The 119,319-nt window shown below is 38.4% G+C and overlaps 14 protein-coding genes, 1 long non-coding RNA gene, 1 other non-coding gene and 1 pseudogene across 26 annotated transcripts; 10 read left to right on the forward strand and 7 right to left on the reverse strand.

Annotated features, from left to right (window-relative positions):
* Window positions 1-4,030: 4,030 nt before the first annotated feature.
* LOC112186162 lies at window positions 4,031-4,318 on the reverse strand. The gene is made up of 2 exons (XR_002930659.2): window positions 4,222-4,318; window positions 4,031-4,137 (listed from the first exon to the last, which is right to left on the reverse strand). It is a non-coding gene; the product is annotated as an uncharacterized LOC112186162 (long non-coding RNA).
* A 149-nt stretch (window positions 4,319-4,467) lies between these two features.
* Window positions 4,468-6,840, reverse strand: LOC121051355 (annotated as a pseudogene).
* An 11,846-nt stretch (window positions 6,841-18,686) lies between these two features.
* Window positions 18,687-22,163, forward strand: LOC112190545 (paired amphipathic helix protein Sin3-like 2). The gene is made up of 6 exons (XM_024329980.2): window positions 18,687-18,805; window positions 19,698-19,865; window positions 19,966-20,143; window positions 21,439-21,540; window positions 21,674-21,763; window positions 21,848-22,163. Exons 1-5 carry the CDS (start codon window positions 18,732-18,734, stop codon window positions 21,749-21,751), a joined length of 600 nt encoding a protein of 199 aa, XP_024185748.1. The 5' UTR covers window positions 18,687-18,731; the 3' UTR covers window positions 21,752-21,763; window positions 21,848-22,163.
* A 1,716-nt stretch (window positions 22,164-23,879) lies between these two features.
* LOC112190543 (paired amphipathic helix protein Sin3-like 2) lies at window positions 23,880-32,922 on the forward strand. 6 transcript variants are annotated; one of them, XM_040513199.1, is made up of 24 exons: window positions 23,880-24,104; window positions 24,183-24,333; window positions 24,932-25,147; window positions 25,239-25,413; window positions 25,505-25,603; window positions 25,708-25,881; window positions 25,960-26,257; window positions 26,747-26,883; window positions 27,057-27,132; window positions 27,220-27,246; window positions 27,416-27,609; window positions 27,690-27,844; window positions 28,122-28,249; window positions 28,352-28,606; window positions 28,737-29,438; window positions 29,574-29,668; window positions 29,767-30,381; window positions 30,488-30,588; window positions 30,690-30,828; window positions 30,912-31,064; window positions 31,161-31,324; window positions 31,638-31,749; window positions 32,165-32,330; window positions 32,441-32,922. In XM_040513199.1, exons 2-23 carry the CDS (start codon window positions 24,209-24,211, stop codon window positions 32,294-32,296), a joined length of 4,272 nt encoding a protein of 1,423 aa, XP_040369133.1. In that variant the 5' UTR covers window positions 23,880-24,104; window positions 24,183-24,208; the 3' UTR covers window positions 32,297-32,330; window positions 32,441-32,922. The 6 variants fall into 6 exon arrangements, with proteins under 6 accessions (XP_040369133.1, XP_024185743.1, XP_024185745.1 ...); XM_024329975.2 differs by having other exon boundaries at window positions 24,207-24,333; XM_024329977.2 differs by having other exon boundaries at window positions 24,207-24,333; window positions 32,444-32,922.
* A 1,157-nt stretch (window positions 32,923-34,079) lies between these two features.
* LOC112186418 lies at window positions 34,080-37,086 on the forward strand. Its single transcript, XM_024324849.2, has 3 exons — window positions 34,080-34,377; window positions 34,603-34,669; window positions 36,006-37,086. The coding sequence occupies exons 1-3, from the start codon at window positions 34,318-34,320 to the stop codon at window positions 36,824-36,826; spliced, it is 948 nt and encodes a 315-aa protein (XP_024180617.1). The 5' UTR covers window positions 34,080-34,317; the 3' UTR covers window positions 36,827-37,086.
* Window positions 37,087-38,152: 1,066 nt separating this feature from the next.
* LOC112186416 (probable galacturonosyltransferase-like 10) lies at window positions 38,153-39,569 on the forward strand. The gene has a single exon (XM_024324847.2). It carries the CDS (start codon window positions 38,269-38,271, stop codon window positions 39,385-39,387), a length of 1,119 nt encoding a protein of 372 aa, XP_024180615.1. The 5' UTR covers window positions 38,153-38,268; the 3' UTR covers window positions 39,388-39,569.
* Window positions 39,570-41,841: 2,272 nt separating this feature from the next.
* LOC112186420 (eukaryotic initiation factor 4A-3) lies at window positions 41,842-43,539 on the forward strand. The gene is made up of 3 exons (XM_024324851.2): window positions 41,842-42,062; window positions 42,427-42,856; window positions 42,963-43,539. The coding sequence occupies exons 1-3, from the start codon at window positions 41,857-41,859 to the stop codon at window positions 43,449-43,451; spliced, it is 1,125 nt and encodes a 374-aa protein (XP_024180619.1). The 5' UTR covers window positions 41,842-41,856; the 3' UTR covers window positions 43,452-43,539.
* Window positions 43,540-45,760: 2,221 nt separating this feature from the next.
* On the reverse strand, window positions 45,761-48,344 carry LOC112186417. Its single transcript, XM_024324848.2, has 5 exons — window positions 47,797-48,344; window positions 47,376-47,637; window positions 46,683-46,781; window positions 46,363-46,577; window positions 45,761-45,966 (listed from the first exon to the last, which is right to left on the reverse strand). The coding sequence occupies exons 1-5, from the start codon at window positions 48,255-48,257 to the stop codon at window positions 45,891-45,893; spliced, it is 1,113 nt and encodes a 370-aa protein (XP_024180616.1). The 5' UTR covers window positions 48,258-48,344; the 3' UTR covers window positions 45,761-45,890.
* Window positions 48,345-51,667: 3,323 nt separating this feature from the next.
* LOC112186414 (paired amphipathic helix protein Sin3-like 1) lies at window positions 51,668-55,782 on the forward strand. The gene is made up of 7 exons (XM_024324846.2): window positions 51,668-51,755; window positions 52,258-52,492; window positions 52,623-52,686; window positions 52,818-53,324; window positions 53,462-53,556; window positions 53,650-54,264; window positions 54,372-55,782. Exons 4-6 carry the CDS (start codon window positions 52,829-52,831, stop codon window positions 53,866-53,868), a joined length of 810 nt encoding a protein of 269 aa, XP_024180614.1. The 5' UTR covers window positions 51,668-51,755; window positions 52,258-52,492; window positions 52,623-52,686; window positions 52,818-52,828; the 3' UTR covers window positions 53,869-54,264; window positions 54,372-55,782.
* A 3,145-nt stretch (window positions 55,783-58,927) lies between these two features.
* Window positions 58,928-59,626, forward strand: LOC112185245 (F-box/kelch-repeat protein At3g06240). Its single transcript, XM_024323495.1, has one exon. It carries the CDS (start codon window positions 58,928-58,930, stop codon window positions 59,624-59,626), a length of 699 nt encoding a protein of 232 aa, XP_024179263.1.
* A 756-nt stretch (window positions 59,627-60,382) lies between these two features.
* On the reverse strand, window positions 60,383-62,204 carry LOC112186419 (protein transport protein SEC13 homolog B). The gene is made up of 2 exons (XM_024324850.2): window positions 62,048-62,204; window positions 60,383-61,575 (listed from the first exon to the last, which is right to left on the reverse strand). Exon 2 carries the CDS (start codon window positions 61,481-61,483, stop codon window positions 60,575-60,577), a length of 909 nt encoding a protein of 302 aa, XP_024180618.1. The 5' UTR covers window positions 61,484-61,575; window positions 62,048-62,204; the 3' UTR covers window positions 60,383-60,574.
* Window positions 62,205-76,169: 13,965 nt separating this feature from the next.
* LOC112185246 lies at window positions 76,170-84,649 on the forward strand. The gene is made up of 10 exons (XR_005807281.1): window positions 76,170-76,450; window positions 79,579-79,709; window positions 79,815-79,923; window positions 80,052-80,195; window positions 80,343-80,419; window positions 80,516-80,588; window positions 80,743-80,942; window positions 81,089-82,291; window positions 84,058-84,145; window positions 84,248-84,649. It is a non-coding gene; the product is annotated as an uncharacterized LOC112185246 (transcript).
* A 9,587-nt stretch (window positions 84,650-94,236) lies between these two features.
* On the forward strand, window positions 94,237-99,043 carry LOC112184196 (alpha-mannosidase 2). 2 transcript variants are annotated; one of them, XR_002930028.2, is made up of 5 exons: window positions 94,237-94,905; window positions 95,241-95,390; window positions 95,594-95,626; window positions 95,744-98,605; window positions 98,685-99,043. XR_002930028.2 is itself a non-coding variant. In XM_024322467.2 (4 exons), the coding sequence occupies exons 1-4, from the start codon at window positions 94,333-94,335 to the stop codon at window positions 98,477-98,479; spliced, it is 3,492 nt and encodes a 1,163-aa protein (XP_024178235.1). In that variant the 5' UTR covers window positions 94,238-94,332; the 3' UTR covers window positions 98,480-99,043. The 2 variants fall into 2 exon arrangements, 1 of the variants encoding a protein (XP_024178235.1); XM_024322467.2 differs by having other exon boundaries at window positions 94,238-94,905; window positions 95,744-99,043.
* A 99-nt stretch (window positions 99,044-99,142) lies between these two features.
* On the reverse strand, window positions 99,143-103,334 carry LOC112184197 (mannose-1-phosphate guanyltransferase alpha). Its single transcript, XM_024322468.2, has 14 exons — window positions 103,079-103,334; window positions 102,902-102,999; window positions 102,636-102,815; window positions 102,480-102,540; window positions 102,315-102,361; window positions 102,120-102,212; window positions 101,907-101,997; window positions 101,213-101,261; window positions 100,712-100,828; window positions 100,472-100,619; window positions 100,210-100,302; window positions 100,039-100,107; window positions 99,628-99,670; window positions 99,143-99,526 (listed from the first exon to the last, which is right to left on the reverse strand). The coding sequence occupies exons 1-14, from the start codon at window positions 103,134-103,136 to the stop codon at window positions 99,426-99,428; spliced, it is 1,248 nt and encodes a 415-aa protein (XP_024178236.1). The 5' UTR covers window positions 103,137-103,334; the 3' UTR covers window positions 99,143-99,425.
* Window positions 103,335-105,709: 2,375 nt separating this feature from the next.
* On the reverse strand, window positions 105,710-110,996 carry LOC112186962 (betaine aldehyde dehydrogenase 1, chloroplastic). 5 transcript variants are annotated; one of them, XR_002930944.2, is made up of 17 exons: window positions 110,656-110,992; window positions 110,384-110,526; window positions 110,180-110,260; window positions 109,917-110,065; window positions 109,288-109,380; window positions 109,078-109,201; window positions 108,890-108,955; window positions 108,754-108,820; window positions 108,532-108,608; window positions 108,331-108,444; window positions 108,146-108,223; window positions 107,895-108,046; window positions 107,732-107,792; window positions 107,490-107,596; window positions 107,262-107,401; window positions 106,368-106,682; window positions 106,208-106,232 (listed from the first exon to the last, which is right to left on the reverse strand). XR_002930944.2 is itself a non-coding variant. In XM_040514582.1 (16 exons), the coding sequence occupies exons 1-15, from the start codon at window positions 110,762-110,764 to the stop codon at window positions 107,311-107,313; spliced, it is 1,512 nt and encodes a 503-aa protein (XP_040370516.1). In that variant the 5' UTR covers window positions 110,765-110,992; the 3' UTR covers window positions 106,273-106,682; window positions 107,262-107,310. The 5 variants fall into 5 exon arrangements, 3 of the variants coding, with proteins under 3 accessions (XP_024181315.1, XP_040370516.1, XP_024181313.1); XR_005806458.1 differs by lacking the exon at window positions 106,208-106,232 and having other exon boundaries at window positions 106,272-106,428; window positions 106,531-106,682; XM_040514582.1 differs by lacking the exon at window positions 106,208-106,232 and having other exon boundaries at window positions 106,273-106,682.
* A 128-nt stretch (window positions 110,997-111,124) lies between these two features.
* LOC112186961 (probable zinc transporter protein DDB_G0291141) lies at window positions 111,125-114,300 on the reverse strand. Its single transcript, XM_024325544.2, has one exon. The coding sequence runs from the start codon at window positions 114,111-114,113 to the stop codon at window positions 111,513-111,515; it is 2,601 nt and encodes an 866-aa protein (XP_024181312.1). The 5' UTR covers window positions 114,114-114,300; the 3' UTR covers window positions 111,125-111,512.
* Window positions 114,301-115,103: 803 nt separating this feature from the next.
* Window positions 115,104-116,618, forward strand: LOC112190360 (AAA-ATPase ASD, mitochondrial-like). Its single transcript, XM_040513496.1, has one exon. The coding sequence runs from the start codon at window positions 115,118-115,120 to the stop codon at window positions 116,564-116,566; it is 1,449 nt and encodes a 482-aa protein (XP_040369430.1). The 5' UTR covers window positions 115,104-115,117; the 3' UTR covers window positions 116,567-116,618.
* The last annotated feature ends 2,701 nt before the right edge of the window (window positions 116,619-119,319 follow it).

Raw genomic sequence — 119,319 nt, forward strand, 5'->3', positions numbered from 1 at the left:
TGAAGCCAAAAATCATGCATACCCTAAAGCATATATAATCTAACATGTTTCTAAGATTAACACCTTAATTAAGAAACATATAGAACCCCTTAATACATTCTTATATGCATCAAAGTTTCATAAAACTTAAAACACTTATTACATGTAATTTCTAGAAACTTTTCTTGTTATCTTAAAATCTACCTTACATCACATGCTTCATAACTTTTATGATAAAGCAAATTTTATGATCTAAATTACATATTACTCTAAGCTTAAGAAAATCACATCAACCAACATACTTAGCCATGTTTATAACATATCAAAATTAAGCCAATGGCTCTGATACCAATTGAAGGAATGGATGTATTTCAAAACTTTTTAATTAGTGCAGAGTTAGTTGAACCATTAAACTACTAACTAAACATAAAATCCATTCCTTTAACCCATGATCTTGGCTTATTGTGATATGTATATAAACATAGCATGCATAGTAAGGAAGAACAAAGAAGTAGTTTATGTTTTACTCACCCTTGGAGCGTGATTTTAATCCGATCCAAGTGAACCACCAAAGTTCCTCTCTTTGATCTCTCCTTGTGTGTGTTTCCTCCACCTTGAAGCACCTTGAATTAAGAACTCCTTCTTGTACTCCTTCTTGTGCTTGTAATCTTCTCCTTGATGTAATAAGTAAAGCCACAAAAGGATATGGCCTCTAAGGATCTTCACCAAGTGAATCAAGAGATGAAGAAAGATGAAAGAAAAGAAGAAATTATGCAAGTGTTCTTCTTTCCTTTAATTTTGTAAATGGACCAAGGGAGAACTCTCTCTCTCTCTCTCTCTCAAATCTGAAAATAATAGTGTGGAGACACACACTTATTATTATGTCCATGCTTTCACTTTTATATAATAGGAAATAACTCCAATTACTAAAAGAAAAATATTGACTTTCATAAAGCCAATATGTTGGCTGGTCCATACATGTTATTGGGCACTAAAAATGTGTCTTGGGCTTTCATTTAAATCTCACTTAGTGAAGCCCAAGTCCACACCAAAAACCCGACAATAGTTTAGGCCCAATAGGTTCGGTTTTACCCGAAAATCCTAATTATGTCCAAATAATAAATCTAATTAATTATTTGGTCATAACCAACTCTTGTTTAATCTTCTTCATATACAATCTCAAGGATCCACTTATATGGTGTTCAATCTCTTAGGTTCTAATTAACAAGGCAGTGAAGTTTATAGAAACCATTCTATTTTGTTTACGAATCAAAAACTCCATTTTTGATTCTCCCTTGTTATTAGGATTATAAATGTTTATTAATCCTCGGGACTTCACAAGTCATGAGTGATGTCTTGCAACATATCATGGCTACCCTAGTTAATGTAGAATGACAAAGAACCTATTCAATTGGAATTACAATACAATACGGTCCTTCTCTAACACTATGTTCTAAATCACATCATCGGGGTATGGAATTGATATGTCAATCCCCTAATATGATTTTCATTCTTATGTGATTCTTAGAATGTGATTAGAAACTCATTTTTAATCTCATTCAATGCTTTGGCCAAAAACTCATTGAATCACATCTTTGAACATACACCTTATTTACTTAAGGATAGAGATTCCTTATTGTACACTCACATGTCTCTATGACCGAATTGATTATACCAATGAATGCATCTATTATATCCATTAAGGGACACAATATTATTGCATCATCAAGAGATAATCCATTCACTCATAAGACAACTATAGTGTCTCAGGTCAAATGACTAATTTGTATTATTGCAATTTAGAGTTCAAGTTTGACATGTAAGTAAGACTCCATACAAGAACTCTAATAATCGCGTTCAGTGTACTCTTTAAGTTAAGAGCACCCACATACTTGTATTAGTGTCTCTACACAAATGACAAGAGACATATCATCCTCCATATTGAGCATACATAGTATGTGCTAGTCTTTCCGGATTATCAATGTCCAAGTGATAATCCTATGACTATGAACTTTTTAGGATAAGAGTGTGAAAGAGTAAAGGTCTCACACATCTAACTCTTTAGACCAATGGCGATGGCAATTTTGCTGATGTCGTTGGTGGTATCGCCATTGATATTTGCAACGGGTAATTGCCGTCGCTAAAAATCATGCGACGGCGTATTTGCCGTCGCAAATATCAATGGCCATGCCACCAACGACATCAACAAAATTGCCGTCGCCATTGGTCTTTTGCGACGGCAAATTGACTTTCCGAGACGGCGTTGCGCCGTGGCCATTTGAATTCTTTTTTGTAGTGAGGACAAAATGAGGCTTACTAGGAGGTAGAGAAATTCTACGGTACCTGTATGTATGTGATACACCTATTTACAGATTTAACAACAATTTTGTTGTCATTGTGGTAAATAGAGTTATTTTTTTGGTAATTTTAGTTCTATTAGAGGTAATTACTCTACCTATGATATTTTTACAAGTTTATGAACAAATTGTTGTCGAGGTGATAACTTTGTTCAATTATATGTAAATGTATAAAACAAATGTGATAACTTTGTTGTCAATGTTGTAAATTTGGTTCAACTAAACTTTAATTTTGGTTTAATTAGATGTAAATGAGTGTATGGTAAACATCCAAGTACTGTAGAAAACCCTGGTAAATTTCATGGTTTAATGGGTTTGCAGTTACAATCCTTTTTACTTTACTGTTTTATCCTCAGAAAGCATTCTTTCCTAAGTTTTTTATTTTATTTTAATCAAATACAATAACTAATTTATTATGAGTCGAACTCATGACCTCCTACTTATAAAGGAGATTTATTCTTTCTTGAGTATATTCTTAGAAGTTAAATCTTGTTTTTGATAGTAAAATGGATCTCTTTTTAAGTTTTTAATAGTGATTCTCATTTTTCTTTTCTCAAAAAAATATATTCCTGCAACCTAGATTATATTTTCTTATTGTCAAACAAATTCAGGTTGCTACCCTAGATGGCCATCCAGATTTGCTGGATGGGTTCGCTACATTTTTACGAGATTTTTCGCCAACATCGTCAACAAAGAACGTGCAGCAGAGTTCTAATTAGGGATTTACTTAGTAGAATGATAATGATAATTAGTAGATTGTGATAGTACTTAGGGATTTACTTAGTAGAATGATAATGATAATTAGTATATTTTGATAGTTTTATTTACTTTGGGTTGTGAAGTTGAACTTTAGGGACACTATGCCAAAAAGTGCATCAGACGACAGAACTGTTATGTCGTCTGAACGAACAAAAATGTGTCGTCTAGTACGGTGTCGTCTCTTGGGGGCATTAGACGACAGAAGTGTTCTGTCGTCTGATTTTTCAGACGACATAAAAAAATCAGACGACATAAAAAAATAAAAGTCTTGTGTCGTCTGATGAGTTTTGCATTTTGGGAACATTGTGATATGTTTGTTTAAAAGCATTCAAACAACAGTTTTGTATTGTCTGATAAACAAAACAACCACAGTATTTTTTAAATACTATTGTGTGAAGCATATTTGCAAGACTTATTTATGTGGTCTGAATGCCCTTAAATAAGAAATATGAAGACTCTTATGTAGTGTCTTCTCTCATACAACAACATTTAAAGGTTGTGCTAATTTACTTTAAACGACAATTATATGTGGTCGTAAAGAGCATCAGAGGACAATTAAGTGTAGTTCTAGGGTATATACATACGACACTTAAGTGTTGTGTGAAATGTCTTTTATGAGGTCTTTTTATGTTGTCTGTGATTGATTCCAACCACACTTATTTGTTGTTATTATACATTTTAGCCAACACTTTCGTCTAACTTATGTTGTTGTTTTGCCCTTTAGACTACAATTTTCTGTCGTCCCAATGCCAAAAAGACAATAGACTTCTATTTGATTTTTGTGTTGTTTTTGTTTAGCTGCAACCACACATTTTGGTGTGCTTTTGTTGTAGCTTGCAATTTGAGATAACACATATTAGTAGTCCCCTGTTACAATTTGTATACATGCATTCTGGAAATTAAAATTGCCCATTCATGAAAGTATGAAACCCACATCCAAAATCATTCATTGCAATTTCTATTAATCCACCATTGTCTTATGTACACAACCTAATCATGAGCATCGATCAGTTCAAAATGTCTCATATCTACTAATCTGAATCTACAGACAAGTCCAAATGCTTAATGAATGAAGAATCTACTAGACACAAGTTAATAAAGGAACTACCTAGCTACACTGCTGTACCAGTTTCACAATCTGATCATGAATTGAATCACCCGAATCATAGAAGTGGTCATAGAAAACGGAAGGTATTCCGGGCTGCGTGAGTATATATGCATAACCCTGCAGATAATAAGCACATAGAATGAAGTTATATCCTTGTTTTGCTGGATCAGATATCATGCAACCAAGGACAAAGCAGTTTAGCAGAATAATAAACAAAATATTGAAGAAATACAATGCAATTATATTAAGCAAGGTACCAAGTGTCTAACCTAAGAACTGTAGTTTCATCAAACCAAAACTATTCTGCCGCAAAATTCAGTTACAAGTAATTCTAAAGAGACAGCTAATTAGGTAGATAGAGAAAGAGGACGTAAGTCTCATATGATCGAAACGCACTTGAGGCCTACTCACTTCGAGTTCTGAGTATGACATAGCATGAGAACTCGGACCAACTTGACACTTCACTAAGTGGAAGGATCCACTTGCAGGTTCAATAATATTTAAGGCCTCATTTATCAGAAATTGATCAAACAAGTGACCACTGAGAGATACCTATCATTTAGAGTGCATTCATCAATGTTCATCAATAATGAAAGAGGAGCAATTAGCAACACCCAAGTATCATGATCCAAAAACTCTTTAGGTACTTACTAACGTGGTGTACTTCTTGTTAAAGTGGTGACTAGCATGATCTTTTGATGTTTCTCTGCAAATGCAGAAAGATAACATGTAACTAGTACATAATTATTAGATCAACAAAGAAAAGACAAGAAAATGAAGGCAAGGCAAGTATATAGAGGGGTGGGGTAAGACATGAGATGGATTTGAAACTTACTTTGAGTCATCACATTTTCGCATGGATAAATGTATCCATACAATGGGGTAAGTGTTCCTCCATGGGCTATGCAAGTTTTCGTCAAGTGTGCAAGTAACTTTTTAATGTCTTTTGTAGAAGCCAAATAGCCAAAAAATTCTGATAATATGTCTCCAAAGTGTTTGGAAGCCTTTCCAGTATAAAACTGCAAGTTTCATGAAAATGAGAAGTATTTCACATTCTGGTCTTTTAAGTATCCTAAAAATTATTACATTTACTGAACAAAATGCCTTGATGAAAGGTACCCTTTTTGCAAATTCTGTTGGAAAAATGTCCACAGCTGAACATACCACACCATCACCTTCCATGTCTTGATGGTAAGAATCTTTCATTGGATCATATCTGAAAACCATGGTTGAAGTTGATATAGAACAAATATAGCCTACCATTTTTAATAACAAATGAATGTGTTAATTCTGTACCTGAAGAAAGGTGAGTCAATTTGGGTGGTTTGATTAACAAACTCTATTGACCCCCTACATCACGTGTTATATCAGAGATACCAACAAGCTTACATCCTTTCCTTGTTAAATCTTGAAACTGCTTGGTACTCAATAATCGAGGATATCTTTTCTCCCAATACATACAATTCACTGCCAAAGAAAAGGAAAGAATAAAATATTAAACAAATTTACCCACATACGCATTGAATCATCAATATGAACTGTAACAGACTAATAGCATATTATTTGATGGAAGGTGTAATACAGACCAATTACAGATGCATAAGGAGCTATTTTTTTCATGGAAAACCGGGTTGTAGTGTTCTGGATGTACATAATAATCAGCCTGAAATACAATGCAATAATTGGGTTAGTTATTAGACCATGACAACAATCAAGTCGATAAAAAATGACAAAGAGGGAACTTTGTAAAATGATTTTTTGGGATCTTTGTGTTCAACCATGTCTTTACAAGTCACAACACAACCATATACTTGGAAGACCCTTGTTAAAGTCCTGGTGGGTTGAGCAGCATCCTTGGCCTAACCATAAGGAAAACATATAAAACTAAGGGATAAGAAGGGATTCCTCATAAACATATATGCAGAAAGAGTTTTCGTACACACCATCCCAAATATCCCTGGGAGTCTGCTTCGCTCCACAGAAGTACGAGGGAGAAGCTTGAATATCTCTTGTGCACTAGAAAAAACTACAGCAGGGAACAAATTGTGATAAAATCAGTTCATAAGAACAAGTAAAGTCTTATGTATAAGCTGATAAATCAGTTCACAGTGACAATGAGAATATCAGAAAGCTGACTATATGTAACCTTGACCAAAGAAATACATATCGAAAAGAACAATAACATTAGATGCACTTGAATTACAAATGACCAATAAAATGAGTTTACATCAGCATACAAGACTATCCAAAATGAAGGGAATCATACCAATCAATACAAAATAGTGATTGCAGTAGGACAACTGGGAAAAGAACTAATTCATTAGCAACAACGTAGCAGCAATACAACGCAGCAGGACACAATCAACAATCCCCAACCTATAGCATTAATTAGTAGACCTCTACCGTTCGTCTAATAAATTTTTTTCATAAAACCCATTATCAAAACCACATAAATTACCTAAAAAGTTAAAAGAAATTGCAGAAATTAATACCCCCAAAAGTCTTCGCACAAACCCTTGAATTCAATTACCTTATCTGAACCAAAAAAGCAACACTGAGGCAGAAAAATAGAAAGTGAGAGAAAGTGAAACAAAGTTCGGAGGACTTACCAGACTCTTCCTCTCCCTCATCTACCATCTATGCCTCCTTTCAATCTATGTCTCATCTATCATAGTTCAATTGACGTCGGCCTCTCCCTTATGGAAATCTTTCATATTGAGCTTTCGTTCCATATTTTGTAATTTGAAAAGTACATAAGAAGCTCCTCTGCATTAAGCTCATCATGTTACAATAAGAGTTGTACAACAATGAGCTATTAATTTGCTATAAATAAAAAGGTAAAGAATATGTTCACAGCAGAACTAAGTTAGCAATTAGATCCCAAAAGGATTCCAAGTGGTACTTACAAACAAAAGTGCTTTTCTTTTACAAGAGTCGACCAAAACAAGAAAACCTACTCTCCACTGCCCCGTTACCCAAACTCTTTTGTACATACATGTACATTTGCAAGCATAATTAGCTATAATGGGCCACGCTCATTGTACCGCCAAAGGTACTAATTCCAACTAAAGGAATGACATGCAGACACACCGCCAGGCGGGCTACAACCTCAGCGTCGGACCATCCCCAGATCGCCGTCGACGCGCCACCACGCGCCACGCCAAGATAGCATCAGAAGCTCCTAAAACTGGGAACTGAGACATGTCAGTCCCACATCGAAAACAAAGAGAAGATCAGCCTCTTCCTCACCTATAAAAGGTTCTCTCCTCTCTCCTCATTAATTACGCATTCAATACTTACCTACTGTTACTTTGTCAACATAAATACATTGACTAACTTAGGCATCGGAGAGTAGAAGACCGCCCAGCGCGGTCTCCCTCTGACGCCCATTGTATTTTATTTGACAGGTAACGGGAACTACAATAACAACACAAGTATCGATCCGCCCACCGGATCAGCGTTAACTAAAGTCCAGCTACCGCTAGACTTTCAGACATTAACATCTTCTAAAACCGAAACTAAAAGAACATAAAGCAAGTCAACCGTAGATGCTAAACAACCCAAATGCAAACCCTTCACTTCTGAACCCTTCACTTTTTTATTGTGTTAAATATCTAATAAGCTTCTGCAAGAACTGCTAGGGACCCCATATTTGTGTACCAAATGATCGGGTAATGTCTCATTTCTTTAACAAATAAGCTACTAACATAGACCATCATTTGGTAAACAAGTACGGTACACAAACTTTGGATCCTTTGGACTACTGCTACAAGAAATTTCCTTAACATCAAAATGGATGTACAAATGTATCCATCATTGAAGCTAATTTTTCGAAATTCCTACTTATTTCCTGTGATGAGAAACAAAAAGAGAAAAACAAAATACTGATTGCAAAGAAGCAACTAGACATACAAATTAGGGAGTGATAGCCTAAACTTTCTAGTACCATAGATAAAGAATTTCTGATGACAAAACAAAAACAAAAAGCTAATCTTATAGTCTACAAAACAAAAAAAGAAAGGCAGTCTACGAGATATAAGCATATAAGTCATATAAGCAAGCTGGAATTCCCAACCAACAACAAAGCTGCATTATCCAACAAAATAACAGGATCCCACCTGATTCTTCAGTAGATCAATTGTTTTACTGAAAGCACATTTCAAGATATAATATCTACATTACTGTTTCACTTAATAATCAACTTCTGCTCCTCCTGTGTATACATTTGCAAACATGTAAACAAAACATTCAACTTATAACAGAGAGGTAAGCATACAAACCTTGAATCTGTAACTCCCATCCACGTTGACGTAACAATGATAGACGTGTGTGCTTCCAGAATCCCAATCAAAACTCTATAATACATCAAAAATATAAAAGGGAAATCAGGCAGATATAATAATGGATACGAAGGTTAAGAGTATGACGGACCTTGAAACCTCTCATGAAGTTGAACAGGAACATTAGCAGAGAGTCTCTGATAAGGCGAAATGCATACGGCTTTTGATGGAGAACCAGAGGGATACGCTGATTGTCCATGAAGAGATGTTCGATCAGTAAATACCCCACCTTATTTATGTTCGATCAAAAAATAAACAGACAAAGAGGCGAAGGGATCTGATCAAACAAAACCTTAAGAATGAGGGACTGCCATAAGAGAGGGATCAACCCAAATCCCAGAAATCGCCGAGTCCCTGCTAGGACCTACAGAAACGACACACTGGTCTTGGAATCGACGATGGAGGAGTTGAGTGCATTCTGGAGAAATGGATGTGTTGGGTTCGTGGGGTTAAGTGTGCAAGACGACAGCGACTCCGCCGCCTTCGTCACCTCCTTCTCCAACAACTCCTCTTCACCGCCTTCGTCACCTCCTTCGCCACCTCCTTGTCCAACAACATTTCAGATGAGGGACTGAGGGAGATTGAGAGTTGTGAGATGAAATTTCAAATAATCAAATCTATTAACTGGAGATCGATGGGTCGGAGACCAACATCCCAACAATGAAGTATAGAGAAAAGGTTTACTTACAGTGGGTCGAAGCAAAGCCATAGGTCGGCGGTTCAGCGGTTCGAGATTACGAATAGGAGCTAGCTTAGAGAGGCTGAGGGAGTGAGATGACTGACTGAGAGGTTAGAGCTAGCTTAGAGATAAGGCTGAACCGTCGAACTTTGCGGTGGGTCGGCGGCGACTGAAACTGAAGGACAGAGGGAGTGAGTCGAAGAGAGGCTGAGGGTCATGGTCAGTCAAAATCTCGAATAGAGGCTGAGGGAATGAGGGATTAGGGTTAGCGACTAGATTTAGGTGGGTTTGCCACGCCCAGTGGTGACGGCAGTTAGTTTTTGATTGAAAGTGATTGCGGTGGCTGTTGGGGAGGTTGCGGGGTTTGGGGAAGGAAATGAGAGAGATGGAGAGGAAGACGGGGCCGGGTTTTGCTGAAGCCTGAAGGAGAGAGATTTTTAGACAGAATTTGTGGGAATGAAAAAAAACACGAAGGGTTTATGTTATGCCAAAAGAGACCTAAAACAAAAAAAGTTAAACTCACCTTATTCAGACAACACTTATATGTTGTCTAAATATCACCCTATTGATTAGTTAACTATAAGGTTTGGGCGCTTAAGAGGGAAAAGACTCAACTTGTTGGAGGGAAATCTAAAATTTCTGCTAGGGTTTTTTCCCATCTTTTCAAACAACATATAAGTGTTGTCTGAATGCTCACCATTTATCTAAATTTGAGATAGGAAATCACCACCTTTTACAACTACACAAATATATTATCTGAATGCTCACCATTTTTCCAAATTAAACCAGTATGGTTTTAGTGTATATTCAGACGACAGAAAAGAAAATTATGTCGTCTGAAAAACTCAGACGACATAAAACAAAACTTATGTCGTCTGATGCGTGTCGTCTGAATGACTTTTTGGCATAGTGGGATGACATCTGAAAAAAAAAACTTTCAAATAAGCTAGTGAACACGAACACCAGAAGATTGGATTTGTGGTGTTAAGTAGTGCGGTTCTAGTAAAAGTTATTGCCATCAAGAAATGTATGTTTAGTTGTTTGTTGTTTTTTGTTCCCCTACCCTTCTTTAGAGCAAGTTACAAGTGTAAAAATATGTTGCATCCGTATAAAGAAAATATGCGTCATAATTGATGTTAGCAGAGTAGAACTTGTTTCATTATAATTTTGACCTTGCGCTCTGCTAAATTTGGGAGTAACTTTCGTTGGCAGCATCTTTATTGAATGTGTCGATCGATGCGGACCTTTTTGGAGTACTCTTTCTCTTCATCACTGATCCTGGTGATTAGTTATAGTGGCGGGCATTGCCTATACGGTGGTGGTGGGACTTGTGTTTGGTTTAGGGTTGTCACTCGGTCGGTTTGAATCGGTTATAGGTATTACCAACTTAAAAAACAAAGCTTTCGGTTTCAAAATTGAACTACCAATTACCAACCAAAATTTTCGGTTTTTAATCATAACTACCAAATTCAGTATTTCGGTTTTCGGTATTACCAACTTTAGAACAACTAATTCTTTGTAATTAAAATTAGAACGAACAAAACTAGGTTCTTCAATTTTATAGTCGTAAACTTTGTACTCATTTCCTGATTATAGCTTTCTTTTGTATATATGACATCAAGTTTGACTCATTTTCAATAAAACTACGTTATTTAACCATTTTTGACTAGGTTACTTAAAATACATGTACTATTAATGTAGTATATGTAGTAATGTTCACACTATTATGAAATTTTTTATGTTTATTTCTTAATATACATGTATGTGTAATGAAAACCATAGTGTATAAAGCTAATATTTAGATAATCGGTAGATTCGGTAATTACTAAAACCGAACCAACTTTTTTGGTAATTTTCAATTTCGGTTTTATCGGTCTCGGTTATCAAAAAGTTGGTTTACCAAACTTAAAATATCAGTTGGTATTCGGTCGGTTTGGTAATTACCAAACCAAGTGGCAGCCCTAGTAATGAGAGTTGATTGTGGGGGTGCGAAGGTATTTGGACATTCCACCTTTTTTTAATTTGTAAATTAGTATTGACTATATTTACTCCAAACTAGGGCTGTCACTCGGTCGGTTCGAATAGGTTATAGGTATTACCAACTTCAAAACCAAAGCTTTCGGTTTCAAAACTGAGCTACCAATTAGCAACCAAAATTTTCGGTTTTTAATTATATCTACCAAATTTTGTATTTCGGTATTACCAACTTTAGAATAACTAATTCTTTATAATATAAATTAGAATGAACAACAAAACTAGGTTTTTGAATTTTATAGTCATAAACGTTGTATTCATCTACTAATTATAGCTTTCTTTTGTATATATGACATCAAGTTCTAGCAATTTTCAATAAAACTAGGTTATTTAACCATCTTTGACTAGGCTACTTAAAATACATGTACTATTAATGTAGTAATGTTCATACTATTACAAAAGTTTTTATGTTTATTTATTAATATACATGTATGTGTATTGAAAATTGTAGTATATAAATCTAATATTTAGATAATCGGTAGATTCGGTATTTATCAAAACCAAACCAACTTTTTTGGTAATTTTAGATTTCGGTTTTATCGGTCTCGGTCACCAAAAATTCGGTTTACCAAACCTAAAACATCGGTTGGTATTCGGTCGGTTTGGTAATTACCAAACCAAGTGGCAGCCCTACTCCAAACCACTAAAAAGCAAATAACACCATGCATGGAGTCATGTTCACCTATTCAGTTAATTGCTTACTTAGTTGTGCTCAAACTGTAATTAGATTTAAATACAACGATAAAGACTAATAAGACGTACAACTACAGTATTTACTTCAAACTACTAAAAATCAAATAACACCATGCATGGAGTCATGTTTACTTATTCAATTAATTGCTTACTCATTTGTTCTCAACTGTAATTAGATTTAAATATGATAATAAAGACTAATAAGGCGAACAATTGAAATTAATTTGATTGCCTCGTTATTATCCACTGTTAAAGAGTTAAACTAATCCAAGGAAGGGGAGGTAGTATTACATTGTTTAGCACACCATCACTGAAAAATACTATAATGGTAGCAGATCTTACCAAAAATCATACAATGTTTCAATAGGTAGTCATGCATTCCAACATAATTAATTGAAATTTTTGTATTATCTTTTGCAGTTTTCAACTGAAGGTTAATTAATTATTTGATAAGTGTGGACTGAAAATAATGCTAGTCGTTATTGGTTTTCAATTGAAATGTTATTTTGTCGCAGGCTGAATGACATTTCTAAAAATGGCTAGTGACATGTCATGAGGTGACTTGTCTGACATTGCCAAATATATGGTGTAGAGACGGAGGTGGATGGTATCACGATGGAAGAAAAAAAAAAGATTAAATTCAGTTTGCCCCCTCCAACTTTGGGACAAACATAAGTTTGGTCTCTTATCTTTTTTTTTAATCATGATGGTCCATGCACTTCTAATTTTCATCACCTGCATCCAAATCTCAAATTCTCTCCGATCATGATGTCACTTGTTGAGTTGGCCCCTACATGGGGCCCCACTTTTAGTTTTTCAGCCTCAGTTTCGATGAAATGTCGAAATTACCCTCCTTTGATCCTCTCCTCTCCTACATCCTACAACCGCCTTTGGGGTTACCTACACAAATCCCTTCGCAGCTCCGCTCAACCTCCACCATGAGCTCAACCCAACCCTCCTCTCCTACGTTACTTCGCGCTCTCAATCCTCTTCACCATCAAAACCAGTCTCCGACTAGACATTTCTCTCTTCTCTCCCCCATCTCTCAATCTCCCCAAACCCACTATCTCTACTCTCCAGAGGCATCACCCCACCACCCAAACCATCAAACAAGATTTCCCTTCACCTTCACCACTCAAATCATCAAAACCAAAATTCAATTCTCCTTCACCAGTAAAACCAGATTTCTCCTCTTCCTCCAAGAAGCAACGCGCTATACATGTACATGGTGGAAACTCAACCCAGCCACTGGCCATGTCCACAAAAGTCCAGAACCTAGATTCCATAGCTGAGCAAACCTGCACAAAAAATAAAAAGCCCGGAACCAAAGATCGAAACTTTAGCCAAAATGAAAGAAACCCAGAAGAGAAAGATCAAAACTTTAGAAATGAGTTACCTTGAAAAATTGATTGAGGGAGTTTTTGGGATTTTTGAGGCTGATATCCCGTCAGTGGGAGGTCAATTGGTGCTGCTCGAATTTGAGAGTGGCGGAGAGCAAGACAAGTATGAATCTGAGACCTTCATCTTCATCATCTTTGTCTTTGTCTTCTTGTGCTTTACAACCATGGCTGCCTACACCACCACCCAGGATAACAAAATCCTGCTCATCGAACAGGGCCTGGCCCATGCCCAGCTCGCCTGAACCCATCTCCTCCACGTCGTCTTCACTGTAGACAAACTCGAACTTGAAGTTTAGGAATGGATTGTATGAGTCGGAATCGTCGTTGTCTTCGCAGGTTGAGATGCTTTAGAGGTCAAAGCGCTGTCGCGCATGTCGGCAGAGGGAGGGAAGGGAGGCGTGTGATCCTTAGATGCGAGCTTGCGCTTGTGGATGGAGGTGGGATGGTGACAGGGACTGTGAGCTCCGCGAACAATTGGAGACGGCGAGGTGAGAAGAAGAAGAAGAGAGACGATGAAAATAATATGGGGTAATACACTACTAGAGAAAACCCAATTTGGGACGAAATTGGTTTGTCTCTAAAAGTTGAGAATTCGTCCCCAAAAAACGTTTGAGACGGAATCGTTTTGTAGCTAAAGTCGTCTCCTAATGCTCGTCCCCAATTATTAAAGACAACGGTTGATAAATTCCGTCTCCTAATGCATTTGGAGAAGAAATTAAAATTGTCCCATATTCAACAGAATTTCATCCCCCATTCTCATTCAAGTTGGCGGGAAAATTAACTATAAATGATGCCAATTAGATGAATAAGGGAAGAAACTCATTTTGTCTCTTATTATTTTCAAATTTAATGGGGGACAATTAAAACCAGATAAATAGTGAATTTAACACACAGATTCAGATACAATTGAGCAAAGACAAAACCCATTTCCATTATTATAAGATGGCTGAAGTTCAAACACTAATAGGACTGCGACATAGTTTAAGATAAGACCGTCTAAACCATAACACACCAACAACTGAATACAATGTTCATCTGAAATGCATATCTAACTCGAGTACAGTATTGCATATGCAAAACTTGAGGTGTCATAATCATTTCTTCTTGGCAATGAAGAGACCCCACTTCTACTCTCCAGATTTAATCCTAACCAGCTTCGCGTTCCATCCACCAACTATGTCATTGTAGTCCTCCTGAATATATTTTGATTGCAAAGAATCAGAAATTCATGAATGTATAGAACTGTAATAATATAACAAATACATGGAGAAAACAAGAAAGAAACTCACCTTAGAAAAATCCTCAATAAATGGATCCTTGCCCTTCTCAAGGGCATTTAATTCCCACTGCAAAACTTTTATGTACTACATGTGCCACAAATCAATTTGGTATCAGTTCAACTTGCCCAAATCATGTATATAAACAAAAAAAATAAGGAAATGTTGTTGCATCACGCAGACCTGATCAGTATGATCCTCAGCAATGACGTCATCAAAAACAACATATGAGATTAGTACAACCACTAGTATAATTTTCTGTCAAGAAAATTTGCATACTAGAGAGTTTCAAAGGTGGGCTGAGCAAAAATAATTAGGTGGTTACTTGACCATATGCTTTTACATCATGGAGGTCATATCCTCTTTGCTTTATGTACTCAGCAAACTCTGCATATGGAGTTCTAGCACTCCTACAGTAGTCACTGATAAGAACTTCACCTCTTGGCTTCAACCACTTGTTAAAGTAAATCTAGCTTTCAACAACACTACCACCCAAAACCTATTATAAATGATAGGTACAATTGCACAATTTGATCCCGAAAATAAAAGGTTGCATTATTTTCTAACATACTCAGTGCTTTATATATCACTCGGCAGTGGTAGATTATCATAGGACATTCTTGAGAGTTGCCAGGAAATAAGTAGTTGATCCAAGGTCAGTACTTCATTCATTGCAGAGAAATCACAATGATGATAAGCTACCACATTTTGTAACATAAATAAAGTCTTCTAAATAGTACAAAATGCTCTTTCCCAAGGAAGAAATCCACTAGCTGCAATGTGCAGTCATATCCATTACTATATAGCATATATAAATAAATGGCATCTATATTTTCAGGTAGATATTTGAAATTTGGTTTAGCTTACTTTACTGCTTGGATATGATATTGGGAGGAAGACCAACAAATCAACGAAATGGAACCAAGAGAGAGAGAGTTTGGCACCAACAGTTAGTCCATATCTAGCACACAAAGCTTGAAGGATGATCTAGAAAAGATGAAAAAAGAAAAAAAGAAGAGTAAATAACACTGATTCTTCATGCCTTATTACATAACTGAAAGTGGAGACATTTCAGAATGCAAAACTTTTACCTTCGTAAAAGCAAGTACAAGGATGACTGCAGCAAAGATAGCAAGCCATGATGGGACATTTGAGTCGAAGAAAATGGTAAGCCCTTGCATAACAAAATGCCCAGAATCAAATAAAATGTCTTTAGGATACATGTCTACATAATGCATACTAAGTATACTCAGCATACCTCTGTAATTAATCATTACCAAAACATTATGCTAAGTACAGGACCTACTCCACTACACCATCCACAAGACAGAAGTTATTATGAATATATTATCACTCATATTAGTGTATTAGACATTTATAGTATTACAGCCTAAACCTCAAATGGTACCTCTGAGAAAAGTTACCACACTCTAATTTATGCTTCAATTATTTATCCCATCGAATCAAACCAAAATGATATTCAAACAATCACCAGTTCAAACAGTAATAGTTCATTGAATTTGAATAAGATAATCAACAGAAATGGGGAATGATAATAAACAATTCTACATATATTCATTCAATTTGGAAAAGACCGGTCCAAACCCAAACTTGAGGAAACAGAGCACAACCTTGCCCACAAGGTTTGTCTTGCAGCGTTCTAGACCACCGAGGAAAGGAGCCTCCGAGATGCGAACTGAAACCACACCATTCTCCATGAACGGCAACAAAAGCTGGTCAATGTTGAAGCCAAGTGATGGAGGCCGCACATGAGCGACCAGAGAAGAAAAAGAAGGATTGTGAGGGGCTGGGGGGTGGTGCCGCTGCAGGAGGAGGAGCCAGCCATCTGACCAGGGCACGGCGAAGATCTGGTTAGGGTTTATCCGTCCTGGGCACTGCGAAGAGAAAACCAAAGAAAAAAAATGATCTCCCCAAGGACAAGGAGGCTAGTTCCCTTTAATAAAAGATCAAGCTATAACCTTTTTTTTTTTACTTGTAAATTTTACTTGTTTATCCTTGTTCAATAATGTGGTTTGCATAGTATCTCTATAAGGGGTATTTACGTAAAAAAATATATTTTGGCTAACAAACATTTAAATTTTTTATAGATGATAAAATCCTAATACACTAAACTCTTTTCTTAGTAATAGTCATTGGTTAGCAATGCAATTGTCTTCTAGTCGAGCCTCTAACTTACTACGACATCAACAAGAAAAGATTAGCAGTACCAAAATTTAAAAAAGAGCGAAATTCTGCAACATTGAAAACCATAATTCGAGTAAGAAGAATAGAAACTGAAAAGGTGAGACAGATAAGAGAGATTGCATGACAGAGACACTGTTGTAGGAGGTATTGGTGTTCGAAGGTTTGTATGGCAAGTCGCAGAGCAGTGGTCGTTGAATAGTTCAAAGAACTAAGATAAAGGGAGAGGCTATTTATATGTGAGATCGAAACTACATCGGTTCAATCTCAATCAGTTGCTACACACTATTTACTTTTGCCAAACACCTTCCAGATGAAAAGTTAAAAAATAAATAAGAGAAAATACCACCAACAAAACTAGGGACTAAAATTCGTGCAACTAATTTTGTCCAAAATTTGAAATTTGTGCAACTAACCACTTAAATTTTACCATTTTTTTGCAAAATCTAAAACTCATAGGAGACAATATTAAATTTCATCCCCAATTAAATTTTGGGACAAACATTTTTTTGTCTCCAATTGAAACTTATTTGTCTCTAAGTAGTGTCGAATGGAGAGTTTTGAAAAACAAAACTTTTAGGGCCAAAATAATTTATTTTGTCTCTAATCATGTGTTTAGGGGACGAAAAATTGGTCCGTCCCAAAAAGATTTGTCTCCAAATGAGTTTTCTTTAGTAGTGATAAAGGTAATTTTGACATTTCATCTAAACTGAGGCTGAAAAACTGAAAAGTGGGGCCCCATGTCGGCGGATTTCTTTTCGATCGTCAACATAGTGGGAAAGCAGCTTTTCTATTGGTTTTATGGCATTGCATTCACTTTCTGGTATGCCACCTTTATTGTAAAGCAAATGGAGACATCCTTATGATGCTCTTTGCTATTGGGTGCATGTTGGAATACATTGTCGTTGTGGAGCCTCCTGTTATTATTGGGAAATCTTCTTGATGTATATTGTAATATGAGGTTTAGGCATTATGTCCCCCTTTTGCATTCATCATTTTCATCGATGAATGCATGAGGGCAGCCACACCAACCCTTATTTCAAAAAAAAAAAAAAAAGATAAAATTTTAAAGTTCTCACATGGAATTGTAAATACCAATTCTTGGTTTTAAAGTAACAATATAAACATTTTTCAAAATAATATATATATATATATATATTTTATCTAGATCACACAATATTCTCAAAGAATATATTGAAATTTAAACACCAATAAGCATCGCCGAGATTCAAATCATGGTGTGAAGGTTTCACACCTAGAGACTCTTACCAACTCAACCATCTATGGTAGTTAAATAAAAGTAAAAATATAAAACTACTTGAAAGGAAAAGCATGGGTAAAATAGAAAGAAAGATAATTTGGCAAAAATGATATCTATACTATTATTAAGAGAACCCACTTTGTTACCCAAAGTCGCTTTGAATTTACGTAAATATCCTTAGACTATAGGTTTAATTTAAAATACTTTTTAATATATGAGAGGTGTTATGGTAAATAGCAAAATATAAATATAAATAAAAATTCAGAAAAAAATTTAATTATCCCACTTTCTACCGATATAACTTCCCATATCTTCCGTTTATAACTTTTTTTTTTCTCTAAAAGGTAAAAATAAAAATAAAAATAAAATTGTTTAACACATGTATGCGATGTATCAATAATGACTAGTTTATAATTAAGTAAGTCTGCATTTAATATGTTCGGAGTAAAAGTCTGTTTTTTTGAGGGAGTAAAAGTTAAAAAGTTGAAAAATAACACAAACATGGCGATACGACCGAAGAAAAAATAAATAAAAAGCATGTAATATATATATATATATATATATATATATATATATATATAGACCCCCCCCCCCCCCCCCCCCAAAACCAAAATTAATGTTGTTGGGTTTTGTTTGGCAGGGATGGCGGGAATACCAGACGATGTTCCCGTAGATTCTGAAATGAAAGCGCCTTCTGGTTCTTCATCTGCTGACTCGTGAGTCTATTTTCCTCTGCATGATTTTTTATTTTTTTATTTTTCCTGCTGAATTGTTTGTTGCTTTAATTTTGTATGGTTTCTTGGAAATTTTTTTTTATGCCATTGTGTTCTTTAAGATTTTGTTCCCATGTTTGTGACCTCAAATTTTGTTGATTTTTTCATTCAGTAATTTCACCTGTAAGTGATTTGTTTGGTAATGCTTTGTAGAGAAAGTTCTGAACTTTGTTTCTGTTTTGTTGGTTTCTGAGTTGAAAATGAGGAGTAATTTGGTTTTTGAAGGGTTGAATTGGAGTGATTGGTTTGTTTGGTGTCTTGGTTCTTGGAGATTTGGTGCGAGAGAGATGAAATCACCTAAAGAAGTTTACCTTTCTTTTAGGGCTTTGCTTAATTTGGTAAAGAGGATGTTGAGGAAGTAGTGTGGGAGAGAAAGTTTTGATCTTTCATCTTCAGTTTCTGAAAAGTTGTATTCTTTTCCTTTTTCGGACACTAGGTTCGGCTAAAATTTATGAAGAACATATGGGTGGTAAAAATTAAAGAAGTTGTGTGCTGTAGTTTTTGAGGTTCCAGAATTTTAGGGTGCTTGTCTTTTGATTATGGTTGAACTCTTTGTTGTCATTTTGTTTAGGGCGTAGCTTAATTTGGTAGACAGAATGCCAAGGAAATACTATTGGGAGAAACTTTTGATCTTTCATCTTCAGTTTCTGAAAATGTGTTTTCTTTTCCTTTTTAGATGACTAGGTTTAGCAAGAAATTTATGAAGAGTACATCAGTAGCAGATAGAAGTTGTATGTATAGAGTGAACACATTGTTGTTTTTGAGGTTCCGCGAATTTTGGGGTATTTCATTAATTATATATATTGAATTTTGTCATTTTGTTTTGGCTGTGGAGAAATGGGCCACCCCGAATATCTGGAGGAGTAACTGGAAGACGAGTCGCATCAAAATTGACTGGTGAAGATGCTGTAGCGTATCTCAAAGCAGTGAAGGAAGTGTTTTCCGACCGAATTGACATATATGAAAGGTTTCTTGAGGTCATGAGAGATTTCAAAACTCATAGGTATCCTGTACCTTTAGTTTCTTTTTGTTCCCTTGTAATGCACATTGTTTTGTTGGTTTAGCTGCTGATGGATTTCTTCCATTATTCATGTCTCTGTCAGAATTTTCACAGTAGATGTCATTGCCAAAGTAAAGGAACTATTTGAAGGGCATAACAACTTAATTATGGGTTTCAATACTTTCTTGCCAGAGGGTATTGAGATAAGCCTCGATGAAGATGTGCCTCCAAAGAAGCCAGCTGAGTTTCGAGAAGCTATCGACTTTGTAAACAAGATAAAGGTGAATACTTATTCTTTTGAAGGAAGTGATTTTTGCCCTCCATATTTGTACATTTACACTGCTTTTGCTATTTCATTACTTATATCTTTTGGTTTCAAATTGCAAAACTACTCTTGCCTATCAACTTCTTTATATTAACTGAGCAACATGGGAGCAGAAATGTTAGGTAGGGCTGCAATTTTCAATCCAGTTTTAGCTTGTAAAGAATCTTCGTCTTTTGAAAGAGGAACATAGAAGGAGTGACATAAGATATGCAAGAGGGAGATGGATGGGTTTACTGTTTGGGTGAAAGAGCAGATGAAATTATTAAATGCTTCAGATATTCAATAGGCAAGAGCAGTTAAAGACATAAAATTTGCGGGAGATGTTGCCTCCCTCAAATGTCATTTTGCACCCGATTTTTTTATGTTATATTTTTTTGAATTGAATTTTACTATTTTAGTTGTCAACACAGTCCTCACTTTTTTTTTTCCTTATATTTTATCCCCTCCTTAGTTATGCCATATGCGTTTCTTTTACCGTTCTGCTTCACATCTAACTCTTGCAACTCTTGATATTGTCTTCCATGAACTCCGTCTTTAGTTAGTACCAAAAACAAAGCCAACTAACTCCTCATCATCACAACTACAGAACCAAAAGCCAACACAACTACAGTCCCACCATATTCTCCATCTCCTGTCCAACACAGGTTTAATATATAACCAGATCCTTCATAACTAAAGAGATGTTCCTCAGTGGAGAAGCAGTGGGAATAGCGTTCCCACTGGATCCAGAACCCCACTCTGAGATTATGGAGAGCTCTCCTGTATCTCTCATCACCCATTTCCCCCTCAGTAAAACAATTGTTGATTCATTTTCTCTCGTCCATGGACAACGTTGTTCTCGTCTTCATCTGTCATAGCTTGTTGCTTTTTAGATTTGGGCAGTTCGTCATGCTGTTGGTTTGGTTGTAATTGTGCAGGTTGAAAAAAGAAAATGAGCATTATGCCACTGGATTCAGGGTGACTTGATCTAAAGGATATACATTTAATCAGTTTTATGGTTGATATTAAGGATAATTTTCATCTTTCCACAAGTAGGACTGAGCATTTTGGTAAAAGAAAAGGAGGGGCAGTATTTGTTATTGACATTATAGAATTAGTTTAAAATAATTGGAGTGTGTTTAACTTTGTGAGTGCTAATAACAGCTCTCTAGGAAATGTACATGTGTGGAGTGTGAATATTACTTGCCCTTTATAAAATTAAGCATGAAGGTTTATTAATTGCATTTTGATTGATTGATTCTTGTCATACAGGAACGTTTCCGAGATGATGACAACCGTGTTTATAAGGCATTCCTAGATATACTGAACAAGTACCGAAACGAGGACAAGCCTATAACTGAGGTTTACCTTGAGGTAATTATATTTTATTTTTCGCTTGTTGAGTTTGGTGGTGTGATATAAATGGGTCTCATTTAGTACTTGTTTTGTTATTCCTTTCTAGAAAATATGTTTCCAAATGTTCTGAGTAGTTTATATCAATCTTCAGGTTGCTGCTTTATTTAGTGACCAGCCAGATTTGCTTGATGAGTTCACTAAATTTCTACCAAATGCAAATCATGTCTAATATGGAGAGAAGGTTAGTTAATACATTATTATTTTCGATGTTCCTGTTTCTGTTTTGTTTTTGTGTTTTTATTGGTCTGCTGGCTTCTTTCTACAGCAATGTGTATGCGGGATAGGAGTACAGCAGGGTGCTATCATCCCAAACCGCATGATGGAAAAGCAGAAGGAGAAATTGGACCAATGGTGATAGAGAAAGCCTTTTGAATGTAGAATAGGGATAGGAGAAAGAGTGTGGAGAATCACAGTAGAAACTACAGCTTTGCTTGGTGGATTATCATTTCTTACCTCACCTCTTCATGTGTGCATATCTTTATATTTATCAGAGTATACACGGCGTTTGCTAATGAAAAACACAATCAAGGTTTGGTTTTCGATCAGAATCTTTGGCTTTTAAGCCACCATTTCATCTCTCACTTCTTTCTCTGGTGCAACCCTTCCCCTCTGTCCTGAGTTTTTAGTTTACTTTTCCTCACGTTCAAGCTGACTGCTGAAGGCCCAATGGTTTAAGGAAGGGGATTAATAATCTTTACAGTTTGACTGTGTCTGCACTTGGGCTATTAAAGCTTGTATATCTGTAATCTGTGTAACTAACATTGGTGTGTTGGTGGGTTCTTATTTGAAGTATACGTGTACAACATGAATGCTGCAAACTCCCAAAGCATGCCATAAATTGCTACACTGTTTTATAGGGCAGCTTAATGGCAATATGGCAACAAGACAATCTTATCCACTTTACTTTCTAGGCGGAAAAGGCCCATCGTAACCTTATAGTCCATACTATATACTAAGATAGTAACTACATTATATTGGAGAATTCAATCTTGAGACCAAAGGAAGAAAAAGGAAAGAAGGAATGAATCTAAGAAATCCAATAAAAATGAAGAATTAAAAAGAAGGGATGCGTTACATGCTTGTATATCGACCCATATAGTTGTAGACTTGTAGGACTAGTTTCATACAATTCGAGATCAGTTTACCACTAATTTCCAAAGGTTTGACTCTTAATAAGTGATTCTATGAATTAATAAAGTATAATACTTGATAATTGAGATGCGCATAATCTTGACTTTAGTTCTAATTCACGAGAATTATAATTATCGGGCAGTTATTACTCACATCTTATCCATCATGTTACTTATCTATCTTTCTTACCTAATAAACAAAATCTTAGTTTACAAATCTTCTTTTAATGCACACCTTACCTTATATCTCTTCGTTGACCACAATATTTTGTATCATGGAAACTATTTCACAGTGGTAGACTAGTTTCATGCAATTGTATATTAGTCCACCACTAATTTCTAATGATTTGACTTCCTAATAACTAATTTTCTCATATGGTAAAATTTTGTCATTAATTTTTTTTCATATAAAGTCCATAATATGAACTTTAATTTCTCTTAAACTCGCCACGATTGTAACCAACGAGTAATTATCAGTCGCACCTAATCCAACGATTTTACTTCATAATAACTAATTTTACTTTTCATATGGCAAAGTTTTATAAAAAAAATAAAAACTCTATAAATAAAGTCTAAATACGCATAATTTAAAATTTAATTAATTTAGATTCATCATAACTACAACGAATGAGCAAACAATTATCAGTCGTATTTGATTCACAGTTTCTCATGCCGAATCGGCTTTCCAAACAAACAAAACCCAAGTTTCCAAATCTTCTTTGCAACACAATATATATACACCACGATCCATGACTTGTGAGTAGTCTCATCTCATTTTTCTTCCCAAGGTTTTAGTTCCATATACCTTGAGTAAGTTGGCTACACCGTCACAAAACCACTTCCAGAAACAAAGCATCATCACCAAGACACCAACCAAACCCAGTCTCCTCCTCGTGCCTTTTCAGGTCAGATTCCTCTTACAGAAACCACTAAAATAATAATAAGGGAATCCCATGTCGCAGGCTCAGGGGAAAAAACCACCAAGCTAAAAACAAACCCGGCCCGGCCCGGCCCAAAGAAACACAGAGACACGATCAGAAGCGAAGCCATTTTCGAATTATAAACTGCGCAAGTTCCACGTACTTAAAAAGCTTTCCTTTTTTTTTTTTGATTAACCACATTTCTAAATTTCTAATCGATATATATATAAATATATAAAAACAAAAAACGAGAAACTTGGTCTCTGCTCCTCTCGGCCTCCAAAAAAAATTCACTTTTTTAACGTAAGAGAAAGAAAGGAAAGGAGAAAGAAGAAGACGATATCTCAAATCCTCTTGTCTTCTCTCTCTCTGTGTTTTTGATTTTCTGTTTCTTCTCGTTCTTCTCTATGTGAGTGATTGGAGTTAATTTTGTTACCGGGGGAGAGATCTGTGAGCAGTAAAAAGAGAAAAAGTAACTATTTTGAACATTTTCATTTGCAGAAAAATTATGGCTGGGTAGTTTGTTTTGGTTTAATCGTTGTGATTTGAGATTGTGTGTTTGGTGGTCTGGTAGGGATGAAGAGAATACGAGACGATGTGTACGGTGGTGCTGGTAGTGGTGGTGTTGGTGTTGCTGGTGCTGGTGGTGGTGGTTCTTCTCAATTGAAACGGCCGGTTGTTGCTTCTTCGCGCGGTGACTCGTGAGTCTCAATCTCTCTCTTTGTGCTCTCTTGATTTTTCAAGTGTTGAATTGCTTGTATTTTGTATTTTTTTTTTCCGTGTTGCGAAGATTTTAGGTTGATCATTATGCAATCGTAATTAGCTAAGGTGTTTAGGTGTGGTGGATTTGATTTGAGTGTGCATGCTTGATCGTGTGAGTTTGTTCGATTTCAGTTTAATTGAGTAGTTTTTCGGTTTCGACGCTCGAATTGGAGTGATTCATGAAAGTTTAATAGGTGTTTTGAGTCGAGCAGATTTGGATTTCGCGAGATGAAATTGGATACGGGATTGGTATAAAGTTTAGGGCTTAGCTTAGTTTGGTCACACAGAGAATGTTAATGTTTCTGTACCGAAGAAAAAAGATTTAATTTTTCATTTGGTTTTACCTTTTCTTCTCAGAGTCATGTTAGTGTTGTTGTAGGTGATTAGCCTTAAGAAAATAATTACCAAGAGCATGTAGGTAGCATATATACTATAGGGAAGTTGTATGTACAGATATAACTGCATTGACATTTTTGATGTGCCATGTCTTTCGGCGAATATGTTGTTACATGCTGATTTATTATCAATTTGTGGCAGAAATGGGCCACCCCAACTCCAAGTACCAGGAGGAGGACGCGCGGTAGGTGAAGTAATAGCTACCGTTGGAGTAGCTACTGTTGGAGTAGGTGCCTCTCAGAAATTGACGACGAATGATGCTCTTACATACCTCAAAGAAGTGAAGGACATGTTTCAAGACCAAAGAGAAAAGTATGATATGTTTCTTGAGGTCATGAAGGATTTCAAGGCTCAAAGGTAGCACTTACCCATAATCTTTTCCCTTGTAATAGATAGCTTGGTGATTTAGCTGCTGATAAATTTCTGCTAATATTACTGTCTCTTTCAGAACTGACACGACAGGTGTCATTGCAAGAGTAAAGGAACTGTTTAAAGGGCATACCAAGTTAATTTTGGGGTTTAATACCTTCTTGCCAAAGGGTTATGAGATCACTCTTGAGGAAGTGGAACCAAAAAAGACTGTTGAGTTCGAAGAAGCTATCAGTTTTGTAAACAAGATCAAGGTGAATATACAGTACGGTGTTTCTTTCTTTCCCCAAATCACCCACTAATGTTTATTACTGACTGTTTGATTGAGGGATATCTGTCCTGCAGAAACGTTTCCAAAATGATGAGCAAGTATACAAGTCATTCTTAGACATACTGAATATGTATCGAAAGGAGCACAAGGACATAAATGAGGTTTACCAGGAGGTAAATTTGATGGTTTAATGGCTTTGAGTCACTGTTCTCTTCTTTTTTGGCCCTCAGAAAATATTCCTCCCCATGTTCTTAGTAGTTTTTATGTCAACTTTCAGGTTGCTTCTCTATTTGATGACCAACCAGATTTGCTGGATGAGTTCACCAGATTTTTACCAGATACGTCAGCAACAACTTCAACTCATCAGGGGCAATATGGCCGCAATGCATATCCCCGTTTTAATGAGCGGAGCTCTGCTACACCAACTTTGCGGCCAATGCCTATTGACAAGGTAATTACATTAGACTTGACTTATTTTCCGTTTCTGTTTTATAGTCATTTTTAATTGTGTGCTGGATTCTTTTTACAGCAACGTAGGCGGGATAAGATTACTTCTCATGGTGATCATGATATTAGTGTTGATCGTCCTGAGCTAGATGATGACAAGGGAATGATGAAAGTACTGAAGGAGCAGAAAAAGCGTTTTCCTGAGAAGGAGAACAGGGATAGGAGAATTCGTGACCATGAAGATAGAGAAGTAGAGACTGATAACAACAGGGACTACAACTTGCAACGTTTTCCAGAGAAAAGGAAATCTTCCAGGAAGGTTGAAGGTTTTGGAGCGAATGCTAACTTTGCTCCTTATGATGACAAAGATACCTTGAAGAGTGAGTCAGTCATGCTATACAAATGTTTGCAGTCAGTAATTGACAATCATTTTCTAAAATTTGTTTCATTTTTTGTTTGTTAGTCTTGTTGACATATCATAGATGAGAAGATATGTGTCCTTGATGATTATTGTACGATCAATATCTACCAAAGTTAGAAAACAAAGTGCACATTGTTTATGTTTTTTGGGTGCAAGGGAAAATTCCGCTGGGAAAAAGATACCTAAGATGTGAAACTGATACTTGGTTTGAAAGTTCGTTAATAGGCTTGTCTTGTATGAATATTTGTTCATAAACCATAACAAGCTCTTATTTTCCTGTTTTGTGTTAGTAAGAGCGGAAAATTTTCAAATAGCAAGTTGTTGTACCTTTTGCTTACTTTTATTAATTTTCAGTACACCATCAGGTGGCGGTTTTTCAAAGTTCTAACAATTTTAGCATCTTTTCATGAAGCAACTGTGCTTATGGTGATCTCTTATTTTATCTCAGGTAAGTACAGCCAGGCATTCGGTTTCTGTGAGAAAGTTAAGGAGCGCTTGTGCAGCCAAGATGACTACCAGGCATTTTTGAAGTGCCTTCACATTTATAGCAATGGCATTATTAAAAGGAATGATTTACAAAATTTGGTAAGTGCTACAATGCCGCGCTCAATAGCTCAACGCTTCTAAAGTCACGCATCATCTGCTTACATTTTGAGCACACACAATCCCTGATCTTTTTTTGATACAGCTTTGTCTTTTAGCCAAAGAAAATAGTATTCATGATGATATTGCTTCAAGTTTAACCCTGTCCATCTCAGGTGACTGATTTATTGGGGAAGTATCCAGATCTTATGGACGAATTTAATGATTTCTTGGAGCGCTGTGAGAATATTGGTAACTGTCAAAACACCATTACTTTTAAGTTGTTTTCTTGTGGTTCTTTATGGTTTAGGCTGTATCTGATTGGATATATATTTGCAGATGGGTTCCTTGCTGGTGTAATGAAAAGTATGTATTTTAATTCTCCTTTTACTGTAGTATTACTTATATCTATTTATCTGTTTTTGTTAGAATAATTCATCTTCTAAATGGCATATATGAGTTGCTATGTGATTTATCAGGAAATTCTGTTACCTCTGTAATTTGAGAACCCTCATGGCTAAATTGTTCATTGCAGAATCTCTGAGTAGTGATGGTCATTTATCGCGATCAGTGAAGGTAGAGGACAAAGACAAGGAGCCAAAGCGTGAAATGGAGGGAGTTAAAGAAAAGGAAAGATACAGGGAGAAGTATTGGGCGAAATCTATTCAAGAGCTTGACCTCTCTAACTGTGAACGCTGTACTCCAAGCTATCGCCTTCTTCCAGAAGATGTATGACTTAGTTGTATTTTCATATATGACTATATATCATATCTTTGGTGAGCAACTCATTGGTGCTTGTCACTTTGCAGTATCCAATACCCTCAGCAAGCCAGAGATCAGAACTTGCTGCTCAGGTCTTGAATGACCATTGGGTATCTGTGACTTCAGGAAGTGAAGATTATTCTTTTAAACACATGCGCAGAAATCAATATGAAGAAAGTCTTTTCCGTTGTGAAGATGATAGGTAATTTTGGTATATGTCTATTTTTGTTAAAATTTTTGGATTTCACAATATATGGTGAAGTACAAGTGAATATGTAACTTTTCATGCTCAACATTTTGGTATATATTTCCATGATGACGAGCTTGCATACAATTTCTATTACACATTGATGTAGATTTGTTTCGATCTTGTAATATATGTTTTTTATAGCTCATTTAATGTATCATTAACTTTATAATGGTGATACGTTCTCTCTTTTATGGAAACTTATCTTGCTTTTGATGTTTGGAAATTTTAGGTTTGAGCTAGATATGTTGTTGGAGTCAGTAAGCTCAACTTCTAAGCGAGCAGAGGAACTGTTGAACAGCATGAATGAAAATAAACTCAGTATGGAAACTCAAATTCATATCGAAGACCACTTTACTGGTTTGTATCTATAAGCTGTTTTACAATTCCTTAAATATTGAGCATTTAATTCTGGTATTCATCTGTGCTGGTTTTTATTTTATTTTATTCTGTTTGTTGTAGCTCTAAACTTGAGGTGCATTGAACGTTTATATGGTGACCATGGTCTTGATGTGATGGACATACTGCGGAAAAGTCCAACGCTCGCTCTGCCAGTCATATTAACTCGCCTGAAACAGAAACAAGAGGAATGGACAAGGTGTAGAGCGGATTTCAACAAGGTTTGGGCTGATATATATGCCAAAAACCATTACAAATCACTTGATCACCGAAGCTTTTATTTCAAGCAACAAGATTCAAAGAACTTGAGCAGCAAATGTAAGTTCTTTAATTTTGAAGGTTATGGTCAGCTGCATATTTAATCTTTTTATCTTTCTTGAGCTCTTGTCCTTTTGTGATTTGTTTATAATTTCTCCTTCATCTAAATTCTACTCTCCTTTATAAATAGATTTGGTGGCTGAGATCAAGGAATTGAAAGAGAAAAAACAGATAGAGGACGATATTCTTCTGGCTGTTGCTGCTGGAAACAGGCAATCTATAGTTCCACATCTGGAGTATGAATACCTTGATATCAGCATTCATGAGGACTTGTATAAACTTGTCGAATATTCATGTGACGAGCTTAGCTCAACAAAAGAACAGTTAAATAAGGCTATGAGACTTTATACTACCTTTTTGGAGCCAATGTTGGGCATTCCTTCTCGGCCTCATGGTTCAGAGGATGATGAAGATGTGGGCAAAGCTAGGAAGGGCGCTATGAATTGTACTGCATCAAGCAATGGAGAAAGTGATGGAAGTCCCGGTGGTGAGACTACCATGGTAAATTTTAAGCAGCCTAAATCTGGGGGTAATGAAGATGAAAATGCTTTAGCAGATGTGGCAAGTTCTAGGAATACTTTGGCTAATGGGGATACCTTAGCCAAAGAAGATGGCAGTTGCGATGCAGATAATGCCTGCAGGGATGATTCAATGTGTAATAACATTCGGGTAGAGAAAGAAGTCAAAGAACAGAAGAATATTAGTATCCCTGATAAAATGCATGGGTCAAGTAAACCGGTTGCCTCCATTGATCGAGTAGGCAATTCCAATGCATCATTTGCAGTTGGAGGAGAAAATAACCATGGAAGAATCAGCTTGGAAGTGACATCAGGTCTGTATTTCGTTACTTTTATCCCTGTTCCTTAAGTCTTGGTATGTTTTTGTTCTTGAGCCACCTATGCTTTGATATACTTTTGCTTCTGGAGTTCCAATAATACTGAAATTCTTGGTTTGTTTTTAATTTAAGGGTCTGTTGCAACTACCTTAAGACCCTACGACTCCATTAGTGAAAATGAGCAATCAAAGAAAACTAATGCTGATCCTGCTGTTCCTTCATCAGAGGTATGATTCTGGAGTATTGGCATCTTTGAGGTTCTCAGTTTAGTTGATGATATCAACTGGTTTTGTATTAGGTACTGATATTCATTTTGGTGCTTCAGGGTGGTGATATTGTAAAACCTGCTTCATTTGGTAATGGGGTGTTTACGGAAAGCACTAAAGTCAACAGTCGTCATGAAGAGTCTGTTGGGCCCTCTAAAATTGAGAAGGAAGAAGGTGAATTATCACCGGTCGGTGATTATGGGGAGGATAACTTCGTTGTCTCTGGAGACGCTGGGGTGCAGGCTTTGCCTAAGGAAAACCATGGTGTTGAAAGACAATATCAATCTGGAAACGGGGAAGAAATTTGCTCTCAGGATGCTGGGGAAAATGATGCAGATGCTGATGATGAAAACAGTGAAAATGTTTCTGAGGCTGGTGAAGATGCCTCTGGCAGTGAGACAGCTGGTGATGAGTGTTCCCGAGAAGAGCATGGAGAGGAGGAGGATGCTGAACATGATGACGTTGATGGTAAGGCTGAGAGTGAAGGTGAGGCGGAAGGGATGGCTGATGGGCACCTTGTTGGAGATGGCTGTTCCTTGCAATTGCCAGAACGTTTTCTTATGTCTGTGAAGCCTCTTGCAAAGCATGTATCGGCACCTTTAGTTGACGAAAAGAAAGACTCTCGTGTTTTTTATGGAAATGATAACTTCTATGTGCTCTATAGGCTTCATCAAGTAAGTATACACTTTTCTTTTCTTTTTTTAATTGTTTGCATTTAGTTCATTTCTGTATATAAATGCTAGAGATATACTTATAGCCGGTTTTCTTTGAATATGCCAGATTTTATACGAAAGGATTTTATCTGCAAAATCAAATTCAGTAGGAGCAGAAACTAAGTGGAGAACTTCCAAGGATGGCAACCCTCCAGATCTTTATGGCAGGTATTTGCACACCAACTATGATCTTGTATATAGATTGTAATTGTGGCAACTGCCCAAAACATTTTTATCATGGGTGATTTATTCTCTTATTTACTGTGCAGGTTTATGGGTGCACTGTACAATTTGCTTGATGGATCTGCTGATAATGCAAAATTTGAGGATGAGTGCCGAGCTATTATTGGAAATCAGTCGTACATCTTATTCACGTTGGACAAGTTAATATATAAATTTGTTAAACAGGTATGCTTACTTTGTTTTCTATGGTAGGTGTGTTTTTTCTTTTCTTTTTCTGCCAGTGTTCTGAATAGGGGTTCTTTATGCAGCTTCAAACGGTTGCAACTGATGAGATGGACAATAAGCTTCTTCAGTTATATGAATATGAAAAGTCTCGGAAAAAAGGGAAGCTAATTGATTCTGTCTATTTTGAAAACACACGTGTCCTTGTTCACGAGGAGAACATTTACAGATTGGAATTCGTAAGTCATCCGACACTTGTCTTCCCAAACCACGAAACCCTAAATTTACTTTTCTGTCCGATTTGATGATATATTTTCTTTGACTTCTCTTTGTAGTTCTCTGCACCCTCCCGGCTGTCCATCCAGCTGATGGACAGCGTGAGTGAAAAGCCTGAGGCGTCGGCAGTTTCTATGGAACCTAATTTTTCATCTTATCTGCACAATGATTTCCTGTCACTTTATCCTGGCAAAAAGGAGCCACATGGAATTACCCTGCAGAGGTGATAATGTGCTCTTCTGATTTTACATTGTATTAGAGGGTAACATTAGGTGTCTAGGCACTTAGTATCTTATTTAATATTGTTTAGGACCCTATTTCTCTGTCATAATTGTGTTTTTTTTTTTTTTAATCCATTCTTTAATGGTTCTCAATTTATATGGATAGCAAGAAGCTTTGATACATGCATGAAATTATTATACTTCTTCAAAGAAACATAGTAGTAACTAGTAAATGAGGTATTTTAACTGATGTAGTTCCTATTTGTTCTCTTGCTCATATCATTATACCTAACTTGCTGTTATACTCTTTTCCAGAAACAAGCGCAAATATGCAGGGCAAGATGAATCCTCGGCGTTTTCCAATGCCATGGAGGGTGTTCAATTAGTCAATGGGTTGGAGTGTAAAATTGCTTGCAACTCATCCAAGGTATCTCATCTCTTGCCTTAGCATGCTCGTTAAATTACTTATCACCCTTGGCTTGTTGACAATACAAACAATCAATTGCCTAGTGTTTTGGAAAGGACTTTTCATATGAAAGCATCATTTCATGTTCTATATATATGGTCATCCAGTCGACCTTTTACTGTCCTCTCTTTATATATGATCAAACTAAAAAGTGATGGTCTATAATAAGGCAACCAGCAGTACTAAGGGATGTCTCTGTCTTCAAGAGTGAAAGGAAGTGTAACTGAAAGAAAACCATTAGCCTTATTATTTATTTTATTTTACTTTCCTTTTGGGGAGGGGGATAATGTAAGCACAGCTGCGGAAATAATATTTATACATTTACATGCATGTTATGTTCCCATGGAGCTCTATTCATCAAAGTATCATGTGGCAGATCTCTTATGTTCTCGACACAGAAGATTACTTCTTCCGTATGAGAAGGAAAAGGAGAAAGTCAGAGTCCAGATCACCATATTGTGATCAGACGAGGGTACAGCGGTTCCACAAATTCTTGTCCGTCTCATAATAGCTTAGAATTCCTTTGAGATTGGACGCTCAAGGTAGACCCAAGAAAAATGTTGTTGAAACTCTTGTAGAAAATGTCTTTCATTATTTTTCATCGGCTATACTTGGTCAGAGTGAGATCTAACCCCTGTCTTTTCGTCTGTAGAAGCCATAGTCGCAGTGAAACAAAAAAGACTTCCTTGAGGTGACATCTACTTGATTTCCAAACAGACCGGAGAAAGAGAATTGTCTGGACATATAGCTTGTTGTGGTCAGAAGAGTGGCATATGTTGTGTATATAAGGTTGGTGTATGATAATTCCGTAGAAAAGGTGCTCTTGTTGATCTTGTCGTAGATAGGACCCTTCATAAACACACTAAGTGTAACAGAAATTGGTGAGATAGCAGAAAAGCCCCGAGTTTTAACGACCCCAAAGTGCTCTTACCTTTATATACAAGTCAGCTTCATACCCAGCAAAATTTGCAGGCATTTCTGCATCACTATTCTTTTTGCACCAGAAAGTTGTTGTTTTTGCAGATCAGGTTATTTAAGTTCCAATGTAAAATAGTGTAACAGTATTGTAACATTAGTAGCTTACAACTCAACTCAGTTCTTCATCTAATAATATCTTGTTCTGCTTTGGAAAAATCCCTAGTTTTGATATCTATTTTACCAGGATACAGTATTTTTATTTTTTACTTGTAGTTTTTAACAATGTTAGTTAAATCTGGGTGGACAATAAGTCTGTGACGTGGTTACGATAGATTGAACCAAACACGTGGGGCCATGACGTGTCCTCGTATATGCAAAAGTGAAACGGACTCCTCGATTTAGGATCCCACTTTTAGCCATGCCGAACTTTCTCACTCCACTGAAGCTTTGAGAGGCTTCAGCTCCGCCACATTACTCGTATTTGGTTTTACAGAAATGCCCTTCGCAACTTGAAAATTAGCTATTGTTGCATAAGTACATTTGAAATGGATTTAAATTTTCCCCAAATGTTCTAATTATTCGTCTTCAAGAATGATCAGTGCAAAATTGTGCAGTGCTAATTGCTAAAGCTTTTAATATTCTGATTGTAGCTGCTGTTAACTTGTTATCCTCGTTAGTTGACCAATTAATAAATATATGGGCTCTTTACACTTATAGTTGAGATAGACCGATTCTTTAATACTCGCAAAAACAACAAATTTTGCCGTACTTCTTCCTAAGGCATCGTGTATGTTCACATCTCTTTGGATCTTCGTGGGATCACAAATTCTTATTTGATTCATTTTTTTTTTCTCTTTTTGCACAAAAGATTATTAAAGGGTTTCACTTCTGCCCCTATGGTGACTCGAATCCATGACTTCGTACATATGTAGTAGGTGCTCCAACCACTGAGGTTATTTGATTCCTACTTATCGCAATCTCATTAGTCTTTCCAATTCACAAAGTTTTATTTGGAGTAGTGTTTCTCTTACTTTATTATTGATGTACTGAACAAAGGGAGTTCTCTTAATTAAAACGAATTTTGCTATGTATTAAAATCCCGTCTCACTCAAAAAGAAAAAACTAATGTTAAAAGAGAAGTAATCTTGAACACTTGACTTTTCTGCTTTACCACCGGTGCATGCCTCTTTATTTAATCTCCATCATTACTATTAAATCCAAAAATAAAGTGACCATAAAACCTCTTAGGTACGTCATGCAAAACTCTAATTTTTTTTTTTGAAAAATCCGATGACAAAAAAGCAAATCCGAGACATCCCAGGGGCATTATGGTAACTGAAGAACATATATAAAAGCGGCGGGGAGAGGAGAGTGTGTAGTGTTAGAGCGTGGGAAGAAAATCTCGTTAAAAAAGAGGAGAGAGAGAGAGAGAGAGAGAGAGAGAGAGGAAGAAACGCAAAGCAGGGGCATTCGTGACATCCACTCCCTCCCTATCTCTGCCCCCATTTTTCTGTCTTTCAATTTTCCCCCAATCCCAAATCCCTCTTCTTTTGTCTATCTGGGTTTTCTTCTCCCAACAACTTGGGGGGTTTTTCTCAATCAAATATCACAATGGATTCTATCTCTTCCTGCTCTCCTGTTATCCCCAAGGACCTGGCCAAGAAGAAGAGGGTAAGCCCTCTCAATTTTCTTTCCCTTATCTCTGTGGTTGCATGTGTGTGCATGTGTGAGAAAATGTTGCGGGAAATGGAAGTGAAGATTGAAGATTGAAGATTGAAGATTGAAGATTGAATTTTTGAATTATGGATTGGCTAATTTGTGAAAATTTTACATTAAAAAGATTATATTTTTGGGAATTGAATTATGATCTTACTTTGATTTGGTTATGTTTCTCAGACGAACCGGTTAGCGAAATTGAAGCAGAGCAAGCTCGATGTTCGCCGTGAGCAGTGGCTTTCACATGGTATGTTTTTGCATTCTCTCAAATTTTGGTTTTTTTTTTTTTTTTTTTTTTTTTGAGGATGAAGAATTATAATCCAATTGTATTTTTGGGGGGAAAGAGATTTGTTTTGTGGCTTTCTAAGTATAAGTTTTGATTCTCGATAGGAACAGAGTTATGTTCAATTAGTTTTGGATGACCTTTCGTAATAAATCGACCTAGTTTGAGCGTTAAATTAAGGTAATTTGCTTGGTAGAGGTGAAATTCTTCTTGAATCAATTTTGTTTTTATTTGGATGCGAAAATTGGTATCAGGTCTAATTGTGTATTTGTGTATATGATCTTAGTATATCTGCTTATGCTGCTCAAGTCTGTGCGTGGATGTAGAATAGATGAAGAGTATGTTGGGTTGTTGGTCATAAACCCTAAATTAGATAAGAAAATATTAGTTTTTCATGGACGGTTTAGGGTTTAGCCTTTGTTCAGTTGAAGTAAAGCTCGTCTCTTTGGCAAGAGGTCAGGGGTTTTTGATCATAAACCCTAAATATCAATAGCAGGAAAAAAAAAAGTGTCTTTTATCATTTGAGTTGATCACTTTAGCAAGAGTCATGTAGTTTTGAGTTTTTGATGGTTGTATCGCTACCACTGACAGACTCAATGTATGTATGGAGATATCTCTTTCCTGTCTTCAGTAAAGGTGTGTGGAGATATCTCTTTCCTGACTTCACTTTGTTTAGTTGAAGTAAAGCTCATCCCTTTGGCAAGAGTTATGAACTTTTGAAGGTTGTATTTCTACCAGTGACATGCAAGAGTTCAGGAGTTTTTGATGATCATAAATCCAAACATCAATAGCAGGAAAAAAAAAAGTCTTTTATCATTTGAGTTGAAGTATAGCTGATCACTTTGGCAAGAGTCATGTAGTTTTGAGTTTTTGATGGTTGTATTGCTACCACTGACATACTCAATGTATGTAAGGAGATATCTCTTTCCTGTCTTCAGTAAAGGTGTCAAGCTTTCTTATAGAATTCTCTGATTTCTACAATTCCAGATAGAATATGAGTGGCCTAACTTCTGACTTGATTATACTTATGTGTCCCTTATGGACTTAGTAATTGTTACTTAGATTACCTTTTCTTATTTTCACAGACCCAAACACGGTATCTGAAATGAACTATTAAACTGATGATATGATTTTCTTCCCCTACCCCTGCTCACTAAGACACAGAAGCTCACAAGATTCACTATTTATTGTATTCAAGTTTCATGTATGTTTGATCATAATGGAATTTGTCTTTCCCTTCCTCTGAAGTGTAATTTTGTCTTTAATCTTGTATGAACAATTTATTTGGTTTGTAATGCAGTCAAAAATAAAGGGCACAAGGTGAATGCTGATCGGAGTGATGGATCTCCTACATCATTTATTCACGTAGATAATGAGCGAAAAATATTATTGGACAATCTGGAAACAAGTTCAACAGGAGGGTCAATTGATAATTCAAGCATCCATGACAGTGATGTGGAGTCTTTGCTGAACAGCCCTTGTGGAAGCAGTTTCAATCGAAGTGATTCAGTAAAGAATCTTAATGAGAGCAGCAACAGTGGGTGCTCTGAAAATGTCAGCAAGGAGGACGCAGACGATGGGTGTCTGGATGACTGGGAGGCTGTGGCAGATGCTTTGACTGCAGATGACAATCAACATAACCATCTGTTTGGTTTTCCTGCCACAACTGAAGTGAGGGTTGAACCCACGGGTCCAGAACTCTGTATTAAGAATACTGGAGCAGAGTTATCAAAACCAGAGAATGGAAACCTAGGTCCCGAGTCACGAGTGAACACTTGTGCTTGGAGACCTGACGATGCTTCCCGTCCTCAGAGTCTGCCAAACTTGTCAAAGGAGCATAGTTTCCCAGTGCAGTCAGACTGGCATTGTGGTCATGGAACCATTGCCTGGACATGGCAAAGCATTGTTCCCCAGCCTTCGTCATGTCCTATATGCTATGAGGATTTAGATATCACAGACTCGAGCTTTCTTCCATGTTCATGTGGCTTCCGGCTATGTCTCTTTTGTCACAAAAGGATTTTAGAGGCAGATGGGAGATGTCCAGGCTGCAGGAAGCAGTATGATCGTGTAAATGAGGTTATGAGCTTTAATGGAGGAGCTACAACTTTTAGAGTAGCTTGATCTTGCACTGTGAGTATTTAGATCCATCCTAGAAAGAGTCTCTGTTTCTTTAAGTGTGTGTATATTTCGGCTTCTCTCATTACATTAACGAAAATAATGAAAATGCTGGGTATAGTGATAGAACTGAACTTGAAACTTTGTCGAGTCCCAACTCCTGTACGATGTTGCATATGTCAATGTAGGAAACAAATGCAGTTATATGAATACATGGGATGGTATAGACTTCCTAAATAAGAAATTCAAGTTTATCTGCCTTCTCTGTACTTGTTCTGCTTGATTATTATTACCTTGTGTCAAACTGATTATCTTGGATTCTTGTTATTTTCTTCTGTGGAGCCTGCCGGTTGGTGGTGTGGAGGCAAGTGCCCAAGGCCATTGTTCTTGCTCTTGTTGTTGAGGTCCGTGAGTTAAGGTGGTTGCCGCCCAATCGGTATTTGTATAAGAATTAGGAGCCCAAAATATTCGAGTTGCTGCTATTCTAATTTAGCACAGAAAATATTCTCATTTCTTGCTTTAATATTAATGGTGACCTGAATAAAGAAAAAAAATGAAACAGAACATACCCTGCAGGTGGTCACAGCTGTCCATGTGACCTCTTGTTATTCTTGGAAGCTATGTTGTTTTGTTTCGCGTCTCATTTCGATAAATTTTTTGAAACTTTCTTTGAGCTAATATACAAATACTTATTTCGTATGTGACTACGTGATATATAGTTATAAAAAAAAAAAAAAATAGCTCCTTTGTGCTCAACGCATGGTTCCGTCTTTAAATTAATAAACATAGATTTTTAAGCTAATAAACATTGATCTCTCACGCGACGTGTATACGGTATCATAGTCTTTAACTTTAGTAACAAGTTTTTGAAATCTCAAACTTCTCATTTCCATTTGTCAATTACTACATATTAATTCTATGAAGAGTCAAACAATAGAGTGAGTCCAGCACTCCAGCCTAGGTTTAATCCAAGAGGTTTAAAAGTCCTTGAATTCACATAAGATTCTGGAAACTATTATAAACTTCTCCACTTCCAATTCACACCTATTAAAAACCAATAATTTCTTTCTTTATTTGGTCAATAACTCGATAATAAACGTAAAATTACATTTTTTGTGGTTCTTAATAAAATAAATATACGTTCATAGCATGTGGTCACATGTCAATAAGCAATAGGAGGGGCCTAATAAACGCACCAACCTGATCAAACCACGTGGTCACATGGCTTTCCTCGTCTTGTACACGCCTCGGAGCTTTCCAGCAAATTTTATAAAAAAGACTGAAAGCACCAAGAAAATTCCAACATTCAAACTTGAAAAATTGCAGACGCGTTTTTCTGTTGCACATTTTTATAAGACGTGTTGGGTTTACGCTTCGTTCTTCTCATTGACCATTTCACTACATATACTCGTTCATCTCCTCTCTTTCTTCTCATTTCGATTCCCACAATGTTTCAAAGAACCATCTTCTTGGTTCTCTTCTTCTTGCTCGCTTCTTTGATCACCATTAATCCCACACATGCAATCCGATCATTCCCGGAAAGAGTAGGGTTTTCCATCTCGCACCAATTCTCGGAGGCTCCCGAGTACACCAATGGATTCAGCTGCCCTGTTTTGGGTGGAGACAGCTTTCCAAAGACGTGTGATCCCTCTCTTGTTCATATTGCAATGACTATTGATTCCGAGTACTTGAGAGGCACCATAGCTGCAGTCCACTCTGTTCTCAAGCACGCTTCTTGCCCTGAAAACAGTTTCTTCCACTTCATCGCCTCGGATTCCAGTCCGGTGAGTTCCGAAGACCTTACTCGAGTTGTCCGCTCCACGTTTCCTTCTCTCAGTTTCAGAGTTTATCAGTTCAAGGAGAGCCTAGTCCGTCATCTGATTTCATCTTCCATTCGTCAAGCTCTTGATAACCCCTTGAACTACGCAAGAAGCTACTTAGCCGATTTGCTAGACTCCTGCGTCGAGCGTGTGATCTATTTAGACTCTGATGTTATAGTTGTTGATGATATAGCCAAGCTGTGGAGGATAACTTTATCAGGGTCCAGAGTTATTGGTGCTCCGGAGTATTGTCACGCAAATTTCACAAAGTACTTTTCGAATGGATTTTGGGCGGATACGGAAATGTCCAGAGTTTTTGAAGGGAAAAGTGCTTGTTATTTCAATACAGGTGTGATGGTGATGGACTTGGTGAGATGGAGAGAGGGTGATTACACGCGGACGATTGAGAGTTGGATGGAGATTCAGAAGGAGAAGAGGATTTACGAGCTGGGTTCTCTACCGCCTTTTTTGTTGGTCTTCGGTGGAGATGTAGAGCCTATTCACCACAGATGGAACCAACATGGGCTTGGTGGTGATAATGTGGTGAATAGTTGCAGGTCTTTGCATCCAGGTCCTGTGAGCTTGTTGCATTGGAGTGGGAAAGGGAAGCCATGGTCAAGGCTTGATTTGGGAGAGGCTTGCCTGGTTGATTTTCTATGGAGGCCTTATGATCTCTACAGACACAATGATCATCATCTTCACCACCACCATCATCAACACAATCTACAGCTATTGGACGTTTTGTAGAAAATGATTGTTTGTTTGATTAGTCCATTATTGATTTGATTCAATTCATTGATAGGATATGTATATATAGGAGAGATTGCACATGTAAACAGAGTGAAACTGTGGAGCGCATTGTTCCATTTAAGCCAAAGTAACATATTTTTGGAGATCCAGCTTATGTTATTCTCAAATTCTTGATGATCTGCTATGTTGTCCACGCATTTGGTCCTTGGTTTTTAACTTCAATTTGCGCAGAATTATTAATTAAACAGAGATGTTTTTGCAAGATATGTCATTGTTAAGATGGAGACGTGCCATAGGCACCACACCACCGCAATCTTTCTGATACTTCTTGTCTCAATCAACTTATTACTGTTGCCAATTTGTACAGAGATGCCAGAGAGCCAATAACTTCTTGTGGACACTCTCCCCAAAAGTAGGTGAAATCATCAGTTCTTCAACTACTTTTACAAAGAAACTTGAATGAACAATTTCAAATTATCAGACAATTTTATAAGATTTGTTTCGTATGCATATTGCCTCCAAAGTAAGGGCTTAGCTAGATTCCGGAGCACTCCAGATCTAGACCAAGCATGGAACTCCAAAATATGGGCTTATGAACCATGCCTCCTAGATTGGTCAAAGCAACACCAAAGCTTGAGGCTAAAAACGCGGTTGCTTTCTGTACGCGTTGTACCGACAAGTAGTAACATGGATGATGGATCCAAATGTGTAACGTTCTATACATGTATAGTTATGTATTAAAACTAACCAATATTTGCAACGAATTAAAAGAACACATTGCCTTGAGAATTTAGATTTACGTTAGATTAGGTTACCAATTAGTATACTAAATAATAACTCAAGGCTTGAGTTCAAGTTTCTTATTTCCGGGTTTAGGATTTTACCTAGAAATTAATAAAGTTAAACATGTTAAATATGTGATAATAATTGAATGGAATCGCACTTATGTTTAGTCACTAATTCACTATTACATCTAGATCCAAAGATAGACAATATAACAACTCAAATTCATATATAATTTTTTCCATCATTCAATCTAAATTCAACGGAGACCGATTATATTTTCTTGCCTCAGTTACTGAGCAGGTGATCAATCACCACTGACAAGACCTAATATAGTACTCAAGACTCCAGAGTGGCTGCTCCAGCCTATAAGGAGCCAAGCTAAGAACTTCCCTTTTTTTTAGCCAAGCTAAGATTTAAAGAACATATAATTGTCACACCCCTTTTTGAAGGATAATACATATTTCCCATGCAACATAGTCATATGGTATGAAAAAGGAGAGAATCCTAGCTTTCTCTCCTCCAATCTCTGCACAAGTTCTTCTTAGTACTATCAACGCTCGTCTGGTGGTAGCAAGACGCCAGCGCCAATTTTAGTCGCGCTGACTTTGTGGTGTCACTGCCGGACAAGTGATGCATATAGAGAGTGCTTCGTGAAATTTGAGACAGTCTTTTCACTTGGAGATTTTTTTTTTTTTTTTTGGTTACACTTTTGACTTGGAGATTGAACAAGATGGTGTTGCCGGACTGGGTCTTGCGGCTGATCTGTGGAGGATACGGTCGTGGCTTTAGCGATGTGGTGGGTTTAGATCTGTTTCCAGGTGTCGGTGAAGGCTCGATGTCTTCGATTTCTATGCGACGTGAGGCAATGGTCTGTGGAGATGAGGGCGGTCACGACACGAATCTACAAGTCGTCCAGGGAGTAAGTTGAGGTTGACCAGGCCATCTGTTTGGGCTTTGGGCTGGAATGTTCTTTTAGACCATTAGGCTGTTGTCCTTCTAATTTGTTTAGTTTTTCTTTGCTTTCCTATTCCCTATTTTTGTAGGAAACTATGCACTTCTGAGTTTTTTGTGCCTATTTACTATGTATGTTTCATAATTCATGGGCTCACTTTTAATAAGTGAGTATTGGATTACGTGATAGTGTGCCACTTTTTTCTTACTTGCCCGTTGTTGTGTTGACAGTAGAAGGTATTTATTTGTGTCATTCTATGTTGAATTAAAAAAAGTGGAAATTATTCTATGCACCGACAGTGTAAGTAACCCAACCCTTATAAAATAATTTCAACCCTTGATATTTATTATCAACTTTATTTTTAATAAACAAAAAGTATATTTAATGCAATCTAACCATTCATTTATGTTGGTGCAAGTGCACGGCGGTGCTCTGAATAATCTCTCAAAAAAAAGAAAGATAATACATATTTCCGAGATCAAAAAGGGTAAATACATATTTCCTAGATGAATACAGGTTTGGTAACCTGTAAAGGCTGCTTGGGCGGTAAGGAACGTCAAAGTACACCAAACCTATAAAAAGTAAGTCCCAACTCTCTCAAACCAAACATGGCAGCAATAGCAACCGCGAGAGCGAGCGTGGTTCAGATGAACCGACTGGTTCAGGGCGGCCGCAAGGTGCTGAAGGAGAAGCTGGAGTTTGTGCCGTCGGATGATATAGAGCCGATCATGAGCTTCGATCAGATGAACCTCAAGGACGAGCTCCTCCGAGGCATCTACAACTACGGCTTCGAGAAGCCCTCCGCCATCCAGCAAAGGGCCATCAGACCCATAATCGAGGGCCGCGACGTCATAGCTCAGGCTCAATCTGGCACTGGAAAGACCTCCATGATTGCCCTAGCTTCTTGCCAAACCGTCGACACCTCCTCCAGAGAGTAAGTTCCCTAATTTGTTTGATTGATTTTACTTCTAGCCTATAGGGTTAGGGCTTATTTATAATTTTTCAAGATTTCTTCAAGTACGTGTTAATGGTAGACGACATTCCTAGACAATAATATTTAAAATTTAAAATTACACCGCAAATTAGTCTACCTCTTTACGGAGCGGATCGATTAATAACACATTATTGCATGTAGACCTTTCCGTTTGGAAACTTTAGAGCATCACATATTTCAAAGCATGATAAAGTTCTCGTAGCTAGTTTGTTTCATTGGATTTTACTGTACTATCTACGGTTAAGTTTAGGGGTAGTGTTGGGGCTTGCTTGTTATGTGTTTAGTTAGTTACAATGTATTCTAGGGTTCAGGTGTTGATATTGTCTCCAACGAGGGAATTGGCTGCACAGACAGAGAAAGTGATACTGGCAATGGGAAACTACATGAGTATTCAAGCGCATTCCTGCATTGGAGGCAAAAGCGTGGGTGAGGATATCAGAAAGCTAGAGAACGGAGTTCAGGTGGTGTCTGGAACTCCCGGTAGAGTCCATGACATGATTCAGAGGGGAAGTCTACGCACTCGACACATCAAACTACTAATTCTTGATGAATCTGATGAGATGTTGAGCAGAGGCTTCAAGAAGAAAATTTACGAAGTCTACAGACATCTACAAGATACCCTACAAGTTTGCTTGATCTCCGCGACGCTCCCTAATGAAATTTTGGAGATGACCAACAAATTCATGACCGATCCTATAAGGATCCTGGTTAAACGTGACGAGCTGACTTTGGAGGTAAGTTAATATACACGAGGAATAATGTTGTTTCATATTTTTGATGATGATGCATTAGCTATTCGAATGCAATATTGTGTACTAAATGTGTGTGGTCATGGCGCAGGGAATCAAGCAATTTTTCGTTGCAGTTGAAAAAGAAGATTGGAAGTTTGATACTCTGTGCGATCTCTATGATACCCTTACGATCACACAAGCTGTTATTTTCTGCAACACAAGGCGAAAAGTGGACTGGCTTACTGAAAAGATGAGGACTAGTAACTTTGCTGTGTCGGCAATGCATGGAGACATGCCTCAGAAGGAGAGAGATGCTATTATGAAGGAGTTTCAGAAAGGTCTTTCACGAGTCCTCATCACAACTGATGTTTGGGCTCGGGGCATCGATGTTCAGCAGGTTTCGCTGGTTATCAACTACGATCTTCCAAATAATCGAGAGCTATACATACATAGGATTGGTCGTTCGGGTCGATTTGGACGAAAGGGTGTGGCAATAAACTTTGTCAAGAAAGATGATATCAGGATCTTAAGAGACATTGAACAGTACTACAGTACACAGATTGACGAGATGCCCATGAATGTGGCTGATTTACTATGAGCTAGAGGTCGCTAGCAGTAGGCCAGTAGTAGATAATAGTGAAATTTTATTATATTTATCTTTTATGTTGACATGACACGTACGTCAAAGCCCATTTGTTTTTGACGACCTTGTGTGCATTTTTTGTTGTCAAGTTGATTATACTTTGATGATTTATAGGTCCAAACTAGCTATTTGGATGCCACTAATTTGTATTGAATGGAAACCAAACCATCATATATCCCCCCTACTCTAATTAAGTGGATGATGAGTGAATGATGAATTTCTAATATAAATTGATAAGGATAGAGAAACACAATCATATCTCTTTCTGACTTGGATATCCAGTTCCGCATATAATTAAGACTTCAACTATAAAAACCCACATCCGCTTTCTAAAGCGTTACAAATCTTTCCTAAGGTTCTGTAGCGCAAACTAGATGGAACACAACGGCGAGCTGACGGGGCACCAATTCTCCCTTCCAGCCGAGATCATAGTTGAGATTCTTTCAAGGCTATAAGTGAAGTCCTTATGCCGCTTCAGGTGCGTATCAAAGCCTTGGCGTTCTCTAATCTCCAACACCAAGTTCATTGCACTGCACGCCAAGAAAACCCTCGAGGATAAAGAGGTATTCTTTCGGAGACGAAGAGTCATATTTAAAGTGGCACTACATTACCTTTACTCTTTGGACCTAGACCAGTTCCTCAACCATAACTATAACGATGATGATGACAATGCACTGGTTCTTAAGAATCGCCATGTTCATGCAGATAATAATCATGATGGTTTGATACCAGCCACCGAGCTCGATTTTGTTTCTGCAGAAGGACATAGACCCATATACTTCATCTACTCCTGCATTAACTTGTTGTTGTGCGATATGAGGCGTGGGTTTTATTTGGTTAACCCTGCAACCAGGGAGATGAAGAAAGTACCAAAGACACCATCATGGAGACCTGTGAGGCCCTATTGCTTGAGCTTATGTGGATTTGGATTTGATTCCTCCACCAATGAGTACAAGGTGGTTAACGGGCAGGTCTATTCTGATATCAATGTAATCGTATTTAGTGTCTATACACTGAAAACTGATTCTTGGAGAAAGATCGAGTGTTTCTCTCCCTACCATGCATATTGGTTTCAGGGGATTTTTCTGAATGGAGCTATTCATTGGTCGGCAACGACAGTTGGAGATCGATCCTCTTCGGTGATTGTATCTTTTCTATTAGCAGAGGAGGAGGTTCGCGAAATTCGACTCCCACCCATCGGTGATACTTGTTTAGCAAACCTGGGAGTGTTTAGAGATTGCCTATGTATAACGCTCGCTGGTATTGATCAAACATTCAATGAGTTTTGGGTCATGAAAGAATATGGGGTGAGCGAGTCTTGGACTAGAATGAGGGTCTCCATGCCATATCACCAATTGTCACATTTTGGTTTCTCTACAAAATCTCATGATTTGATGCCTTGATGGTGTGTGGAAGTTCATTTGTTATGTACAACTTCAAAGAAGAAAGTTTTAGGAACCTTCCAATTCGTGATACCACCTTAGGAGGTAATGGCGTTGGGGTTTATGTTGAGGGACTTTTTCCACTAATCGATCGAGAGCAGGACAAGAGCCGTAGAGTAGATAATCAAGTATTGATTAAGCTCAAGCATGCATAATCCCATCCTTGATAAAGCATTATTTTTAGAATGTGTTTCATTTGACAAACCTCAAAAATCTCGACCCGACTTTTGTTTATTTTTTATTTTGAATTTTTTTTTTTTACTGGCATTCTTAACTTGTTTACAAATCATGATTAACACACGATTTTGACCAAATAATTGTGTGCTATAATTCATAGTTTTGAGTAAAACCTTGGTCGTGAGTTTTCTTCATTTTTTTTTCTGAGCAAAAGTTCCGGTGTTGATTTCCACAGGAATGTACAAGCATATGACATGTTCGGTGTGCTTTGTTTAATGGTTTCAAACTTTTATTTTATTTTTTATTTTATTTTTTTATAGTCCAAAGTTCCCATATCGTTTCCGCAGGGTAGAACACGCATACGACATTTTTTAGTGTGCTTAACCTCGCTTGAATAGACACTATTAGCGTTGCTCGCATGACAGACATTAGTACCGTTGGTCTCCCTAGACATGGACACCATTAACCCTACTTTCAATAGACCACCGTTAACCACACTTTAACAGGGAGTGGGATCTCCTGTTAACTTGTTAAGCATCCTTTCGTAACAGCAGAGCCGCAAATTCAAGAATTTGGGTGAACTGTTGAAACTTGAAAGTGGTCTGCAAAATTTCAATTGACAGTCCAGTCTATAACATGAACCGATTATTAAGGTGGTACTCCTAAGAAGCTTTTCATTTGATAGAAAAGAATAGTAATACAGATGAGCATGAAAACCAAAAAGGTTCTTATAGATGAACATGAAGAATATACACCCGTTCTATCTTTCCTCTCTTTACAACAATCCAACAACACAACTCAAATGTAATCTGTTCTCCAAGCCTCTCAAATGATGACCTAACAACATACACCTGCCAATAGTAAGAGGAAAAATTAGTCAACCTTGGAGCCTGAAGGAAATTAGATCAAATAGTAGGAATGAACAAAATGCACATGGTGACAATGTGGAGCATGTGCCTCTGCTTATGTCCACATGCACAGTTCCAGAAACCAATTTAGAAACAGGAGTGAAATCAACACTTCCCCATTTTAAAATACATTACTCCCTACTCTAAAAGCCTTTCATTAGTTTTTTCAACTAAAAAAGGATGAATTGTAAAATAGGAGTGTAGATTTCAAATACATTACTCCCTACTCTAAAAGCCTTTCCTTAGTTTTTTCAACTCAAAAAGGATGAATTGTAAAATAGGAGTGTAGATTTCAATCCCCTTTTCTAAAGGGAAGAAGAACAATGGTAAAGTCCTTACCAGAAAAGAAGCTTCGCTAGGTAATCTCGTGAAGTTCCTACAGTATCACAAAGTTCGCCATCAGAATCTAGAACATTCTCTATATTCGCTTTAACTAAATCTTCCTCGAATTCTGAGGATTCTCCATCTTTGAAGAATCTCTGCAATATATTTTGAACAAGTTGGTGTATAATCTCCTCCACCTCTAATGATGAAGGCCGAGATAGCTCAGTCACCTGTTCAAACAAAAACCAATAGTGTAATGAGACTGGATTTGTCTAACTGCAAAGGTGGCCAAGCAGAATGATAATGAATTTAACAGAGAGGTTTTAGCTCATTACCATACTAGAATCCAAGGACCGGAGATAATCCAACAAATCATTTCTGTGTCCTGTGTCATATTCTAATTGCATATTTTCCTGCTTTTGAGCTTTCAGTTCCTGAAACAGCACAACAAAACATTAACACATGTTGCTCACAAGTTTGCAGAAATCTATAAGCATTCTGCAGAAAATCTAATGAACCAAATCCCAGACTGTTGATGTATCTCACACAACATTTAACTTCACAAGTCCTTTCTGACAGTAATGAATTAAAGTCAAAAAGAAAAATAATGAATAATTGCAGAGTCCAATAGCTGCAATTGTATACATCTGGGAGAAATCTGGGCGCAAATCAACGGGTGGAATTAATGGCTCCTAATCAAAAGCTTCAACGACGTGCATTTCATATATGAGGGACAAAAAGAAGTCCATTACCAAGAAAAAAAAACTAAAACTTTGGAAGCTCACAAAAGAAAGCCAAAAAGAAGCTTTGATCATGCTTTCTAACCAACAATGTCATCCAAACTTGAGCCCACAAAAGAAGATGAAAAGGCTGAAAAAGCTTAAAAAGCTCACAAAAGAAGGAAACACAAGCTTTGATGATGCACTCGAAACTAGAGACAGCAAATGAACAAGTCATCCAAACTCGAAGAAATAAACCAAACCTCATCGAAAGCAAAGAAGTATGAACATTTAAGATAAAAGGCTCACCTCCTTAACATTAGTTAACTCCGATTGCAACCTCTGGATGTAATTCAAAGCCTCCGGAGACAAATCCCCGAAAACTTGAGGAGCTGTTGAGCCCAGGTATTGATTACTCGCCCCAAATCCATTCTCGCTACCCCTTTCCTCACCATCCACCGTCTCCGAACTCCCATCTATCTTCGACCCATACAAAGCCACAGAATTCTCCGTAGAAATGTCAAAATTCCTTATCAACGATATCCGATACTCCGCGTTCCACAGTGTATACCTGATCCATAATCCAAACCACTTCAATTCAACACAATTTCAGACTCTAAAATTCGGAAACGGATTCAAATGTAAAATTTACCCGAACCATTTCAATTCAATACGATTTCGAACTCTAAAAATCTCGAAAATTCGGAAACGGATTCAAATGTAAATTTACCCGGTGATTATGGAAGAGGCGAGGAGGCGATCAAGGGGAGCTCTGCTAACCCTAACGGTGACGGAGAACTGATCGGACGGCAGCAATCCGAGCATAGTAGAGATGGTCTGCTTCATCGAGTCCTTAGCGGAATCGGAAACGCCTTTGGAGATGACGGAGCTGTCCAGCGGCTCAATCCGCTTCAGCATATTGGCGATAACGGAAAATCCGCGGTCGAAGCCGGACTTCCGCGTCGAGACGAACTCGTCGGACACGCCGCCGCCGTCGACGCCGGAGATGAGGCATCGGATTGTGGAAGCCGAGCAGGCCAGACGACGCCGTTGGGCGCGGAAGGAGGGGAGTAATGGGCGGGCGAGGAGGTGGTGGCGGGAAACTGGAGGCGGTGGTGGTTGTGGGTGGCGGGGCTTGAGTGACAGGTCGGTGAGGCGAGAGAGAGTGAAAGCCCGAGCTGCGGCCGCCATAGAACAACCACGAGAGACTAGTGGCCTCGTGTGGTGCCTCTCGAATCTTCTGTTATCTATTTCTTGAAATTTTAGTTTTTGTTTGCTTTTGTAACTTGCGTATTGGTTAACAAGATTCCCCTGGGATTTCACCAGAACTACAGCTTCGCCCCCGAACCGAAAAGGTTTTCCGTTTTCGTGTAATAAAATACGGGACACGTATATAATATATGAAGAAATATATCCCTACATGTATCGATCGGGGTATTTCATGTAATAGTTCGTTGAAAGTTTGGGGAAATATTTTTGGTTAATTAATTTTTTTTTTAAATTTCAAAGTATTTATTTATATACATTTTGTTCCATAATATGTATAAAATATGAAAGAAAATGTAAAAAAAAACGTGTATAATGTGTGTATGAATCTAAAAGTATAAATATAAAATATGAACGAGTTCTCTTTAAAAGTACAAAGTATAGAAATTTAAAAAAAAAAATACATCTCTACGTGTATTATTTGAGTTTTAAATGAAAAACTATTAATAATGATAATATTGTAAACAGGACAAAAATTCGACAAGTACAAATCTACAATTTGCTTTGAGAGTCGCGGTTTTTTTCTCTGAGTTGACCATAGATCAAAGTTATTCGAGTTCAATACAAAGTATTCATAAGTTATACCATATACTCCATAAATGCTGCAATGGGAAGAAATCAGTGGGCCAAATGCCTAAACAAATTGTAATCAACTTTGTAATCAACTTTTTCAAAAAAACATGTGGGTTTGGTAGTGGCTAACAGCTACCAAATCATGAATTATTGACGTTAAATGTGGTTCACATCCGATTTAGGTCGAATGAAGTGCGTTCGTCCATTGGCAAATAGACATAAGACCAATATAATAATAGTAGCGAAAATTATTTTAGATTTGCCATCTAATTCCTAATGACAAAGCAGAAATAGGAGAATGATAATTGAGACCTGAGAACCAAGTATGAAGAATCTGAGGTAGGTCCAACTAAGCATCAGCAAGACAGGAACTCAGCAGTGGACCAATTTTTGGTGAATGGAGTGATTTGACCGTTGTAATCCAATTGTAGTAAGTAATTACAAACGATATCGTGTTATTGATAAGTACGAATTTGATGAGAAGCATAGATGCAATTGGATTTGATGAATCCAACTGAGATTTCTAATTCTGAGAGTGACAAGATTCAGCAATGCAAATAAGCAATTCACGTTAGGGAGAAAGAGACGTCAATGTGATAATGAGCATCACCGTTTCTCCAAAGTAAAAAACCGGGAAACTACAAAACAAGAAACCATAAAGAGGGGAAACACACATTGGATTGATAAACTCCAATCGATTACAACAGCAAACCACAATCATTTCGTCCCACATTAGATAAAAGCGCTAACAAATACACACAGTATTTCAAATGAAAGTAAGAGAAATGTGTGCTAAGGTCTAGTTCACAAGAAGACTAATGACATTAACTGGAAAGTAGAAATAAAGAGAAACTATGGGTCGACTGTGCTCACTTGTTGCCACTCGCCATCAACAGACTCTTTCCACAATGATACTTCGTTATTTCCATCGGCCACGGCCAGTAGGTTTCCTGTTAGTGACCATGACATCTCTCTGGATCCACCAAATTAGCCTTTCGGGTGTTTAACATTGTGAATTTGTGATACGATTAGTTAGACATTTGATCAAGCTGGCTCGCTCTATATGCTTTGTTGTGTTTGTTACTCTTTATATTTCTCGTTGTAAACAGCATGAACCTCCACTAAAGAACAGGAATTGCAATACAGAAAATAGTTCTATGCAATACAGAAAGTAGTGGTGAACTACTTGATTATCCTTTTGAGTATTGGTTGAGAAAGACTCACCGTTTTGGGCCACAGATCGTCACTGTTGTACTTGATCAGTGAGTTTATGAGGCCCAGTCTATTTAATATATTGCTGCAGTTATTATTATTATTAGGGAAAAATTCACCAACGGTGTCTGGACACTTAGGGGACTTTCAGAATGATACCTGAACTTACAAAGTTATCAATGTGATACCTGGACTTATTTTTTGGTATCAATGTGGTACCTACGGACGATTTCCGTTATGGCTCCGTTATCAGGAGGCATGTGAGGTGCACGTGATCAAAAAAATGAGGGCAAAACAGACTTTTTATTCCCAAATCCCCCTAAAATCGATTAAAAACTCAATTCCCTCTAAGGAGTTTCGAACCCCTAACCTCTCTCACACCAACTCTACTCCCCACCACTAGACCACAAACATTCCCCAATGCCATGCCTCCAAACTTTGTATTTATACTCTTTTTATGCGATACCGAATAATTAAACAAAATATATTAATCTTGGAAGGCATGAGGTTCGAACCCCAAACCTCTCTCAAAACAACTCGACTCCCTACCACCGGAGCAAGAAGCCTCCTCAATGCAATGTCTCCAACCTTTTTATTTATAACATTTTTACGCGATACCAAATAATTAAACAAAATATAAAACACCTTGCAAGAGGTGAGATTCGAACCCCCAATCTCTTTCACAACAACTCAACACCCCACCACTGGAGCACGAGCTGCAATTGTTATAACCCCAACAAACTTTATATTTACACTATTCTTAGGTAATAGATTAAACACAAAACAGAATCTTCTCTCTCCCCCCCCTGTGTATAAAGTATAAATATAAAGTTTGTTGGGTTTATAACAATTGCAGCTCGTGCTCCAGTGGTGGGGTGTTGAGTTGTTGTGAAAGAGATTAGGGGTTCGATTCTCACCTCTTGCAAGGTGTTTTATATTTTGTTTAATTATTTGGTATCGCGTAAAAATGTTATAAATAAAAAGGTTGGAAACATTGCATCGAGGAGGCTTCTTGCTCCGGTGGTAGGGAGTCGGGTTGTTTTGAGAGAGGTTTGGGGTTCGAACCTCATGCCTTCCAAGATTTATATGTTTTGTTTAATTATTCGGTATCGTATAAAAAGAGTATAAATATAAAGTTTGGAGCGATAGCATTGGGGTATGTTTGTGGTCTAGTGGTGGGGAGTTGAGTGGGTGTGAGAGAGGTTAGGGGTTCGAAACTCCTTGGAGGGATTTGAGTTTTTGATCGATTTTAGGGGGATTTGGGAATAAAAAGTCTGTTTTGCCCTCATTTTTTTGATCACGTGCACCTCACATGCCTCCTGATAACGGAGCCATAACGGAAATCGTCCGTAGGTACCACATTGATACCAAAAAATAAGTCCAGGTATCACATTGATAACTTTGTAAGTTCAGGTATCATTCTGAAAGTCCCCTAAGTGTCCAGACACCGTTGGTGAATTTTTCCCTTATTATTATTTTTGGGTCGATGAAAGGCGGGTTGAGAATGATTGGAGCTTTTTCTAGAGCTCCAAAGGAACCCCGGTAGGATCCGATGTCGTGGGGAACGGTGTTCGATCAGCTTCTTTGTGACGATGACTCAGATTTGGTGTCATTGGGACCTCGCTCTAGTTTTTCAATGTAAGTTCTAAGTTCATAGCATTATGGGTTTTTGTTGGGTTTTGAATTTCTGGTTGAACAACTCTATACGATGATTAAACGCATTAATTTATGCTCTAAACTTCTAAGCCCTGATGCCCATCACCCCTCAAGAGTCTTAGTTAAGCACAGAGGTTGAGTTTCTGTGGGTTGTTCATATGCTCGTTACTCCATTCTTTCTATGAAAATAAAATGTTTTTAATGCCATCCCTAGCTATTCAAGATTCTAGATTGATAAAAAAAACCATTTAATATGAAAATTGTGTGCCTCCCATGTATGGTGATAGGACCATTGTTAATTGCCTTTTGGTTGTTGAGAAAAAGCAAGAAAGATAGGGATAACCATGTAGTAAAAACGAAGGGAATCTGTTATGCTGTTTCAATTTCTGCAATGCTAAGGTAAATAGGTGAATGCTTATAAATTTTCATTAACTTCATAGCTGGCCGGGATACCTTTTAGTTATAATTTTTCATAATTTTGAAGAGATCCATCATGGAACCTGAACACTGCAACAGACTTCCCTTTTGTCCTTGTGATGGCAATTGGTTGCTTCTTGATGTCAGTGCTTGTTGCTGCAAATTAAAGAGGTCTAACGAAGTCCTTCTAATCATTAAGGTTTGGGCTGATATATATATATATGCCAAAAACCATTACAAATCACTCGATCACCGAAGCTTTTATTTCAAGCAACAAGATTCAAAGAACTTGAGCAGCAAATGTAAGTTCTTTAACTTTGAATGTTATGGTCAGCTGCATATTTAATCTTTTTATCTTTCTTGAGCTCTTATCTTTTTTATATTTGTTTATAATTTTTCCTTCATTTAAATTCTACTCCCCTTTATCAATAGATTTGGTAGCTGAGATCAAGGAATTAAAAGAGAAAAAACAGATAGAGGACGATATTCTTCTTGCTGTTGCTGCTGGAAACAGGCAATCTATAGTTCCACATCTGGAATATGAATACCTTGATATCAGCATTCATGAGGACTTGTATAAACTTGTCGAATATTCATGTGAAGAGCTTAGCTCGACGAAAGAACAGTTGAATAAGGCTATGAGACTTTATACTACCTTTTTGGAGCCAATGTTGGGTATTCCTTCTCGGCCTCATGGTTCAGAGGATGATGAAGATGTGGACAAAGCTAGGAAGGGGCCTATGAATTGTACTGCATCAAGCAATGGAGAAAGTGATGGAAGTCCTGGTGGTGAGACTACCATGGTAAATTTTAAGCAGCCTAAATCTGGGGGTAATGAAGATGAAAATGCTTTAGCAGATGGGGCAAGTTCTAGGAATAGTTTGGCTAATGGGGATACCTTAGCCAAAGAAGATGGCAGTTGCGACGCAGATAATGCCTGCAGGGATGATTCAATCTGTAATAACATTTGGGTAGAGAAAGAAGTCAAAGAACAAAAGAATATGAGTATCCCTGATAAAATGCATGGGTCAAGTAAACCGGTTGCCTCCATTGATCGAGTAGGCAATTCCAATGCATCATTTGCAGTTGGAGGAGAAAATAACCACGGAAGAATCAGCTTGGAAGTGACATCAGGTCTGTATTTCGTTCCTTTTATCCCTGCTTCTTAAGTTTTGGTATCTGTTTGTTCTTGAGCCACCCATGCTTTGATATATTTCTCTCTGGAGTTGCAATAATACTGAAATTCTGAGTTTGCATGTTTTTAATTTAAGGGTCTGTTGCAACTACCTTAAGACCCTACGACTCCATTATTGAAAATGAGCAGTCAAAGAAAACTAATACTGACACTGCTGTTCCTTCATCAGAGGTATGATTGTTGAGTATTGGCATCTTTGACTGAGTTTAGTTGATATCATCAATTGGTTTTTATTAGGTACTGATATTCATTTTGGTGCTTCAGGGTGGTGATATTGTAAAACCTGCTTCATTTGGTAATGGGGTGATTACAGAAAGCACTAAAGTCAACAGTCGTCATGAAGAATCTGTTGGGCCCTCTAAAATTGAGAAGGAAGAAGGTGAATTATCACCTATCGGTGATTATGGGGAGGATAACTTCGTTGTCTCTGGAGACGCTGGGGTGCTGGCTTTGCCTAAGGAAAACCATGGTGTTGAAAGGTAATATCAACCTGGAAACGGGGAAGAAATTTGCTCTCAGGATGCTGGGGAAAATGATGCAGACACTGATGATGAAAACAGTGAAAATGTTTCTGAGGCTGGTGAAGATGCCTCTGGCAGTGAGACAGCTGGGGATGAGTGTTCCCGAGAAGAGCATGGAGAGGAGGAGGATGCTGAACATGATGACGTTGATGGTAAGGCTGAGAGTGAAGGAGAGGCTGAAGGGATGGCTGATGGGCACCTTGTTGGAGATGGCTGTTCTTTGCAATTGCCAGAACGTTATCTTATGTCTGTGAAGCCTCTTGCAAAGCATGTATCGGTACCTTTAGTTGACGAAAAGAAAGACTCTCGTGTTTTTTATGGAAATGATTACTTCTATGTGCTCTATAGGCTTCATCAAGTAAGTATATGCTTTTCTTTTCTTTTTTTTTAATTTTTTGCATCAACTTCATTTCTGTATATAGTGCTAGAGATATACTTATAGCTGGATTTCTTTGAATTTGCCAGATTCTATACGAAAGGATTTTATCTGCAAAATCAAATTCAGTAGGAGCAGAAACTAAAGGTATCATCTTTCTTAGGATCCTGATATCATCTTTTTTGACAAAGTTTACTGCCGCACCCTTTCGTCCAAACCGACCCGAACGACCAATCCTATGTATGTATAGCTCTCGATTATTTGGAAGATCATAGTTGATAACCAGCGAAACCTGCTGAACATCGATGCCCCGGGCCCAAACATCAGTTGTGATGAGGACTCGTGAAAGACCTTTCTGAAACTCTTTCATAATAGCATCAGCTCGCTCCTTCTGAGGCATGTCTCCATGCATTGCAGACACAGAAAAGTTACTAGTCCGCATCTTTTCAGTAAGCCAGTCCACTTTTCGCCTTGTGTTGCAGAAAATAAAGCTAAATAATTATACAATAAAGACCACCAACAAAACCTTAAAGCAAAGGCCCGGTCCAACCCCCACTCCCGCAGGCCGCAGCCGACGAGCCCCTCCGCCATCATGCTGCCACCGCTCATCAAAAAGCCGCCGTGCCGAATACTTCCGCCGCTGCATCGCCTTGACACGCCACATCCATCCCCTACACCAAGCTGATGACCATAGAATGGTCCCAAATCGAAGCAGAGAGAAATCCTTTCAGGATCTCCCCTTCCTCGATCCGATCTGAACCTCCATAGCCATAACCCACGGAAGCAGGGACAAAAGCATCCCTGCACTATTGCTGTGAGCAGTTACCGGGAGCTCAGGTTTAGTATGTACTGTAAGTAGCAACAAAATATTGGGGTAAAAAAAAAAAAAGGTCTGATCAATTTCATATAACTTATTTTTCTGATTAAACTTACAGTAAAACTTTGATAAACAAATGTTTGATAAATTAATGACCTCAATTAAATTATAAATTTCTCCTGTCCTTAACTTGCTTAATTATTCCCCTCGACAAATTAATGACCTTCTTGTAGCTGTTTTTGAACTCCAACTCCAAGAGCGAAGGCAGCTCCTTGGAGAGTCTGTTCAGCTTTTGATCTCGCATCTTGTTTAATATACTGCTCAGTTTGGTGGATGGCATGAAGAAATATTAGTGTTTTTTTATCCTTACATAATTCCTTATTATCCTTAAGAAGATGGTAAAAACCGTGGAGAATCCGTTGAGCTTTGGCTATTTCCTGTCTTTCAATAGCTGTGAAGGCATCTTTCAAACGGCCTGCTAGCACCGGCTGTACGCTGTGCAAATTTTCAGTTTGGTGTAACTGCCTCTGCAGAGTTCCTCTTCCTCGCGCATTTCCGTGTTGGTGTTCGAACTCCGCTCCAATTGCGTTAATGAGAGCTACAGCTTTGGATTTATTATCTTCTTCGACTGCCTGCTCAATTGCTTTCATCATTTCTTGAAGCTTGGCTTCTTTCACATCGTCAGGCAAATCGGTAGCATCTAACCTGGCAGCAACTCCTGCAACCATGGCACTAGCTGTTTGAATTTTATCAGCTTCAAGAGCAATCTCGGCTCCCCTCAGAACATTTATCCATGCCCCTATCTCCTCCTCAGTTAGTGGCCTGCCACCACCGGAATTCTCCTCCCTAAAGCAATTCATAAACATATTCATCAACTCAACAACACAGACGTACGCGTCAATGAATATAAGAACAAAAAAGTTGAAACATCTACGAAAATGAAAATATGGATCTACTCGCATACTTGGCAGCCCAAGTGCGCGCGCTGACCGACATTGCCAGCTCTAGCACCAGAAACATCCCAGTTAGAGTTGAAAGATTGGCCATCTTTCTCTTTTGAATGCTTGCTTTGAGTTGATATGCTCAGTTCACCAGGTCTATATATGTATTTATAGCTCACTGGTTGAGTGGTTGTGGTTCTGTTGCAGAAAATTCGAGAGGCCTTGCATTGCTTCTCGATCTGTTAATCAAAGCATTGCATGTTTGCCGCTTCTCGCGTGCCTTTGAACGAGTTTCCCACCGGAATTTGCTCTATCGAAATGTAAAGAAAATCAACTATTACTCACTCACCAGACAAAAAAAGTATCCACGTAAAAGTTAGTAGCTACGTACAATTTCTTTCTTAACAAACTAAGTTAATTGCTACTATTTAACAATGTGTACAATAGGCTGTTTTGCATCCTTTAAATATTGAAAATTATCTTAATATACAATGGAAAAATACACACATGATGGTTTTGAATTATTAATTAAATGGATGTGAGAAAATTTATCAAATAAAGCGGGGAATTACTACAGATAGAGTGGGGAGAGTCGTTTTGTTTTGTTTTTAACAATAGTGGGCGAAGTTTTTTCATGGGTAAAATGCACAGTGGGAACTTTTACGTGTGTGTGTATATATATATATATATATATATATAGTTTGAACACTCCCCACCCCATCCCCTGATGTCAGTGAGATTTGAATCCATGATCTCCACGGTGTTAGTTACGCTAGCTAACTAATAGGCTACCAGGGCAGAACCAGGATTTGTAACTTGGTGGGGGGGGGGGGGTCCAGAATAAGAAGGAAAAAAAAACTGACACTAAACAAAGTTAAGCACTCGATGTATATTGTCTAATCTCGTTAAGAAAATAAACCATATATATATATGCATAATGTAGATATATACAAAAAATTAATGTCCTCTTAAGGTTCATGCGACGTCCATTCTTTGTACAATTTTTATTTGTTTCCTATATAGATTTAATCTCACTAATTGAATTCTTTTAAACTTTAGTAAATACTTAATGAAAAATATTTTTTGGTAAGTACATAATTATGAGTTTTAATTAACATTTCTATCTCTTGTATTACAATTTACTTTTGAGTTTCTTCTTCATCATACGTTTTAGTTTTATGTATTTAATATATAATTATGACTACATAAGAAGGCTGGAGAGGGAGGGGGTCCGAACCCCTACAGACCGAACAGTGGTTCCGCCACTGCAAGCTACGGCTCACTGACCACATAGTGGGAAGTTAGTTGCAGAGGATTGTAATTTTTTTTTTTCTAAGGATCTCTGTCTTAGAAAAAATTAGGCCCTATCGGCTCATGGCATCTGTAACTTCAAATTCTATGAGTAGTTGAAAGTTTACGATGTCATCCCTGTTGTTTGATCTTTTGGATTAATAAAAAAAAAAGGATAAAAAGAGAACCTATGTTGTTTAGCGAACACATCAAACCTCATATCGGTGAAATTTGAAGTAAACATGCATCTAGTACTTCACAAATGTGTTACTCTAGTAGGAGCAAGTAACTCTTAAAACCAAAGTACCAAACATAGAGCAAGTAACTCTTAAAACCAAAGTACCAAACATAGAGCAAGTAAGAGGAAATAAAGCTAGGGACAGATGAAAGATGAAACAGAATGCAAATATCAAAAAAGACCAAAAGTTGAATCACTAATGCAAAACTATGAAACAATACAACAGACCACAAATCCTATCAAATATGCCTTTTCAGTTAAACCAGTATATTCCCCATCTGTAGGCAAGGACTAATCTCTCGAGCCGGGTCGGACCCCATTTAGGGGGGAAGCTCTCCCAACTCTGGCTGCTCCATTCACAAGGCTCGAACTCGAGACCTTACTTAAGGGGAACAAGCTCCTTATCACTTGAACCACCAAGCGTTGGTATCAAATAACTGCTTTCATTCAAACAATTAACCAATCTTTTGAAACATAAGCCACGTTTGTCCTTAGGGTCTTAGCACTTGAGCGTTCCATCACCCATTCTGACTACTAGACCACACTTTGTAAAACCAAATGAGTGGAAAATAAGGTCCTTCCTCTGGGGATCCTAGCAGACACATTGAACAACTAGTCCATGATTCCGCCACACCATACTTTTTCATGACCAAAATGTTGAAACAAGACGGTCGGAGAATCTCAAACAATGCAAGCGAGCACTGATCCTTACCCCCATAATATCTCGACAGCACATATGGAGGTTCTCTCCTAGCTTGGTGGACCTCCACATTGCGAAACGACTCATCAACCATATCCAATGCCACAATGGAATTATGGAAACAATAACCCCATCCTCGGCTATCTCACTGTCTTGGCTTTGAACCCGGCCAGTGAAAATCACCTGTAGCGCAAAGATTAAAGAACACAATAAATGGAACACAATGGCGAGCTGACGGGGCACCAATTCCCCCTTCCAGCCGAGATCATAGTTGAGATTCTTTCAAGGCGATCAGTGAAGTCCTTATGCCGCTTCAGGTGCGTATCAATGGCGTTCTCTAATCTCCAACACCAAGTTCATTGCACTGCACGCCAAGAAAGCCCTCGAGGATAAAGAGGTATTCTTTCGGAGACGAAGAGTCATATTTAACGTGGCACTACATTACCTTTACTCTTTGGACCCAGACCAGTTCCTCAACCACAACTATAACGAGACTACGAGAGGATAATGACAATGCACTGGTTCTTAAGAATCGCCATGTTCATGCAGATAATAATCATGATGGTTTGATACCAGCCACCGAGCTTGATTTTGTTTCCGCAGAAGGACGTAGACCCATATACTTCATCTACTCCTGCAATAACTTGTTGTTGTGCGATATGAGGCGTGGGTTTTATTTGGTTAACCCTGCAACCAGGGAGATGAAGAAAGTACCAAAGACACCATCATGGAGACCTGTGAGGCCCTTTTGCTTGAGCTTATGTGGATTTGGATTTGATTCCTCCACCAATGAGTACAAGGTGGTTAACGGGCAGGTCTATTCTGATATCAATGTAATCGTATTTAGTGTCTATACACTGAAAACTGATTCTTGGAGAAAGATCGAGTGCTTCTCTCCCTACCATGCTTATTGGTTTCAGGGGATTTTTCTGAATGGAGCTATTCATTGGTCGGCAACGACAGTTGGAGATCGATCCTCTTCGGTGATTGTATCTTTTCTATTAGCAGAGGAGGAGGTTCGCGAAATTCGACTCCCACCCATCGGTGATACTTGTTTAGCAAACCTGGGAGTGTTTAGAGATTGCCTATGTATAACGCTCGCTGGTATTGATCAAACATTTAATGAGTTTTGGGTCATGAAAGAATATGGGGTGAGCGAGTCTTGGACTAGAATGAGGGTCTCCATGCCATATCACCAATTGTCACATTTTGGTTTCTCTACAAAATCTCATGATTTGATGGTGTGTGGAAGTTCATTGCGACTACAATTTGTTTTGAGAGTTGCGTTTTTCTTCTCCGAGTTGAATGCAAAATCATACCATAGATTGGAGTATGATATATCAAAGATTGGAGTATGATATACCAAGTTATTCGAGTTCAATACAAAGTATTCAGAATTTTTACCATATACTCGATAAATGCTGCAATCGGAAGAAATCAGTGGGCCAAATGCCTAAACAAACTTTGGAATTTTGTAATCAACTTTTTCAAAAAAACATGTGGGTTTGGTAGCGGCTAATAACTACCAAATCATGAATTATTGACGTTAAACGTTGTTCACATTCAATTCAAGAAAAATGAAGTGCGTTCATGGATTGGCAAATCGTCATAAGACCAATAAACAGAGATTAGATGGTCACTTAGATATAATAATAGTAGCGAAAATTATTTTAGATTTGCCATCTAATTCCCAATGACAAAGCAGAAATAGGAGAATGATAATTGAGACCTGAGAACCAAGTATGAAGAATCTAAGGTAGGTCCAACTAAGCATCAGCAAGACAGGAACTCAGCAGTGGACCTATTTTCGGTGGGTACTGGGAAAAACTGGGTATGGATCAGCAGCCACCTCCGACCACAAATGGAGTGATTTGACCGTTGTAATCCAATTGTAGTAAGTAATGACAAACGATATCGTGTTATTGATAAGTACGAATTTGATGAGCAGCATAGATGCAATTGGATTTGATGGATTAGCTGAGATTTCTGATTCTGAGAATGACAAGATTCAGCAATGGAAATAAGCAATTCACATTAGGGAGAGAGAGACCTCAATGTGATAATGAGTATCACCGTTTCGCCAAGTACAAAAACCGGGAAACTACAAAATGCGAAACCATAAAGAGGGGAAACACACATTGGATTGATAGACTCCAATCGATTACAACAGCAAACCACAATCATTTTGTCCCACATTAGAGCCAATACACAAAGTATTTCAAATGAAAGTAAGAGAAATGTGTGCTAAGGTCTAGTTCACAAGAAGACTAATGACATTAACTAAAAAGTAGAAATAAAGAGAAAACCTATGGGTCGACTGTGCTCACTTGTTGCCACTCACCATCAACAGACTCTTTCCACAATGATACTTCGTTATTTCCATCGGCCACGGCCAGTAGGTTTCCTGTTAGTGACCATGACACCCTCCAAACAGGGGTCTTAAAATCCTTCAATACCTTCCCCTGCCATTGATCGCCTTCTTTGGCCACAGTCCAGATAACCACTGTTCCGTCCTGTGAACAACTAGCAATGGTGGACTTGGGAAGTCCCAAGTTGGGTGCCCAGGCTACATCTCTCACCCAATCAGCGTGCATTTGAAGAGCAGGGAAGCAATCCATCTTCCAAGTCTCATTGTACAATTTCCACACCTTCACTGTATTGTCGCAGCCACCAGAGACCAGCTTCTGAACAGGTTCAAGCATGCCAGTTCCAACTAAAGAACCAGGAGCCATTGATGGGGCCCATGAAACGGAGGTTACTCCAACAGGGTGTGCTTGGTCTATCCTAGTGGTGTCCCAACCACCATCAGCCCTAGCAGTGAAAACGGAGATGTTCCCATCAGAAGAACCACAAGCTAAGATGAGGCCAAGTTCATGAGGCGCCCAACAAATGGAATTTACAGATGAACTGTGCTCATTAAATACATGAGCCTGTTGCCACTCATTTGGATTACCCTCCTTCCAAATTATCACTTGGCCATCATAGGAGCACGAAGCAAGGATCGGCCCAAACTTGGGATGCGCCCAACCCACCTGCCATACAGGACCTCTGTGACCGGACAACGTAGCAAGGTGCTGTGAACCCGCATTGCTGCCGACACCAATTATCTTAATGGTCATATCAGATGAAGCTGATGCTAGACGCTTTCCATAGTAATCCATGGCAACATCATGAACAACATCCTGGTGACCCGTTTCAATCTTCTGCCCCGGCATGGTCACAAATCCTTCTCGCGTCGCAAATCCCCAAAAACCCGTTTCCTACAAAACCTTGCCCTTGCCTGTGTCTGTCTCCTTAAATACCTCCCCTGCATTCCAATTTCCGCAAAACAGAGTTACATGCCAATTTTTCTTAGCGAAATTCAACATTCTTCAGTTTATATAGTATCTCTTCGTAAATCATATATCACAAAGCACAAGTCATAGAAACAAAGAAAGCTTCACAAAGCTACTAATTTTCATATGAAAGATCTATCAACAATTGAATTTGATACTTAATAACCCTATAACCCCAAAATCAAGCATAATAAGACTATACCAAGCAAAATTCCAAACTATATAAGGTCACACATGAACTTAAAAATTAGATATTTCCAGGTTAATTGCAGCCATAAGATAATTCTTCTAGCTATAATATATCAATTCAAAAAATTTAAGCTCCTTAACGAAAGATCTAGAAACGAAGTCAATAGATCTGAAATCTGAATACGACTTATCAGAAACAGAAACTAATTTCATAGCCATGGAAATAAGAATCGAGAAAAGAGAAAGGAATTTTACCTGAGCGAGAGAGAAAAGAGAGGAGACGGCGTCGTATCGGATCGAAATTGAGTTGAGAGAAGCTGCTTGACGAGGAGTCGCGCTAGATTTCAGGCTGGGGCGAACCTTAAGGAATTGAGGTAGTGTTTGGGAACGGGCGGTCTTATTTTGATGATGTTTCGTAGCCAATGAGGAAGTAGGATCAGTAATTTAACCAAATGGTTCATATCGGGCCTCAATAATATCTTTCTGAGCCCAAACAACGTGCTTGGACAACGATTTAAACCCAAAAATGGACTTTCCTATTTACGATTAAACACTAATTATGAAAAATCTGTATTATATTTATTTCCAAAAAAAAAAAAAAATTGTTAGTTAAAGTATAATTTAATGATTAAGTTTCCTTATTTAAATTAGATTTCCTTGTAATCTAAGGTTTCATACTTATAATCTTCTATATAAGAGACCTCTTTTATCATTTAAGTTGCACAAATACTAGCCTCTTAACATGTGCTCCGCACATGTCAATTTGCTTATTTTCTTAAAAAACAAAATTGTAAATCATGTGTACGAACATCTAATCTTATATTTGGGGAAATTTCTCAGTTTATATTAGAGATGTTATTTCCTATTTTATCCTAATTAATTCGCATGCATAAATTAATTTTTATATTTTTTTGTTAGTAATATTTTATTTCTACTTTTTTTTTTTACTATTGCAGTTATAAATCCCACTCTTTGGACAATGCTATCCCACTCCCTCACTCTCACCTCCCACGTTAGGTTTTGCTTCTTTTTTTTTTTTTTTTTTTTGTTTCCAATATTTTAAATTACCATTATATCTTTTATGTGTTAGATTATAAATTATAGAGTTTTTCATGAACCATGGGTAAAATAGGTAGTTCAAAAATTTAACCATTCTCCCTGAGAATTGGCTTAATTATATAAGATTTTTCCCAAATCTCTTTTCTCTCTGTGTTCGGTTCAAGTTGCAAACCAGGGCCGGACCAGCCTTTTTTGTGACCGCTGTATCTACAAAAATTTAGGCTCCTCGTCCTAAACTAGATCTGCCAAAAACTTCTCTCTTTTTTTTTTTCACGACGCAGAGAAGCCGGCATGTCTCTCGAAATACCAGTCATCTCCGATGAGGATCCAAGCCGCTCTTCACTGGAGAAGAAGGCCCGATCTGGAGAGATCGGTGTGGAAGACCCAGATTCAGACTACTCAGATGGATCAGAAGAAGAAATTAAACATTGTGAAGTTTGTATGAAGGACGAGGAACACTGGTCATATGATTGCCCGTACTTGGACTATATTCCAAACCCGGAGGACACACCTGTTGGCGAGGGCTATACCATAGTTTGCATCCACTGTAATCAGAATCAGTTGAAACATGGCCACCCTGATGGAAGCTGGGTAGGACGTGCAACAAGAAATCCTTTTGATTCGAGTTTGATAATTAAAAAGCCTGGTGTGATATATCACGAGTGTGATGATGACGATGAAGTATATCTTGATTGGGAGAGTACTGTTTAGCCTATTCTCTAGAAGTGTAGCGTTGGTAAGTAGAACCAACTTTTAATTGTCGTGAAAACCTTCGTGCGATATCGACGCACATTTTTTCTCTATTCACACGTCCCCTTTATTTTTCTATTATTTTAGTTCAATTTTTTTTTTTTACAAATTACAGTAACTACCCCCTCTTGTAATTATGTTTCTTTTGTTGTAGAAAAACTGAATTTGAGAGGAATTTGCTGTGTATTCTCATTGATAATAGGGGCTTCTTTATATAGAGGATTACAATGCATAGAATCTCAATCATACAAGGAAAGTAATTCTACATTGATTAGGATTCTAGATCCTTCCAATTAAATCCTATTACCACTAGGTCAAGTAACCTAGGGTTTGGGCCAAACACAAATTAGGTTTTCCTTCAACACTCCCCCTTGTGTTGCCCAAACGCGGTGCTTCTCTCGTTGCCTCGTTAAAAACCTTGTCGAGTAACAAAAACCCAGTGGGACAAAAATAACCTCGGTCGAAGGGGAAAAAGAGCACAACACACCCTTCACGATTCGAGACGAACATGTAGACATCTCCCCCTGATGTCTGCACCTCCCCCTGATGACTACGATCATGGGAGTTTAGATAACTTCCGCAAGCCAATTCTTGCCACATGTTTCTCGAATGTGGATTTGGGCAATGACTTAGTAAATAAGTCTGCCACATTGTCCTCAGATCGAACTTGGTTCACTTTGATCTTGAGGAGCTTCTGTTGTTGCTGATTGTAGAAGAATTTAGGCGATATATGCTTGGTGTTGTCGCCTTTGATGTAGCCTTGCTTCATTTGTTCAATGCAAGCAGCATTATCCTCATAAATGCTCGTTGGCTCATCTGTGGTAGACCTCAGACCACAATTGTTTCGAACATGCGTAACTATGGATCGAAGCCATATACATTCACGGACTGCTTCGTGAAGAGCAATAATCTCTGCATGATTCGAAGAAGTAGCGACTAAAGTCTGCTTCGTAGACCTCCAAGATATCGCGGTCTTTCCCATAGTGAAAACATAACCAGTTTGGGAGCGACCTTTGTGTGGGTCAGAGAGGTACCCAGCATCAGCAAAACCTTCCAAAACACTTATATCGTTTTGGATTGGGGATAGGGAACGCGGTCCACCATGTGTGGCATCCCTGGCACTTGATGGGTCCGAATCCATCATCTCTCTATAGGGATAGAACAAGCCCATATCGATCGTACCACTTAGGTATCGAAAGATATCTTTAACACCAGTCCAATGGCGTCGTGTTGGCGCAGAGCTATATCTAGCTAGCAAGTTCACTGCGAATGAGATATCCGGTCTTGTGCATTGTGCCAAGTACAATAATGCGCCTATTGCACTTAGGTAGGGCACTTCCGCCTCTAGCACATCTTCATCGTCATCTTTTGGACGAAATTGGTCCTTCTTTGGATCAAGACTACGGACGACCATTGGGGTGCTTGAAGGCTTAATCTTGTCAGTGTTGAAACGCCTAAGCATCTTTTGGGTATAAGCTGATTGGTGAATCAGGATACCATCTCTACGGTGCTCAAGTTCCAAACCGAGGCAAAACCGTGTTTTCCCAAGATCTTTCATCTCAAACTCGGATTTCAAGTGTTCAGCGGTCTCCCTTAACTCTTTAAGGGTGCCAATTATGTTCATGTCATCAACATAAACCGCTACTATTGCAAATCCGGAACTTGTCCTTTTTATGAACACACATGGGCATAGTTCATTGTTGACATATCCCTTTCCAATCAAGTAGTCACTTAGACGGTTATACCACATCCGTCCGGATTGTTTCAATCCATATAGTGAGCGTTTCAATCTAATCGCAAACGCACTCCGTGGTTTAGAGCCACTTGATTTGGGTAACTGAATTCCATCTGGAATCTTCATGTATATCTCTGTATCTAGATCCCCATATAGATACGCAGTAACCACATCCATAAGCTGCATATTCAATTTTTCGGAAACTACCAAACTGACAAGGTAGCGGAACGTAATAACGTCCATTACGGGAGAATAGGTCTCTTCGTAGTCGATTCCAGGGCGTTGTGAGAAGCCTTGCGCCACAAGGCGAGCTTTGTACCTTACAATCTCGTTTTTCTCATTACGCTTTCTAGCGAATACCCATTTATGACCAACTGGTTTGGTGTTGGGCGGTATTGGCACAACTGGTCCGAATACCTTTCTTTTCGCTAGAGAATCAAGTTCTGCCTGAATCGCATCTTTCCATTTTGGCCAATCGGCTCTACGCTGGCATTCAGCAACGGAGCGTGGTTCGATGTCATCGGTCTCAATAATCTCACGCGCCACTGAATACGCGAATACATCATCGATGATGACGGAGTTTCTTTCCCACGTCCCAAGTACACTAGTGTAATTAACAGAGATCTCTACGTTCTCAGGGATAGGTTCTGACATTGAGGCGTCCCCCAATGATGTCTCTTGGACATAACCATAATCCGGAACATTCTCATGGGACGGATTTTGAGTATCGATGATCAAAGGATTTGTTTGTGCCTCATTCGCCTTCTTTCTAGGGCGAGTATCCTTCGAACCAATTGGTCTACCGCGCTTTCTTGCGGGACCTGCGGCCATAGATGCCACATCATTGCCATGTTGGGCAATGGTGCCATCTCCTGAAGTGACAGGAGTGGCATGATGTCCAGTATTTGAGACATCGATCCTTGCAGGCACGTTTGCAGCAGGTATGTGTGATCTTGTCACTTTGGCAACATCAGAAAACACATCAGGCAGAGTGTCTGCTACGTTCTGGAGCTCGATTATTCTTCGCACTTCAAGTTCGGACTGTGCGGTACGGGGATCGAGATGAGACATAGTGGGGACAGACCACGACAATTCTTGTCGTTCCTGTTGAACATCTGTGTTCTTATCTCCCCCTAACGACGGGAAGACTGTCTCATCAAAGTGACAATCCGCAAATCTAGCGGTAAAGAGATCGCTTGTCAAGGGTTCAAGGTAGCGGACGATTGTTGGAGATTCATATCCAACATAAATGCCCATTCGTCGTTGTGGACCCATCTTAGTACGCTGTGGCGGCATAATAGGCACATAAATGGCACACCCAAAAATGCGTAAATGCGAGATATCGGGCTCGAATCCAGTCACTAGCTGTAACGCAGAGTAAGATTGGGTTGCAGTGGGTCGTAGACGAATGAGAGTCGCTGCATGCAATATTGCATATCCCCAAGCAGAAACAGGGAGATTGGTGCGCATAACCAATGTCCGGGCTATCATCTGTAGTCGTTTGATAGCGGCTTCTGCGAGACCATTTTGGGTATGAACATGGGGAACTGGATGTTCTACATCAATCCCCAGTGACATGCAATAGTCATCGAATGTTTTCGATGTAAACTCCCCAGCATTATCAAGTCGAATTGACTTAATAGGGTGGTCCGGGTAGTGAGCCCGTAGACGGATAATCTGGGCAAGGAGTTTTGCATAAGCAGCATTCCGAGTGGACAGTAGCGCGACATGTGACCAGCGTGTCGACGCATCAACCAATACCATAAAGTATTTAAAAGGTCCGCATGATGGTTGAATTGGTCCACAGATATCCCCTTGGATTCTTTGTAAGAACGGAATAAGTATTTTGGGATCCTTTGCGTAGGACGGTCTCGGTCCTAATTTCCCGAAGGAAGAGGCTTTGCAGAAAGAGCGAGGGGCCTTAGAAGCAACCAATGAGGATTTTGGTTGGGCCGGAGCGTCCGTAGCGCTATTAGAAGCAAAGTGTGTGACTACATCTCCCATTATGGCGTTAGAGCCATGGAAAGTGGTGTATGTAGCGTCATGGCTACTGGGAGGAACAACCATGGTGTCATGCTCATGGTTGGCGCCAGTAATGGCGTCATCACTTGGGACGTGGGCGGCCTTATGGCGCCCCAAGACAGCTGCAGTTCCAGAGGCTGCAATGGTTGCGGTCTTGCTAAGTCCTGGAATCAATTTTCGATTCTTGCTTCTTCTCACTTTGAAGAATGGATGTCCGTGTGAAGTCTTTAGTATACGGAGCATCATATCACGACCAGGATGTCCTAGTCGGTCATGCCAAAGCCAATATGTGTCTGAATCCAAGAGATCTTCTCTTATGATATTATTGGATTCAATAGGTCGAATTGTAGTGACATAAAGTCCACTAGATTGACACATAAGCTTCTCTAAGATGCGCTTTCGTCCGCAATCATTAGAGGTAATGCAAAGGAATTCTATTCCGTTCTCATTATGCGTTTCCGCATGGAATCCGTTGGCTCTAATATCTTTAAAACTCAATAAGGTCCGATTTGCCTTAGGAGCGTAGAGAGCTTCAGTGACTTTGATCAAGGTGCCATTGGGCAAAAGGAATTGGGCCATTCCATGTCCTTGAATTAAACTTGATGGCCCAGCCATCGTAGTCACAGATGAATATGTAGGCAACATCTCTAAAAATAATTGCCTATGTCGTAGAATGGTGTGCGTAGTCGCACTATCCGCAAGACATTGAAGTTCATCCATTCCTAAAAAGAAAGAGCTCGTAATTAAAAAGGAGTTATAAAGAAAAGAACTCAACTTTTATTAATAAGCCAAACGGAATTACATCATCGTTTCTCATAACCAAAGTAAACCTAATCCAATAAACTAGTTAATGCAAAACAATGGTAGTGGCCCATCTTCTTTCAGTAATTTCAATGTAAACGTGACCAGTTAAGTAGAGAGACGTCGGTGGAGCAAAGCTCGCTTAAGAACCACTTATCTCAAAACCTTTCTAGACATCACTTTTAGATTAAGTACGCCTACTTTGAAGAAAGACTAGTATCATTGGCATCTACTACAAAAGTAATATGGCAATTGCCTACATCTCTTGGAAAATAAAAAGACTTAATCAAAATCGCCAGTTTCTGGTTTTTGATCCTTGTAGTCTTCTACCCTTAGATCGAGATCTCCATCTTGATCTTCTTGTTCCATGTAATGTGCCTCCCTTGCTTCACGATACATCTTGTATGCGTTTGCAACATTCTGGGATGCAGTACACTTCTTTGCCCAATGTCCATTTAATCCACATCTGAGACAAGCATCATTATGGCCAGATTCCTTTGATCGAGACGCTCTAGGGGCGTTTGGTAGACGGTTATTACCTTTGGTGGCGTTATTACCATAACCGGAGGCTTGACCTCTCTCTCTCTTCACACGTTTACCTCCACGGTTCCGTGCACGCCTATCTTGGCGATTTCCTTCCTCTTTAGGGCGAGAATATGGACCAGAACGTCCAGAATTATCCCTACTCTTAGGGTTTCGCTCCTTGCGTCCTCCCTTGGGGGCGCGACTATAATTAGACTCCGGAATTGATTTGGTTCCCACGGGTCTAGAGTTATAGTTCTTCACAAGTATGTTGTCGTGCTTTTCAGCTACGTTCATGGCACCAATTAGCTCATGAAATCTTGTGATGCGTCTAGCATTGACATCAATCCGATAGTTTTTGGCTATCATCAACGCAGAGATGGGGAAGGTGGAGAGAGTTTTCTCGATCAACATCGTATCAGTGATGTCTTGTCCACAAAATTCCATCATAGACTTGATACGGAGTGCTTCCGAATTGTAGTCAAGTACAGACTTGAAATCACAGAAGCGAAGGCTATGCCATTTCACTTCTAAGTCTGGAAGCAGGGAATCACGGACGTTGCCAAAACGCTGCTCGAGTTCCACCCATAGCCTTCTTGGGTCTTCCTCATTGAGGTACTCATTTTGGAGCGCGTCATTCATGTGCCTTGTCATGAGAATGATGACTTTTGCTTCGTTAGCCTCTCTCGTAGCTCTATTTGCTTCAAAAGCAGCAGCTTGTTGAGGAGTAAGCACGTCCTGACTTGGCTCTTGGATCGTACTCAGGATCCCATCAGCCTTAAGATGCTGGCGCTCATCACGGACCCACTTATGGTATCCTGCGCCTGTTGTCTCAAGTGGAGTGAAGCTCAACTTGTTCAGGTTACTCATCCTGAAAAACAACAAGAAAATAGGGTTAGTTTCGGAGCGTAGAAGGCTACCACGAAAAACTATATAATTTCTGAGCGTAGTCGCTTCCAAGAAATTAGGGATTTTCTGAGCGTAGTCGCTTCCAAGAAAATCCAATTCCAAGAGGGGTTTTGGATTAGATCGAAACGACGATGTATGTGGTCGATCGTTTTCTTCTCAACAAACTCTAAGTTTGGAGGACTCTACAAGCTCCAAGCTTGGAGTGAGCACGAACCCCCACAGTTCGGCTATTGGTCTCCCCTATGAAGAAGAAAGGGGGGTAGAAGAAGGGATGTTGGAAGTCCCCGAGAAAAGAAGAAGAAATTATTTAAAAAAAAACTTCAAAAACGGGAACTTTTAGAAAAATTTACCTTAAAAGATGGTCGGAAAAACGTCGCCGGAAGTTACTGTAGCTGCCGGAGTTACTGTAGCTGACCGGAAAAGTCAACTGAAATTTGCCGGAAAGTGGCCGGAAAAGTCGCCGGAAGTTTGCCGGAAAAATGTTGACCGGCGTTGACCGGAGGGTTGACCGGCGTTGACTGTGGTTGACCCGATCGTTGACGTGGCTTGCTGACGTGGCTACTGCTGATGCTGACGTGGATGATTGCGTGGCGGATGACGTCAGGGTCTTCTGCTGCTGGGCTTCAGTTTATTGGGCTTGAGGCTGCTGGGCCGAGTACTTAGGCTATAGAGGCTTGGGCTGACTGCAGCTGGGCCTAGGGTTTGACCTAGTTGGGTTTTGTTGACCGAAGCACAGATAGGAGGTGCAGGCGGCGGTTCAGCGGTTCAGTTGGTTCTGGCGGCCGGTTCGAGTCGATCTAGACCAGTTCCGGTGGTGGTCTTTTGGATCCGGTGATCTGATGTCCGTTTGCAGCTTCTGGTGGAGTTTGGTGACGGTTGACTGGGAGGAAAATATCGAACCGGGCAGAAGGGCTTTCGATACTTCCGGTGGCCGGTTCGGTGGTTTACCGGCCGGTTCTGGGGGTGGGGCCGCCGGTTCTGGACTCCTGGAGTTGAGATCTTGAAGGTGGGCGGCGGAGGTTTCTGGTATTTGAAGGGTACGAATATAGGGTCTCAGGGTTAGGGCTCGTGCTGATAACGTGTTGTAGAGAAACTGAATTTGTGAGAAATTTGCTGTGTATTCTCATTGATAATAGGGGCCTCTTTATATAGAGGATTACAATGCATAGAATCTCAATCATACAAGGAAAGTAATTCTACATTGATTAGGATTCTAGATCCTTCCAATTAAATCCTATTAACCTAGAGTTTGGGCCAAACACAAATTAGGTTTTCCTTCAACATCTTTTTCTTTTTTCTTTTTTCTTATTTCCATTCGGCAAGTCAATCATCCAACAAAACCTATGGAGTTTCCAAGTGAGGATAGCACCTCTTCGCCATGTGTCGTGTTGCCATCCTACATCAAAACCTCACCACCTGTATAAGAAAAACAAAAAGGCCAAAACCATCAAAGAGAAGTAAATAAAGCCACGTAAACAAAGTTTGGAAATTTCAATTGGGTCATGGATCCACCTCTGGTTAAAATCTAACCCTAAGGTTTGGAATCCTCGAGATCTCCCAATTCGTCGTTGTCATCCTTTAAATTCACGACCTTGATTTCTATGTCATCAATGTGGCATTGTTTTCCAGAGTGAGAAGGTTGACATGTAGGTGATCTATTCCTTCATTTTGGTATGTGCTAGAATGATGATGAGAGATAGAATGATGATGAGAAAAAAAGGGAGGATGATCGATTTGCCAAATAGAAAAAAGAAAAAAGAAAAAGAAACATAATCGCAAGGGAGGTTAATTAGGATAATTTTTTTTTAAAAATTGAATTTAAGTAATATAAAAATAGAAAACATGTGTGAATAGAGAAAATTGGTGTGTCAATAAAATAAAATAAAAAAATCATAATCATACTACATTAAAAAGATGCCATCAATAAAAATAGTAATTACAAAATATGCCATATCCCTAGAAATCAAATCAAAACACTCTGCCCCACCCCCTCCCCCTTCCAAAAAAAAAAAAAAAAAAAATCCCTGGCTGCACTTTGTTTGTATATATATCTATAACTAATTCTTGGAATAGGACTTGAAACTCTAGTTACTGTAATTTGAAGGCATTACGATGGAGCTGATTGCAACCAAAATCAAAAGATGGAGTTGATTAAACATGTTGCACTTTTGTTTTCTGACCACGGATAACATGCCCTCTTGAATAATAGAGCAGTTTCGTACTTAAGTTTCAGTACATGAAGGAATTACTTTGTAGTGGTGGATGACCAGCTCCCAATATCTTTATAAATAAAATGACTCGGTAATTACAAAAGGTCAAACAAATATGAAATATTTTATGCTTTGGGAAAAAATAAAGAAGGGGAAGAAGATGAAGATGAATCTATTATTCAAATTTTAGTCACAATAATTGTTTTTTGACCATTCAATAGGATTTCGATTTTGATCAAGAAGAAGAAAGATCTTACATTTCTATACCTATCTTCAATAAATAAATGAAGCTTTTACGATAAGGAAAAAAAAATTTCAAAATTTAGACATCGATCATAATATTATGTCATTGTTTGGACTTTGGACTAGTGGAAGAACACATCCTAGCTGGCTAGAAATATGTAAGTATGAATGTATGATATATGGTACATATATAATATTAACGTCTAGGTTCAAATAGCATTAAGGTTGAAAGATTTACATTTAGCAAGACAATTTCTTTAGATGTTGTTTGGGACTTGGGTTTTACTATCTTTGGTTTTCTATGGAACATATATTGAATATAAGAAAAATTAAATGAATTGTTAGCTTGAGACCCGTTTCAATATGCTGGTCATTAGTCATATATATGGTCACAGGTAATTACTTCCAGATCGAATTGTAGATGAGCAAAAATGTAACAAATTAAGAACCAGACTTTGAAAAGATTTAAATGAAGCCAATGGTAGTATTTTCCATATTGAAGGTCCTCACAGGAGATTTAGTGCAGTTGACACTGACATTGATATTTGATGCTAGTAAAGTGCTCTTTTAACCAGGGCGGCCTGGGCGTTAACTCTGGGATTAATATAGTACATGAGTTAAACAGACTACACTCATCCCGTTCTCCTCTTTTTTTTTTTGAAAGTTGGAACTTGGAAGCAGGTACCCCACATCTGTAATACTATTCTATAATTCTTTTTGGTTGTAGGATCATTTGAAATTTCAGGCTGCCTGATAAGTGATAACACTTCTTGCAGAGAGAATATAGGTCAGCATTGAATTTGTTATCTAATTTGGTATAAGAAAAATAAAAAATAAAAAATACCAAAGTGAAAAAGAAAAATAAAAAATAAAAAATAATAAAGTCAAAGCATATGTAGCTTTGCTTCCATGGCTGCAGGTTGTGATTCTTGTGATATCTGGAAGCACAGAGTGCTGTGCTGCTTGTATGTTTTAAAATGGAAAAACTGAAAAGCTAAGGTGAAGTACCAGCTGGTTAAAACCCAACCATTTACGAAACCATTTAATGCTGCTACACCAATCCAACGGCTCGCCTTCGAGGTCAGCCGGTCTCTGAAACGCCGCAAGTGCAAAGCGATTCAACTCAGTCGAGGGCGAGACGAGTCTGATCAGGTCGAGTCGTCTATCCCGATAGCAAGGACGAGCGCTTGAGGCTCAGACGAAGCGTGTAGCTTTTAATTAAATAAAACTAATTGATAAGGTAAAATTCAGTCATTTAATACAAACGAGTTTTTATGCGAACTAGCATTTAGTTTGAAAAAATAAGATGAAACTTGTTCATACAAAAATAATGGGACTGTTCATGAAAAAAAAAAAGTTTGCTATAGTAGGACATTTTGACAAAAATTGAGTTGCACATAAGAAATTTGGAAGACTCTTGAGCTCAATATGTAATAATCAACCTAACCAAAGATTAGTCTTAATTTGTCTCTAAAAATAACCGATTTATCAGATTATATGCAAGAGTAAATGTTGCAATTTTTTTGTCCATATAACACTCGCAGGAATTGCAAAGTACTTGGGTATAGATCAGAGTTCTACAGTCTATAGTGTCTCGATCACTTCTGCCAAACTGCCATAGCTAGAGTAGTGCTACCATGCATGCGAGGTTGTCTCTATATCTCCTTTGGCTCTACTTAAAATTTTGAAGGCTCGGACTCATTGAGTCTGCATTTGATTCAAAATTTCAGATTGATTCCCAACCTTGTCTGGTAACAACTACTTTGTCCTCCTTTATATGATATATTCTGTAAATATTAGGCTGTGACAATGGTACCCAACATCTTCTAATTAAGTTTGTTGTTTTTTGGGTATGGTATTAATCTCCGTATAAATTGACTATGAAAAATCTAATCGATCTTATTTTCGTCACCATATGTTTTAATAACAAATATAGAGAAAATTACAGTATCCATCTATATATTCAACTTCATGACAACAATTGCATTGTTTTTTTTTTTTCGAACATGTCCCAAGAAAAATCACGAATCAACTAGTTAGTGTGAAATAAAAAGTTTCAAAATCCGATAATAACTTGCACATGAAGATAAGTGATACTATTAACGACAATTTGACCAAACTTGACATTATAGTTAAAGATGAAAAGGAAAAAAGATCAACAAGGACCAAAATGGGATACGAATTGACTATAGTAAGGCTCTGGTCTACAGCGGGTGCATGTTCTGGTGCTTTTATCTCTTGGTTTATCCAGGCCAGGACCTATTTGTTCTAATTAATTACAAGAAAAAGAAAATAAAAATAAAAATTACAACGGGAATTAAATCCAATCAATTAACCTCTGACGTCCGCGTCAAATTCTCCTTCCACTAATGCACCAGCATACCGATTAGATGACCAATTGGAGAGAAAGAAGGAAAAGTGGAATGCAGTTTTTTGGGGGCCCCACCTGCCCAGGTAGTTTGATGACCAAGGATCAGCAAATGGATTGCCCGACCGTTGGTGGTGGGCTCCACACCCACATGGGCCTGCTGCCAACGGCTGTTTTTTTTTTAACTGTCCTTTGTGCAACGGTCACTTAATTGTGGCTGTTGGATTATGTGATCCAATGGCTGCAATTAATTGACAACGGTAAGATTTTTTCCACCCTAAAAAATAATCTGAATGGGGTAAAAAAATAATCCGAAATTTTTTTTCAAAAATTCTATAAATACCTAGTTCCTTACCTTAATTTCTCACACCAAAATTTTCAACAATTTTACCTCTCCATCTTCTTCCTCCATCAATCTTCTCTTCATTTCTTTCAATTATCATCCAACAATTTCACTTATGTAATTTTAATTTTATGGTCAGTGACATGGTCAGTTACGTGACCAGTTACAGTTACTTGGTCAGTGACATGGTCAGTTAAGTGACTAGTTACAGTTACTTAGTCAGTGACATGGTCAGTTACGTGACCAGTTACAATTGCTTGGTCAGTGACATGGTCAGTTACATAGTAAGTTACGTGACCAGCTACATGACTACTTGATGTGTTTCAAAAATTCTAGGTGAATGATGAGCATAATATAATTTATAACCTTTAGATTTATCTTTAAAATTACAAAGAAAACCAAACATATTAATAAAGCACACAAACATATAATACATTATTTAAAATTACAAACCACCATTTATTCAAATCTAATTAATAAATTGTGGTAGTTCATACTCAGTTACCATCCATGTTCCAGTTGTGCATCACCAAATCATCTTGTAGGCATTTGTAGAGGTAGGCCGACTCTACCATTTTATCATAACAATAACTTTTTTTTTTCAGTGAACGATATTTATACAGCAAATACAATTTTATTTGTTTTCAAAACTTATGCATTAATTTTTTATTAAATTAACATTGTATGATTATTCTAATTGTTAATTGTTTAGTTAATTAAATTATAAGTTTAATGAATTATTCAAATTTGAAGTGTGAATAGTGGATTGGCAGGCAAATTGCCTTTCATTGGTGCATTGTATAAGCTGAAGGCAATTGCCAATTTGAGATAAATAGTGGATTGGTAGTACCAATTTGGTTAGCAAATCAGCAATTGCCCTTGGTTCATGGGTGCATTTGCTCTTAGTGACGCAAGGTAAGCCAATGAAACTATGAAAATCAAAACGTCGAATCAGGACGTCATTTTCGTTTGATACGCCGAAACGGCGTTGCCCCTTCCCCGTAAACTCTCTGCAGAAATAGCCTGAAATGGAAAATCTACTTTTTCCTTTTCAGCTCTCGCTTTTGATTTTTTTTACCGTTTGTATTTATTGAAGCTTTTGTTGTTTTACTACCTACTGATCTACATTTATTTATCTTTTCCATTTCCAATTTTCCTTTTTGATTTTACAGGATGGAAGTGCGTCGGAGTCCCAACTTCAATTTGGTAATTCACTCAAGTGAAAAGGTTTGTGTTTGTTTGTGAGTGAAAAAAATAAAATTTATTAAGCCTGTTTGGTATGCGTATACTAGAAAAAACGACGTGTTGCTAATTTATTTTGTGATTCCAGGATTTGAGCACTGTGAAACTTTTAAGTGAAAAAACTAAAAAGATTGCTGAGGTGGCTTATTCATTTGCCGTTAAAGGGCGCGTAGCTTCTCTGACTGCTCTACTCATCGTCGCCGCCAAGAAGGTTAACAATTCCGTCTTGGAATTGCGTGATTCCGACACAGGTCGCAAGGAGAAGGTAACCATCTACGAATGCCTTATAAGGGAGGCTTTGGCCCTGGGCTGCCGTACAAGGGAGAGCGAAAATTCAGAGAGAAGGAAGCTGTTGGTTTGCGAGATAGAGCTGCTTCAGCTCTTCGGAGTTGTAGCTCAGAGCAGCGGTGGTGGGGACAAGAAGGTGACTTCGCCACTTATCCTTGCAGCTCAGGTGAGGCTGCATTGCTCTCTTCTCTTTTGAATTTGTTGAGAGGAAAACCATAATTTGATCCTTTCCGTTTGTCTTTTGTTAAAGTTCCCCTTTTGGGACTTGCAATCCGTTACTGCATTTGGGTATGTTCCAATAGACATGGGCACTGAATTATTGCTCTACTTTTTATATGATGTTTGGGATTGGGTCTCTGTGACTTGTTTTCCTGGCTGATGGATGTGGTGGTGCGGCTTGGTGTTTTCTTATAATTTCCCTATTTGTTTTCATGCTTTCGTTTAATAATGGCTTCAATGTGCACATTCCCATGATCCCATCCCATAATGTCTCCAAAATGGAAACAATTTGCTACTCTGTTACATCAAATATACACCTTGCATCATAATAGTTTTCTGACTTCTGTTGATGATGACTGACAAAAAGCTCTTCGTCTTCAACTCTTCTGACTCTCCAGCATGCATCTATATGATTTATATGATAATTTCTGTATACAATGCAGTACAAGAAAATATGAATAGTAATTAATCCATGCTGGTAACATCTGTATATAATGCAGCTAGAGGATACTATGCATATGCATATTAGGGGTCGTCTTGGATACCTTGGTGTTTGCCATACTCTTATTTTTTTTTTTTTTTTTTTTACTTTTAGTAAATTAATATAGTGGAAACCTACTAAACTGGTCAACATGTTACCCAATTAAATATCGACATGTGTCATTTTTAAAAATAAAATTTACCATATTAACAACACATTCTTTCTTGATATGTAACATTATTAAAAATCATGTAACAAGTATTGTCAAAATAATAAATTACACATAGTTGAACTACAATTACGACTTATGACAACAATTGTTGTGGTTATTGTAATTGAGTGATCAAAGATGTAAATATTATATTTGGACAACTTTTATCAAATTTAGAACCTTAATTATCAAGTGGAGAAACTCCTTATAATACTGAGTTGTTACATATCTTTTGATCTAATTTTAATTTTACCATGTTCACAACACAAATGTTGTCGGAATTGTAAAATGGTTGGTAATCTTGTAAATGGTATAGTTTTTGAAGTAATTACTACAATCATAACAAAAGTTACCGCTTTTACACCAATAGTTGCGAGTTATGGTAAAATATGTAGTCATTGAGTAATTATTCCATTAATGATAAAAATATAAAGATTTACCACTTTGACAACAAATTTGTTGTTGCACTTGTTAAATTATCTATAAATTAGTACATTAGTTTAGGTTGAGTAATTACTATAAATAGGACAAAAGTTACCGCTTTTACATCAATTGTTGTGATTGTGGTAAAATGTGTAGTGATTATAGTAATCATTTCATTACTGATAAAAACATAAAGCCACTCTGACAACCAATTTGTTGTCATACTTGTTAAATTGTCTATAAATTAGTATATTAGTTTAGGTGGAGTAATTACTACAAATAGAACAAAAGTTACCGCTTTTACATCAAGTGTTGTGGGTTGTGATAAAATGTGTAGTTATTGTAGTAATAATTTCAATTGTGTTTGAAGGTTTTTGTTTTTAATAAGGAAAAAACGTAATTTTCAATTGTGTAATTGTCCATTAATAACAAGTATTAATATTAATTCACTAATAATAAAATTAGTTAATAATATAGACTATTGAACTAAAAGTAATTCGGTGAACCTAGGATAGAAGGCTCTTTTAATTTTTTTTGAAAAAGGAAAAATCATAATCGTCAATTGTCAATTGATAATCAAATATTAATTGGCTTTATTGTTTTCACTATCTTTATTGTTTTCAATTCAATATTTCAATTAGTAGTTTGTGTTACCAAAAAAATTAGAAAGGCTAAGGGCTAAACAAGTTACCAATTTGTTAGGGAGTGCTGAGGTAAAAGCTTCCTCTTAACTCTCTCTAGAGACGGTCGTCGTCTTCCAACTTAGGGTTTCATTTCCCTTCCTCCATTCTCGTCCGGCAGCTCCTGCGCCGACTGGGGCCTTTGGTCTCGTTAGATTGCGGTGAGTGCATCCGGGCGAGGAGTATTTTTTCAACGAAGCTCGGTGGCTTTTGCAAGATTGAGTCTCTCTAGGATCGTCGGGATTGGGGTTTCAGATGGGAGGTCTGCGTCAGGTTCTAGATTGCAGCTCTGAGGCTATGGAGGTCGCGAGCACAGGTCCCATGGTTTGGGATGGTTTCGGTTTCCTCCAGGTTTATTTCAAACTCTGGTGGTGGCGTGAAGAGGGAAGTCGATGGCTTGCTATGGATCCGCATCCGAGGGGATCTGGGTTCGTGCTTCGGTACGCCGGGCCTCTCTCGGACTCTTGGAGCGTCGTGGTGGTGGTCAAACGCTAGGGTGTGCTTCACTGGTGGTGGCGGTAGCGTTTTGCAGCTGTGCAGCGTCTGCCCTAGCAGAGGAGGTGGTGTCTGGGCCTGCGATAGGCTTTTCCCGTTTTGGACCCTAGCTTGGCTTTTCTTTTTGGGCTCAACAATTGTTTTTATATTTTTTACTTGTTCAATAACTCCCTCTTTTGGGGGAAGATAGGGGGCTTCGGCCCAAGTTAGGTTGGCTAGGTTTTAGTCAACATAAGTCTGCACGGTTATGGTTTCTTTTTACACAAAGTTAATGAATCTTCTGGAGTACCACAATTGAGTGCATTGACGAAGGGAGATTCATGGTAGTTTTCTTAGTGTAAGCTGAGATTTGTAGTTGTGTAGGCTCTTGAATATTTGGGCGACAATGTACTAATGGATGGTACACTTTTTCCCTCACCTGTTTGACCACTGATGTAGGGTACAGGCATATGGGGATTACTTGTAACTGCCGTTCTGGCTTTGAGATTGAATGAAATCTCTATTACTCTGTCAGAAAAAAAAAAGTTACCAATTTGTTAAATATTTTGAACCATTGGATATATTACTAATCCAATAGTCCAAAATATTTAACAAAATGCGGGTATAACAAACACTAAGGTACTCAAGAATTCTTCTGCATATTAGTTGCATGGGAACAAATTTTCTTATTGAAGATTTCTGTTTTTAAACATTGAATTGGCAATTGTCATATTCAGTACTTCATATCAACGTAGTGTTAGAATGATATTATGATATGTGACCACATTTCAATAAAATTTGGATAGCGAGGAGATGGAGGTGTTATCCAGCTGCTTCTGAAGACAAATATACATGTCAACGATGCTGATGCAGATGGAAATTCTGCTCTTCATTGGATACTTGGGTTGTCGAGATTATCGTGTCCACTACAGATAAGGTCTCTCTCTCTCTCTCTCACACACACACACACGCGCGCGCGCACAGAGACACCGATGCACAGGGTTTAATAACCTTAATGAGTTTTTGTTTCTTTCAATCCCAGAATTGTATTGCTTCTCATTGAGCATGGCGCCCTAGTAAGCCAAAGGAATAAATTGGGGTTGACAGCATTTCATATTGCTGCCGGTAATGGTAAAGCTGAGGCCCTTGAGGTATCATATCTTTTCTCTTCTACTTCTCCAATTTTCTTAACGAGTCAACTTCCTTGGCAACCAGAAATATATTAGCACCCATTATGTTTTCTTGAACCTTAGTAGCAGTGACATCGAGCCATTGACAGGTCCTTCTGTTGGAAGACCCAGACGGAGTGCAGTATATGACGGAAATGAAAGAAACCCCTGTTTTTCGCTGTGAAGAATGAGAGTGAGGACTGTGCTAAGCTTCTTTTGACCTGGGGAGCAAATAGTGAAGTCCTTAATCTACGGTAAGGAACAATGAAAAACTTCTCCTCTAATTCATTTGTCTATGTATCTTTTCAGTATTGGTCTTCAGAGCCTGCCTCATTAGTTGAAGGTTTGAACGCTAACATTTATTTTGTACATGAATTTATGGAATACTGTCCAAATGCCAGTACGCAAAGAGCTATAGACCTGGCAACCTCTCAAGAGATGCGTTACATATTGCAGAATCCAACCACTATTAGCCTTAGTAAGTTCATTATTAAAATATGTGGAAATAATATATCAAGCAACTGTACCCATCTTTTGTATATTTGATTTAACTTCCCTAATTTCTCATGTGCAGTTAATCATGCCTTCCCCTATCAGCTTAAATGTATGGCTTTAGAGTTGGCAGATGAAGAGACCACTACCAAAAGGTGACCCTTGTTACATACATCAAAGTTGCTTGTTATGTGTTTCAAAGAAAAGAAAATTCTGTCTTATGTGCTTGTGTGTCAGCAGGCATACTCGTGCGTGTTTATATCTTTACTTTGTTCACGGTTCTCAAGTTGTTACCCCTGTGAATGCTAGAAATGTCAACTCAAGCACCAAGGCAGACGTTTGTAAGTACTTCAACCGTCATCAAGGATGTGTCAGAGGAGCAAAGTGCTTTAATTCACATTGTGAGGAGTCTCAGAAAGTGGAGGGAGAAGACAGGAATCATTCTTCTGCTGATAAACTACTCAAACGCAAAATCTTTGTTGGAAGACTTCCTCCTTCAGTGGACTCTGGTAATGAACCTATGAAAATTTCGTCAAAATAATCCAAGTTTTATTAATTACGATTATCTTGCAGGATCAATAATCCAAAATAATAGAAGTATACAAGTCTATTTTCTGACAAGCATAATTCGATCTGTATTTACTTTGTGAGGCAGATGCTTTGAGAAAGCTCTGTGAAGAAGAGTTTGGATCAGTGGAAGATGCTGTAGTTATTGTAACTCAAATAGAAAACAAGATACAATCTCGAGGCTTTGGTCTTGTCACATACTCACATTTAGAGGGCAGAAATCTGCTTCAGAAGCCATGCTAGCGCGCTACATCACCTTGAGAGGCAAGAAAGTTGAAATAAAAAGTTTGATTCCAAAAATGGTTTTGGGAGCTGACCTTGGAAAATGTCACCTCAACCACAAGATCAAGAGAAGAGTTTTCAATACCAGCTTCCACTGCAGAAGCCGAACGAGAATATTGTGGAAGGTGATAACCCTGAACAAAGTTCTTGGGCTGATAGATTAGTCCTTAAACAACCAGCAGATTGTTCCATTGAACCTCAAGCGCATGTTACCAAGAGCTCTGAGGACCCAAGCACTCCTACATGGCTAAAGGTTTTCAACAAGTGGTTTCCTGGGTTCTTACAAGGGCTGTCAAAGCATTCAAATTATGCTCTCTCTTCTCTAAAAGCTGACTTCAAGGCTAAATTTGGGTTAGAACTGGATCACTCATCTGTGGGCTACTCTAAGCTCAGAGACTTCCTGAAGCGTGTCTCTGATTTATGTACCATCGAGATTCTCCCCATATGCAAACATGGAACTCCAACTCACATGATCCTCCGTCCAAAATTTTCTAGTCCTCAATGCCGCCTCCTTCCTACACTCAGAACAACTCACACTGTCTTTGTCTGCATTTATTGTGAATGGTGGTGATTCAAAGTGTCTTTTATCCCTCTTAAGTGGCAATGGTGGTGATTTAAAGGATCTTCAGAACCTTTCAACTGACAGCGGTAGTGATGAGAAGTGTCTCCAGGACCTTCCAACTGACAATGCTGTTGATTCAAAGTGCCTTCAGGACCTTTCACTTGATTCTGGTGGTGATTCAGAGTGTGTTGGAGACGAAATGTATGGCTCAAGTGTCACTAGCCGTGGGGAACCTCCTCTGGGTATCCTGAAATGAACTCTAAACAGGATAAAGCACACTGTTTGCACCCAAGGTTCCTTCAATTCTTGAAGCTGGATCCTCTACTCCATGGTCAGAATGATACTGATGTGCTTGCTGGAGAGAGTGACAATGAAAAAGGACAGTGCAATGCAGGAGATAAGAATACAAGCGAATCATATTTCCTTCATGAATCTGATTCTTGCAAGGTACTACCGGCCAGTGGACTAAATACAAATTTTCTTGTTGATATATATGATGCGTATTATATGATCATACATGATTAGGATTTATTATTTCAGTCAAAAACATTTTAGAAGAGTCGGCTCTCGTATAACATTTTAGAAGTGCGCATTGAAGTAGCCGACTACTTACAGACTCTGCTGTAGATTCTGACCAGTTTCTTGATTTTGAGTTAGGCTAGCTTTTTGATACGCTTTGAGCAAGCATATAATTTAACCCTATAAATATCATTAGTAGTATAAGTAAGTAGGGATCGTTCTAATCCGGAGATTGAGGGTACACCTGTCATTGTAAAACAATTAAACAATTAAAATAAAAACAAAGTAAATTATTTACAAAAATAAAAGAAAGTATAAACATATTTACGAAATTAAGGGGGTTTTTGGATTTTTGGTTTTCGAAATTAAAAGAAACAAAATAAAGAAAATGTATAAACACAAATACAAGAATGGAACATATGAAACAAAGATCAAAACCAAATTCATAATCAAATTTGACTCAACCCTAATATTGTTCATCTTAAGTCATGAGAAAGAGTTGATCATGTGAAATATTCGAAGCAAATAATTTATCATCTTTTACTTTCCAATGCTAATTAACCTAAGTGCAAGCACAAAGATTAATCCTATCAAACATGCATTCAAGCTCTAGAAAGCTAGACAATCATAACATGTTAGACGCATGAAGAACACATAGAAAGGCTATCAACTCAAGTGTACAACTTAATATGAAAAAGTTCATCTAATTGCAATCCTTTTTAATCAAATTCGGATATAGCAGCAATTATATATCAACCCTATATGTTTCGAACCACACAAGATTAACAAATAAAAGATTTCAATCAAACAAATTTAATTAAACAATCTCACATAAGCAACCAAGAATCACAATATAGGAATCTGAAATTTTCATTCAATCATGTAGAATTCGAAATTAAGAACTTTGTTCTACATCAATGTCAACTAGAAACATAACCAACGAAAATCAAAACAAAGTTACAAAGTAGAGGTCGAATTACACTGTGGATGGATGACGGAGATGGAGATGTAGACGTCAAACAAAATGGATGACGGAGATCGATTTTTTGTCGAAAATGATATATTACTGAGTATTAGACATCAGTTCCAAAATGAAAATCGATAATACCTTGAATACACAGACATCGATTGTTTGTCAATAACGATATATTACTGAGTACCAGACATCGTTTTTCGAATAGAAACAATATGCAATAGATAATTAACATAGTTTTTTCCTTACACATTGATGTTAATCTAAGTAAATATATCGGTTCATACAATACCAGACTTTGTATGTTGAATCTAAAATCATGGTATTTGTGGCAAATTACGCTTCAAAATCATGAACAACAAGAAATGTTTATGGGAACTGATGTCTATAACAGTATCAGTCATCGTTTCTTAAATCAATAAAGATGTTAAAACGTAAACTTGTGCTGTATGATCTATATTTCTTTAAGCATTAAATACAATAAAATGATGGTTTAACAATAGTAAAACAGGCAAGTTTGTTATCATTTATACCTATTTACATAGATTTATAATGAAGAACGGATGTCTAAACTAATACTAGACATCAGCTAAAAACAGATGTCTGGAATTTCCGGATTTTTCTCATCACCCACAAATACATCGGTCAAGTTTTTGTTTCTCATCGGTTTTTGGCCGATGTCTGGGGCCATAATTCTAGTAGTGTCTAATGCAATTTACAGGTTAAAGGCACTACAAACATTGCATGGGTTTCAAAAGAGTGTGTAGTCCTTGCCACTGATTCTCATGGTACTTGCAAAAAGAGTTTAGGTAAATTTGGTTGTTATTCTTCTTCTTCTTCTTTTTTTTAGGCTCCAACCCTCCCTCGCCCCACTCATTTACTGAAGTTCCTTACATTTTGAAAATTTTCAGTGTCGGATGATTGTAAGAAATTTGAAATCATAACGCCCCACATAGTTTCAACAATGGCTGGTGACTCACTTGAAGCTGCATAAACATGTCGTCACATGAAGTTTATGATCAATGATGAGACCAGGAATGGAACAGGTTTGAATTGTGTGTGGAATGTAGGCGTCGTTGGTCAGTCAATGGAGAGGGATCCTTATTGCTGGATTATTGCATTGAATTTGTTGTTTTTTTGTTAGTTATTTTTAATATACTCTTTTAACTTGAAATTTTCCATGTAGGCACCAAATTGTTGTTTTCTGTACGATCTCTTTAAAGAGAAGGAAGACCGTGCATGTGGCTTGGAGGAGGTTCCAAATTGGAAGGCAGTTGGCAGTGGCTCTTGACACGCTAAAAGTAGCACGCAATTTAACCCTGTAAAATGTCATTGTTAGTATAGAATAAGTATGGATCGTTCTAATAGGGGAATGAGGATACACATGTAATTGTGTAAACAAATAAAGAATTAAAATAATAAAGTATTATTTACAAAAATAATATAAAGAATAGAAAATATATACAAGTGAACACAAATAAGGGGGTTTTAAGATTATAGAATCGGAATTAAAATTAAATAAAGAGAATATAAAAACACATTTACAAGGGTGGAACGCAAGGAACAAATATCAAAATCACAACCATATGCAAGAAATTCGGTTACAATTCTTATAGTTGATTATTTATGTCATGAGAAATAAGTTGACCATGTGAAACGTTAATAAGCAAACGATTTCCCATATTTTACTTTCCTTCAATATTTAATCTAAGTGAAAGCACCTAAATTAAACCAATTGAACATGCAATCATAGTCTAGAAAGCTATCTAATCAAGAACACATTCAATGCATGAAGAACAAAGAAAGGATGTCAACCAAAGTGCATAACCTAGTTTGAAAAAGTTCATCTATTTGCAATCCTCCTTAATTGATTTCGACTTTTGTCCAAAGCCTTCACTAGCTACTTAAATCTAGCCCCCAATTACATGCATATATCCTAAGTTGGCCACCAAAGAACACATACATATAAAATTTTTCTATAATCCAAAATCAATTAAGCAATCTCACATAAGCAACATAGAAATAATCAACATATAAAAATCACAACTTTATTTCAACACATAAAAACGGGCTTTAAACTTTGCCCTTAACGTTATGTTAACTATAATTCATAGTTTTACAACATCAAACAAAGAAAACAAGAGAAAAGATATAATACACCTTGAAAGATGAATGATAAAGCCTTGAGACGAAGAACTTGAAGATCCTTGAAAGCAAGAAATCTTCTAGGAACGACACAAGGGTGGATGGCGGCCAAGAAATTGATGTATTGCATGGATTCTCTTTCTCTTTGCTTAAAAATGCAGAACTAGAATACTAGAGAATGAAAATGAATGAAACTAAGAACTAGAGCAGGGAGGGGAGATGAAGAGACAAAGAAGATGAGATGGATGAAGGAATTGGTGATTGAGAGTGAGCGGAGAATGTGTTTATATAGGGAAGAAAAAAGAGAGTGAAATGATGAGAGGAAGAAAAATAATGAAAGTGGTTCGTAAATATGGAAAAGATGGAGTAATGATGAAATGAAAGCAAAACATGAAGTTGCAGAAATATGGAAGTGATGATAATTTATTAAAGAGCAATGTAGAAAAATATATCAAAGGAAAAAGAGAAAAGCATCTAGCTTTCTTCATGTGGGTAGGAAACATGAACATGATGAATGTTGAGCTGGTTTTATGTCAATTTATGCCCCTTTATTCCTTCAAGTATTTGGGGTCCGATGGAAGAATATTTCTGAAGATCCAAATGACTTAATTAACCATGATTAGTGAAAGAGTTTACCTTTAGTCACCATCATCATTCGAAGATTCATCCGATGATCCATCATAATTCTCCACAGTAACATATTCAGACTTCGCAATGTCATTTATATGACGCCTTTCCATAGCAGTTTGTTTACCTGTTATTCTCACGGTAAATAGCCAGTTAAATGTTCTCAAATACCTGCAAAGAAAGTGCATCTTCTCCGGATTTTCCACATCCACTGTATTGAAACAAGTCAGCTCGTACAAGGCCTCCACAGCAAGGAGCGTCGGGTAAACCTCCCTGTAGCATATCAGAAAACTGCCCGGAATTCCACTCCAACTTCGCCGCGTTCGTCATTTGTGTTACCCTCAAACCAGCCAACTTCTGCCACATCCGCTGCAGTCCCCAACGTTGCATTTTGCTCCTTCGTACCATAGAATGACAATGAGCCTCTCCAAGTAGTTCGAGCCCTAAGCTCGTAGCCGACCAGCACATCGAAAGCATTCCTGGCTCGGAATGAGCAATACCTCACTATGGTGTTGGTGAAGTACTCTGCATCCAGCCTTCCTGCTGCAGTACGGAGCTTGCCGTTGGCATATGTAGCGTGTCTGCTGTAGTCTTTGATGTCTTCGAATGTCCCGTCGTGAGGGTTGAAGCTATACTCATAGCAGATCTTCAACATAGCATTGGAAGAATTTGTGTCGTTGCCGAGAACTGGGTGCATGATTCTCACCGGCGGTGCCATAGCTTTGAGAGTTTAAGAGAACTAGCTATGGAAATACATGATAATGTAGTAGTAGTGGTGGTTGTGGTGATTATAAAGAGGAGTCATAATTATCACCATGGCAAAGACATTGATGTTAGTTTCTTCTTATGTGCAAAGCGTGAGTCTGTTGAGACTAGCCATGGTTTACAAAAGAAGAAAATAAAATTAAAAGGCTTGCTTATTGCAGCGATTTGTACTTTGATATGTATATTTACTGAAGATCGATAGCCTTTATGTTTACATTGGATGCGTTGCCTCTCATCATTTTAGGTTTCAAAATTTGAATTGTCTCTGATCATTTCATTTTCAAGATCGACCTAACCTCCTTAAGAGCAAGGTTTCTTGTTCAGTGATATATTTATGTCGGTGGAATTGTCCGTTCTTAGAGCTTTGGCAGAGAGCAGCACGTACTACGTACTCCAACCAAGGGCATTAAGTTGCATGCATATGGGATTATACATGCATCAATGCAATCGAGAACATATCAGAAACGAAAGGGATGTAATTGATGTAGAACGAGCTTAGAGCTCAGTGTTCTTGGTGTTATTCCTCTCTACCTACTCATCAGTAATCACCATCACCATCACTGTAAATACTAAATAGACAGGTTTTTCTTTAGTTTAATTGTTAGACAGTTGGACTGAAGATCTTCAATTGCCAAGACAAATATGGTGTTTTGCTGTGAAACTACAAAACCATAATACGTTAGGTTGTATGGGCCTCACTAACTTGGACTAATTTGACCAAATCTTCATTCATCGAGCTTCAATAGTATTCTCAAGCCCAATTTGACCATAAAAAGGGTAGAGATGTGAATGTACACTGGGGTTCGATCGTTAATTTGGTTCGCCTGCAAGCCTCAAAATCTTGAGATAGTATTTAGTGCATCGACGTGTGCTTACATTAATAGGAATAGAATGCTAGATAACATCAAGTACATATTTTTGTTATTAAAAAAAAATTTCCCATAAATATTAACGACTGAGAGCTATTGGATCTGCTAATTCACTTGCACCGCCAGTGTATAAAGAATTTTCCAGAAATTTTAGAGGTCAAGTAATGATCTGTATCTTGCAACTGTACGTGTACGTGAAATGTAGGGGAAAATGGTATGAGTCTTAACTATAATATTTGATACGCTTTGAGCAAGCGCATAATTTAACCCTATAAAATGTCATTAGTAGTATAAGCAAGTAGGGATCGTTCTATTCCGGGGATTGAGGGTACACCTGTCATTGTCAAACAAATAAACAATTAAAATTAAAACAAAGTATAAATATTTACAAAGATATTTACAAGTACACACAAATTTACGAAATTAAGGGGGGTGTTTTGGTTTAAGGTTCCGAAAATTAACTAAGTGAAGAAACAAAATAAAGAAAATTTATAAACAAAAATACAAGAATGGAACAAATGAAACAAAGATCAAAACCAAATTCATAATCAAATTCGACTCAACCCTATTATTGTTCATCTTAAGTCATGAGAAAGAGTTGATCATGTGAAATATTCAAAGCAAATAATTTCCCATATTTTACTTTCCAATGCTAATTAACCTAAGTGAAAGCACAAAAATTAATCCTATCAAACATGCATTCAAGTTCTAGAAAGCTAGGCAATCATAACATGTTAGACGCATGAAGAACATATAGAAAGGCTATCAACTCAAGTGTACAACTTAGTATGAAAAAGTCCATCTAATTGCAATCATTTTCAATTAAATTAGGTTTTTGTCCAAAACCTTTACTACTCTTGATTCAAGTTCACAAAACAATAAGTTGAATCATGTTCTTAAATCTAGCAACAATTATGCATAAACCCTATATGTTTCGAACCACACAAGATAAACACATAAAAGATTTCAATCAAACAAATTTAATTAAACAATCTCACAAAAGCAACCAAGAATCACAATATTGGAATCTGAAATTTATTCAATCATAAAAATCTGGAATTAAACTTTAGTTCAAAAGTTATTGTTAACTAGAACAGAATCATACAAATTCAAACAAGGAAAACTGAAAGAGGTTACAAGGTCAAAGGTCAAATTACACCGTGAATGGAGATGGTGATGAAGAACTTGGACGTTTGAACTTGAACTTTGAAAGCAAACCTTCAAGCTTCACGGCTCCAAGGTGGATGGTGGAGGGATGCTCACGGCTTCTTCTTCCTTCTTCCTCCCTTGCTTGAAATTGCAGAAACCGAACTAGAGAATGGAGAGACTAGACGTTAACTATGTGATTTTCTGAAAATTCTAAAGTGTGGAACCTCTTTTACGTCAAATATGAAGGAGTATATATTGGGGCACGGCTAGGGTTCTCCAAGCAATCAGAAATTTCCACATCACTTCAACCAATGGTATGATGCCAAGTAAGCCTTGTGATGTGGTCCAACCAATCGTAGAATGCCAAGTAAGCCTTGGTGTGTCATCCAACAAATCAAAACTCTCCAAATTAATTCCCTAAATTCCTTTAATATATCCTTGCCGAAATTATATAAGGATTTTCTGATTTTCTTCATGAATTTCAGCCAACATTCCTTTAGGGAATTTAGGGATGCACCTAGACACGTTTTGAGCTTTTTCTTGGTGTCCACATATCTTCTTTCCTTAAAAATCTCCCTATTTCTTCTCCTTGCATCATCTCCTTGATTTCCCTTTAATTTTCACGTTGGTCTCTCTCTCTTTCTCTTAGCAATCACACAATTAACTCTTCCAAGAATATTTCCTTCCATAAAATTCTCCCTTGAATTACTCCAATCAAAATCTTCAATTATATTTCAGATTTTCACGTTGGCTCCTCCTTTTCCTCTAGGTAATTCACGGCAAATTAAATACCCAAGGAAAATATATTTTCCCTTAAAGCTCTCCCTTGATTTCCTCTTCTTGGTTGACGCAAAAGTCTCTTTTTGGCAGAGTTTCCTCTTCTAGACAGGATTTCCTGGTTGAAACAGGAAAACTTTATTTCTTCATTTCTGCTCATTTTTGCAGTCCTTGAGCTCCTTCCAGCTAGTTTGCTCTAAGGACATGAAAATAGAAACTATTACTAAATATGAAAACTTTCTAAAAATAGTAACTTTCCTAAACAAGAAAGATTTATTTAAGGAAATAACTAAGTAAATATGAGGAAATAACACTTAAAACGTCGCATTAAAATGCTCCTATCAATATTGCATCAAGGATCGACAAAACCTCATCGAAAGAAAAGGCAAGCTTGCAATTGCAAAATGGTGTTGCTTTAACTCATGTAAGTAATGTATAATAGATGGCTCATCTGCCAAAATTCTACCGGCCAATCTTCATTTTATTTTATTCTTTTTATTGATTTTTAAAAAACTAAGTACTAGCTATTTGTACAGTGATATAAATCTTTTCTTTGTAAGTGAGAGATCTCACAAAAAACCATCAGTTATTGATGTAAGAAAAAAAAAATATCAAACTCGTTTTTTACATTAAGTTATAACTTAGAATGCTCTCCTTAACATACTTATAAAATCTCGATCAAAATTGTAAATTATGTAGAAATAACCTCAAATTTTGACAACGATGGTAAATATAACTTTAAAGCTAGCTGTAGTGCACCTTAAGCTCACCTCTACAAGTCCATGACAGTTTTAGCAATTAAGCACGTACAACATACTCCTACTTAACAAACTAACTCTTATAGTCTTACTGTCACACCCCGATTTTCGAGCACAAATTAACAACAAATAACAATCACAAATACTCCGGGCGTGATGGTTCAAATATTAATACAAAACACTAGGAAAAAAAAAGAATAGCAAGTAAAGATGTCATGAACCCACAACGTCAATATAGACCGGTTCTTTAGAGTCATATATTACATTACATATCAATTTAATATGTAAACAATCCCACCAAACTTACTACACAACGGAAAACTAACAAGTGCACAAAAAAATTAAATTCCTAAACTCACAACAGCAACGGCAAGGGACCACAACTTCACCACGTTCACCTTAACCTGCAGGATAGACTCCTACACCATTGAATAGTGTACCAGGTTGAAATAATAAACCCGGTAAGCTTATGAAAGCTCGTGTGAGTAAACTCAAAACAACAAAGATGAAACACATGCTTAAATCATGTCAACCTAACAAAATCATTATACAATTATCACAACATATCATGCTTACAAACGTTAACTCAATCTAAAACCCATATGCTCTGACTCTCAATTGATGCATTTAATTTAACAAAGGCTCAACTAAACAATTAAACTCAAGTAAGGTTGTAAAACATTTCAAGCTCCAATAATCCAAAATCATGCTCCTTTTATCTCAACCGAATAATTGTCACCTCAGTGACCTTTCAAAATCACTGAAATCTCAACAACCACTTCTCGAAAGAGTAAAGCACTTATGAATAAAAATCAAGTAAAAAGTAATCCCTGCATTTGAATTAGTTCAAGAGATCACATCAAGCAAATCATAGTAATACCTGCATATCATATAGTTTAGGAGATTACATTAAAACAATCAATAGAAGTCATAGTAATCTCTGCATGTCATTTAGTTCAGGAGATTACATTAAAAGCAATCAATTCATAAAACAGTAATCCATGCATGTGAATTAGTTTAGGAGATTACGAAAGAAAATAAACAAGTCAAAGATATAAATAAATTAAAAATCAATACCATTCATTTACTAATAACACCAAACACCACATCAACAATATCAACATCAATCACTCAACAATGATCCATATCCTTTACATAACAATCACCACATCAATTATCACCACTTTGGTACTACTGTATAGATTATCACCACATTGGTTATCATCACAAAATATATAAATTCACCATTCTCAAAACAATATCAAAAACCTTTTCAAAGTATTGTTTGCACACCTCTACATTTCACAAATTGTACATATTCCTTTCAAAACATAAATCTAACAACATCTTCATTTCCCTTTCCAAATTCATTTATTTTCTTCAAAATCACATCTCAACTCAATAGTGATAAAATCATGCAAAACCATGTTTTTACTTCACCAAACAACTCCAACTATAGTTCACCAAACAATTCCTTAGGACTTCGCTGATAGGTTTCTTTCATCGTTGATGAATTCAATATTGATATGGAATTGTTTGTTTCCATCTATGTCAATGTTTTTTTTTTTAATCAATGAATAACTTCATTAAAGAACGAAGATTACAATGATATTGGGTACAAAGAGCTCTAAAGAAGACTCTCCCCACTTTAGACTTCACAAGTGAAGTCCATACTGACACACTGATGGAGCCAAACTGGCCCCGACTCCAAACACAAAAAAGATTGACTTAACTGCAAAGCTTGCTTTGCAAGGCGATGTGCAACCATGTTACAATCATGCTTCACAAAGTTCCAACTATAACTAGAAAACGATAAAACTAACTGCTTAACTTCATCTAAAATATGGCCTTCCGAACTTAGATCACCACTCACATCATGCAATGCATTTAGTACTGGTAGCGCATCTCCCTCAACTTCTAAACTCAAAAATCCAACATGTAGAGCAAACTTGAGACCATGCAGTATTGCCAAAGACTCCATAGCCCTCGGTGAAATATTACCAACCTGGGGAACTGCCATAGCCCCCCTTAGATTTCCTTGATGATCTCAGAAAATAACTCCCAGCCTATATACACCTTTCTTAACATCTGTTGCCCCATCAAAATTCATCTTGAGGCCGCCCAAATTAGGAGGTTTCCAGACATGACGCTCCAAATTCAGATTCTCCTTCGCTGTTCCTTGCACATCTCTTCTCGGTTCACACTTGTTAGCTCTCGCATTGGCTGCATCAAATTGTAGCTGCCACTCTCCAGCTGCAGAAACTAATTCCTCTGGCTTTAAAGTCCTTTCACCATGACGGTGAAGATTTCTATTTCTCCAAATCCACCAAACAATAAATCCAAAAGCTTCCAAGTCACTTCCAATAGTGGTATCAATGACATGTGCAATAAGGTCAAATAGAGATGGTTCTTGCCATACCTTACATACCTCACGTAAAAAAGAAAGCTTCCAGACCCTTTTTGCATGGGGACACTCCCAAAATACATGAATTGTAGATTCCACAGTTGCATTACAAAGCCAACACGAGGCATCTGGTGTTATCTTTCTTCTTTGCAAATTCTGCCACATGGAATATAATTAAGAATAGCCCTCCAAAGCAATAGTTTAACTTTATGTGGTACTTTCAAAGCCCAAATTTTCCTCCAAACTACCGACACACTTGAAGAGCTACATTCAGCCACACTTCCCTCTTTTTTGCTATCAAATCACGAGCCACCCAATACCCTATTTTCACACTGTAGCTTCCATTCTTCGTATAATGCCAAACCAACCTATCTGGAATAATTCGTAACCCCAAAGGCATACTTAATATCATCTCTGCCTCATGATCTAGGAAGCTTGATTTTATTAGAGGAACATTCCAAGCCCCAGACTCTGTAAGTAGGTTAGCCACAGTCCACTCTGCTGGAAGATTTACAGGCAATACAACTTTAAAACTAGTAGGGCAAGGTAACCAACGATCGTCTTTAATTCTAACTCGCTGACCATTTCCAATACGCCACCTAGTTCCACAATCAAGCACCTGTTTACCCCAAATCAATCCTCTCCAAATTGCCGAAGGAGTTGTCCCCAAAGAAGCATTCAAAAAACATGTGTTCGAAAAGTACTTAGCTTGCAAGATCTCACTAACCAATGACCTCCTACCCCAGAAAATCCTCCAGACAGTTTTAGCTAACATTGCTTGATTGAACGCCCGCAAGTCCCTGAAACCAAGACCTCCATCTACTTTTCGTTTACATAACTTCTCCCAGCCACCCCAATGTATACCTCTAGCACCACCACCTTTACTCCACCAAAATTGGCTCATCTTAGATTGGAACTTCTTACAAACGCAAATTGGCAACTGGAACACACTCATAGAATAAGTGGAAATAGCTTGAGCCACAGCTTTTATAAGAACAAGCTTACCCGTTTTTGAGAGGAACTTCCCTATCTATGTCAATGTTGAGCTTCTTATTTTTCTTTAATTTATAACTATCGATCCAATTTTCAATCCAACTTATATACTCTTGCTCCAAACACCGAGTAAGATTGAAAATTTCCAATCCACCCTGTTTCTAATCCAATCCAAGTCGGTCATGAATACTAATCTATTCCAGTCAATTCTGCTAAACGCGCCCAAAATATCTTACTTATAGTCTTACCATGACAATCAAACCAAACAAATGTTTAAATCTAAAAAAATAAAAAATAAAAAAAATTCTTAGCACAATCTAACGGATCTGAATTCGTTTCTCTCACGTGTGTTGACTACATACCAAGAATTAAGAGAAAAGACTTTTCCAGTGTGGCGGACCCCACCACCATCACCACAACCCACAACGCACACTTTCTACAGAAGACTCAGGTCAGTCTCAGAAATCGAGATCGCCCCAATTCCCACTCTCACACTCACAATAGCAACAATGGCCTTCTCGTCCTTCAGCACTCGCCGCGGCGGCGGTTGGGCCCACTCGCTCCTCCCTTCCACCGCCACCTCCTCCGCCAAATCCAAGCACACAAGAAAGCCCCGGCGGCGATTGCTCCTCCGCGACTTCCTCTTCGCCAACTTCTTCACCATCGGCCTCTCCGTCTCCCTCTTCTTCTTTTTCCTCGTCGTCCTCCGCTACGGCGTCCCGCACCCGATCACCGCCCACTTCAAGCCCACCAGGTCACCGATCCGCTTCCCCAAGCCCCGAATCAAACCCCTCCCCCGTAGAAGGCCCGGCGGGAGCAACAACGACGCCGTTTCGGGCGCGGCCGTGGACATCACCACCAAGGAGCTTTACGACAAGATCGAATTCTCCGACGTCGACGGCGGGCCGTGGAAGCAGGGATGGAGAGTCAATTACAAAGGCGACGAGTGGGACTCTGAGAAGTTGAAGGTGATTTTGGTGCCGCACTCGCATAACGATCCGGGGTGGAAGCTCACTGTGGAGGAGTACTATGAGAGGCAGTCCAGGCATATACTCGACACCATCGTTGATACACTCTCCAAGGTGAGCTGAGCTTCAATATTGGTGAATTGGGACCTGAGATTTGTTAGGTTTTGCTTCGATGATTAATGGACTCTGTTTCGGAGTTACAGAGCTTCGAAATGGATTCAGCTGTTTTAAGTTTCTGATTCGCTTTGTGTTATAATGTATCTAAAATGTGATTGGTTTCGTTGATTCTTGAACTTGTGAATTTGAGAATGGAGTCTTGATGGAATGAATGGATAGCATGTTAGAGCAATGTTGTTTCTGGTTTTTCATTTGCCTGAGTTTTTTTGTTTTGAATTTTGCTGCCTTTGTATGAGATCGAGTAGAGTGGATTTGATTATTTGAATGTGTAGGATACTCGGCGCAAGTTTATATGGGAAGAGATGTCTTATCTGGAAAGGTGGTGGAGAGACTCCTCGGATGACAAAAGAGAATTGTTCACCAATCTGGTAAAGAATGGTCAGCTAGAAATTGTTGGAGGTGGCTGGGTGATGAATGATGAGGTAATATTTGTAGGCTTTTGTAGAAGCTTGTTTGATTTCAAGGCCTAAGATTCTGTTTATGCCCTTTACATCTAGTTGTATGTCTGTTCTTACGGGGTTGGAGTTTATCCATGCTTAGACTGCTCCTAGTGCGTGAAGTGATTATGTAACGGATCCATTTGTAATTTTGAAGCTTAATACATCAGTTCCTCTTGTTGATGCAGGCTAATTCACATTACTATGCCATAATTGAACAGGTATGATAAGTTCTCTTTTTTTATTCTCCACTATTTATAGAATGCATCTGTTTACTGGTATACATCTTTTATGTCACTGAAACTGCTGCTTTGATCTTTGGGTAATGGATGGATCAGATCACAGAAGGAAATTTGTGGCTGAATGAAACCGTGGGTGTTGTTCCTAAGAATTCGTGGGCAATAGATCCATTTGGTTACTCACCCACCATGGCATATCTTCTGCGCCGTATGGGTTTCGAAAATATGCTCATTCAGAGGACCCATTACGAGCTTAAGAAAGAACTTGCACTGCACAAGAATTTGGAGTATATATGGCGTCAGAGCTGGGATGTCGATGAATCTACTGATATTTTTGTCCACATGATGCCCTTTTATTCTTATGATATTCCACATACTTGTGGGCCAGAGCCAGCTATTTGTTGTCAGTTCGACTTTGCTCGTATGCGTGGCTTTATGTATGAACTTTGTCCTTGGGGAGACCATCCAGTAGAGACTAACCAAGAAAATGTGCGGGAGCGGGCACTTCTACTACTAGATCAATATAGGAAGAAATCAACACTGTACAGGACAAATACACTTCTTATTCCTCTTGGAGATGATTTCCGCTACGTTAGCATAGATGAAGCTGAAGCTCAGTTTAGGAATTATCAAATGTTATTTGATTATATCAATTCTAATCCCAGTTTAAATGCTGAGGCGCATTTTGGAACTTTGGAAGACTACTTTCGAACCATTCGTGAGGAGGCTGAAAGAATAAATTACTCACTTCCTGGGGAGATTGGTTCCGGTCAGGTTGGAGGTTTTCCTTCTTTGTCGGGTGACTTCTTTACTTATGCTGACAGGCAACAGGACTATTGGAGTGGTTATTATGTATCAAGGCCTTTCTTCAAGGCTGTTGATCGAGTACTAGAGCATACGCTTCGTACCACGGATATGATGATGGCTTTCCTGCTTGGGTACTGTGGGAGATCACAATGCGAAAAGTTACCCTTGGGGTTTTCCTACAAGTTGGCAGCTGCTAGAAGGAATTTAGCTCTTTTTCAGCATCATGATGGTGTAACTGGTACTGCTAAAGATCATGTTGTCCTGGATTATGGGACTCGGATGCACACTTCCTTGCAGGACTTGCAGATTTTCATGTCTAAAGCTATTGAAGTGTTGCTTGGAATACGCCATGACAAATATGATAACCCTTCTCAGTTTGAGGCAGAACAGGTGAGATCTAAATATGATGTCCAGCCTGTTCATAGAGCAATCATGGCTCGTGAAGGAACCCGCCAAACAGTGGTCTTTTTTAATCCCTTGGAGCAGATAAGAGAAGAGGTTGTGATGGTTATTGTTAACCGTCCCGATGTTACTGTTCTGGACTTGAACTGGACATGTGTCCCAAGCCAAATATCGCCTGAATTGCAGCATGATAAAAGCAAAATCTTCACTGGAAGGCATCGTGTCTACTGGCAGGCTTCTGTTCCTGCTCTGGGGTTGCAGACATATTATATAACTAATGGGTTTGTTGGATGTGAAAAGGCGAAACCAGCAAAACTTAGATACTTCTCAAAGTCTAGTTCTTTCTCTTGCCCCACTCCATATCCTTGTTCGAAAGTAGAAGCTGATGTGGCTGAAATCAAGAACAGGCATCAAACACTCACTTTTGATGTCAATCGTGGTTTGTTGCAGAAAATAAGCTACAAAAATGGGTCCCAAATTGTTGTGGGTGAAGAAATAGCTATGTACTCTAGCTGGGGAAGTGGAGCATACCTTTTTAAACCTGATGGTGATGCGCAGCCTATCATTACAGCAGGTGGGCAGATGGTGATCTCTGAGGGACCTTTGGTGCAGGAAGTATATTCTTATCCAAGTACACAAAGCGAGAAGAGCCCCATTTCTCATAGCACCCGTCTCTACAACGGAGATAATACTGTACAGGAGTTTTTCATTGAGAAGGAATATCATGTTGAGCTCCTCGACCAGCAGTTTAATGACAAGGAGTTGATAGTTAGATACAGAACAGATATTGACAACAAAAAAGTATTCTTTTCTGATTTAAATGGCTTTCAGATGAGCAGGAGAGAAACCTACGATAAAATCCCCCTCCAGGGCAATTACTACCCTATGCCCTCTCTTGCATTCATGCAAGGATCTAATGGTCAGCGGTTTTCTGTCCATTCCCGGCAGTCATTGGGTGTGGCAAGCCTTAAAAATGGATGGTTGGAGATTATGCTTGACCGTCGTTTGGTAAGAGATGACGGACGTGGTCTTGGACAAGGAGTGATGGACAACCGTGCAATGAATGTAATCTTCCACATCCTTGTAGAGTCCAACATTTCTTGTGCATCAAACCCAGTTTCCAACCCATTGCCGTTAAACCCCTCTCTTCTTTCCCACCGTGTCGGTGCTGACCTGAACTATCCATTGCATTCATTCATTTCCAAGAAGCCAGAGGATTTGTCAGTGCAACCACCCCCAAGATCATTCTCACCTCTAGCTGCACCCTTACCTTGTGATCTGCATATTGTAAGTTTAAAGGTTCCTCAACCTTTAAAATTCTCAGAGCTACCACTTGAAAATTCTAGGTTTGTCCTAACATTACAGAGACGAAGTTGGGACTCTTCATATTGCCGGAAGGGCAGATCTGGTTGCACTAGGTTTGCTGATGAAAGTGTGAATTTGCTCAACATGTTCCGGGAGCTCACTGTATCGAATGCGAGAGCCACTTCATTAAATCTTCTACACGAAGACATAGATATGCTTGGATATACTGAGCAGTTTGGAGATGTTGCTCCAGAAGGGCAAGTCCTCATTTCTCCTATGGAAATACAGGCTTACAAGTTGGAGTTACAGCCACACCAATGAGTGTACTGGTGGCAGATTTCATTATTGCAGTCTCCTGGACAATGCTTTAATGGGGCTCATAGCTTAGCTATGACACGCCACAGGTTTACATGCTGGGATTATGGCTACCATTGAATGTATTCTCAGGTTGGTGGCAAATAATAGTGATTTCTCTGATCCCACTGTCAACCTAATTAAAACTGTGGGATTATATGTTTGCTGCCAGGTCTCGGGGCAAAGACTGTAAATACGAGTGGAGATACATCGTCAAATCTACCATCCAGGTTGCTCATGGAATCTTTTTTGTTGTAAAACTGCTGTTCCAAATTTTGCTTAGGGAGACTTGCTAGGAGTTTTGAGTTTTGTTTTATAAATGGTTTCCCACTGTTTTTTTTTTTTTTTTGGCCTTCAGTTATGTTCAGATCAGTTACTGATCAGTAAATGGGAATGTATATGAAGTTCATATTATGTACTGTTGTGGTTCGATCTATGCGCTGCTTTAAGGTTCTGACATGTATTCTGTATTTCACAACTTTGTAGTAATCAAAACAGCTGAGACTTGGTATAAATAGTTGTGTTTTGATTCCTCCAGTCCCTTGTTCTTCTCCTTGATCAGTTTCTTCTTTAATTAAATTTGTAACATGATCATTGAAATCAGAATCAAATTGCACTTTTAGCTATCAATTTGTGCAGATGAAATCGTTACCAAAATTATACAATATCAAGTGAACGTACATCTATTAGTCACAAAAATTGGTCCTCTTTCTTTACGGGAGGATTGTACTAGCGAACTATATTGCTGGATAAAGAATGTTGCCTATATGTTCCGCGTGGCTCAATTATACAACATCAATTGTCCAAAGGAAAAAATTATACAATATTGCTGTTGGCCAAAATTATTCAAGAAATCGATGCAGGGCAGCAAACAAAACTAGGAGGCCTTTGCAATCTCTCTCTCTCTCAACCTCTACAAAATGATCTCCTCCTGTACGCTAACATTAAGAGTCTTGTTCGGGAGAACAATGCTGTTAATCACCACAACTTCGTCTTCAACAGTTACTGCTTCTCCTGCCAAAAGAAAAGGAGAGCTCATACAATGATCTTCATTAAAGTGCACATCAACAGCATTGGATCACAGAAAGTAAATATAAGAAACCAAGCAAGCATACCAAGGATGGTAATTCCAAGCTTTGCATTGTAGTCTCCTTCAGCCTGAACCAGTCAATTAAATTTTAGTTAGCAACAAGTTTTGGGACTAGTCGAGACCAAGGCCTAAGAAGTTACTAAGTGAACATAAACAGTAAGCTACTAGTCTCATTCAATAAGCTTTAGTTATTTATTTTATTTTATTTTTAACTTTTCATTCATGTAACAAGCCTTCAGCCTTCTATGTAACAAGTCTCTAGATCATCCTGAAATTAAGTTTATTTTACCAGGTCAAAATTAAGTTCTTATCTGGTCATCTGGGATTTACCTTTTCGAGGAGTTTTCTTATCTATAATTGAGAGATTAGATCTCTCTTAAATTGACATCTAACAGACTTTTATTATGCCATGATGCAACTACTTGACTAGACTTGCCTGGACACGTGACCATCTCCCAATAGATGACTTCCATCCAACAATAGAATGTATAACAACTGCATTTTCCTGTCATGAAAAAAGAACATTTTGAGTTGAAATGTTGAATAAAACACCAACACCTTAATTTCCATAGGTGTTCTAGAATATCCATAGGCACTGCCTCACTACCTTAATTTCCACATCATCCAAGACGATGCAACTTATAAGCCTTACTCCCGCACCTATCCGAACATTTGCTGAGAGAGATACATTGGGACCAATCTGTGCACAAAAGTGAATCACATTTTAACAAGCTGGTGTATCCACTTATCCAGCCCTACTTCATCATATATTCACTTACCATGTGTATGTGCAACCGCAAACAAGGATAGAACAAAATGGGGTATGCCATACACATATATACACAGAGATGACATGGAAGTGGCACTACCTTAGCACTAGGGTGCACTTTTGCCGATGGATGAATATAAACATCACCAACTATTGTGGCATTCTTGATTCCATCTCCGCTAGCTAATAGATGTGAAGAGGTGAATCGAAATTGAGAAAGATACAAAGACGAACACTTCAATGACATTCTGTAATGTAAAACAAAGATTATTATGAAGTGACAATGGTAAAAGGTTATAAAAAGAACAAAAATATTAAGTTATTAAAAAACATTCTCTACCCTGGAGTCTTAATCTGTTCCCAGAAATCCATGGTCTCATAAGTATATAATTGCTTCTTTCCAGCAAGAGGTGACAAAATATCTTGATCCAATCTGACAAAATCTGTAGGAAGATTCCTGTTGAACAGTGTGTTTATTAAGATCAAAACTGACACAAGGAAAGGCTATTTATGATCAAAAGATGTAAAAGGTAAAAATACCATATCCTTGTGATTATTGTGTGTGCATCAATATATGACCTCATCGATATGTAATATCACATTGCTGTGATACCATTCAATAATGAATACATGTTTTAATGCTTTCATGCCACAAGTGTTGAAATTCCAGGGGATTACAAAGAGGTAGTTAATTATGGAAACTTAAACAAAATGATCTTAATTTATAAACAGGTAGTTAATTAGATACTATCTGGAAAGCATGTTTTGCACACACGACAAGAAATGGTTATAAGTTCAGTATTTAAACTCTCTTGTACGAAACCAGGAGAAAGAGGCAAACCTTGTAGCAGACTGGAGCGCTTCAAAGCTGGAAACACGGCGTAAATTAGCTGCAATTGACAAAATACAAGTCACTGTCTGAAAAGGTGGAGAAATTCTGTTGCATATGGCAGACTGAATTAAACAATCAGACAAGGAACAGAGTCAATGAATGCAAGCACTATCTCTAATTCATTAGATCACGTATATCTTATGACATATGATGCAGATGATGCAAGAATTTTGCTGTTTCATTGCATCATAGCTAATAGATTAACTTATCAAAATTACAAACAACTTTTATCAGTCACATGGCTATTTTGGCTATTTTATTTGCACCATGATTCAAGCTTCAAGATATGATTTTGATTATTCAATGAAGGTCCCATATTTGCTATTAAAATACGTAAAGCATACATACAAGTATCTATAACAGGTTTGCTGATATGCTACTATCTATTGAAGTATTTAATGTAATGGCAAGGATGGATGCAAAGGAAACAACAAGAACTTTCATTTAGCAGTTGTGATTAGTTCTACAGAAGTACCTATACTTACTTCAAAGAGTAAAAGTGAATAAGAAAAGCAATACAGGGTGAGGCTAAAATTGTTTCTAGTCATCACAAATCAAAGAATTTGACATTTCTTGAGCTAGAATTTAACCCAAGTTACAAACCAGCCAACAGCCAATTATGCATGTACTGAAAAAGACCAACCTCTGCCTTCCCGGTGACTGGATACGTCTTCAATGGCATTGAAAACATCAGGGGTAAATACATAAACACCGCAGTTGATCAAATCACTCACCTGCATTTCCATAGATAGTCAAGGCTCAGAAATCGTGGCCAGTAACAAGCAATTGTAATTAAGGTCATCAAAGCACCAATTAAATGAACAATATCAGTACACTAACTGCACCATGCACATACAAAAGTCTCTGGTTTCTCAGTGTAATGCAACAGTTCTTTGGTGACTGGATCAGCAACCAACTCACCAAACTCGTTGGCAGATTCCGCAGAAACCTGCAGATACAGCCAAAAAAAAAATGAAAAAGAATATCACCAAAAGGCAAAATAGAAGATATTCATCAATAGGGATAGAAAGTAGCTTATCAAGACACCAACCTTGATTACTAGCATTGTACCCATTCCACCGTATTTTATATGAGCCTCTGCAAAACCAAACAATATTCGCAAGCAGCATTATCAATTACTCCTTCAAGTCCCCATTCAAAATCTAACCAACAATAATTCCTTACAAACCAGCATAATACGTAAAACAAAACATACCAAGCATATCTGGAAGCGGAAAACTGCAGCATACATCACAATTCAGCAAAAAGATATGCGACTGCCAAACAAACACAAACACAACATACATGTAAGCAGAACATTATTACACATACAAGACTAGAATCCAAGAAAAACTAAGCAGAGAAGTGATACCGGGCTGTCTTCCATGATCAAATCTCTGAAGTAATAAATACCACCAGCTGAGCCATGTGGTTTATCCTCTTTCAAGTACCTCACCGGCACTCTAAGCTCATTGGAAATCGAAGAAACATAGAGTGCAAACTCACGCTCCTCATAAAACCCAATTAGAAAAATTTGAGCCAAATTGGGTATCTACAATACAACGACAAAAACAACAATTCAGACCCCATAAACTAGTAATGATTGCAAAACCAAAATCCCATTAATAAAAAGCTAACCTTCTTACAAGCTGAGATTGGATGATGAACCATGGCTTGCCCAGCCAATGGGAACAGCGGCTTTGGCGTGTTGAATGACAGAGGCCGAAATCTAGTCCCTGTCCAGAAAATCAAAAACTCAGAAAAGAAAACTTCAAAAAGATCAAAACTTTAACGAAATTGAGAAGACCCAGGTACCTTTAGTTGGGCCTCCGACCATGATTACGGCGACGACCTTCTCTCCTGAGCTTTCCATGGCGTAAATGGAAACCCTAGATCTTGAGCTAATGAAAGTAATTGGGATTGAGATGGAAGCAACGTGAGTTAAAGGTTGAAACTTGGAAGAGAGAAAGAAGAAGTCAGTGGCTTTCAGTGTCCAAACTCCAAGGAGTTTTAAATATCTGTTCAAGACTTTGGGAGTACTACTTCTGTTCGAGGATCCCAAAAGAGAATATTACTTGAAAGCCTATTTGAATGGAAATTATTCTATGCACCGACGGTGTAAGTGACCCAACCCTTATAAAATAATCTCAACCCTTGATATTTATTATCAACTTTATTTTTAATAAACAAAAAATGTATTTAATGCAATCTAACCATTCATTTATGTTGGTGCAAGTGCACGGCGGTGCTCTGAATAATCTCTCCTATTTGAAACCAAAAGGAAAGGACCAAAACGACGTCGGCAAGGGTCACGGTGTGTGTACGTAAAGCTTTGAAAGGGGATTTCTTTTTTGAGAGACTTGAAAGAGTTTCAAGAAGTGGCGTGGGAGTGAGCCAAGTTAAGGCATTCCCAATGCCGTTCTCGAAAAAAGTTGTCAAGAAATAATATCACTTAGTTTAGAAGTTTCACAGGGTTTTATAAGTTGAATCATGTTAAGTTTTAGTAGGTGTGAGGTAATGGAGTTACTTAATGTTTGGGTGTCAATTTGTGAAACTTTGTGCTTATGAGAAATAGGGTCTAAGTGACACTCTTAGACAACATTTGAGTTAGTTAGGTTGGATGCGCGGGCGAATCCTCGTCATGCTCACACCCAAGCGAGGCTAACAGGCAACAACATTCTCTTGCAGCAAGACTAACATTATTGTCTATATAATGGACATACTCATGCAAATGAGCCGAAAGAAAATGTCCATGCAAGTGAGGCTAAATATATCGAAACATTTTGTTTCACCTTGAAATGATGTTCAACCCTGTTGGAATCAACTCCAGACTTTTTCCTAAAGTTTTATTGAAAACTATAATTTCTCACCTAAAATTGTGGGACTATAGCAAACCATTTTTTTTTTTGTCAAAACTAATTGTTAAAAAATATCAAGTCGAGATCTGAGTTCCGTGATACTATGACTTCCATCTCTTGGATTAACTTCTAAAAATCATACTTTACCGATGGTTAGCTTATAACACAAAAAAATTTCAAGAAAAAAATAACCTTAACAAGGTTTGACATATTTTGAAAAATAGATGAAACATATAAATCATGGCAACAAAACGCATAAGGACTCAACACCAACGAATAACATAGGGAACGCGCCCCACGCGCGGAAAAAAAGAGAAAAACTCCGAGTGTGTGGTTCTCTCCCGGCCGAACGCGGACGGCGTTTCGCCGCTGTGTTCTGGCCCGGGAGGGGATTCCGATGGTGACTAGGGGCGGGCCTTCATGGCAGAGGAGCGGTCCAGGGAAGGGGGGGAGGCCTTCGAGCTCGGATGGGGTGGACAGATCTAGATCTAGATCTGGGCTTCCCGATTTGCGGTCGACGGCAGCGGTGGGCTCTGGCGGCACCGTTTCGGCGATCTGGGAGGTGACAGTGGTGCGTTCCAGGGCTGATGGTGGTGGCTCGACCTCGAAGTGGGCGGATCGGTCTCGATCTCCTCTTCTGGGCTCGGGGCGTTTGGCGGTCATGGTGCAGTGCTGGGATGCTGGGCTGCTGGGTTCTGGTCGTCGGCGGCGGTCTGTTCTGGCGGAGCTTGGACTTCTGGGTTCTAGTCGACGGAGGCGGTCTGATGCCGGAGCTGGTCGCTGGCTGCTGGCGTGGTGGGCTATTGGGTTGGGTCCTTGGGTGAGATGGTGGTTGGGCCGGGCTCTTGCTGTTGGGCCTTGCTGGTTGTTTTTGTGGTCTAGTTGGTTTATTCCCAGTTGGTTGTTTTTGTTTCTGCTTTGTTTAGTTTGTTTGTGTTTTTCACAGGAGCTATGTCCATATTGTAGCTTAGTCGGGGTTGTTGGGTTTGGTGCCTGTTTGTGCACCCTTTGTGCCTGGTCTTCCCTGGTTTGGCGGCGAGTTCCTTGCTTTTGCAAATGGTCGCTGCCTTCCAGTGGAGGTAATGTGTCTGCCCTAAGTAGGCGGCGAGTTCCTTGCTTCGTCAAATGGTCGCTGCCTCCTAGTGGTCGGGAGAAACTATGTGTCACTGAATGTGTTTTTCAGGGGCATCATAATGGGAAAGCTGTGCGTATGATATTCATGCTTTGCTGTAGTCGGGTTACAGATCAAGTAATCTTTCCGTTGTGTCACCGCTGCTTTATAGCAGTTAAAGTGAATAGATTCGCCAATAGTGCGATCTTCGCTAGTTGGTGCATTGTTGAGTACATGTATTTAGTAGAGACTCAGGATAATATGTCAGGAGGTTCTCTAGTTATCTATTGTAATCAGGGGTTCAGGCCACATGTCCCCCCCTTGTATTCGACAGTTTCTTCAATTTAAGCCACCCAGGCTTGAGGGCTGTGCACCGCCCTTTCAACAAAAAAAATAAATCATGGCAACAAACTAAGGTGTGACATAACAATATTAAATAGTGTGACAGATCTTTTACCAATTTCCACTAGTAGCGATGGTAAAATATTTTATCAATTGTTGCCATTCAATGAACCTTTGCCGCATCGATTTATGATTTATTGCAATTTGTAACATGGCTTACAACATACAAGTAGATAGAACAAGAAGTAGCTGTAAATTACATCTTGTTTGCTTATGTACGCTAGTGTTACCATATGAGGTTCAGTCATAGACTCGTAGCTTACATCTTCATTTTATTTTCCTCTAGTTCTGCTACTGAATTATTTCTATTATTCACTGCTTCTTGGGAGGGGAATACCACCCGTATGGCTCATCGGAGGTGTACTCAGTCACCTGCTTTATGCTCAAGTAGTTTTCCAGACCCCTACAAGTTCAGCAACAAGTCATAAAATTCATCCAAAGGTCTTGAAACTTCTGATTTGCATACAAATAAATGTGTTAGAGACTCATACCATTCTCCTAACTCGCGCCCAATTCCGCTGAGCTTTTTGCCTCCCCAAGGGGCTTCATTAAAGCAGGGTTGTGAGCAGTTTTTCCATACAACCCCTGATTGAATAGCCTGCATGCAAAACACGCACAAAAAACAATGTCTCCAGATATATGCATGATATAAGGACAGGGTTTCTTTCTCAGGTTTCATTGACAGAATTTTAAACAAGCAGGAACCGAGACATGTTCAATTTCATTATCTTACCTTGGCGAAGCGTTCACACCTTTCTGGATCCTTAGAAATCACTGCAGCTCCCAAACCATAACTATAAGAGACGAAAATCAGAGGCATTGAAAACAAATGGCTTGTCAAGCCAGTTTTAGGAGATGAGTTCAGGCAACTATTAGAGGAAACACAGTTGACTCACTCAGTGTCATTTGCTAGTTCCAGGGCTTCATCTTCTGTAGTAAATGTTTTGACACATAAAACAGGTCCAAAAACCTCCTCCTTCCATATTGACATTGAGGTGACAACATCTGTAATGATTGTTGGTTCAATGAAAAATCCTTGATTCAGATGCTGCAATTCACCCATACAAAGTGGTTAAGATTTAAGATCACAAAATAGGATTGCCAACATGATGATTACTATACCAATGAACAAATAAAATCCGAGTTAATTTTTTGTTTACTAATTTTTCAACTTTGAAAAATTGTTAAAAAATATCAAGTCGAGATCTGAGTTCCGTGATACTATGACTTCCATCACTTGGAGTAACTTCTAAAAATCATACTTTACCGATGGTTAGCTTATAACACAAAAAAATTTCAAGAAAAAAATAACCTTAACAAGGTTTGACATATTTTGAAAAATAGATGAAACATATAAATTATGGCAACAAACTAAGGTGTGACATAACAATATTAAATAGTGTGACAGATCCTTTTCCAATTTCCACTAGTAGCTTGATGGTAAAATATGCTATCAATTGTTGCTATTCAATGAACCTTTGCCGCATCGATTTATGATTTATTGCAATTTGTAACATGGCTTACAACATACAAGTAGATAGAACAAGAAGTAGCTGTAAATTACATCTTGTTTGCTTCTGTACGCTAGTGTTACCATATGAGGTTCATTCATAGACTCGTAACTTACATCTTCATTTTATTTTCCTCTAGTTCTGCTACTGAATTATTTCTATTATTCACTGCTTCTTGGGAGGGGAATACCACCCGTATGGCTCATCAGAGGTGTACTCAGTCACCTGCTTTATGCTCAAGTAGTTTTCCAGACCCCTACAAGTTCAGCAACAAGTCATAAAATTCATCCAAAGGTCTTGAAACTTCTGATTTGCATACAAATAAATGTGTTAGAGACTCATACCATTCTCCTAACTCGCGCCCAATTCCGCTGAGCTTTTTGCCTCCCCAAGGGGCTTCATTAAAGCAGGGTTGTGAGCAGTTTTTCCATACAACCCCTGACTGAATAGCCTGCATGAAAAACACGCTCAAAAAACAATGTCTCCAGATATATGCATGATATAAGGACAGGGTTTCTTTCTCAGGTTTCATTGACAGAATTTTAAACAAGCAGGAACCGAGACATGTTCAATTTCATTATCTTACCTTGGCGAAGCGTTCACACCTTTCTGGATCCTTAGAAATCACTGCAGCTCCCAAACCATAACTATAAGAGACGAAAATCAGAGGCATTGAAAACAAATGGCTTGTCAAGCCAGTTTTAGGAGATGAGTTCAGGCAACTATTAGAGGAAACACAGTTGACTCATTCAGTGTCATTTGCTAGTTCAAGGGCTTCATCTTCTGTAGTAAATGTTTTGACACATAAAACAGGTCCAAAAACCTCCTCCTTCCATATTGACATTGAGGTGCCAACATCTGTAATGATTGTTGGTTCAATGAAAAATCCTTGATTCAGATGCTGCAATTCACCCATACAAAGTGGTTAAGATTTAAGATCACAAACTAGGATTGCTAACATGATGATTACTATATCCTGAGAATCAGGGTAGGTTCTTACTTGAGGACGGCCACCTCCGTGTAGAATGGTTGCACCTTCACCTTTTGCTGTAGTAATAAAATTCAATATCTTCTCGTACTGAAAAAGCAGAACATCTGTTGTCATTCAGTAGGGACATTTCAACGAAAAAATTATGCAAAGAAATATGTGATTTCACTGTTTTCACATACTACGGACAATAGTACCTGTGTTTTACTTATTACGGAACCAAGCCTGCAACCTTCTTCCATGGGATCAGAGATTTTGATGTTCTTACTCCAGTCAATAAGCTTTTCTAAGAATTTGGCTGCAATGCTTTCCTAACAAAGGCCACGTTTTTAGATTTTTAGAAGTTAACTAGAAAGAATTTGAGAGAGACAGCAAAATGATCTGCTTCTCATACTTACATGAACAAGAAGACGAGATGTTGCACTACAGATTTGGCCACTTGTCGCAAAGCAGCCATAGATAGTCCATTCTGCAGCTGTAAATGTTCATGCTAATGTCAACAACAAAAATTGTTCATACTCGTGTAGCACCATTTCTAAGGTATTTCCAGCTTCTACTCGTAACGACAGCTTACAAGAAAGTAAAAAATCAATGTACACTGAATCACCACGGAAACTTACCATTATCGAGGTCTGCATCCTGAAACACAAGAATTGGACTCTTCCCGCCAAGTTCCAATGATACAGGCTGCAAGGCATCACTATACAAGTCAAAAGACAACCAATAGTCACATACTAGCAAAATGCAAGACAATACCTTGATAGTTTGAGCTGCAGCTGTCATGACCTTGATTCCGGTTGCTGTACTTCCAGTAAATGCTATCTGATTAATAAAAACTGAAACTTAATTTCAACATTTAGGTGAAAATCCAAGATCAAGAATATCGCATGAGTGACCAAGAATAATAAATTTTCGAACACTATGAAACAGATGAAAAGCCAAACCTTGTCGACATGAGGATGAGATGACAAAGGGGCACCAACTTCTGAGCCTAACCCAGTAACGACATTAAGGACACCAGAAGGCAGACCCACCTGTCTGCAAATGTCAGCCAACTCCAAACATGTCCTGCCAAAAACATTAGGATGGTAAGCACAGAATCTAGTGAAATAAACATAATGAATGACAAACAAGAAAATAGATGAAACTCTCACACAGATGCCAACTCAGATGGCTTAAGTATAGCGGTACATCCGGCAGCCAGAGCAGGAGCGACCTTCCAGACAGCCATCAAAAGAGGGTAGTTCCTTCATGACATAAAATAATTTGACTATAGTTCATACACTTGACACTATGTTTCATAAGTTAATAACTCAAAAGGCCATCATAGTCAATCTTTAGGTATACTGCAAAGATATTGCATAGCAACATTTGTCACACGCAGATCTGTAATGCTGCAAAGACTAATATATAGATGAGAGCTAAACTCTTATCATTAAAATTAGCATGATCATGTTAGGGGAAGACAGAAACCAACTCCCTTTTTTTATTTACCAAAGTGCATTCACACGCACACACGATCACAAAGATCAAAACCTACAAAAAATACAAGTCTAATGTGTACTTTTTTATTTATATGATTACCAAGGGACAAAGCAACATTCATACTCCTTTGATAGTAATTACTAGAGGAAAACCCTCCAGAGTGCACTCTATCAAACACACATATCAACTGTTCTTTCCTTTCTATTTTTCTTTCTAGTATGATCAATTTTCTTAATAAGAAGGTAAAACCAAGAAGGAGACAAATGATGGACAAAGAAAACTAGCAATTAACAGATACCAAGGAGTAATGAGGGCAACAACTCCAATGGGTTCCTTAAGGACATGGGTCTTAAATGATTGCTGCTTTATAGAGACAGGAGTCCTTTCCTTCAAATCCAATGCTTCTGCAAGTTCTGCATAATACTTGAAACAGGAAGCAGAACTTTCCTAAAGGACATACAAAAGTTCAATTTTCATAAAATTACAGATAATCAGGTATAACTGGCACAAGAAAACTCCAATTGATATTCAGCAAAATATTTGACAGAGATTGACACATACCATATCAGATACTGCTTCATCTAGTGGCTTCCCGGTATCAATGGTTTCCAGTTTGGCCAGTAGAGACTTCCTCTCCAAGATCTGCATGAAAAATAGGGAAAAAATCCAGAAAAATTTATAACCATGTATGATTGACTACCATTCATACCCTTCAATTCTAGCAGACCTGAAATCAATAACTATCAGTCTATGATCCTGAAATACCATGTCAGCGATGGCACGAAGAAACTTAGCACGGTAAGCACCAGAAGCAGAGGCCCAATCCTTCCCTTTATTACTGAAGAAAGCCATGCGAGCTGCATCCACTGCAATATCCACATCTTCAGCAGTAGCAGCTGGTAAGTCCCCTGAAAAAGAACAAAGATTAGACTTGGATTGAAACAGAAAAGAACAAGGAAAAAACATAAGTGAAATGGAAGTGTTAGACTATGATTTACACATATTTGAAAGTAGAAAAAGGAGCAGCACCTACGTACCAACAATATCTTCAGTAGCAGGGTTCACGATTGGGATCCGTTTCTTCAGAACTGGTTCTCTCCATTCACCGGCGATGAAGAGCTGACGGGAAGGAACAAGGTCATCCATCAGCAGTGCTTTTCAATTGTCACACTAGTAGACTCACTATGCATGTAATGCATTATTTTCATTGGATTTTTCTCTATTATCTTCCCCTGCTGGTCTTTGTCATATTCTTTAATTTTCATTTCATTGTCATAACGTGGCCATTTTTCAATTCATTATTTCATTGACCTAGTTTTAGTGTTTATCGTTTTCGGCTTAAACAGTCGTCGACTCTTTGACAGGCCAACCAATTCTATATTCTTGCACCTCGCTATTAACGATCACCTATAGATGTCTTCCTTCTGTAAAGATTTAATCATGCCTCAGGTAACCTTTTTAAGCACTTGTAGCCAGTGAACAATAAAAACCAAAATGACTTGAGGATCAACCACAAAAGGCACCTGTATATTGCTTGCAAGTAGTTACAAAGCCAATAAGATTATCACCCTCTGAATGTTTCTTCATGTTTCTTTACATGTCAGCAAAATTACATACAAGCAGAAAGAAAGATGCATTGCTGATCTTCAAGCAGAAAAAATATTTGTATCAAAAACCCGAGAAGTGTGTTTGACAAATCTATCTCATTTTCTGTTGAGCTCTCTTCTGAGCTTCAAGATGTATCCGAAGAAATTCAAGGACAATGCTAAAATAAGCACTGCAGAACCCATCAGTAATTGCCAACAGGCTAATTGAAGGAGTTTATCAACCAATTTTCAGTAATCACCTTGAGCACACAATAAATAGGTGAGGAAAGTCGTCTGGGGTCAGAGTGCTATCCCTCAACACATTCCAACTGCACCGTTAAATCCTTGATTCCCGCTTCATGTAATAAGTGCGACACCTGAGCTTTTGCAGATCCTTTGTCAACTTCTGTGGAAACATGAAGATGGAGCGTACCCACTACATCTGAGTTTGTGAAACTCCATACATGCAAGTTCCGAATACCAGAAACCCCCCTTATCTTCCTAACATCATTAAGAGCTTTTCTCAAATCCTGCTCATGTGCCCTCGGAATTCTTTGGAGCAAGACTTCTGCAGAGTTCCTGAGCAATGGGATAACTGAAGATATAATCAAGACAGAAATAAATATCGAGCATGCAGGATCAGCAACAAGCCATCCCTTGTACTTAATTAAGAGTGTTGATATAACAACTCCGACACTCCCTAAGGTATCAGCCAAAACATGCAGAAATATTCCTTCCATGTTGTGGTCAATGTGGCGATGCTGTTGCTTAGTTGATTTTTCTCCACCGGTTGGCAGTCTTTTCAGCACGGAACCACCATGCTGGTGGTTGTGGCCATGGTTGTCATGCTGGTGACTGTGGCCATGGTGGTCATGATGATGGCTGTGATCATGGTGGTCATGCTGGTGGCTGTGGTCATGGTGGTCATGCTGGTGGCTGTGGTCATGGTGGTCATGCTGGTGACTGTGGTCATGCTGGTGGCTGTGATCATGGTGATCGTGCCGGTGATCTTTGCAGCCAACAGAACTGCCATGTTGGTGATGGTCATCATGGCTGGCACACGATTCTTCATGGCATTCATGAGAAATAGCTATACATGATTCCTCAAGCTTTTCATGACCTGCATGATTATGTCCAACAGAGTCATGCGAATGTTGATGACTGTGGGAGTGAGAGCATGATCCGGATCCACCATGGGCATGATGATGCTCCTCATGAAAGAAGATTAAACCAACCACATTGACAAGAAGCCCTCCAATTGAAACAACTAGTATACTGCTAGTTGACATCTCCTGAGGGTCCAAAATCCTCTCAAGTGATTCCAATACTATTAATGCTCCAACCAAAACCAGGAAAACAGCATTTGTATATCCTGCAAGAACCTCAAATCTCCCACGGCCATAGTTAAACTGATTATTTGCAGGCAAGCGCGAAATATACGAAGCATATAGCCCAATTGCCAGAGCAGCGCAATCAAACAACATGTGACAGGCATCTGATATCAGCCCTAGACTATTGCTCATGAACCCAGCAATGAATTCCACAAACATGTATGCAGTATTGATCAGAAGGAAAAGTGCAATCTTCCGCGATTTCCTCTCACTCAAAATGTGCCTAATAGGTTTCATAACGGATGCACTAAATGATTCCGACGACTCCATTCCCAGTTCAACATAACTCGCATGAAAAGGATCCAACTCCCTAACAGCAACGTACAGCAACATACCACAAAGCAATAGCCCCCAAAGCGACAATTCAGCAAAATAGAACAGCTCCAATACAACAGTACATAAGAAAGTCACCAAATACTCCCTCCGAAAATCTTTAGAACTCATTAACTTCTCATCACTATAACTCTCACTCAGAAGCACACCGAAAACAACAGTGTTTGCCAGAGGCCAGCCCAAGTTCCCAATGGAAACAACTCCATCTCCCTCAGCTTCAAACATGAAAACACTAACAACAGCAGGAATGAACAGCACAACAGTAGTAAAAAACAACGAAATCACCCGAACCCTCTTCCTCCCCAACTGCTTAATAGTCCCCCAATTCATCGAAACCCTCTCATAACACCCCAAAAATCCAGACAGAAACGGAAGCAGCATTGGCCAAATCCTCACACAATCCACTCTAGGCAACACAGACACTCCCATTTTTTGCACAAACTTGGCCGAAAACGGAAAGCATTCAATCCGATCCCAGCTCATAGATAACAAGAACAACCCAGTAAACAGAGCAAGAAACCCACGAACCTTGGAGCTCCGATTCCGATCACCACCGCCGCCCACCACACTCTGTTTCCTCCCCTCCGCCAAGAACCTTGCCGCCACATTTCCAGACATCTCGGCTAGGATCATGGCGGCGGTGCCGCAGTACCGGAGGGCTTGGAAGCGGAGGAGGAAGACTCCGGCGAGAAGAATCGATTTCGCGACGAGGAGTCTGTGCTGGGATTGAGTGATGAGAGTGAGGGAGAAGATGGGCTGGTTGGGCTTCTGGTGGAACGGGTCTTTGGAGGCGGCGGAGGAGGTGAAGAAAGAGAAAGCTAGGGTTAGGAGGAAGGAGAGGAGGGAGACGAGGAAGGAGAAGGGGAAGAGAGAGAAGGAAGGGGAGGAGCGGAGGAAGGGGAGGAGGGAGTAGAGTGATCGGAGGGAGAGGAGGAGGAGGAAGAGGAATGAGAGAGAGGATTTGCTTCCACCGGCGGCGGCGGCGGCGGCGGCGGCGGAGAGGGGTTTGGGGTTGAGAGAAGAGAGGCGGTGTTTGGAGGGAGTGGCGGCGGAGGGAGTGAAGGGGTAGAGTGGGTATTGGCGGGAGGCGGTGGGGGTGGTGGAGGCGAAGGTGGTGGGGGTGGTGGGGCGTTGAGGGAGGGAGAGGCGGTGGGGGCGGTGGTGGTGGTGGTGGTGATCGGCCATTTTGGGTTTGGTGGGAGAGATTGGGAGAGATTTGTTTTGGTGAGAGATTTCAAAGTGAGGGGAAGGATCCGAATCAGGGGTCGGGGACCCGGATTTGGGTCTGGAGGAGGAGACTTTGACGGCTGCGGAGTCCACGGTCAATGGATTCTAGAGTGTGGAGGACTTCTTTCTGGGTCATCGGATTGTGGTTTGGGCAGAAAGAAAAGACCACGCTTTGGTTCTTATTGAGACTAATTTTGGGCCTGGCCCGTGGTTTTGGGCACATAGTGGGCTGAATTAGAACCTTCCTTGCCGAACAAGGTTTCTAGTGCACTGAACGGCTGTTGGGGGAGACTAGTATGACTCGTGGTAATGTTGCTGAGAATTTTGATGCCTGAATCTGTTTTTGAAGATGATGATTGATTCTTGTTTGAAGAACTTGATTGAAGCATTCGAGGCTGCAAAGGAGGAGGAGAGGAAGAAGCGAAAGTGAAGGATGAAGTGAAATGAGAGGGGACTTAAAGTGTGGAAAGAGGAATTTGCTAGATTTAAGTTGGGGGTTTCTATGTCGACTACTTCTATCCTATTCCTCTGCTTTTGAAGCATTCAAAGATCAAAGTGCAGCTGTTAAGTGTTATAACTAATAAACTCTTTCGTGTTTCTTCTTAATATATCATCTTATTCTATTAAAGCTGTTAGAATAATCTATAGGAATCTTGAGTGGAAAATGGTATTTATGTCATGACCATGACTTTTGAAGGTGCATAGTTATTGCCTTACTGTGAAGGCCGGCTTCCTACTAGGTGATATATTAAGCAGAATCAATTTTCTGCTGGGTTGTTTCGGTCAATGAATACTGATTGGAGGTTACACCTACCTTGATTACCAGGAAAAAGTCGTATCTTCTTCTTGTACATATGATATAACCATGTCTAATAATTCCTTGTAGTAAGAAGAAATTAATCTATAATTTCTTGACTAGAGAATTAGAGATAGAGCTAAGAAAAGGCAAATTAAGTTTAAACATGATCAGTCCAGCAGAGATATTTGCTCGTCTAGGATCTGATATTGGTCCTTTGATGTTCGTGGGTTCGATCATATCGCACTACCTTCCTCATGAACTTGGAAGCTACATCAATGCATACTTTCAAAGACTAGTGCTTTTCGCCACACCTTGCATCCAAATCACATTCAATGAATTAGCAGGAGAGCGTCCCACGCGCAATGAAGCCTATTCTGCTGTGGAGAACTATCTGAGCATAATGTACTCAAAGGAAGCAAAGCGGCTGAAGGCTGATATCAAGAACAACTCCCTTGTTCTTAGCATGGATGAGTATGAAGTGGCTGCGGATGAGTTTGAAGGAGCCAAAGTATGGTGGGTTTCTGGAAAGAGTTGTTCCAAGACAGACACAAATTCTTCTTACTACAAGCTCTTCTTCCATAAAAGGCACCTGGATCTCATCATCAGGCGATACCTCACCCATGTCTTAAAGGAAGAACCAAATTTGAGAAACCCCCGAAGAAAGCTTTATAGCAACATGGGGTCACGCTGGAGCCATGTAGTGTTTCAGAACCCGGCAACATTTCAGACACTAGCCATGGAGCCAGAGAAGAAGAAGGAAATCATCCTTGACCTAAATGTATTCAGCACAGCAGGAGGGTTTTATGCAAGAATTGGGAGGGCATGGAAGCGAGGCTATCTCCTTTTTGGCCCTCCAGGGACTGGCAAGTCCACATTAATTTCTGCCATGGCCAATCATTTAGGCTATGATACTTATGATCTTGACTTGACTGCAGTGGAGGACAACACTGAGCTGAGGAAGCTATTGATCGAAACATCAGGTAAGTCCATAATTGTAATAGAGGACATTGATCGTGCGCTTGATTTCTCAGGCCAAATGAGGAAGAGAAAAGCTAATGGGGAACAGGAGGATATGGGAAGGCTTGGGATACAAGAAAGAGAAACCAAACCCTATCAGGTTACTCTTTCTGGCATTCTAAACTTCATTGATGGGCTGGGGTCATCTTGTTGCGGAGAAAGGCTCATTGTCTTCACAACTAATCATGTGGAGAAGCTCGATGCAGCACTCATTCGGAAAGGAAGGATGGATAAGCACATAGAATTATCGTATTGCCGGTTTGAAGCATTCAAGGTGCTGGCCAAAAACTACCTTGAAATCGAAGCACACCCGTTGTTTCCCACCATTTGCAGCTTGCTTGGGAAAACCAATACGACTCCAGCTGATGTAGCAGAGCATTTGACACCCAAGACCATTTCGGGTGATGTTGAAACCTGCCTGGAAAATGCCGAAATCTGCCTGCAGAATCTGATCAAAGCTCTTGAAAAAGAAGAAGAGAATGTAAGGTTAAAATCTGAGGAAGGAGGGAGTGTGAGAAATCATCAGCTAAAGAGGAAGAAACTGATGATGCCACAGGATCATCTGATAATAAATGAAAAGAGGGCAAGAAGTTAGGATTTAATTTTGGTCCTCAATTTGTGTAAAGAATAGCTGTATGCATCATTCTAGCTTTTCATGTTCAAGTTTATATGAGTAACCACATAATGTCAGGTCATGTATTAATTCCCATTCCTAATTTCATATATATATATATATATATATATATATATATTTGGGAATGATTCCTAATTTCATATATAGATGCTCCATGTTACATATCATTTTAGTCATTGGTGTTATCTTTTTTTTTTTTTTGATCGGGTTAGTTGTTAGTAACTCACACACCCATGCAGTTGTTAGTCATTGGTGTTATCTGCTGAAAGGTATAATTTTGGGTCTTTCTAAATGTACCCAGCAAATTTCTAAGTAGACCCAACAAATCAATTTTGTATGAAAATACATTTATATCCTCATACGAAATGACAATAATAGTCATGGTAAATAAAAATAACAACAAAAGAAACCAAAAAGTTTACTACTCTTTTTTGTATTTGTACCCAGCAGTTCAGTTGTACCCAACATTTCATTGTGTTTACGTTGTCACGTTGTTTCTTCGAGCAAAACCTTAAACCCAAATTTCACTTTCCTTCCTTTATAATTGGTTCAAGGGTTTAATACGCATGATATTGATCATGTTGTGACTGCAATTATGATTTCGGAGGCGTCAAATAAGGTTTGTGTATTTTGTTTATCATAGAATCGAAAAGAAAAAAAAATTACTGCAGTTTATCGCACTTCAATCGGTCAAGAAATTCCGAAAGTCATTAGAATATTCGGCAGGAAACCACCAAACCAAGTAGAAAAGTTCGGCGGATAACCACCGAAATTTAGTAAAGTATTCGGAACACAACCACCGAACATGATTGCTACGTTCGGCCAACAACCACCGAATATCAATACAAGATGGAGATATTCTTGAGTTTGAGACTGCGCTTCTTTTCCTCGACTAGGCACCGAGTCTTTCCTCTATAATGATGCTTTGCGTTCCTCTCAATTGGGGAACGAGCTTGGCGCAACCCTCATTGATGCCGAGATAATCAAGGTTTTGTGGTTGTGAAATTGTTGGATGTGAGTTAAAAATAAGGGTATTGTTGGAAAAGTTGCTGGGTGTAATTACAAATTCTATTTTTTTTACTGAAAATAAAAAATTTGCTGAGTCTACATAGAAATTTGCTTGGTACATTTACAAAGACCCATAATTTTTGACATATTAATCTTGCTATAAATTATTTAAAATATTAAATAAATAAATAAAATATTTATTTATTCTTTAAAAAAATTAAAAAAAGGTATCTTTAAGGTTTTTATTTTTATTTTTATTTTTTATGATTTTTCAGAGTCAAAATGCAAGAAAATTTATAAAAAATTCCATATAATATTTCAATGTCTCGCAAATTCAAACTCATTATAAAAGTTATGCTCTATGAATACGGGGAATTCTACAATGTGTTGACATATGATATGCATATAATTGCCTTAAAATGGTAAAATGAGCTCTCAAAATAGTAAATTAATCCTCAAACTGGTAACATGATTGAGTCCTTAAAGTGGTAAAATGAGTCATCAAAATGGTAAAATAGTTTATGTACGTATTAGAAATATTAATATACCCGAAAATGTTCACCTGGTCAGTTATTGACCAAGAAAATAATGCTCAACCACCGTTGGATGTAAATCCAATGACAGAGAGAATTATTATTAAGTTGAAGTGTTTTGTTTTCCACCCTTGGATGTAAATCTAAGGGTTATTGAGCATAAATTATTTGGTCAACAACTGACCAGGTGAACACCACTGTTAATATACCATAGCCTTACCCTACAAATGCAAAGCTCATAACATTGGCGAATCTAGTAAGACACTAGTGGGGCTTATGCTCCCAGTGCATATTTTTGTGTGTGGTGTATGTTAGTTGTGATATATACTGTTTAGCCAAGGAATCCATTTATAATATCTACCACTAATTAAGCCCCCATAAAGGCAAACAAGATTATTTTGGCCCTTGACAATAACAAAATAAAGTTGGTAAATAAAGTTGGTAATGAGAAAGTTACAAAAATTTTGAAATTTATTTTCAATTGGCGTCTTTTTATCTGGTTCAATTTCTTATAAAAACCTCAAGAGAAAAAATAGTTTACCCCCCCCCCCCCCTTCCCGGTTGAAATTTATGTTCAATTTCTTATAGAAAGTTCAAGAGAAAAAAAATCAAACCCTGAGTTTGCCACTGGCTCATAACATATGTTACATATGTTAATTTCAAACGACACATGAACTTGTTAATATAAGCCCATTACACGTCCAAATATGTCAAACCATGTCATCCCTAGTCTTTTTTATTCATTCTTCCATGCCAAGAACTCACTATTTTTTATTTATTTTTTGTTTTAAAAAAAAATGATCAAAGGCTTTCACTCCTACCCCTATGGTGACTCGAACACAGAACTTGGATCCTAGGTAGTGGGCACTCTAACCGTTGAGCTAACACCACTTCGTCAAAATCCCAAAACGACATGTGTTTTGGAAAGTTTTGCTGATGTTGGGTATCTCTCTGACCCATACAAAGGTCATTCCCAAACTGGTTAAGTGTTCACCATGGATAAAAACTGTGATATCTTAGAGGTCTACATAACAGACCCTAGTCGCTATATCTTAGAACCATGCGGAGAGTAGCCATGAACTCATTATTGATAAAGCATAATTTTCAAAATGGTAATCCAATTGACAAAACTCAAAAATATCGATTTGTCTTTGTTTTTTCACAATTTTCTTA

Source organism: Rosa chinensis, chromosome 2 (assembly GCF_002994745.2).
Source record: "Rosa chinensis cultivar Old Blush chromosome 2, RchiOBHm-V2, whole genome shotgun sequence".
NCBI lineage: Eukaryota > Viridiplantae > Streptophyta > Magnoliopsida > Rosales > Rosaceae > Rosa > Rosa chinensis.

Bases quoted from the DNA above. Each gene is read 5' to 3' on its own strand.
- LOC112190545 (XM_024329980.2), top strand. From the start codon at position 18,732: ATGGCGGGAATACCAGACGATGTTCCCGTAGATTCTGAAATGAAAGCG. The intron at 18,806-19,697 runs GTGAGTCTATTT...TTGGCTGTGGAG, and splicing joins GGTTCTTCATCTGCTGACTC to AAATGGGCCACCCCGAATAT. The intron at 19,866-19,965 runs GTATCCTGTACC...TGTCTCTGTCAG, and splicing joins AGAGATTTCAAAACTCATAG to AATTTTCACAGTAGATGTCA.
- LOC112190543 (XM_024329976.2), top strand. From the start codon at position 24,209: ATGAAGAGAATACGAGACGATGTGTACGGTGGTGCTGGTAGTGGTGGT. The intron at 28,607-28,736 runs GTAAGTTCTTTA...CTTTATAAATAG, and splicing joins AAAGAACTTGAGCAGCAAAT to ATTTGGTGGCTGAGATCAAG. The intron at 29,439-29,573 runs GTCTGTATTTCG...TTTTAATTTAAG, and splicing joins CAGCTTGGAAGTGACATCAG to GGTCTGTTGCAACTACCTTA.
- LOC112186418 (XM_024324849.2), top strand. From the start codon at position 34,318: ATGGATTCTATCTCTTCCTGCTCTCCTGTTATCCCCAAGGACCTGGCC. The intron at 34,378-34,602 runs GTAAGCCCTCTC...TATGTTTCTCAG, and splicing joins ACCTGGCCAAGAAGAAGAGG to ACGAACCGGTTAGCGAAATT. The intron at 34,670-36,005 runs GTATGTTTTTGC...TTTGTAATGCAG, and splicing joins TGAGCAGTGGCTTTCACATG to TCAAAAATAAAGGGCACAAG.
- LOC112186416 (XM_024324847.2), top strand. From the start codon at position 38,269: ATGTTTCAAAGAACCATCTTCTTGGTTCTCTTCTTCTTGCTCGCTTCT.
- LOC112186420 (XM_024324851.2), top strand. From the start codon at position 41,857: ATGAGCTTCGATCAGATGAACCTCAAGGACGAGCTCCTCCGAGGCATC. The intron at 42,063-42,426 runs GTAAGTTCCCTA...AATGTATTCTAG, and splicing joins GTCGACACCTCCTCCAGAGA to GGTTCAGGTGTTGATATTGT. The intron at 42,857-42,962 runs GTAAGTTAATAT...GTCATGGCGCAG, and splicing joins GTGACGAGCTGACTTTGGAG to GGAATCAAGCAATTTTTCGT.
- LOC112186417 (XM_024324848.2), bottom strand. From the start codon at position 48,257: ATGGCGGCCGCAGCTCGGGCTTTCACTCTCTCTCGCCTCACCGACCTG. The intron at 47,638-47,796 runs GTAAATTTACAT...ATTATGGATCAG, and splicing joins GCCTCTTCCATAATCACCGG to GTATACACTGTGGAACGCGG. The intron at 45,967-46,362 runs GTAAGGACTTTA...TACTATTGGCAG, and splicing joins CTAGCGAAGCTTCTTTTCTG to GTGTATGTTGTTAGGTCATC.
- LOC112186414 (XM_024324846.2), top strand. From the start codon at position 52,829: ATGAGACTTTATACTACCTTTTTGGAGCCAATGTTGGGTATTCCTTCT. The intron at 53,325-53,461 runs GTCTGTATTTCG...TTTTAATTTAAG, and splicing joins CAGCTTGGAAGTGACATCAG to GGTCTGTTGCAACTACCTTA. The intron at 53,557-53,649 runs GTATGATTGTTG...TTGGTGCTTCAG, and splicing joins CTGCTGTTCCTTCATCAGAG to GGTGGTGATATTGTAAAACC.
- LOC112185245 (XM_024323495.1), top strand. From the start codon at position 58,928: ATGAGGCGTGGGTTTTATTTGGTTAACCCTGCAACCAGGGAGATGAAG.
- LOC112186419 (XM_024324850.2), bottom strand. From the start codon at position 61,483: ATGCCGGGGCAGAAGATTGAAACGGGTCACCAGGATGTTGTTCATGAT.
- LOC112184196 (XM_024322467.2), top strand. From the start codon at position 94,333: ATGGCCTTCTCGTCCTTCAGCACTCGCCGCGGCGGCGGTTGGGCCCAC. The intron at 95,391-95,593 runs GTAATATTTGTA...TTGTTGATGCAG, and splicing joins GCTGGGTGATGAATGATGAG to GCTAATTCACATTACTATGC. The intron at 95,627-95,743 runs GTATGATAAGTT...TGGATGGATCAG, and splicing joins ACTATGCCATAATTGAACAG to ATCACAGAAGGAAATTTGTG.
- LOC112184197 (XM_024322468.2), bottom strand. From the start codon at position 103,136: ATGGAAAGCTCAGGAGAGAAGGTCGTCGCCGTAATCATGGTCGGAGGC. The intron at 101,998-102,119 runs GTATGTGCATGG...ATGGAAATGCAG, and splicing joins CTGAGAAACCAGAGACTTTT to GTGAGTGATTTGATCAACTG. The intron at 100,108-100,209 runs GTAGTGAGGCAG...TTTTCATGACAG, and splicing joins TGGATGATGTGGAAATTAAG to GAAAATGCAGTTGTTATACA.
- LOC112186962 (XM_024325547.2), bottom strand. From the start codon at position 110,764: ATGGATGACCTTGTTCCTTCCCGTCAGCTCTTCATCGCCGGTGAATGG. The intron at 109,381-109,916 runs GTATCTGTTAAT...TATGTCATGAAG, and splicing joins GTTGCCCTCATTACTCCTTG to GAACTACCCTCTTTTGATGG. The intron at 106,429-106,530 runs GTGAGTCAACTG...CGTCTCTTATAG, and splicing joins GAACTAGCAAATGACACTGA to TTATGGTTTGGGAGCTGCAG.
- LOC112186961 (XM_024325544.2), bottom strand. From the start codon at position 114,113: ATGGCCGATCACCACCACCACCACCACCGCCCCCACCGCCTCTCCCTC.
- LOC112190360 (XM_040513496.1), top strand. From the start codon at position 115,118: ATGATCAGTCCAGCAGAGATATTTGCTCGTCTAGGATCTGATATTGGT.